The sequence below is a fragment of the Ranitomeya imitator genome, chromosome 7 (assembly GCF_032444005.1).
Source record: "Ranitomeya imitator isolate aRanImi1 chromosome 7, aRanImi1.pri, whole genome shotgun sequence".
NCBI classification, from domain to species: Eukaryota; Metazoa; Chordata; class Amphibia; order Anura; family Dendrobatidae; genus Ranitomeya; species Ranitomeya imitator.
The window spans coordinates 91,978,174-92,122,352 of record NC_091288.1 but is presented as its reverse complement, the minus strand read 5'-3'; the positions used below and the strand labels follow the sequence as shown (position 1 = coordinate 92,122,352).

The window sequence follows — 144,179 nt, the reverse complement described above, 5'->3', positions numbered from 1 at the left end:
GGGATCAGGCTGCCAATTTATCTTACAAATACTGAGGTAAAAATACTGAGCAAATATCGTGTGAATGAGGTCTAATACAGGAGATCACACAGGTATATACTATATACAGGGGAGATGACACACAGATATATACTATATACAGGAGAGATGACACACAGGTATATACTATTTACAGGAGGAGATGACATACAGGTACATACTATATACAGGAGGAGATGACATACAGGTATATACTATATACAGGAGGAGATGACACACAGGTATATACTATACTAAACTATACTATACTTAGACAATTATATATATAGATATAGGAGATGACATACAGGTGTATACTATATATAAGGGAGATGACAAACATGTATATACTGAGGTGAAAATGAGAGGTGTGAGGTGAAAATGAAAAGGTGTGAGTGCAAAATGAGAGGAGTGAGGTAAAATAGTGGAGTGATCGGAAAATGACAGATGTGAGGTCGAAATGACAAGTGTTAGGGGGGAATGAGAGGAGTGAGGGGGAAAATGAGAGATGTGATTGGGAAAATGAGAGGTGTGATGGGAAAATAAGAGAAGTGAGGTGCTATAACTAACCACAGATATTTACTATGCCCAGGCAACGCCGGGCTCTTCAGCTAGTATATATATATATATATATATATATATATTTCAAAGACCCACAATACACGTACATCCTTACACGTCACTTAGTAAATCCCATTCTTCCATTTGTGGCCTGGAGAAAATGCTGGTCTTGTTTGGACACATCGGCCGGTGAGACGACTGCTCTGCTCCAGTGATCGGCTGCAACTGGTGCGAATGGCGGATGGAGCTATGGAATAAGGGAGAAGGCGATGATGTCATAAAGAGGTGATGTCAGAAGAGATAATAGAAGCCCACTTCACTGCATTGAAGATATTGGAATAGGTTTTATAATCTGGAATAAATATTTATTTAGAGGCTTCTCTCTGATAAAACAACCACCCCTAATATCCACAACACAGGATGCGCCCCAGAATTACTGCTATTGTGCACATAAGAAACTCTAACTATGGACATCCTGGTACTAAAGGCGACATGACGGTTACTGGCAGCCTCCAGTAGAAAGTATATTACATGTCCCGTGTAAACACTTACCGCCGGGCTGTAGAGGGCGCAATTGGAAAAAAAAATGAAGAAACTCACCAACTATCTTACACCAGCGCCACCACACAGGCTCCTCCCTCCGGCTGCAGCACAGTGATGGCCGTGGCGCAGGCGGTCCCTGACAGCGCTCTCTGCCTGACCCCGGCCGTCGGTACCTCCCTGCTGTGTCAGCGCCGCCCAGGACAGAAGATCAGGCGCTCTGCTTGTCATCTCAGCAGGACACAGGCTACTTCTGGCCGTTAGAGGTCGCTGTCATGCAGGGGACGTCAGGCAGAGCTATCACATCACTGCAAGACACTGGCCAGCGTCGACTGAGACGTGACGGTGCCCCCGCAGCCTGGAGTAGGGGAGCATAAAATATTTTATTTTTTTCTTATGTTATTTGTCCACTAACTGGGGGGGAACATTATATTATATAGGTCTGTGGGGATACTATAAGTGGGTCTGTGGGGACATTATATCATATATGGGTCTGTGGGGACATTATATTATACTAGATGGTGGCCCAAGTCTAACGCACCGGGTATTCTAGAATATGCATGTCCACATAGTATATTGCACAGCCCACGTAGTATATTGCCCAGCCACGTAGTATATTGCCCAGTCACATAGTATATTGCCCAGCCACGTAGTATATTGCCCAGTCACATAGTATATTGCCCAGCCACCTAGTATATTGCCCAGTCACATAGTATATTGCCCAGCCACGTAGTATATTGCCCAGTCACGTAGTATATTGCCCAGCCACGTAGTATATTGCCCAGCCACGTAGTATATTGCCAAGTCACGTAGTATATTGCCCAGCGACGTAGTATATTGCCCAGCCACATAGTATATTGCCCAGCCACGTAGTATATTGCCCAGTCACGTAGTATATTGCCCAGTCACGTATTATATTGCCCAGCCACGTAGTATATTGCCCAACGACGTAGTATATTGCCCAGCCACGTAGTATATTGCCCAGTCACGTATTATATTGCCCAGCCACCTAGTATATTGCCAAGTCACGTAGTATATTGCCCAGCCACGTAGTATATTGCCCAGCGACGTAGTATATTAGCGATGTACTATATTGCCCAGTCACGTAGTATATTGCCCAGTCACGTAGTATATTGTCCAGTCACGTACTATATTGCCAAGCCATGTAGTATATTGCCCAGCCACGTAGTATATTGCCCAGTCACGTAGTATATTGCCCAGTCACGTAGTATATTGCCCAGTCACGTAGTATATTGCCCAGCCACGTAATATATTGCCCAGTCACGTAGTATATTGCCCAGCCACGTAGTATATTGCCCAGTCACGTAGTATATTGCCCAGTCACGTAGTATATTGCCCAGTCACGTAGTATATTGCCCAGTCACGTAGTATATTGCCCAGCCACGTAGTATATTGCCCAGTCACGTAGTATATTGCCCAGTCACGTAGTATATTGCCCAGTCACGTAGTATATTGCCCAGTCACGTAGTATATTGCCCAGTCACGTAGTATATTGCCCAGCCACGTAGTATATTGCCCAGTCACGTAGTATATTGCCCAGCCACGTAGTATATTGCCCAACCACGTAGTATATTGCCCGGTCACGTAGTATATTGCCCAGTCACGTAGTATATTGCACAGCGACGGAGTATACAGCACAGAGCCACGTAATATAGAGACTTAAAACAAAAAAGAAACATATACTCACGTTCCAAAGGCCCGTTGAAGTCCTGCTATATTCACCATCCGCTGCCTTTCCCGCTCCTCGGGACGCTCCGGTGACCGCACCATTGCAAGCGGCAGCTTCCGGTCCCAGGGCTGGTATGAGCGCAGGACCTGTGATGACGTCGCTGTCACATGACTGTGACATCATGGCAAGTCCTTGTCGCATACAATCCTTGGCACCGGAACCTGCATCTTGCATGGAGTGGTCACCGGAGCGTCCCGAGGAGCGGGAAAGGCGGCAGATGGTGAGTATAGCAGAGTTTTTTTTTTATTATCATTTTTAAAATGACATATTTTTACTATTGATGCTGCATACGCAGCATCAATAGTAAATAGTTGGGGACACACAGGGTTAATAGCAGCAGTAACGGAGCGCGTTACACCGCAGCCCGTTACCGCTGCCATTAACCCTGTGTGAGCGGTGACTGTAGGGGATTCTGGAGCGGGCACCGGGCACACTGACTGCAGGGGAGTAGGGGAGGGACTAATTGGACTGTGCCCGTCGCTGATTGGTCGCGGCAGCCATGACAGGCAGCTGCTGCGACCAATCAGTGACGCGGGACTTCCGGGACAGACAGACGGAAGTACCCCTTAGACAATTATATATATAGATGTGGGTCTGTGGGGATATTATAATCTATGTGGGTCTGTGGGGGCATTTTATTATATGTGGGTCTGTGGGGGCATTTTATTATATGTAGGTCTGTGGGGACATTTTATTATATGTGGGTCTGTGGGGACATTATATTATATGTGGGTCTGTGGGGATATTATAATCTATGTACGTCTGTGGGGACATTTTATTATATGTGAGTCTGTGGGGACATTATATGTGGGTGTGGGGGGATATTATAATCTATGTGGGTGTAATACTGTTAAGGCTGGAAAACGAGTCCAAAGGGTGAACCCACAGGACCGCGACAGCGAACCTCCCCTGGGCGAGTAGACCAGGTGGACCACCCCCCTATACAGGGAGCGTTAGGAGCAGGACCAGGGGAGACTAATGCTACGGCAGCTGGTACCCAAGAAATGAAAAAGGTAACGTGGAGAGACAAACCGGAATGCCAGGTGAGGACGTTGGAAACCGGACTAGGACGAGACAACAGACTGGAACAGCAGGAACTCGGGTACACAGGAGGGATGAAGATAATGGGAAACCTGGTTGGAGAGCTGGGCGAAGATACAGGATCACTGACGAGGATGACACAGACAGCAGGAACTCAGGAGGGATGGAGGTAACAGATGACCAGAACTAAAGGACTAACCAGAAGGGAGACAAAAGTCAGGCACAAGATATATCAAAAGGTAAAACGAAGGATACTCAGGAGAGTACGTAGGGAGACGAGAGGGCCACAGACACTTGCAAAATACAAATGATAATCAGGCACTGCCAGGAGGAAGAGGCGGCCTGATAAGCAGAGCGGCAGCATACCTTCCTGGTCAGAGTCCTCCAGGGGAGTAGAGCAGAGCGGAAGGAGCAACGTGAATCAGAGAGATGAGGATGCGCGTGCGCCGTGAAAGCCATTGCGCGCGCGCACCCAACCAGAAGCAGAGGCCGGCTGCGTGAGCAGAAGAGAAGACGCCGAAGAAGGAGCGGGACCGCATCGGGACGCCGTGGAGCGGTGAGTATGAAAAGGTACCCGGGAAGGCGGCAGTGACGGCGTAACAGTACCCCCCTCCTTACAACCCTCCCTCTTAAGACCGGAAATAAATCTTGCAAAAATCTGAGGAGCCTGGATGTTCTCCCGAGGCTCCCAAGATCGCTCCGCAGGACCAAAACCCTTCCAATGCACCAAAAAAAAGGTCCGACCTCTAAGAGTCTTCATGGCCAGAATGTCCTTAACTTCAAAAACATTATCAGAGAAAACAGGCCGAGGAAACCGCGTAGAGGAAGCATGGAAGTGATTAAGCACAACTGGCTTGAGGAGGGAAGCGTGAAAAGAATTGGGAATAAGGAGTGAAGAGGGTAACTTTAACTTGTAAGAAACATCATTAATGCGGGACAAAACCTCAAAAGGTCCAATATAACGGGGACCCAACTTACGAGAGGGAATCTTTAACCCCTTCCCGACCTTTGACGCCACGTAGGCGTCATGAAAGTCGGTGCCAATCCGACCCATGACGCCTATGTGGCGTCATGGAAAGATTGCGTCCCTACAGATCGGGTGAAAGGGTTAACTCCCATTTCACCCGATCTGCAGGGACAGGGGGAGTGGTAGTTCAGCCCAGGAGGGGTGGCTTCACCCCCCCGTGGCTACGATCGCTCTGATTGGCTGTTGAAAGTGAAACTGCCAATCAGAGCGATTTGTAATATTTCACCTATTATAACTGGTGAAATATTACAATCCAGCCATGGCCGATGCTGCAATATCATCGGCCATGGCTGGAAACACTGGTCTGCCCCCCACCCCACCGATCGCCCCTCCAAGCCACCGATCTGTCTGGTACACTGCTCCGGCTCCCCTCCGTCATGTGCTCCGCTCCCCCCGTGCTCTTGTCCGCTCCCCCTGTGCTCCAATCCACCCCCCCATGCTCTGATCCACCCCCCCCCGTGCTTCGATCCACCCCCCGCGTTCCGATCCACCCCCCATGCTCCGATCCACCCCCCCGTGCTTTTCCCACCCCATCATACTTACCGATCCTCCCGGGGTCCGTCCGTCTTCTCCATGGGCGCCGCCATCTTCCAAAATGCGCCCGCCGAATCTGCTGGCCGGCAGATTCGTTCCAAAGTGCATTTTGATCACTGAGATATAACCTATCACAGTGATCAAAATAAAAAAAAATAGTAAATGACCCCCCCCCCCCCTTTGTCACCCCCATAGGTAGGGACAATAATAAAATATTTTTTTTTTCCACTAAATTTAGAATAGGGTTAGGGTTAGGGTATGTGCACACGTATTCTGGTCCTCTGCGGATTTGATAATGTAATGTAATGTAAACCGCTGCGTTTCCGTGCAGTTTTTCTGCAGCATGTGTACAGCGATTTTTGTTTCCCATAGGTTTACATTGAACTGTAAACTCATGGGAAACCGCTGCGGATCCGCAGTGTTTTCCGCAGCGTGTGCACATACCTTTAGAATTAGGCCATGTGTACACGGTGCGGATTTGGCTGCGGATCCGCAGCGGATTGGCCGCTGCAGATTCGCAGCAGTGTTCCATCAGGTTTACAGTACCATGTAAACCTATGGAAAACCAAATCCGCTGTGCCCATGGTGCGGAAAATACCGCGCGGAAACGCTGCGTTGTATTTTCCGCAGCATGTCAATTCTTTGTGCGGATTCCGCAGCGTTTTACACCTGTTCCTCAATAGGAATCCACAGGTGAAATCCGCACAAAAAACACTGGAAATCTGCGGTAAATCCGCAGGTAAAACACAGTGCCTTTTACCCGCGGATTTTTCAAAAATGATGCTGAAAAATCTCACACGAATCCGCAACGTGGGCACATAGTCTTAGGGTTAGAGTTGGAATTAGGGTTGTGGTTAGGGTTGTGATTAGGGTTATGGCTACAGTTGGGATTAGGGTTAGGGGTGTGGGGGGGTTAGTGTTGGAGGTAGAATTGAGGGGTTTCCATTGTTTAGGCACATCAGGGGTCTCCAAACGCAACATGGCGCCACCATTGATTCCAGTCAATCTTGTATTCAAAAAGTCAAATGGTGCTCCCTCACTTCCGAGCCCCGACGTGTGCCCAAACAGTGGTTTACCCCCACATATGGGGTACCAGCATACTCAGGACAAACTGCGCAAGAATTACTGGGGTCCAATTTCTCCTGTTACCCTTGTGAAAATAAAAAAATGCTTGCTAAAACATTTTTGAGGAAAGAAAAATGATTTTTTATTTTCACGGCTCTGTGTTGTAAACGTCTGTGAAGCACTTGGGGGTTCAAAGTGCTCACCACATATCTAGATAAGTTCCTTGGGGGGGTCTAGTTTCTAAAATGTGGTCACTTGTGGGGGGTTTCTACTGTTTAGGCACACCAGAGGCTCTGAAAACGCAACGTGACACCCGCAGACCATTCCATCAAAGTCTGCATTTCAAAAGTCACTACTTCCCTTCTGAGCCCCAACGTGTGCCCAAACAGTGGTTTACCCCCACACATGGGGTATCAGCGTACTCAGGAGAAACTGGACAACAACTTTTGGGGTCCAATTTCTCCTGTAACCCTTGGGGAAATAAAAAATTCTGGGCTAAAAAATTATTTTTGAGGAAAGAAAATGTATTTATTATTTTCACGGCTCTGCGTTATAAACTTCTGTGAAGCACTTGGGGGTTCAAAGTGCTCACCACACATCTAGATAAGTTCCTTTCGGGGTCTAGTTTTCAAAATGGGGTCACTTGTGGGGGGTTTCTACTGTTTAGCCACATCAGGAGCTCTGCAAACGCAACGTGACGCCCGCAGAGCATTCCATCAAAGTCTGCATTTCAAAACGTCACTACTTCACTTCCGAGCCCCGGCATGTGCCCAAACAGTAGTTTACCCCCACATATGGGGTATCAGCGTACTCAGGAGAAACTGGACAACAACTTTTGGGGTCAAATTTCTCCTGTTACCCTTGGGAAAATAAAAAATTGCAGGCTAAAAGATAATTTTTTAGAAAATATATATATTTTTTTTCATGGCTCTGCGTTATAAACTTCTGTGAAGCACTTGGGGGTTCAAAGTCCTCACCACACATCTAGATTAGTTCCTTTGGGGGTCTAGTTTCCAAAATGGGGTCATTTGTGGGGGATCTCCAATGTTTAGGCACACAGGGGCTCTCCAAACGTGACATGGTGTCCGCTAATGATTGGAGCTAATTTTCCATTTAAAAAGCCAAATGGCGTGCCTTCCCTTCCGAGCCCTGCCGTGCGCCCAAACAGTAGTTTACCCCCACATATGGGGTATCAGCGTACTCAGGACAAACTGGACAACAACATTTGGGGTCCAATTTCTCCTATTACCCTTGGCAAAATAGGAAATTCCAGGCTAAAAAATCATTTTTGAGGAAAGAAAAATTATTTTTTATTTTCATGGCTCTGCGTTATAAACTTCTGTGAAGCACCTGGGGGTTTAAAGTGCTCAATATGCATCTAGATAAGTTCCTTGGGGGGTCTAGTTTCCAAAATGGGGTCACTTGTGGGGGAGCTCCAATGCTTAGGCACACAGGGTCTCTCCAAACGCGACATGGTGTCCGCTAACGATGGAGATAATTTTTCATTCAAAAAGTCAAATGGCGCTCCTTCCCTTCCGAGCCTTACCATGTGCCCAAACAGTGGTTTACCCCCACATGTGAGGTATCGGTGTACTCAGAAGAAATTGCCCAACAAATTTTATGATCCATTTTATCCTGTTGCCCATGTGGAAATGAATAAATTGAGGCTAAAAGAATTTTTTTGTGAAAAAAAAGTACTTTTTCATTTTTACGGATCAATTTGTGAAGCACCTGGGGGTTCAAAGTGCTCACTATGCATCTAGATAAGTTCCTTGGGGCGTCTAGTTTCCAAAATGGGGTCACTTGTGGGGGAGATCCAATTTTTATTCACACGGGGGCTCTCCAAACGTGACATGGTGTCCGCTAAAGAGTGGAGCCAATTTTTCATTCAAAAAGTCAAATGGCGCTCTTTCCCTTCCAAGCCCTGCCGTGCGCCCAAACAGTGGTTTACCCCCACATATGAGGTATCAGCGTACTCAGGACAAATTGGACAACATCTTTCGTGGTTCAGTTTCTCCTTTTACCATTGGGAAAATAAAAAAAATTGTTGCTAAATGATAATTTTTGTGACTAAAAAGTTAAATGTTCATTTTTTCCTTCCATGTTGCTTCTGCTGCTGTGAAGCACCTGAAGGGTTAATAAACTTCTTGAATGTGGTTTTGTGCACCTTGAGGGGTGCAGTTTTTAGAATGGTGTCACTTTTGGGTATTTTCAGCCATATAGACCCCTCAAACTGACTTCAAATGTGAGGTGGTCCCTAAAAATAATGGTTTTGTAAATTTCGTTGTAAAAATGAGAAATCGCTGGTCAAATTTTAACCCTTATAACTTCCTAGCAAAAAAAAATTTTGTTTCCAAAATTGTGCTGATGTAAAGTATACATGTGGGAAATGTTATTTATTAACTATTTTATGTCACATAGCTCTCTGGTTTAACAGAATAAAAATTCAATATGTGAAAATTGCGAAATTTTCAAAATTTTCGCCAAATTTCCGTTTTTATCACAAATAAACGCAGAATTTATTGACCTAAATTTACCACTAACATGAAGCCCAATATGTCACGAAAAAACAATCTCAGAACCGCTAGGATCCGTTGAAGCGTTCCTGAGTTATTACCTCATAAAGGGACACTGGGCAGAATTGCAAAAAACGGCCAGGTCATTAAGGTCAAAATTATTATTATTATTATTATTATTATTATTATTATATATATAGCACCATTGATTCCATGGTGCTGTACATGAGAAGGGGTTACATACAAGTTACAAATATCACATACAGTAAACAAACTAACAATGACGGACTGATACAGAGGGGCGAGGACCCTGCCCTTGCGGGCTTACATTCTACAGGATTATGGGGAAGGAGACAGTAGGTTGAGGGTTGCAGGAGCTCCGGTGTTGGTGAAGCGGTAGCTCCGGTGTTGGTGAGGCGGTAGCTCCGGTGTTGGTGAGGCGGTAGCTTCGATAGTGATGAGGCAGCAGCGGTGTCAGTGCAGGCTGTAGGCTTTCCTGAAGAGATGAGTTTTCAGGTTCCGTCTGAAGGATCCGACTGTGGTTGATAGTCGGACGTGTTGGGGCAGAGAGTTCCAGAGGATGGGGGATATTCGGGAGAAGTGTTGGAGGCGATTGGTTGAGGAGCGAATAAGTGTGGAGGAGAGAAGGAGGTCTTGGGAGGATCGGAGATCACGTGAGGGAAGATATCGAGAGATTAGTTCAGAGATATATGGAGGAGACAGGTTGTGGATGGCTTTGTAGGTCAGTAGTAGCAATTTGAACTGGATACGCTGAGGGAATGGGAGCCAGTGAAGAGATTTGCAGAGGGGGGAAGCGGAGGAGTAGAGAGGAGAGAGATGGATTAGTCGGGCAGCAGAGTTAAGGATGGACTGGAGAGGTGCAAGGGTGTTAGCAGGAAGGCCACAGAAAAGGATGTTGCGGTAGTCAAGGTGGGAAATGATGAGGCCGTGCACAAGCATTTTAGTGGATTGGGGGTTGAGGAAAGGACGGATCCTGGAGATATTTTTGAGCTGGAGGAGACAGGAGGTGGAAAGAGCTTGGATGTGTGGTTTGAAGGACAGGGCAGAGTCGAAGGTTACTCCGAGGCAGCGGACTTCGGGTACAGGGGAAAGCATGATGTCATTGACTGCGATAGATAGGTCAGGTAAGGAAGATTTGTGGGATGGAGGAAAGATGAGTTCAGATTTGTCCACATTGAGTTTGAGGAAGCGAGAGGAGAAGAAGGAGGATATGGCTGATAGGCACTCTGGGATTCTGGACAGCAGAGCGGTGACGTCTGGGCCAGAGAGGTAGATCTGAGTGTCATCAGCATAGAGGTGGTACTGGAATCCATGGGACTTTATGAGTTGTCCCAAGCCAAGTGTATAGATTGAGAAGAGTAGGGGTCCTAGAACAGAGCCTTGGGGGACTCCAACAGAGAGAGGGTGGGATGAGGAGGTAGTATGGGAGTGGGAGACGCTGAATGTGCGGTTGGAAAGGTACGAGGCGATCCAGGATAGGGCGAGGTCTTTGATGCCAAAGGAGGAGAGCATCTGCAGTAGGAGGCAGTGGTCAACTGTGTCGAAAGCAGAGGACAGGTCTAGAAGGAGGAGTACAGAGTATTGTCCAGTAGCTTTGGCGGTAAGTAGGTCGTTAGTGATTTTGGTCAGGGCAGTCTCAGTTGAGTGATGGGGCGGAAACCAGATTGTAGATTGTCGTACAACAAGTTAGATGAGAGGTGGGAGGAGAGTTCAGCATGGACGTGCTGCTCCATGAGTTTGGAAGCAAATGGGAGCAGCGATATTGGGCGATAGCTGGACATAGCAGTTGGATCGAGGGTTGGCTTTTTAAGGATAGGCGTGATTGTGGCATGTTTGAACGCAGAGGGGAAGGTGCCAGAAGTTAGTGATAGGTTGAAGAGGTGGGTTAGGGATGGGATAAGTGTGGTGGTGAGGTTGGGGAGGAGGTGGGATGGGATGGGGTCGAGCGCACAGGTGGTGAGGTGGGATTTGGAGAGAAGACAATTAAGTCCCCCTTCAGTGATGTTGGATAGGGAGGTTATGGGGTTTGGGCATTGGTCTGGTATACAAAGGGGTTGTGGTAAAATAGGCTGGGTCATGAAGGGGTTAAGTGAATGAACCTGGAGGACAACCACACCTTATCACCAGGATGATATAGAGGAGGATCTAAACGCCTTTTGTCCACCTGTCTCTTCATCCTGTCACAAGCTAACTCAAGAGCGGTCTTGGTCTCCTGCCAAATCCTGGAGAACTCCCCAGACAGAAGATCAGCTGCAGGCACGCCCGAGGCTGGAGGAACCGGCAGAGGAACACCGGGATGTTAAACAGAATAGCAAAATGGCCGACAGCACATGGGATAAGTGGATGCACGTCCTAGTTCCACTGGACCCCCATGGAGAGTGTACATACCAAGTAAACAATGAAGGACAGCATCCAATCCAGGTGAAAGTGTTCAAAAATGGATTCCTTTATTTGCCAAAGTGCAACGTTTCAACCCACATGGGTCTTTGTCAAGCATAAAATACATTGGTAATGGTGGGTTTTTATAGGGAGTGGATTACCATCCACCAATCCCCACAAATTAACCACCTACATAATAAATATCTTTTAAAACACAACAATGTATCTACATATAGTATATCTTATATACATAACAAATGTCAGGGCAGAGTAAAAAAAAATCATTTCACAAATGGCACTATATTGTATAGAATATCCCCAAACAGGTTATCTGCAAAACCATTATATATAACCATAGCAACCAGACACCAATAGCTGGGTATGTTACATCCAGCACATTATCATTCTGCCTATCAGAGCTAATTTAGTAACCCCTTCGGTCACATGTCTATGATCCACCAATACACATCCTGCCTGTGTTGTACCAATCCCACACAGCACCCAGCATGCATCATGTCTTACAACTACCAATCACTTCACTTGTACCAGTAATGTTTACAAACATCTCCATACCAATAGATGAGCTGCACTATAGCAGCACATGTCGGCCACAAGTGTGTCTCATCCAATCCACTCAATCGATACATACGCCTCCAGGTCAGATGGCCGGTGCTTCATGTCTGCGTGCTGGCGTGCGGACCCACAAAGCTCCACCCACCACAGCGCCATCACCGATGACGCAACATAGTGAGGGAGATGTGTACAAAACAAACCCCCGCACCAATAGGAGAGCTGGGTTGCAAAGGCACTGCCATGCGTGTGTTACCTTAAATAAACGACACCCATAAACTTGCTACTACGTCAGGGGGCCGGTGCTCCACGCCAGTGTATCGGCGCGCAGGCACACACAGCTCCACCCATCACATCGCCATCACCAGTGACGCAACACGGTGAGGGAGACAGTGCACGCCCACCGCCGCACCACCGCGCATGCGCCCCGGACTTGTATCAGACTACCCCAGATCATATACTCACTCTGTATTAAAACAGAGTATCCAGCGACTATTCACCCCACGTCAGTGTACAGGTGTACAAGGCCCCGCAGCCTATATAGCGTAGGCGCACAAATGAAAAAGGACACACAACAAATGCAACGCTATAAGGCGACGCCTCCTCAAAGGGAGAGCGCCCCCTAGCCAACCTGGCAAAAAGCTTAATAAAACATTCATATCAATGAATCATATGTCACACTAATATACAGTACATACTAAACAGTGCCTGAAGTCTTTAGGCACTGTTTAGTATGTATATTATTTCTCCCCTATGTGGTCTTACCATAGAACCCTGAACTCAACATGTGATTGATCACCTTTATGAATCCACCTGCCTCAGTGTGACATATGATTCATTGATATGAATGTTTTATTAAGCTTTTTGCCAGGTTGGCTAAGGGGCGCTCTCCCTTTGAGGAGGCGTCGCCTTATAGCGTTGCATTTGTTGTGTGTCCTTTTTCATGTGTGCGCCTACGCTATATAGGCTGCGGGGCCTTGTACACCTGTACACTGACGTGGGGTGAATAGTCGCTGGATACTCTGTTTTAATACAGAGTGAGTATATGATCTGGGGTAGTCTGATACAAGTCCGGGGCGCATGCGCGGTGGTGCGGCGATGGGCGTGCACTGTCTCCCTCACCGTGTTGCGCCACTGGTGATAGTGATGGCGATGTGATGGGTGGAGCTGTGTGTGCCTGCGCGCCGATACACTGGCGTGGAGCACCGGTGCCCTGACGTAGTAGCAAGTTTATGGGTGTCATTTATTTAAGTTAACACACGCATGGCAGTGCCTTTGCAACCCAGCTCTCCTATTGGTGCGGGGGTTTGTTTTGTACACATCCTTGGGTATGCAGTGTGACATGAATCCGGTGTGCATGCGCAGTGGTGCGGCGGTGGGTGTACGCTGTCTCCCTCACTATGTTGCGTCATCGGTGATGGCGCTGCGGTGGGTGGAGCTTTGTGGGACCGCACGCCAGCACGCAGGCATGAAGCACCGGCCGTCTGACCTGGAGGCGTATGTATCGATTGAGTGGATTGGATGAGACACACTTGTGGCCGACATGTGCTGCTATAGTGCAGCTCATCTATTGGTATGGAGATGTTTGTAAACATTACTGGTACAAGTGAAGTGATTGGTGGTTGTAAGGCATGATGCATGCTGGGTGCTGTGTGGGATTGGTACAACACAGGCAGGATGTGTATTGGTGGATCATAGACATGTGACCGAAGGGGTTACTAAATTAGCTCTGATAGGCAGAATGATAATGTGCTGGATGTAACATACCCAGCTATTGGTGCCTGGTTGCTATGGTTATATATACGGTTTTGCAGATAACCTGTTTGGGGATATTCTATACAATATAGTGCCATTTGTGAAATGATTTTTTTTAATTCTGCCCTGACATTTGTTATGTATATAAGATATACTATATGTAGATATATTGTTGTGTTGTTTTAAAAGATATTTACTATGTAGGTGGTTACTTTGTGGGGATTGGTGGATGGTAATCCACTCCCTATAAAAACCCACCATTACCAATGTATTTTATGCTTGACAAAGACCCATGTGGGTTGAAACGTTGCACTTTGGCAAATAAAGGAATCCATTTTTGAACACTTTCACCTGGATTGGATGCTGTCCTTCATTGTTTACTTGGTATGAACACCGGGATGTTGCCCGTAGACGACATAGAAAGGTGTCTTGGAAGAAGATTCACTGGTATGGTTGTTGTATGCGAATTCAGCCCCTGGAAGTAAATCAACCCAGTCACTTTGACGGGAGTTAGAAAAATAACAGAGAAAAGTCACCAAAGTCTGATTTGTACGTTCCACTTGACAGTTGGACTGTGGGTGGTAGGTGGAGGAGAAGTCCAGCGTGATGTCCATATATTTACACAGGGCTCTCCAGAATCGAGAGGTGAATTGGACTCCCCTGTCCGAAACGATATGTTGAGGAAAGCCATGAATCCGGAAAACATGTTGGACAAAAACTTTAGCCAAGTCAGGAGCAGAGGGCAGGCCTGGCAGAGAAATGAAGTGAGCCATCTTGGAAAACCTGTCCACAACCACAAGGATGACAGTGCAGCCAGAAGAGCGAGGCAAATCGGTGATAAAATCCATTGCGATGTGTTGCCATGGAGCCGATGGAACAGGAAGCGGAAGAAGACCAGAAGGTAGCCGCTTAGGAACCTTATTCTTGGCACAAGATGGACAGGAAGAAATAAAACTTTGAACATCTTGAGAAAGGGTTGGCCACCAGTAGTAGCGAGAGACAATCAAATTATTCTTCTTGACACCAACATGACCTGCAATTTTTGAGGCATGACCCCACCGTAAGACCCGCCTCCTGTCTCGTCTGGAGACAAAGGTCTTACCAGAAGGTAAGGAAGACATATCAACTGGTGCAACCATGATGACCTTGGAGGGATCCAAGATGTGCGAGGGTTCCTCCTCAGTATCGGTAGAGAGAAAGGATCTGGAGAGAGTGTCAGCTTTGAGATTCTTATTGCCAGGACGGAAGTGTAATTCCAAATTAAAAAGAGCAAAGAACAAAGACCATCTAGCTTGCCGAGGATTAAGTCTTTGTGCCAAATGGATATACGCTAGATTCTTGTGGTCAGTGTAGATCTTAAATGGATGAACAGCTCCCTCCAACAGATATCTCCATTCTTGCAAGGCCAACTTAATGGCCAAATAACTCCCTGTCTCCAATGGAATAATTCCGTTCCGAAGAAGAGAACGTCTTGGAGAAGAAACCGCAGGAGACAAGCCGACCAGACGGAGATTTTTGAGAAAGTGCTGCTAGAGCTCCAATGACTGAGGCATCTACCTCAAGAATAAAAGGTTTGTTATCCTCTGGACGATGGAGTACTGGAGCTGTGGCAGAGGCTTGATTCAAAGACTGGAAGGCCTCGTTAGCTTCAGACGACCAGACTTGAGGATTGGAACCCTTGCGAATCAGAGAGGTAATGGGACTGATTAGAGAAGAAAAGTGTGGGATGAATTGACGATAATAATTCGCGAACCCGAGGAATCGCTGAATTGCCTTGACGCCATGAGGACGAGGCCAGTTGAGCACGGCGGACACCTCCGGATCCATGCAAAGACCAGAGTCCGAGATGATATATCCCAGGAAGGGAAGACAACTCAAAAGTGCATTTTTCAAGCTTGGCAAAAAGATGATTCTCCCTCAAATGCCGAAGAACGAAGCGGACATCTCTTCTATGGGTAGATAGATCTGGGGAGTACACAAGAATGTCGTCCAAATATACAACCACACACGAATATAGAAGATCAAAGAACACGTCATTCACAAATTCTTGGAAAACCACAGGAGCATTGCATAGGCCAATGGGCATGACCAAGTATTCATAATGACCATCTCTGGTATTAAATGCGGTTTTCCATTCATCTCCGGGATGGATTCGGATTAAATTATAGGCTCCGCGAAGATCAAGTTTGGTAAAGATTCGTGCTCCCCGTAGCCGATCAAAAAGTTCCAGGATGAGAGGAAGCGGATATTTGTTCTTAATCGTGATATTGTTAAGACCCCTGTAGTCAATACAGGGACGGAGAGACCCATCTTTCATCTTAACAAAAAAGAAACCTGCACCAGCTGGAGAGGACTTCCGGATGAAACCCCTGGCCAAATTCTCCTAGATATAGTCAGTCATGGCTTGGGACTCGAGAGGATTCAAAGGGTAAATTCTACCTCTAGGCAGGGTTGACCCGGGGACGAGGTCTATAGGGCAGTCGTAAGGACAATGTGGTGGCAAGCTTTCCGCTTCTTTCTTGTTGAAGACATCTGCAAAGGAACAATAGGCCGGAGGTAGATCAGCAGGCCCAGTAGTAGACCGGGAAGAAGTTAAAGGCTGGACGGCGAGCAGACAGGTAGACTGGCAGGAATGCCCCCAACGTAGGACATCACCAGAACGCCAATCCAAGACAGGTTCATGAAATATTAACCACGGAAGACCCAGAAAAAACGTATAGGAAAACGATGGCAATATGTAGAAGGCGATCCTCTCCCAATGCAAAGCGCTGAACTGTAGTTCCACCTCTTCGGTAACCAAGGTAACGGTCTCCCGCAAGGGTCTGCCGTCAACTGAAGCAATCTGCCGAGGAGACTCCAAGGACTTGACAGGAATATGAAACCTTTTGACCGCTTCAAGCTGAATAAAATTCCCCGCTGCTCCAGAGTCAATATAAGCCACCTCGGAAAAATGACTGGACACTAAATTCAACAAAACAGAGAGAGTAAAGGGCTGAGAGGTATAACTGACACCTAGGGAGACCTCTCTTACATGTCCTAGGTGGAGGCGTTTCCCGGCCTCACCGGACAAGAACGCAGAAGATGGGTAGCACTGCCACAATAGAAACAGAGACCCTGTGCGAGCCTCTCCTTGCGATGTAGTTCCGCCATCTTAATTTGGTCCACTTGCATGGGTTCAGGAGCAGAAGCCGCAGAAGACGAGACATGTGACGGACGAGGAGTATTGCGAGGGGTAGTAGCTTGACGAGGAAGTCTCTTCTCCCTGGCAGATTCACGGAGACGCTCCTGAAAGCACAAATCTATGCGGGTTGCCAAAGAAATAAGATCCTCCAAGGACACTGGAGTATCTCAACCCGGCAGCTCATCTTTGATGCGACCAGACAGACCACGCCAAAAAGCCCCTACTAAGGCCTTGTTCCAACCTAATTCGGAGGACAACGTACGGAAACGGACAGCGTACTGACCGTCGGTAAGCGAGCCCTGATGAAGATTGAAAAGGGACTCAGTGGTAAAGACCATCCGAAAGGTCTCCAAGAAAGTGGAAAGTCGAGAGATAAGAGGATAATTCCGTTCCCAGAGAGGGTTAACTGTTATGACCTGGTGGTTAAGAGGCCACACTGATATGACCTGGTGGCTAAAACGCAACATGGAGCGAGCTCTGAGAAGGTGGTATCTCTACTGACCGCAGTCTCTAATCCTAACAACAACACTAGAAATAGCCGTGGGATGTTCCTGACTCTCCCTAGACACCTCTTCACAGCCTAAGAAATAACTACCCCTAAAGAAGGAAATAGAAAGCTATCTTGCCTCAGAGAAAACCCCCAAAAGGAAAGATAACCCCCCCACAAATATTGACTGTGAAAGGAGAGGGAAATGACGAACACAGAAATGAAATTAGAATTCAGCAAAGGGGAGGCCAATACTAAACTAGATAGACAGAGAGCAAAGGATACTGTGCGGTCAGTATTAAAAACTACAAAATCCATGCAGAGTTTACAAAAATGAACTCCACACCGACTCACGGTGTGGAGGGGCAAATCTGCTTTCCCAGAGCTTCCAGCTAGCCAAAATAAGACATAGTGACAAGCTGGACAAAAGAGACAAAATGCAAAGCAATAGAGTCCAAACAAATGGACAAACAAACTAGCAAAACTTATCTTTTGCAGACAAGGACTGGCCATATGAGAAATCCAAGGGAAGAATCAAATCCAACCAAGAACATTGACAGCAGGCATGGACTAAAGCCCAGAGCAGGTTTAAATAACAAACCCAGGCAAGGCGATTAGTGAAGGCAGCTGCTACAGCTACCTAACGGAGCAGCAGTTCCACTCAAAACCACCAGAGGGAGCCCAAGGGCAGAACTCGCAAACATACCATTAGCAACCACAGGAGGGAGCTCCAGAACGGAACTCACAACAGTACCCCCCCTTGAGGAGGGGTCACCGAACCCTCACCAGAGCTCCCAGGCCGATCAGGTCGAGCCAAATGGAAAGCATGAACCAAATCGGGAGCATGAACATCGGAGGCAACAACCCAAGAATTATCCTCCTGGCCATAATCCTTCCACTTGACCAGATACTGAAGCTTCCACCTCGAAAAGCGAGAATCCAAAATCTTCTCTACCACATATTCCAATTCCCCCTCAACCAACACCGGAGCAGGAGGATCAAAGGAGGGAACCATAGGTACCACATATCTCCGCAACAAGGATCTATGGAACACATTATGAATGGAAGAGGAAGCTGGAAGGGCCAAACGAAAAGACACTGGATTGATAATTTCAGAAATCTTATAAGGCCCAATAAAGTGAGGCTTGAACTTAGGGGAAGAAACCTTCATAGGAACATGACGAGAAGACAACCAGACCAAATCCCCAACACGAAGCCGGGGACCAACACACCGACGACGGTTAGCAAAACGCTAAGCCTTCTCCTGAGACAACGTCAAATTGTCCACCACATGAGTCCAAATTTGCTGCAACCTGTCCACCACAGAATCCACACCAGGATAGTCAGAAGGCTCAAGCTGCCCTGAAGAAAAACGAGGATGAAACCAAAGTTACAAAAAAAAGCGAAACCAAGGTAGCCGAACTAGCCCGATTATTAAGGGCAAACTCGGCCAACGGCAAAAAGGTCACCCAATCATCCTGATCAGCAGACACGAAGCATCTCAAATAGGTTTCCAAGGTCTGATTGGTTCGCTCCGTTTGGCCATTTGTCTGAGGATGGAATGCAGAAGAAAGAGACAAATCAATGCCCATTCTAGCACAAAAGGACTGCCAAAACCTAGAAACGAACTGGGAACCTCTGTCAGACACAATATTCTCAGGAATACCATGCAAACGAACCACATGCTGAAAAAATAATGGAACCAAATCAGAAGAGGAAGGCGACTTAGGCAACGGCACCAAATGGACCATCTTAGAAAACCGGTCACAAACCACCCAGATGACAGACATCTTCTGAGAAACAGGAAGATCAGAAATAAAATCCATGGAAATATGCGTCCATGGCCTCTCAGGAATAGGCAAAGGCAAAAGCAACCCGCTGGCACGGGAACAGCAAGGCTTAGCCCGAGCACAGGTCCCACAGGACTGCACAAACGAACGCACATCCCGCGACAAGGAAGGCCACCAAAAGGACCTAGCCACCAAATCTCTGGTACCGAAAATCCCAGGGTGACCAGCCAACACCGAACCATGAACTTCAGAAATTACCCTACTAGTCCATCTATCAGGAACAAACAATTTCCCCACAGGACAGCGGTCAGGTTTATCAACCTGAAACTCTTGAAGTACCCGCCGTAAATCAGGGGAGATGGCAGAAAGAATCACCCCCTCCTTGAGGATCCCAGCCGGCTCAAGAACTCCCGGAGAATCAGGCAAAAAACTCCTAGAAAGGGCATCAGCCTTCACATTCTTAGATCCAGGAATATACGAGACCACAAAATCAAAACGTGAGAAAAACAAAGACCACCGAGCCTGTCTAGGATTCAACCGCTTAGCAGACTCGAGGTACATCAGATTCTTGTGATCAGTCAAGACCACCACGCGATGCTTGGCTCAAGCCAATGTCGCCACTCCTCAAATGCCCACTTCATACCCAACAACTCCCGATTGCCGACATCATAATTACGCTCAGAAGATGAAAATTTTCTGGAGAAGAAGGCACATGGTTTCATCAAAGAGCCATCAGAATTTCTCTGAGACAAAACGGCCCCTGACCCAATCTCAAAAGCATCAACCTTAACCTGAAAAGGGAGAGAAACATCTGGCTGACGCAACACAGGGGCAGAAGTAAAACGACGTTTAAGCTCCTGAAAGGCCTCAACAGCCGCAGAGGACCAATTCACCACATCAGCGCCCTTCCTCGTCAAATCGGTCAGAGGCTTCACCACACTAGAAAAATTAGCAATAAAGCGACGATAAAAATTGGCAAAGCCCAAAAATTTCTGAAGGCTCTTTACAGATGTAGGTTGAGTCCAATCATGAATGGCCTGGACTTTAACAGGGTCCATTTCAATAGCCGAGGGAGAAAAAATGAAACCCAAAAAAGAAACCCTCTGAACTCCAAAGAGGCACTTAGACCCCTTCACAAACAACGCATTAGAACGAAGGACCTGAAACACCATCCTAACCTGCTTCACATGAGACTCCCAATCATCGGAGAAAACCAAAATATCATCCAAATACACAATCATAAATTTATCCAGATAATTCCGGAAGATATCATACATAAAGGACTGAAATACCGATGGAGCATTAGAGAGCCCGAATGGCATCACAAGATATTCAAAATGGCCTTCAGGCGTATTAAATGCTGTTTTCCATTCATCACCTTGTTTAATACGCACAAGATTATACGCCCCTCGGAGGTCGATTTTAGTAAACCAACTAGCACCCTTAATCCGAGCAAACAAATCAGAAAGCAAAGGCAACGGATACTGGAATTTGACAGTGATCTTATTGAGAAGGCGATAATCTATACAGGGTCTCAAGGAGCCATCCTCCTTGGCTGCAGGGCCTGCTGTACTGTTATGACCTGGTGGTTAAGAGGCCACACTGAAATGACCTGGTGGCTAAAACGCAACATGGAACGAGCTCTGAGAAGGTGGTATCTCTACTGACCGCAGTCCCTAATCACAACTAGAAATAGCCATGGGATGTTCCTGACACTCCCTAGACACCTCGTCACAGCCTAAGATATAACTACCCCTAAAGAAGGAAATAGAAAGCTATATTGCCTCAGAGAAACCCCCAAAAGGAAAGATAGCCCCCCACAAATATTGACTGTGAAAGGAGAGGGAAATGACGAACACAGAAATGAAATTAGAATTCAGCAAAGGGGAGGCCAATACTAAACTAGATAGACAGAGAGCAAAGGATACTGTGCAGTCAGTATTAAAAACTACAAAATCCACGCAGAGTTTACAAAAATGAACTCCACACCGATTCACAGTGTGGAGGGGCAAATCTGCTTTCCCAGAGCTTCCAGCCAGCCAAAATAACACATAGTGACAAGCTGGACAAAAGAGACAAAATGCAAAGCAATAGAGTCCAAACAAATGGACAAACAAACTAGCAAAACTTATCTTTTGCAGACAAGGACTGGCCATATGAGAAATCCAAGGGAAGAATCAAATCCAACCAAGAACATTGACAGCAGGCATGAACTAAAGCCCAGAGCAGGTTTAAATAACAAACCCAGGCAAGGCGATTAGTGAAGGCAGCTGCTACAGCTACCTAACGGAGCAGCAGTTCCACTCGAAACCACCAGAGGGAGCCCAAGGGCAGAACTCGCAAACATACCATTAGCAACCACAGGAGGGAGCTCCAGAACGGAACTCACAACAGGATACACATACACGGGCAGGCAGTTGGATGGCAGACATGGAGTTGTCAGGTGTGCAGTGGTCGAAGGTACAAGACCTGTGTCAAGTCCTTCAGTGTTTTGAGGAATGCACATGGCTGGTTAGTGCAGACAACGCCATAATAAGCATGAGCATCCCCCTAATGCGTCTGCTGATGCAAAGTTTGACGCACATAAAGGAGCAGGCGTCTGCAGCCGAGGAAGAGGGAAGCCTTGATGACAGTCAGCCATTGTCTGATCAGGGCAGTCTACAGGACGAGGTAGCGGGTGAAGAGGAGGAGGACAAGGGGGATGATGGGGATGAGTATTTTTTGAATGAGGAAGCTTCTCCGGGGCCAATAGCAACTGATGGCGTTGCAAGGTCGGGTTCTGTTTTTTTTAGGGAGACAAGTGACGTAGATTTGCCTGAAACTGCCCCTCAACCCAGCACAACCGCAGATTTGACAACTGGAACTTTGGCCCACATGGCGGATTATGCCTTACGTATCCTCAAAATTGACCCATGCATTATTAAAATGATGACCGATGACGATTACTGGTTGGCCTGCCTCCTTGATCCTCGCTATAAAGGCAAATTGCAAAATATCATGCCACATGAGAACCTCGAACAAATAATAGCAACCAAACAAGCAACTCTTGTAGACCGTTTGATTCAGGCATTCCCAGCACACAGCGCCGGTGATAGTTCTCACACGAGCTGCAGGGGGCAACAGGGCAGAGGTGTTAGAGTTGCACAAATCAGAAGTGGCGTTGGACAGAGGGGTTTTCTGACCAGGTTGTGGAGTGATTTCGCAATTACCGCAGACAGGACAGGTACTGCAGCATCAGTTCAGAGTGACAGGAGACAACATTTGTCCAGCATGGTTACTAACTATTTTTCATCCCTTATTGATGTTCTCCCTCAACCGTCATTCCCATTTGATTACTGGGCATCCAAAATAGACACCTGGCCTGAATTGGCAGAATATGCATTGCAGGAGCTTGCTTGCCCAGCAGCTAGTGTGCTATCAGAAAGAGTATTCAGTGCTGCTGGTTCAATATTGACCGAAAAAAGGACTCGTCTGGCTACCCAAAATGTTGATGATCTAACCTTCATTAAAATGAACCACTCATGGATTTCGAATTATTTTGCCCCACCTTTCCCGGCTGACACCTAGCTTTCCTATGAAAAGGTCTTGCTTGTGGACTGCTCTGACTGAGTTTTCCAATCTCGTAATTTGCAGCAGCTGTTTGTCCAGCATACAACATGTTGACACCTCCCTAAATGGGCTAACTCCCCCCACGGGGCCGTGGTCGCGCCACTTGGCGCAAGCACCCGTGAGAGTGCCATTTGTCTGAAGGGCTGGGTGTGCCCGCTTTTGGTCGACGGCACTGCAACTGGGTCCCTCATAGTACAATAAAGTGTCTCTGGTGGTGGTGGTGCGCACCCAACGTCAGACACACCGTTGTAACATGAGGGGCCCTGGGCCTGTACCGCTGGCCACAACAGAGTTCCCCCCCAGCTCAAACAGTGCTCTACCACTTGCAAAATTATCTCTCACAGCTCCACCTATGTTTAGTCTATGCGCTGACATCCTTCAATGCCTGGCACTGACAATACCAATTTGTTGACATGTATGATGCTAGTTAAAATAGTCAGGGTCAGTGTCCTATATTGACACCAGTAAATACTTAGCGCCAAATTACTATGTTTGAAACTCAGCAGAGGAGCCCACCTCTGTACCTAAGTATGCCACCCTTTTGTTTTTTGGTTTTGTTGTTTTGCGAGACATTAACATCTATTTATTTTTGGGGAGTACTAACTGTGTCAGACATTCTTTCCAATCGTCCTCCGCTGACCACACCAATGCTGCCTGTGTACCTCTGCAAGATAATTGAAACTGCTTTGAGCCTAATTTTTTTATTTTAGGCCTACTAAGTGTCTGCGGTCCCTCCTTCCAATTGTCCACCGCTGACCACACCAATGCTGCCTGTGTACCTCTGCAAAATAATTCAAACTGCTTTGAGCCTAATTTTTTTATTTTAGGCCTACTAAGTGTCTGCGGTCCCTCCTTCCAATTGTCCACCGCTGACCACACCAATGCTGCCTGTGTACCTCTGCAAGATAATTCAAACTGCTTTGAGCCTAGTTTTTTTCATTTTAGGCCTACTAAGTGTCTGCGGTCCCTCCTTCCAATTGTCCACCGCTGACCACACCAATGCTGCCTGTGTACCTCTGCAAGATAATTCAAACTGCTTTGAGCCTAATTTTTTTTATTTTAGGCCTACTAAGTGTCTGCGGTCCCTCCTTCCAATTGTCCACCGCTGACCACACCAATGCTGCCTGTGTACCTCTGCAAGATAATTCTAACTGCTTTGAGCCTAATTATTTTAGGCCTACTAAGTCTGTCTGCAGTCCCTCCTTCCATTTGTCCTCCGCTGAGCACACCAATGCCGACCGTGTACCCATGTAACTTTTTGTCATCCTGCAGTGAGCCTACTTTGTGGTGTAAGGTCTACTAGCAGTGTCTGCCTGCGCCACTTAATACAGCTGTCCTCTAAAAAAAAAAAGGCGGATTTTCAGCTTGTCAGAATTATAAAACTGCATTGGGGCCACAAGTTTCATCGTGGTCTACAAACTGAGTCTTCCTCTCCAAGGTGTTCTCCAGGTTGCCTCTCCATAGCTTCTATCTTCTAGCTCTCGTTAAGTAGTTGTTGAAACAACACTGCATTAGGCCTACTAGTTGGATCTGGGTCGTAGAGACGGTGTCTGCTGCTCAAAGGTGTTCTCCAGGTTGCCTCTCCATAGCTTCTATCTTCTAGCTCTCGTTAAGTAGTTGTTGAAACAACACTGCATTAGGCCTACAAGTTGGGTCTGGGTCGTAGAGAAGGTGTCTGCCGCTCCAAGGTGTTCTCCAGGTTGCCTCTCCATAGCTTCTATCTTCTAGCTCTCGTTAAGTAGTTGTTGAAACAACACTGCATTAGGCCTACAAGTTGGGTCTGGGTTGTAGAGACGGTGTCTGCCGCTCCAAGGTGTTCTCCAGGTTGCCTCTCCATAGCTTCTATCTTCTAGCTCTCGTTAAGTAGTTGTTGAAACAACACTGCATTAGGCCTACAAGTTGGGTCTGGGTCGTAGAGACGGTGTCTGCCGCTCCAAGGTGTTCTCCAGGTTGCCTCTCCATAGCTTCTATCTTCTAGCTCTCGTTAAGTAGTTGTTGAAACAACACTGCATTAGGCCTACAAGTTGGGTCTGGGTTGTAGAGACGGTGTCTGCCGCTCCAAGGTGTTCTCCAGGTTGCCTCTCCATAGCTTCTATCTTCTAGCTCTCGTTAAGTAGTTGTTGAAACAACACTGCATTAGGCCTACAAGTTGGATCTGGGTCGTAGAGACGGTGTCTGCTGCTCCAAGGTGTTCTCCAGGTTGCCTCTCCATAGCTTCTATCTTCTAGCTCTCGTTAAGTAGTTGTTGAAACAACACTGCATTAGGCCTACAAGTTGGGTCTGGTGTTGTGGATTCTGTTTTTGGGCTCCCTCTGGTGGTTACAGATGGTACTGGGTGACTTGTGTTCTCTGCGGTCTCTGGTGTCCACCTGTTCTATCAGGATATGGGAGTTTCCTATTTAACCTGGCTTTCTTGTCATTTCCTCGCCGGCGATCAATGTAATCAGTGTGTCTTGTTACCTCTGCTTCCCGCTTCTGTAATCTTCAGGACAAGCTAAGTTTTTGATTTTCCTGTTCCACGTTTTGCTTTATTTTTGTTTTAGTCCAGCTTGCAGTTATGTGATTCCTTGTTGCTGGTTGCTCTAGTGGGCTGATATTACTCCTCATGTTCCATGAGTTGGCACATGAGTTCAGGTAATTTCAGGATGGTTTTTTGTAGGGTTTTTCGCTGACCGCGCAGTTCACTTTTGTATCCTCTGCTAGCTAGTTTTAGCGGGCCTCATTTTGCTGAATCTGTTTTCATTACTACGTATGTGCTTTCCTCTCATTTCACCGTCATTACATGTGGGGGGCTGCTATTTCTGTGGGGGGGTTTCTCTGGAGGCAAGAGAGGTCTTTGTTTCTTCTAATAGGGGAAGCTAGTCCTTCGGCTGGCGCGAGACGTCTAGAATCATCGTAGGCACGTTCCCCGGCTACTGCTAGTGTTGTGAATTAGGTTCAGGATCGCGGTCAGCTCAGTTTCCATCACCCTAGAGCTTGTTCTGTTTTTTGTGTGCTTGTCCTTTTGTGATCCCCTGCCATTGGGATCATGACAGTATCGCCGGCCCGAAAGTGGTAATCGTATTGGCTGAAGTAGGAGGAAAAGTAGTCTGAGGAAGTTTTTTTTTTTTTTTTTTTTTTTTTTCCTTCCCTCAGAGTTTGCTGCCTAGCCTTAATTGCAGCCTGGCTGCGTCTTACCTCCTCTTAATTCCTTGAATGGCTCTGACCTCAGCTGTTTATCATGGACGTCCAGAGTTTGGCTTCCAGCCTGAATAATCTTGCTGCTAAGGTTCAAAATATACAAGATTTTGTTGTACATGCTCCTATGTCTGAACCTAGAATTCCTATCCCAGAGTTTTTTTTCTGGAGATAGATCTAGTTTTCTGAATTTTAGGAACAATTGCAAGTTGTTTCTTTCTTTGAAATCTCGCTCCTCTGGAGACCCTGCTCAGCAAGTTAAGATTGTAATATCTTTCCTGCGGGGTGACCCTCAGAATTGGGCATTTGCATTGGCACCAGGGGATCCTGCGTTGCTCAATGTGGATGCGTTTTTTCTGGCATTGGGTTTGCTCTATGAGGAACCTAACCTAGAGATTCAGGCTGAAAAAGCTTTATTGGCTCTCTCTCAGGGGCAAGATGAAGCAGAAATATATTGTCAGAAATTTCGGAAATGGTCGGTGCTTACTCAGTAGAATGAGTGCGCCCTGGCTGCAAGATTCAGAGATGGCCTTTCTGAGGCCATTAAAGATGTTATGGTGGGGTTCCCTGCGCCTACAGGTCTGAATGAGTCTATGACTATGGCTATTCAGATTGATCGGCGTTTACGGGAGCGCAAACCTGTGCACCATTTAGCGGTGTCTTCTGAACAGGCACCTGAGACAATGCAATGTGATAGAATTCAGTCCAGAAGTGAACGGCAAAACAATAGGCGGAAAAATGGGTTGTGTTTTTATTGTGGTGATTCAGCTCATGTTATATCAGCATGCTCTAAACGCACAAAAAAGGTTGATAAGTCTGTTGCCATTAGTACTTTACAGTCTAAGTTCATTCTGTCTGTGACTCTGATTTGTTCATTATCAGCCATTTCCGTCGATGCCTATGTGGATTCAGGCGCTGCCCTGAGTCTTATGGATTGGTCATTTGCCAACCGCTGTGGGTTTAGTCTGGAGCCTCTGGAAGTCCCTATTCCTTTGAAAGGAATTGACTCTACACCTTTGGCTGTGAATAAACCTCAGTACTGGACACACGTGACCATGCGTATGACTCCCGTTCATCAGGAGGTGATTCGCTTCCTGGTACTGTATAATTTACATGATGTCTTAGTGCTTGGTCTGCCATGGTTACAAACTCATAACCCAGTCTTGGACTGGAAAACGATGTCTGTGTTAAGCTGGGGATGTCAGGGGGTTCATGATGATGCACCTCCGATTTCTATCACTTCATCTACTCCTTCTGAGGTTCCTGTATTTTTGTCTGATTATCAGGATGTTTTTGAGGAGCCTAAGCTCAATTCGCTTCCTCCTCACAGGGATTGCGATTGTGCTATAGATTTGATTCCTGGCAGTAAATTTCCTAAAGGTCGTTTGTTCAATCTGTCAGTGCCAGAGCATACTGCTATGCGGGATTATGTTAAGGAGTCCTTGGAAAAGGGACATATCCATCCATCTTCGTCTCCTTTGGGAGCAGGTTTTTTTTTCGTGGCCAAAATAGATGGTTCCTTGAGGCCTTGTATAGATTATCGTCTTTTGAATAAGATTACGGTCAAATATCAGTATTCTTTGCCATTGTTGACTGATTTGTTCGCTCACATTAAGGGGGCTAAATGGTTCACTAAGATTGATCTTCGGGGTGCGTATAATCTTGTGCGGATAAAGCAGGGTGATGAGTGGAAAACCGCATTTAATACGCCTGAGGGCCATTTTGAGTATTTGGTGATGCCTTTTGGACTTTCTAATGCTCCTACTGTCTTCCAGTCCTTTATGCACGATATTTTCCGTGAATATCTGGATAAATTTATGATTGTGTATTTGGATGATGTTTTGGTTTTTTCTGATGACTGGGAGTCCCATGTTCAGCAGGTCAGGAAGGTGTTTCAGGTCCTGTGGGCCAATTCTTTGTTTGTAAAAGGTTCAAAGTGTCTCTTTGGAGTCCAGAAGATTTCTTTTTTGGGGTATATTTTTTCCCCTTCTACTATTGAGATGGATCCCGTCAAGGTTCAAGCTATTTGTGACTGGACGCAGCCTACATCTCTTATGAGTCTACAGAAGTTCTTGGGCTTTGCTAATTTTTATCGTCGTTTCATAACTAATTTTTCTAGTGTTGTTAAGCCTTTGACGGATTTGACTAAAAAGGGTGCTGATGTTGCTGATTGGTCTCCTGCGGCTGTGGAGGCCTTTCAGGAACTTAAGCGCCGGTTTTCTTCTGCTCCTGTGTTGCGTCAGCCAGATGTTTCGCTTCCTTTTCAGGTTGAGGTTGATGCTTCTGAGATTGGAGCGGGGGCGGTTTTGTCACAGAGAAGCTCCGATTGCTCGGTGATGAAGCCATGTGCGTTCTTTTCTAGAAAGTTTTCGCCCACTGAGCGGAATTATGATGTTGGTAATCGGGAGCTTTTTGGCCATGAAGTGGGCATTTGAGGAGTGGCGTCATTGGCTTGAGGGTGCTAGACATCGTGTGGTGGTCTTGACTGATCACAAAAATCTGATTTACCTTGAGTCTGCCAAGCGTCTGAATCCTAGACAGGCTCGTTGGTCACTGTTTTTCTCCCGTTTCGATTTTGTGGTTTCATACCTGCCAGGTTCAAAGAATGTGAAGGCGGATGCTCTTTCTAGGAGTTTTGTGCCTGATTCCCCTGGAAATTCTGAGCCCACTGGTATCCTTAGGGATGGGGTGATTTTGTCGGCTGTCTTCCCAGACTTGCGACGTGCTTTGCAGGAGTTTCAGGTGGATAAACCTGATCGTTGTCCGCCTAAAAGACTGTTTGGACCAGTAGAGTCATCTCCGAGGTCCATTCTTCTGCGTTGGCAGGTCATCCTGGAATATTTGGTACTAGAGACTTGGTGGCCAGGTCTTTTTGGTGGCCTTCCTTGTCGAGGGATGTGCGTTCTTTTGTGCAGTCTTGTGAAGTTTGCGCTCGGGCTAAGCCTTGCTGTTCTCGGGCCAGTGGATTGTTGTCACCTTTGCCTATCCCGAAGAGGCCTTGGACGCACATTTCCATGGACTTTATTTCGGATCTCCCTGTCTCTCAAAAAATGTCCGTCATCTGGGTTGTGTGTGACCGCTTTTCTAAGATGGTTCATCTGGTCCCCTTGCCTAAGTTACCTTCCTCCTCTGAGTTGGTCCCTCTGTTTTTTCAGAACGTGGTTCGTTTGCATGGGATTCCGGAGAACATTGTTTCTGACAGGAGATCCCAGTTTGTGTCTAGATTTTGGCGCACGTTCTGAGCTAAGATGGGCATTGATTTGTCCTTTTCGTCTGCATTCCATCCTCAGACGAATGGCCAGACGGAACGAACTAATCAGACCTTGGAAACTTATTTAAGGTGTTTTGTTTCTGCTGATCAAGATGACTGGGTTACCTTTTTGCCGCTTGCCGAATTTGCCCTTAATAATCGGGCTAGTTCTGCTACCTTGGTTTCTCCTTTCTTTTGTAATTCGGGGTTTCATCCTCGTTTTTCCTCTGGTCAGGTGGAGCCTTCTGATTGTCCTGGAGTGGACATGGTGGTGGATAGGTTGCATCAGATTTGGAGTCATGTGGTGGACAATTTGAAGTTGTCCCAGGAGAGGGCTCAGCAGTTTGCTAATCGCCGTCGCCGCGTGGGTCCTCGACTTCGTGTTGGGGACTTGGTGTGGTTGTCTTCTCGTTTTGTTCCTATGAAGGTCTCTTCTCCTAAGTTCAAGCCTCGGTTTATCGGTCCCTATAGGATCTTGGAAATTCTTAACCCTGTGTCGTTTCGTTTGGATCTCCCGGCATCGTTTGCTATTCATAATGTGTTCCATCGGTCGTTGTTGCGGAAGTATGAGGTACCTGTTGTTCCTTCGCTTGAGCCTCCTGCTCCGGTGCTGGTGGAGGGAGAATTGGAGTATGTTGTGGAGAAGATCTTGGATTCTCGTGTTTCCAGACGGAAACTTCAGTATTTGGTCAAGTGGAAGGGTTATGGTCAGGAGGATAATTCTTGGGTGGTTGCCTCTGATGTTCATGCTGCTGATTTGGTCCGTGCATTTCATAGGGCTCATCCTGGTCGCCCTGGTGGTTCTCGTGAGGGTTCGGTGACCCCTCCTCAAGGGGGGGTACTGTTGTGGATTCTGTTTTTGGGCTCCCTCTGGTGGTTACAGATGGTACTGGATGACTTGTGTTCTCTGCGGTCTCTGGTGTCCACCTGTTCTATCAGGATATGGGAGTTTCCTATTTAACCTGGCTTTCTTGTCATTTCCTCGCCGGCGATCAATGTAATCAGTGTGTCTTGTTACCTCTGCTTCCCGCTTCTGTAATCTTCAGGACAAGCTAAGTTTTTGATTTTCCTGTTCCACGTTTTGCTTTATTTTTGTTTTAGTCCAGCTTGCAGTTATGTGATTCCTTGTTGCTGGTTGCTCTAGTGGGCTGATATTACTCCTCATGTTCCATGAGTTGGCACATGAGTTCAGGTAATTTCAGGATGGTTTTTTGTAGGGTTTTTCGCTGACCGCGCAGTTCACTTTTGTATCCTCTGCTATCTAGTTTTAGCGGGCCTCATTTTGCTGAATCTGTTTTCATTACTACGTATGTGCTTTCCTCTCATTTCACCGTCATTACATGTGGGGGGCTGCTATTTCTGTGGGGGGGTTTCTCTGGAGGCAAGAGAGGTCTTTGTTTCTTCTAATAGGGGAAGCTAGTCCTTCGGCTGGCGCGAGACGTCTAGAATCATCGTAGGCACGTTCCCCGGCTACTGCTAGTGTTGTGAATTAGGTTCAGGATCGCGGTCAGCTCAGTTTCCATCACCCTAGAGCTTGTTCTGTTTTTTGTGTGCTTGTCCTTTTGTGATCCCCTGCCATTGGGATCATGACAGTCTGGGTCGTAGAGATGGTGTCTGCCGCTCCAAGGTGTTCTCCAGGTTGCCACATAATCGAAGCTGCACAGAGCCTATTTTGTTATTTTAGGCCTACTAAGTCTTTCTGCGGTCCCTCCTTCCAATTGTCCTCCACTGAGCACACCAATGCAGACCGTGTACCCATTTAACCTTTTTTAAACCTGCGTCGAGCCAACTTTGTGGTGTAAGGCCTACTTGTAGTGTCTGGCTGCGCCACTCAATACAGCTGTCCTCTTTAAAAAAATGACCTGCAATTATCGGAATTTTAAAACTGCAGTGGGCCTACTAGTTTGGTTGGGGCCTACTAACAGTGTCTGCCGCTCCAAGGTGTTCTCCTGGTTGCCTTTCCTGAGCTTCTATCTTCAGGTTCTTGTTAAATAGTTGTTAAATGGAACAACTGCATTTGGCCTACTAGTTGGGTTGGGGCCTACTAACAGTGTCTGCCCCTCCTTGCTGTTCTCCTGGTTTCCTGTCCTGAACTTCCATTTTCAGGCTCTCGTTAAGTTGTTGTTAATGTTAGACTGCATTTGGCCTACTAGTTGGGTTGGGGCCTACTATCGGTGTCGGCCGCTCCTTGCTGTTCTCCACTGAACAAAGCTGTGCCGCCTGTTTACTACTGTTGCCAATTTTGAACTGCATTTAGACTACTTACTGATTTGGGCCTACTCTCTGTGTCAGCCTCTCATTACAGTTGTCCTCCACGGAACAAAGCAATGCCCCCTGGTTAGTCCTGTTACCAATTTTGAACTGTATTTAGCCCACTTTATTCTTTGGGCCTATATCTGTGTTTCCTCCTCATCCTGCCCATTGCCCAGCCAGTGATAGATGAGTCTGCTGGTACATTGACCCATAACGCAACATTCCTTGTGCACGCTACACAGCAAGATTGTGACCCTACTGAAAGTCAGGTTCCCCTTCCCGCATACCATACCACCTTACACGGGGACAAAGAGGAAGGTGCAGATGAAAGTGCAGGTTCCTTCATCAGGTGGGGGGGAGGAATACTCGTTGGCGACGTCACTGGCACAGGGCCCCTCATAGTACGCAAAAGTGTCGCTGCCGGTGGGAGGCGCACCCGCCATGCAAACACACCGCCGTACTTTGAGGGGCCCTGTGCCAGTGCCAACGCCAATGAGTGGGCCCCCCCTGCTTGCTCAGGATCACAGCACTTGCAAAGTTGAAATACTTACCTCTCCCTGCTCCACTGCCATGACGTGGTCCAGATTTCCTGGGCCCACTAAATACTTGAACCAGCCCTACCCCCCACAACTTTAGCCAAATGACCCCCAATTTCCAATGCCTTACTATTATTATAAGGTAAATTTAGATTGACAAGCTTCAGGAACAAGAATGTATGTTTTTTGCCATTAAAATGGGCACTGTACATGTTTTCCTGGCCTCCACTCACTGCCGACTATGCTCCCCCATTGACTTGCATTGGGTTTCGTGTTTCGGTCGATCCCCGACTTTTCGCGACAATCGGCCGATTCCACTCGACTCGACTTTTGAGATAGTCGGGTTTCGCGAAACCCGACTCGACCCTAAAAAAATAAAAGTCGCTCAACCCTACTTCAGAGTTCACACTGACAGACGGCTTTTACCATTCAGAACTTTGGGAAAGATGAGTAACAAGCGCTGATATTTACACATGGATAATCTGTTCGTAATTATTTCATCTATTTTTATGTTTTGCTGGAATTTGGTTTTTCTGTGGACAATTCAATAAACCACTACATTTTTTATGAGAATATCATGACATTTTTCCTTTAAGAGTAACGCACCTGGTAAAGTCCTGATTAAATAAATGTGCAAAATAAGCATATTTAACACCCTAAACCTAGCCCTAACCCTAGCCCTAATGGGAAAATGGAAATAAATACATTTTTTAAAATTTTTTTATGTTTTCCTAACTAAGGGGGCGATGAAGGGGGTTTGATTTACTTTTATAGCGGGTTTTTTAGCAGATTTTTATGATTGGCAGCCGTCACACACTAAAATACGCTTTGTATTGCAAAAAATATTTTTTGCGTTACCACATTTTGAGACCTATAATTTTTCAATATTTTGGTCCTCATAGTCATGTGAGGTCTAGTTTTTTGTGGGACGAGTTGACCTTTTTATTGGTACCATTTTTGGGCATGTGATATTTTTTGATCACTTTTTTATTCCGATTTTTGTGAGGCAGAATGACCAAACCCAGCTATTCATGAATTTCTTTTGGGGGGGCGTTTATAACGTTCCACGTTTGGTAAAACATAAATACCGTATATACTCAAGTATAAGCCAAGATTTTCAGCCCATTTTTTTGGGCTGAAAGTCCCCCTCTCGGCTTATACTCGAGTCATATACCCGGGTGTCAGCAGGGGAGGGGGAGCGGGGGCTGTGTAGTCATACTTACCTGCTCCCAGCGCGGTCCCTGCAGTCCCTGGCTTCTCCGGCGCTGCAGATTCTTCCTGCACTGAGCGGTCACATGGCACCGCTCATTACAGAAATGAATAGGCAGCTCCACCCCCATAGGGGAGGAGCCGCATATTCATTGCTGTAAATGATCGGTGCCATGTGACCGCTCAATTACAGGAAGAAGCTGCAGCGGCGGAGAAGCCAGGGACTGCAGGGACCGCGCCGCAGCAGGTAAGGGGAGCGCAGCGCTATAATTACCTGCTCCTTGCTCCGGCTCCGTCTGCAGCGTCCTCTAGCAATGACGCTCAGGTTAGAGGGCGCTGTGACGTAGTCAGTGCGCGCCCTCTGCTGAGCGTCAGTGCTGGAGACGGAGCCGCAGAGGAGCAGGTAATTATTGAAAGCGCCGGCGTCCTGAGAAGAGAGGTGAGTATGTGATTTTTTTTTTTATGGCAGCACCAGCAGCATTCTAAGGAGCACCTATGGGGCCATAAAGGTGCAGAGCATATAAGGGGCACAGCATTATAAGGAGCACCTATGGGGCCATAAAGGTGCAGAGCATATATGGGGCACAGCATTATAAGGAGCACCTATGGGGCCATAAAGGTGCAGAGCATATAAGGGGCACAGCATTATAAGGAGCACCTATGGGGCCATAAAGGTGCAGAGCATATAAGGGGCACAGCATTATAAGGAGCACCTATGGGGCCATAAAGGTGCAGAGCATATAAGGGGCACAGCATTATAAGGAGCACCTATGGGGCCATAAAGGTGCAGAGCATATAAGGGGCACAGCATTATAAGGAGCACCTATGGGGCCATAAAGGTGCAGAGCATATAAGGGGCACAGCATTATAAGGAGCACCTATGGGGCCATAAAGGTGCAGAGCATATATGGGGCACAGCATTATAAGGAGCACCTATGGGGCCATAAAGGTGCAGAGCATATAAGGGGCACAGCATTATAAGGAGCATCTATGGGGCCATAAAGGTGCAGAGCATATATGGGGCACAGCATTATAAGGAGCACCTATGGGGCCATAAAGGTGCAGAGCATATATGGGGCACAGCATTATAAGGAGCACCTATGGGGCCATAAAGGTGCAGAGCATATATGGGGCACAGCATTATAAGGAGCACCTATGGGGCCATAAAGGTGCAGAGCATATATGGGGCACAGCATTATAAGGAGCACCTATGGGGCCATAAAGGTGCAGAGCATATATGGGGCACAGCATTATAAGGAGCACCTATGGGGCCATAAAGGTGCAGAGCATAAATGGGGCACAGCATTATAAGGAGCACCTATGGGGCCATAAAGGTGCAGAGCATATATGGGGCACAGCATTATAAGGAGCACCTATGGGGCCATAATCAAAGGTGCAGAGCATATATGGCACAGCATTATAAGGAGCATCTATGGGGCCATAATCAACGGTGCAGAGCATTCTATATAGCACAGTTGTATATGGAGCATCTATGGGGCCATAATCAACGGTGCAGAGCATTCTATATAGCACAGTTGTATATGGAGCATCTATGGGGCAATAATGAACGGTATGGAGCATCTATTTTTATTTTTGAAATTCACCGGTAAATGCTGCATTTTCTACCCTAGGCTTATACTCGAGTCAATAAGTTTTCCCAGTTTTTTGTGGCAAAATTAGGGGGGTCGGCTTATACTCGGGTCGGCTTATACTCGAGTATATACGGTAGAAGTTTTATTCTTCGGGTCAGTATGATTACAGCGATACCTCATTTAGATAATTTTTGTATGTTTTGGCGCTTTTATATGATAAAAACTATTTTACAGAAAAAATAATTGTTTTTGCATCGCTTTATTCTGAGAGCTATAACTTTTTTATTTTTTTGCCGATGATGCTGTATAGTGGCTCGTTTTTTGCGGGACAAGATGACGCTTTCAGTGGTACCATGTTTATTTATATCTGTCTTTTTGATCACGTGTTATTCCACTTTTTGTTCGGCGGTATGATAATTTAGCGTTGTTTTTTGCCTTTTTTTTTTTAGCGGTGTTCACTGAAGGGGTTAACTGGTGGGCCAGTTTTATAGGTTGGGTCGTTACGGACATGCCAATACTACATATGTGTACTTTTATTGTTTTTTTTTTTATTTAGATAAGGAAACGTATTTATGGGAACAATATTTTTTTTTCTCTTTATTTAGGTTTTTTTTTTTATATACACATTTACACATTTTTTTTTTACTTTTTTACTTTGTCCCAGGGGGGACATCAATGTATAGTGACAGATCGCTGATCTGACACTTTGCAGAGCACTGTGTCAGATCAGCAATCTGATGTGCACTGCTCCTGGCTTACCAGCTCCTGCTCTGAGCAGGCACTTGGTAAGCCACCTCCCTGCAGGACCTGGAAGTGGCCCCGTGGCCATTTTGGATCCGGGGCCTGCAGGGAGGAGACGCTCAGTACAAGGTGAGCACATCGCCTTTGTACCGATCGTCTCAGTGAAGCACACAGGGAGCCCCCTCCCTGCGCGATGCTTCCCTGTACTGCAGGAACACTGTGATCATGTGCCGGATGTCAGCTGCGATAGTCAGTTGATACTAGGCCTCAATCGGCCGCGCTCCCCCCGTGAGCGCGGCCGATCGCATATGACGTACTATCCCGTCACTGGGAATTAAGTCCCAGGTCACCTTGACAGGATAGTACATCATATGGGATTAAGGGGTTAAGGAGCAAGAAGAAAACAAATAATGTGGTTTCTCCTAAGACGCATGGAGGAACAATGGCTGCTGTTCCCTTCACAGTGTCAATATTAGACCACAATGCAACAGGAACAATCCCACAATGACCTAGGAACTTCCCATAACACATTGCAAATTAAACTAGAATCTAAGCATTACACGACACCAGGGACTCAGGCCTGGCGGGACGACACCAGGGACTCAGGCCAGGCGGGACGACACCAGGGACGCAGGCCAGGAGGGATGCCACCAGGGACTCAGGCCAGGCTGGACGACACCAGGGACTCAGGCCGGATGACACCAGGGACTCAGGCCACTCCGGACGGCACCAGGGACTCATGCCAGGCCGGACGACACCAGGGACTCAGTCCAGGCCGGACGACACCAGGGACTCAGGCCAGGTGGGACGACACCAGGGACTCAGGCCAGGCTGTATGACACCAGGGACTCAGGCCAGGCCGGAAAACACCAGGGACTCAGGCCAGGCCGGACGACACCAGGGACTCAGGCCAGGCGGTATGACACCAGTGACTCGGGCCGGTTGACACCAGGGACTCAGGCCAGGCCGGACGACACCAGGGACTCAGGCAAGGCGGGACGACAACAGGGACTCAGGCCAGGCCGGATGACATCAGGAACTCAGGCCAGGCGGGACGACACCAGGGACTCCGGCCAGGACGGACAACACCAGGGACTCAGGCCGGACGACACCAGGGACTCAGGCCAGGACGGACAACACCAGGGACTCAGGCCGGACGACACCAGGGACTCAGGCCAGGCCGGACGACACCAGGGACTCAGGCCAGGCCGGAAGACACCAGGGACTCAGGCCAGGCCGGAAGACACCAGGGACTCAGGCCAGGCCGGACAACACCAGGGACTCAGGCCAGGCCAGACGACACCAGGGACTCAGGCCATTTGGGAAGACACCAGGGACTCAGGCCAGGCAGGACAACACCAGGGACTCAGGCCAGGCGGGACGACACCAGGGACTCAGGCCAGGCGGGACGACACCAGGGACTCAGGCCAGGCGGGCCAACACCAGGGACTCAGGCCAGGCCGGACGACTCCAGGGACTCAGGCCAGGTGGGACGACACCAGGGACTCAGGCCGGACGACACCAGGGACTCAGGCCGGACGACACCAGGGACTCAGGCCAGGTGGTACGACACCAGGGACTCAGGCCAGGCCGGACAACACCATGGACTCAGGCCAGGTGGGACGACACCAGGGACTCAGGCCACACCGTATGACACCAGGGACTCAGGCCAGGCCGGACGACACCAAGGACTCACCAGGGACTCAGGCCAGGCGAGACGACACCAGGGACTCAGGCCAGGTGGGACGACACCAGGGACTCAGTCCAGGCAGGACGACACCAGGGACTCAGGCCAGGCGGGACGACACCAGGGAATCAGGCCAGGCGGGATGACACCAGGGACTCAGGCCAGGCGGGACGACACCAGGGACTCAGGCCAGGTGGGACGACACCAGAGACTCAGGTCAGGCGGGATGACACCAGGGAAACCATCCCTAAAACCCAACAATAACTTCCCCATCTGGGAACCTATTTATATAGGGGACCATCGCGTCCAGCCTCTCTGGCGTCACCCCCTTTTGAATTGTCCTCTGGCTTTCCTTTTTTCTTGAAGCACTTGGCGGCGCCATGGGATGAACCGCTGCAATGCGAGCACGCGTGTTTAAACTTACAGGTAGCTCCGAATTTGCACTGGCCGTCATTAAACTGCCAGCATAACCCGTGCTTCTGACCTCCCGATTGTCCGGACTGACCCCCTGAACCCGAGGAACTTCCTTGCGATGCAGAGTGGCCGGCAGTTCCGGCACTGCCTTGCAAGGAATGGCCAAATTTCTTCGGCGCCATAACCCGCAGCCACAAACCGATGTCCTTCTGATCCCATCTAATCGACGGAGGAACTGCGTATCGAATCCATGCAACAAAAAAATGCGGAACAGTTTTCTGGAGCCTTGTCGCCAACCACGCTTGCCAAAATCTCAAATGCTTGCAATCAATTCACGAACGTCTGAGGAATAAGACGCCAACTCCGCTTTTCCTCATCCTCCTTCTTACTGTCCTACTTCTTGCTCTTATCTAAATTAAATTTCTCCAAAGGAAGAAGCGAGAAGATCTCCATGTACTCATCCTTCCAAATCTTCTCTCTCACTTCCTTTTCTAAGTGAGCCCCCAGCGGCCCCTCAAAACAAACGTAAACCTCGCCCCGTGCTTTATCATCAAAACAAATTCCGCCTTCTTCTCAGTCTGCACTGACACAGAAACGGGCTCAGACGGCCTACTTGGCACCGCCTAACCCCCTCCAGACCCTCCTACACCTAACTCCTTGGCATCCACCCCGCCAATGGTGGCAGCACCGACCTAACGCCTCCCAACCGTGAAAGGAACTCGGGGATGCTAAACAACTACTCCCCTACCCCTTCTTTCCCCAAATCCGACCGAACCCGCGGATGCTCCCCCGTAGCCACGGCCTCACCCCCCTGACTAACCGTAACTACCGGGGAAAACGATAACAATGGCGACAAAACAGACGTAGAATTGTCTTCACCAAGCTGCATGGGAGCTGGAGTCCCCCCAGCCGCAGTCGTCCCACCCGTCCAGCCGACACCTGCTCCCGATCCGCTCTTTGGCACCACCTGGATCAGAGGCTCGCCGTGCAATGCAGACACATCCGTTCCAGCCCCGTCCAGGCCTGCTGCCGTTGGTGCTGATGCGGCCCTACATGGAGGCACCCCAGGCCCACTGCTGGAAACCACCAAACGGCCCTCTGTTGCGACTCCCTCTGGATCCAGTCAATGATGTGGGGGAAGGTCCAGCGTTCCTGGTCGGGCACGACAGCTCCGCAAGTCCGGCGGCGCTGCCTGCCACTGCAGCCGCAGAAGGTTTCCCACGTTGTTTGGGATGTGCTGGTGAAACAGGCCACAGGGCAGCGCCATTACCGCGGCGCCCTGCTGTGACATCAGAGGAAGTGATGGAGGATCCGGATGCCCCCCGGAGTGAGGGAGGAGAAAGCCTGTCCACCGCCGCAGGCCCCAGCGTGGCAGGTGGATTCCTCCTGGACCGAGCCCTGCTTGGACCCTTGCTGGCAGGCGCTCGGTCTGGAGGGTCCCTGGAGGGGCTCCATCTCTGCCGCTGAGGTTGAGGCATGTCGGGGGACAGTCGCTCTGGGGGCCGGACCCGCCGGGAGCGGCGCTCGCCTGCAGCCGCCGATGGGACATCCCCGCTGCCTCCGCCCAGGATGCTGGTCACCTGGGCCTCCAGCCAGCCAGGAGGCTGGTTCGCAGCAGCAGCCCGCAGCCTCTGCAGCACCTGTTCAACGGATGCCATGGTAGGTTCTCACGCTTGGTCTCCAGAGCGGGAACTGGCCAACCCCGCCCCCTCATTGCCCTATATACCTCCCTAATGCATACCACCTTCCTCCCCTAAAACATGACCCCACCCCTTCTATCCTTCTCCAAACCCCTGTCATGACGGCCTGCATGTACGCCGTCTGGGGGAGGGGACGGCTCACTCCGGCCTGCTCTTTAGTTTTCCTTTATATTTTAATGACTGCTGCCTTTAAATAAAAAACGAAATTTGTTTTTGCAAAGGCTGTGTAAGGCCGGTTTCACATTTGCGGTTGTGTCTGCAGCGTTTCTACCGCAGATATCCGCATGCGTTGTGTATTCCTATATTTAACATTAGGGACGCATGCGTTTTTGATTGTTCGCGTTTTTCCGCGTTTGACGATGCATGCGTCGTTTCGTCGTTTGCGGCTTGGTGCGGAAATGCAACATGTCGTAATTTTTAGAGGCGTCAATTTGCCACCTGGAAACGTATGCGGTCTATTGCACAAGGATTGCGACAAAAAAAGCATTGCTTTCTATATGAATGCATGCGTTCACAAGCACATGCGTTTGCTTGCATTCGTGAACGCATGCGTTTCACAAGAGAAAAACATGTCTAGACACTGATAAGCCACCCCCACATACAAGGAGATAAAGGGAGGGAGTGGACAGTTGCAGGTCACTTCACAGCAGACACAGAAGCAGACGAGACGCACGCTACATCCTTGAAGGAAAACAGGACACTGAACAATTTGAGTATATCCTATCTAATGCCTTTATTTTCTATTTTCTCTCTCTACATGTCCTATTTTCTGCCATTTCTTCCATACCGCCACCACCACGATTCAGCAGGACCCTGGCATGGCCTTCCGTACCACCACCACCACGATGCAGCAGGACCCTGGCATGGCCTTCAGTACCGCTACCACCACAATGCAGCAGGACCCTGGCATGGCCTTCCATACCGCCACCACCACGATGCAGCAGGACCCTGGCATTGCCTTTCGCTCTACAAGCGCTATGGACTCTGGCATGGCTGCACGCTCTACAAGCGCTATGGACTCTGGCATGGCTGCCCACTCTACGAGCACTATGGACTCTGGCATGGCTGCACGCTCTACAAGCACTATGGACTCTAGCATGGCTGCATGCTCTATGAGCACTATGGACTCTGGCATGGCTGCACGCTCTATGAGCACTATGGACTCTGGCATGGCTGCACGCTCTACGAGCACTATGGACTCTGGCATGGCTGCACGGTCTACGAGCACTATGGACTCTGGCATGGCTGCACGCTCTGCGAGCAACATGGACTCTGACACAGTGCAGCCGGACCCCGACAGGTCACCCACCACTACGCCACGCCATATGAGCCCACCAAGGCTTCCCAGAACCCGGCAAACCCCCAAAAAAACAAAAAAAAACCCCAGAGGATTCTTAGTGTTCCTCTTCCTTCACCTCTCAATGTGTCTGTAATGTCAGGTTTGTCTCACCCTTCCAGTGCGTCTCAAGCCTCTCGTGTGTCAAGCCGTTGTCCATGGTTAGCCAGGCCTCAGTGCTTTACACCCCCCGTTTACATCACTCTACCCCAAGCCGGCGCAGTTAAATAAATTTTTTGGTTGTTAAAAAATAAAAAAAATTTGATTTGCCCTAATTATGTTTGGTTTATTGTGTCTTTCGTCGCCGGCAACACACACCGTGCACCAAATAAGAAACTTCGCCACACACTTTATTTTTTGGCCACATCTTATCCCCAGTAGTTATATAAAAAAAAGACTGCAGTTTTGTGTGTCTTTAGTATAGAGATATGAGGTGGGCCAAAAAATGTATACTTGTATTATCTCCATAATCTCTTCTTTCTGCTTAGTCTGTTACTAGTGTTGCAGTCAGAAGAGAAAATGGCGGAAATACAGTGCAGAACTCTACTGAACAGGTCAGGTGTCAAAAAACTCATTAGTTAGGACACCTGACCTGGGGAGTAGAGAACTGCCTTGTATAACCTCCATTTTCTCTTCTGTGTACATTATCTATTACACACAAACTGAAGGGACGATGGTGATCACAAACGGCATATCTATGCTCACCTGCACAGGTGTCAGAAATAGTGAATTCATGAGGCTGTTATATGTGCATCATGAATTCATTATTTAGGACACCTGACTTGATGAGTATAGATCCCTTTAGTGTGACAGTCATTGTCTCTTCAGTCTGTGTCCAATGGATACAGCAGAACAAAATCAGGATGCAATGACGTCAACAAGCTTACCAATAAAGCAACATGGCTGCCGTCACACTAGCAGTATGTGGTCAGTGTTTTATATCAGTATTTGTAAGCCAAAACAAGGAGTGGAGCCAATTCCTCTAGTGGAATCGCTCTACGGAGCTGGGTGTCTTGTCTCCGTATGGCTCCTTGGACACGAGCAAGCAAATCCCGGAACGAGCCTTGCAACATCCTTGTATATTCATGGAATTTCTCCGAGTTGGCATTAAGCTCGCCATACAGCGTGTGATAGGCTCCACGGCTCTCTTGTAGTTCGATAATGGGGTGTCTCCAAAAACGCCTACGTTGTCTCCTCCATCTGTCGCGATTTCTGTCTTGCTCCCAAGCAAAAGCACAGGCAAGAAACAGCTTGATGCTTAAATCCAGGTTGAAATAAAAGCTCTCCATGGGATGATCCATCATGCCACAGGATACAGGAGCAAAATCTGAAGATTACAGCTGTTCAGGGGTCTATATAAAGAAATCCCATAATACACGCCCTCTGTAGTCCCATTGGCGGTGTCTGGTTATCTAGATTTTTCTCTTGTGAAATTTCTCATAATGCGCACCAAAAACACAAATGCAGGAAAAAAACGCATGTAAACGCGTACAAACGCCAGTTTTTTTTTACCGCATATCGTTCCTGCATGCGTCTAAGAGACGCCGCATTTGTATGCAATTATATGTGTTTTTTCCACCACTTGCGGATGTGGATTAAACGCTGCGGAGTAAACGCTGCGGATTTAGACGCAAATGTGAAACTAGCCTAATATGTGTTTATATCTGTTAATCTCATTTTCTATGTGGAAAATATTGAAGCACTTCAATTCAGTCGTGTGACATATACAACCTTGCATGAGCGAACTACAAGATAACGTTAGGGAACTTTCAGTGGTTAATGTGTCACCTAAAAAAAGGCATATCTATGTCAAGTTTGCTTTTAACATGTATCGAGCAATGACACAAAGTTGTGCCAATTTCAAAATGATACATACATTTTAGAATATAATGTACAGACTGTATGAGCACAAAAACACATCTTGTTTTCATTTTGGATTTCTTCACAGTCCTATCTTGGTGCAATATAATTCCTTTAATTGGAATGTATCACATGAAAATGTAATTCAGGTCATTATTATAGTTTAGATTTGTACAAATATTGTGTTGCTTTTTTATATATTTTGGGACTACTAAGCATATGTAATAGGCTGATATGTGTTTTTGCTTTTAAGTTCATTTGTCAGTTCTGTTGTATAGGTTGGTAAAAAAAAGTTTTGTCAGTAGCTTGCATAACTACTAATGGCAATGAAATAACTCAGCTTAAAGAAATTTTCCAGGACTCAAGAATAAAAGGCCTATTCTAGAGATTGGTCATCAATATGAGAACAGTGTGGATCCAAAACCTGACACACCCAACTATATATAGGGCTCATGAAGATGGGCTTATAAATTGGACCTCAGCTATCTGATTTTGTTGACTGCACATTGACCTATGTTACTCTATGTAGTTCTCTCTCAGCCTAAGGCCGGGGTCACACTAGACCGTAATACGGACGAGTGCAATGCGATAAAAAATCGAATAGCACTCGCCCCAATGTTAATCTATGGGGCAGCTCCCATCATCCGATATTTTCTCGGCCGTATTCAGGATCCGAGTGAAATCGCAGCATGCTGCGATTGTCAGCGTATCTCGGGCGAGAATCACCAATGAAAGTCTATGGGTGCGAGAAAACATCGGATTACATACGGACCATGCGTGTGCATTGCAAGAAATACGGAAGACTTCTCCAGGTGACAGGAAATTGAATCATCCATTATCAGGAAGCTTTGGCATGCTAATTTCTGGCCCACGCTGGATTGCAAACCAGGAAGCACATCTCCACAGAGTGTTATGTTGTAGCAGCATGGCCAGGCATATTAATGTGGAGATGCTCATTGCTCTGGTCCATGATAGGCCCGAATTATGGGACCAACGCGACGCACATTATGCGGACCGTGCACGTAAAGACGCAGCATGGAGGGCAATATGTCGCCACATGTTCCCCGATTTTGATGAGCGACCTCAAGAGGTTCAGCAAGAAATATGTAAGTACCATTCTTCAAATTTTTTTTTTTTTTTCATGTAAGCCTGAAAGCATCATATGTGTTTTGCTTATGATGTGAGTAAATCATCCATGCTCTTGGTTGAAGATGCAAAAACATTCCCAAGAGACACAAATATGGCTTTAAATTATTTTAGCTATAGTCCGTTAATATAGGGACAAAGGAATTTTATGTCCCCCTAGCCTCCTGGGCCCATGTGTTTTGGCAAAGCCTGTAACTGTTTGTGTGTGATATTTATCTCAAATGTTTTGTATATTTGCAGTCAATGATGTAAATAGACGCTGGCGGAGTTGCCGGGACCAATACCGGCGTGAGCGTCAAGTTCATGGGCGGAGTGGTGATGCAGCCCCCAAAAAAAGGAAATACCTTTATTATGATCGACTAAATTTTCTTGCCCCGGTGATTGAGCTACGACCGTAAGTGCATGCATGTGTACAAATATTTAACACATTTTATGATGTGAATATGTATGTATTTTTTAATATAAATAATGTTTTGTGAAATACAGAACAGAGTCAAATCTGACTGAAAGAGAGACTGGATCTGACTCTGAGTTGCTGATTGACCCTGTTGCTAAAGATGCAGAATTGGCTGGACCATCTGGGCAAGCAACAGGCAGCAACCACCCTCCCCCACCACCACAACCAGCAGCAGCGTCTACCGCTCCACAGGAGGCAAATCCTGAGGTTGATGAAGGAGGCCAGAGCAGCAGTCCAACATTGGCTCTGGATACATCACCACAGCCTACTACCAGACCAAACCGTGGTCGTCGCAGAAGGGTGGCTTTGAACATTGGCACCAGGAGGCAAGTTGATACCGGGGTGTTGGACTATTTGTCCCGAGCTGCCAATGATGATGGGGAGGAAGCTTACTTCCGCAGTCTTGCCCGCTATTTACGTCCCATTCCCCGCTCGCTCAGGCTGCGGACCAGAGGTTGCATCCAAATTTTGCTAGATGCGGCAACACCCCCAAACAACCCGACTAATATCTTTAATTATCTTGAACGGTGGCAAATGTCATCTACCAACCTTCTGGTGGTGCAAGACCTTCCACAGGACCAATCACAAACTGTGTCAGCACCACCCCCGCAACCTATAGCTCCCCAACAACAGCCTGCACAAACCACACAACAAGGCCAAAACAGGGGTATTTATGCTTTTGCAGCACATCCCCAATCTGACCACTTGAACAGACACATGTTTGGAGGCTGGTCCCAACATGTGTCTGCTCGACATGGCCATATTGGGGGTTCTGAACAAATGGGTCAAGCCAGTAGCCAGGACTTGATGCCCTTCTACCCTCCACATCAAGTGTTAGGTCATACACATGATCGCAGTTTGCAGCAACACCCGCAATTTCTATCTGCAATAACACAGGTAGACAGAGTGGTTGGTCAACCACCCAGGCCAAGTTCCGCACATGCTGGACACCCGCCATCACCACCCCCAACCTACCATAACCTGTAATGTTTTGGATGTTAGATTTTGCCTGTCATTTTGGCTTTTTGTTGGCCTTAGTTTTTTGTGACCATGGCATGTAAAGCTGTGTTGTTTGTTTTGTTTAAATTACATATGAAAATTGAAATATGTTTTGGGAATACATATATATGCGCAGAGCAGTAAAAATTTGTTCGGAAAAGTCTTATGTATTGGTCCAGCTACATACATGATTTGTCAACTTTACACACTTACATCTTTTCATCATCAGATACATATTACACCAATTTCTGAAGAAAATTATGTGAATTATTAAGTTAGAATCTAAAAATAAATTAAGGCAAAACAGCATTGTCTTGCCAAACCGTAGATCCTTCTGGTGACACAAAAAAATTGGTTAAAACATCACGAACTTTTAGGCCAGAGGGCTGACGACGTGAAGGACGAACACGTGTAGTTGTCAAGACAGTATTTGCATAATCAATGTCATCTGCAGCAGATGATGGGCAATCATGGTCTCTTGTAAAGTTGTGAAGAACAACACATGCTTTAATCACGCCATTTACATTGCCTTCACTCAGTTGGATTGCAGACTGAAGGACCCGCCATTTTGCACTGAGAATGCCGAATGAACACTCGACCAGACGGCGGGCACGGGAAAGACGCAAATTAAAGATTCTGTGCCGGTAGTCCAGGCCTCTCCGTGGATAGGGTCTCATGACGTTCCTTGATAATTGAAAGGCCTCATCTGCTACCATCATGTAAGGCACCGCATCCAAATTAGCACCTGGTATGTGACTTGGGGGTGGGAGATCCAATTCATTGTTGCGCAGCCGCCGACCCATAATGGAAGAACTGAAGACTCTAGAGTCTCCAGTTCTCCCATAGGCCCCAATATCTACAATTATAAACCTGTAGTTGCTGTCGACTAGGGCCAACAGCACTACAGAGAAAAACTGTTTATAATTATAGAATTGGGTCCCTGAACCTGGCGGCTTACGCACACGGATGTGCTTTCCGTCAAGTGCCCCAATACAGTGCGGAAACTGGCATGTGTCCTGAAATCCTTGAGCAATACTTAACCAGTCTGCAATTTTTGGTTCAGGCATCACCTCTTGATGGAGTCTTCTCCAGATTTCCGTGCATGTATCCCGCACAATCCCAGAAATTGTAGATTTGCCCAATAAAAACTCTAAATGCAGGGCCGCATATGATAGGCCAGTGGCAAGGAAGCTAAAAGACAAAATAATATTTTTTTCAAAGATAAAATTAACACAATACAGGGTGATATGGGGCAATCAAACACTTTTTTTTAATTTAAAAAAAAATGAGATGCTATGGCTTTGATCTTTTAAAAAAATTACATTAAGAAAATAAGGACAAATTATGTTGAAGTTACTTAACCATTTAAGTATCTAATTTGAATAAGGGGTATCGACAAAAAAATGAGTAACAGATTGGGTCAATTAGTATTAAGGCATACCGCAAGGTAAGGATAAGGCGCTCCTCAGCTGAAATAGATTTGCGCATCCTGGTGTCCTTCTTCGTGATCCCTGGACGCAAAATCTCCAACAAAATGTCAAAGGTTTGAATCCTCATCCGACAATAGTTGAAGAACTTGTCCGGATTAGTCCTCAGAGCAGCATACAGACGGCTGAAATGGCCTTTATTGATACGTTGTTTGATAAGTGGATGTACCCACATCCGTCTCCGCCTCCTCGGATCTACAATAACTGGGTATGGCTGCCCAAAACGTTGGGAAAGTACCCAGTTGAAAAGCACACGCTCTGTGGTGTTGAAAGTCAGTCGATCAGACATGTTGCTCATCAATCCGAAGTGCATCAACACAAGCAGGGACTCTACTGCATAGATTGGTGGGTGGCACCTGTGTTTAGGGCCATTAAATAATGTTCTTGGTGATGATTTACATTTTTTCAGGTGGAAAAACCGTTATATGTCCATTTTGCAAGCCTGTGAGAAATTCTCGCCATACGGATGCCATACGGATGTCACACGGATGTCAAACGGCTCATTTGATGCGAGAAAATCGCATCCTCGCACTGCACTCGGATCACTGTTTTGTAAAAATTTGTGCGATTCTCGTCCGTCAAAAACGGACCGTTTTTTTATACGTTGTGTGTGTCCCCGGCCTAACTGTCCATCTGTCCATGAAAAAACAGTCAGAGCATGTGCTACTTTCCTCTGAGTCTTGGATAAGACCCATCCAATCAAGTCTATGGCTGAGTTAAAAAAAATCAGATCTCACATGGAACATCCGTACTGTATCTGATTTTTACCTATATGTTTCAGTTATAAACATAGGAAACATTTTTGATTGTGTACACTTTTTAATGTACAGTGGGGCAAAAAAGTATTTAGTCAGTCAGCAAAGGTGCAAGTTCCACCACTTAAAAAGATGAGAGGCGTCTGTAATTTACATCATAGGTAGACCTCAACTATGGGAGACAAACTGAGAAAAAAAAATCCAGAAAATCACATTGTCTGTTTTTTTAACAATTTATTTGCATAATATGGTGGAAAATAAGTATTTGGTCAGAAACAAAATTTCATCTCAATACTTTGTAATATATCCTTTGTTGGCAATGACAGAGGTCAAACGTTTTCTGTAAGTCTTCACAAGGTTGCCACACACTGTTGTTGGTATGTTGGCCCATTCCTCCATGCAGATCTCCTCTAGAGCAGTGATGTTTTTGGCTTTTCGCTTGGCAACACGGACTTTCAACTCCCTCCAAAGGTTTTCTATAGGGTTGAGATCTGGAGACTGGCTAGGCCACTCCAGGACCTTGAAATGCTTCTTACGAAGCCACTCCTTCGTTGCCCTGGCGGTGTGCTTTGGATCATTGTCATGTTGAAAGACCCAGCCACGTTTCATCTTCAATGCCCTTGCTGATGGAAGGAGGTTTGCACTCAAAATCTCACGATACATGGCCCCATTCATTCTTTCATGTACCCGGATCAGTCGTCCTGGCCCCTTTGCAGAGAAACAGCCCCAAAGCATGATGTTTCCATCACCATGCTTTACAGTAGGTATGGTGTTTGATGGATGCAACTCAGTATTCTTTTTCCTCCAAACACGACAAGTTGTGTTTCTACCAAACAGTTCCAGTTTGGTTTCATCAGACCATAGGAAATTCTCCCAAAACTCCTCTGGATCATCCAAATGCCCTCTAGCAAACTTCAGACGGGCCCGGACATGTACTGGCTTAAGCAGTGGGACACGTCTGGCACTGCAGGATCTGAGTCCATGGTGGCGTAGTGTGTTACTTATGGTAGGCCTTGTTACATTGGTCCCAGCTCTCTGCAGTTCATTCACTAGGTCCCCCCGCGTGGTTCTGGGATTTTTGCTCACCGTTCTTGTGATCATTCTGACCCCACGGGGTGGGATTTTGCATGGAGCCCCAGATCGAGGGAGATTATCAGTGGTCTTGTATGTCTTCCATTTTCTAATTATTGCTCCCACTGTTGATTTCTTCACTCCAAGCTGGTTGGCTATTGCAGATTCAGTCTTCCCAGCCTGGTTCAGGGCTACAATTTTGTTTCTGGTGTCCTTTGACAGCTCTTTGGTCTTCACCATAATGGAGTTTGGAGCCAGACTGTTTGAGGGTGTGCACAGGTGTCTTTTTATACTGATAACAAGTTTAAACAGATGCCATTACTACAGGTAATGAGTGGAGGAAAGAGGAGACTCTTAAAGAAGAAGTTACAGGTCTGTGAGAGCCAGAAATCTTGATTGTTTGTTTCTGACCAAATACTTATTTTCCACCATAATATGCAAATAAATTGTTAAAAAAACAGACAATGTGATTTTCTGGATTTTTTTTTCTCAGTTTGTCTCTCATAGTTGAGGTCTACCTATGATGTAAATTACAGACGCCTCTCATCTTTTTAAGTGGTGGAACTTGCACTATTGCTGACTGACTAAATACTTTTTTGCCCCACTGTAGATGTATGAAAACGGATCACACATGGACATTAAATGGATGTCCGATGGACATAAAAAACTGGACACAAGGATGAAAATTGGACGAAATTTAGAAAAAAAATTGTCCAGGATTAGACTCAGATGATTTCTCACCCACTCGTCTGTAGGATTCCATAAACAATGTCCGAAAGGTCTTAACAAACATTTGAGGTTCTCGAGCTTCATCTAAATCCATGCGCTATGGAACATATTAGGGCCATCTAGGATCAGCTTTAATGTCTGTATATGCTCCTGTTAGCCACTTTTTCTGGATATTTGAAACCTACTATGGGGATTTCTTTGTTAGAATTACTCTTTGGACTATCATTTGTTTTTTTCATTATTGTATTCACCTGGAATTAAGTTCTATGACAGAATAGGCACAATAATGTACAATAATGTACTGTATTTTCTGGCGTATAAGACTACTTTTTAACCCCTGAAAATCTTCTCAAAAGTCGGGTGTCGTCTTATACGCCAGGTGTCGTCTTATATGGCAGATGCGGAGTAATCTGCGGTCGCCGCATATTGTGGGGGGAGCGGTCCCAATGATGAGGTGAGGGGGCGCCTCACCGGGAAGGTGTAAGTGAAGCAGAGGCAGAGAAGGAGATAATAGGATACAAGGGCGAGCCAGATGAGTGAAAGAGGAGTGTTTTTCTAGGCACAGCATCGCTATCTCTCTTTTTTGCATACCCCTGGCATCCCAGACGCTGACAGTTTGCTTCACTTACACCTTCCTGGTGAGGCGCTCCCTCACCTCATTATCAGGACCACTCCCCCCACTATATACAGAGACCGCAGATTCCTCCGCACCCACCCTATAAGACGACACCTGGCATATAAGACAACCCCCGACTTTTGAGAAGATTTTATATTTTAACTGGAAAAGTTGGGGGTCGTCTTATACGCCCAGTCGTCTTATACGCCGGAAAATACAGTATTGACACTTTTTTAAGTCGATCCTTGTTAGTGTGGTGTTTTGTGATTTTTTTTCAATGATAGTGAGGATATAGTTTTTACCTTACCTTTTTTGAAACCCATAGTGTTTGTCATAATTACCTGCTGGATAGCAGAAATAGCCCATTTTTATTAAGAATGATGCTATCCCTATCAATAGAAAGCTGTGGAGTGCATGATATGTCCCAGTGACATCACTTCCAGTAGTGGTAATGTTGAAAACATCTTGAGCTCCAAATACATCATTTCTGCCTGCAGGCTATTGAAAAATAACATGATGCGTTACATCGATGTCACTTCCCTGTGTTCCACCAGTGTCACTTCCTGTTGTTGGTTGCTGAGAGTGCGTTCCATTGACATCACTTCCCTGTGTTCCACCTGTGTTATTTCCAGTTGTGATTGCTGGGAGTGCATTCCATTGATGCCACTTCCTTATGTCCCGAGCACAGGTTTTTTGAAAAGGATGATGGCTCTCCATATGAGGGGGTGAGTGGCTATTTCATTACTCTCCACCTGGAAGGGACTCATTCACTTACTATAAATGAGCATTCTCCACGTTAAACTCTGCACCGGTCCCGTGAGGAACCCTTAGTGACACAGGTCTTATTCATGGAGGATTTTTTTCCCCTTGTTATTGTACCAGAGGGAATTATGTATTCTGGAGCAATATCATTTTGAAAGACTGATAAATGTTGACAAATCGATAGTTGGAATAAAAAGAGGAGAAGCCAGCGCTGCTTATGGTCAGAACGCAATACATAAAGTGCACATGCATATATTAATTTCTAACTGTAATTCAAAATGAGACATTTAGAAAACAATTGATCAATTCTTTGAGCCACCCCGCTACGTCAAGTCATTCTCATAATGGGACAGTCCTACTCCTAGTTTTCTTATATTCGCTGTGCCATTACGGCCTCCTACATGTATTAAAATCAAGACCACATTAAATGCAAACTGTACCTGAAGCATTTCTGAATCACTCCCATGGTGCCAGAAGGGCAAGCGCAGTTAGAAATCAATATGTGCATGGCACTTTATGTATTGCATTCTGACCATAAGCAGAGCTGGCTTCTTTTTTTTAAATCAATAGTTGGACATTGTTCTAATTAACTGCCTCAGAATAGGAGTTTTGCTCTGCCCCTTGAAGATTGTACCAAGATAAGAGAGCCCCTTTTTTTGCAGTCACATTCTATCTGTGTATGCTTTGGATTTGAAAATAATGACATACAATGGGTACGAAAAGTATTCAGACCCCTTTAAATTTTTCACTCTTTGTTTCATTGCAGCCATTTGGTAAATTCAAAAAAGTTCATTTTTGTTTCTCTGCACCCCATCTTCATTAAAAAACAGAAATGTTTGCAAATTTACTAAAAAGGAAAAAAATGAAATATCACATGGTCATAAGTATTCTGACCTTTTGTTCAGTATTGAGTAGAAGCACCTTTTGAGCTAGTACAGCTATGAGTCTTCTTGGCAATGATGCAACAAGTTTTTCACACCTGGATTTGGGGATCCTCTGCCATTCTTCCTTGCAGATCCTCTCCAGTTCCATCAAGTTGGATGGTGAACGTTGGTGGACTGCCATTTTCAGGTCTCTCCAGAGATGCTCAATTGGGTATAGGTCAGAGCTCTGGCTGGGCCAGTCAAGAATGGTCATAGAGTTGTTCTGAAGCCACTCCTTTGTTATTTTAGCTGTGTGCTTAGGGTCATTGTCTTGTTGGAAGGTGAACCTTTGGCCAAGTCTGAGGTCCAGAGCACTCTGGAAGAGGTTTTCATCCAGGATATCTCTGTACTTTATCTTTCCTTCAATGGCATCCAGTCGTCCTGTCCCTGCAGCTGAAAAACTCCCCCCAAAGCATGATGCTGCCACCACCATGTTTCACTATTTGATTGTATTTGGCAGGTGATGAGCAGTGCCTAGTTTTCTTCACACATACTTCTTATAATTATCACCAAAAAGATCTATCTTCGTGTCATCAGTCAAGAGAAACATATTTCTCATAGTCTGGGACACCTTCATGTGTTTATTAGCAAAGTCTATGCAGGCTTTCATATGTCTTGCACTGAGGAGAGGCTTCAGTTGGGCCACTCTGCCATAAAGACCCGACAGGTGGAGGGCTGCAGTGATAGTTGACTTTGTGGAACTTTCTCCCATCTCCCTACTGCATCTCTGGAGCTCAGCTACAGTGATGTTGGGGTTCTTCTTTACCTTTCTCACTAAGACTCTTCTCCCACGATTGCTCAGTTTGGCTGGACGGCCAGGTCTAGGAAGACTTCTGGTGGCCCCAAGCTTCTTCCATTTAAGGATTATAGAGGCCACTGTGCTCTTAGGAACCTTAGCTACTTGGCCAATTCCTTTGACCTCATGATTCTCATTTGGTCTCACATGCACTGTGAGTTGTGGAGTCTTATATAGACTGGTGTGTGCCTTTCTAAATCAAGTCCTATCAGTTTAATTAAACACAGCTGGACTCCAATGAAGGAGTAGAGCCACCTCAAGGAGGATCACAAGGAAATGGACAGCATGTGACTTAAATATTAGTGTCTGAGCAAAGGGTCTGAATACTTATTATGACCACGTGATATTTCAGTTTTTCTTTTTTAATAAATATACAAAAATGTCTACATTTGTTTTTTTTTCAGTCAAGATGTGGTGCAGAGTGTACATTAATGAGAAAAAAATGAACTTTTTTCTAATTTACCAAATGGCTGCAATGAAACAAAAAGTGAAAAATGTAAAGGGGTCTGAATACTTTCCGTATCCACTGTAGCTATACAACATCTGTTCTAAACTGTCATGTGAATTCTTATTTAAATATGCATACTTTTTTCCATTCTTTTACTATCTGTACCGTGTATTTTTTAATTTGGATAGGGTATAATTGCAACACTTCTAGATGGCACATGTGGTTTGTTTACCCACTGTGCCACAGACCAGGGCGATATCTGGCAGCAGATGCTGACTCCAAAGGGCAGAGACATTACTTCAGATTCTAAGACAAAGCAGAATGGCCACTTGGGACAAGTTCAGACAGTACGGCCTCTTGTGATAATTTCTGACAGGACAGACAGTTGCGACAGATTCACAGAATGCAGACTGGATGACCACAGGGATAAGTTTTCCAGTTCTGGCGTGTGTATTCAGCCTCCAGGGTGGCAGCCAGGTACCGTCGATGCGGCCACAGGGTACAGGTACCGCAGATATGGTTTAGGGATATGGACAACGCCAATGTGGTCGCAGGAAACAAGGACTAATTATGGAGGCTAAAAGGAACACAGGATTCAGGACACTAACAGGTTAGGAAAGGGGGACCTGGCAAGATACAATTGCACACCAAACCACGTAAACAGAACTATAGGGGCTGTTCAGGCCCCTCCCATTAGTAGAGAGTGCTTTTAATGCAAGATGTATCCCAGCTATTGGCTGGGAGACACGCTGCAGGTGAACGCACTTTAATTAAATGCCTCTCAGAAGTTACTGGGAACATTTACCATGTGCGCGCTGCCCCTTTAAGAAGACATGAGCACACACACTTGTTCCTTAGACACGCTGCTGGGACACCGTGTGGTGTGCACGGAGGACGAAAGAGGCAGAAGCAGGAACATGCTGGGAGCTGTGCTGTGGGCTGTGGCGGTGAGTAAGCCGTCGTCCATGCATGGAGGGAGAAGAGATAACATGCAGAAGTGCTGGGCATAGCACTACAATAATTAGGATTACGAGGGACACTGACATTGCGTGGGGGTGCCACTTTGGTAAAATTAGGATTCTAACCTCTGCTTCAGGTAGGGATAGGTAAAGGGAATAACTAGGGACATGATAGGTCCATCTGTATTTCTGTCTGGCAAAACGAGTCTAACCCTGACCACATTCCCTATATACTCTTCAGTATCTTTGTCTGCCATGTCTTTTTAGAATTGTTAGTCCTATATACGTTTAAAATAATAATAAAAGTTAATTTTTAGGGGCCTACTTTTTCTTCGGATTTCAAGTGAGCCCCTATTTTTCTTATCTACGAATTGATTAAAAATGGGTCATGGCTAAGTCTGCCAGCAACATAATGATCCAAAACATACAGCCAAGGCAACAAAGCAGTGGCTCAAAAAAAGCACATTAAGGTCATGGTTTGGCCTAGCCAGTCTCCAGACCTTAATCCCATAGAAAACTTATGGAGGGAGTTGAAGCTCTGAGTTGCCAAGTGACAGCCTCAAAATCTAAATGATTTACAGATGATCTGCAAAGAGGAGTGGACCAAAATTCCTCCTGACATGTAAGCAAACCTCGTCATCAACTGCAAAAAACCTCTTACTGCTGTGCTTGCGATCAAGGGTTTTGCCATTAATTATAAGTCTTGTTTGCCAGAGGGATCAAATACTTATTTCTCACTGCAAAATGAAATTAAATTTATATAATTTATGCAAATGTGATTTTCTGTATTGTATTTTTGATATTCTATCTATCAATGTTAAAATTAACCTAGCCTTGAAATTTTAGACTGTGCATGTATTTGTCAGTGGGCAAACTTACAAAATCAGCAATGGATCAAATACTTGTTTCCCCCCCTGTATCCCCGGAAATTTACTTTTTGAACCAAGACAACATATTTTTCAAGTTGAACAGATTAAAAATTGTCTCTCAATCTTTGGAGTAACATCCAATAGAGATGTGTGGATCAATCCCCAAGAGATCTAGTTTCAGTCGAATTTCCTGAAATTGGCAGTTGCATGTGAATTCAAACATTTTGAGAATGGGTTCATTGATCACACAAAAATATCTTGCTGGCACCATTTCTCAGACTGCTGAAGCATCAGAGAGTGGGCTAACATAACTTTCCATTGCTGCGCAAGCCCCCCATAAAGCCCTGCATCTATGACATCATACCTTGCACAGTAGTGTTCAGTACCAGGGCCATCACAGATCCACGATTCCCAGTGTAGCACAGGTTCTACCTCAGAGTCGTTGTTCATCTCCAGAGTCACAGGGTAAGTCTTCCTCTTCTGTAGTGTGTAATCTCTTATGATCAGTGAGGTTCTCTTTCTCTCTCCTCTTTTGATATAAGCTGTTATGGTCAGTGGGGTTCACGCTCTCTCTCTTTTGCCTGTAAAGTGTAACTCTGTGGTCAGGGAAGTCTCTTTCTCTCCCTCCTTTCCCCTGTGTGTATTTTCTAAGCTATTGCAATCTTTACAGTATTGAGATTTGCTCTAATTTATTTGCAGCAAAATTAATTTTGGAGGAAAATTCAGCAAAGTTGGTGAATTTGAATTTGTTCATCTCTATCATGCATATATGTCGGATATGAGACTCGTCGTTGTGTAATGGGTAAGACCTGATTGTGTGTCTTTACTTGTACTAATATTTTTAAATGTTTTATACGGTATTTTTTAATTGAAAAATTACTAATTTTTTTTAGATATTTTTATTATTAGTTACTAGTATCATCATCCATTTTGTATATACACCTATTTCATCACCTATGTTGAGAAAGACTGTGGGTGGCAAAATAAAAAGAAAAAAATATATTTAAATTAAATGATTGAGCCATACATTTTCGGGAGTTTACATAGTAGCAGTTGACATTAAGTACATGAAGTGTAAAGTGAAACAAATGAGTCAGCTGTCTTCAGCAGATAAAACAGAAGGATATGCAAAATCCTGTGGTCGTGAGTAGCAAACAAAAGTCTGTGGCTTGCAGTATCTATCTCCATTGCACCTAGAAGATAAAAAATACCACTTTTTAACCAGAAATAAAAAATAAAACTGAAATTGTGCAATTACCAGCATACCAAGGTAACTTGGGTTCCTTGGTTTGAGTTCTTGTAAGGCAATAATAAAACTTATAGTTCATTATCAACATTTATAACCAATGTTTTTAAATCTAAGTAAGCAATTCAAAAACATTTGTATTTTACGATTAAATAGACACATTCGGAAGAGAGAAGCCCCAGGGTCCTAAACTGCAAACTCTGCAGACGTTATTCCATTACTGAGATGCAGTATTTTTATAGCCTTCTATTGCACTATTATTCCATCAATGTATGCTAACATTATTTGTGCACTGTGATTGTATATTTAGGGGTCTCTATGACATCCCTTGTCTAATTTTCTGAATTCAGGTTCTATTAGTGGAAGCCTAGAAGTTTACAGACATATTGAATTTGATGCAAGCTGCATACGTTTGTCTTTGATAAGCTTTCCTAGAATTGCAACATTTAAATACAATGCTGTAAGTTAGAAGCATGAAGCTCTCATGTTTTTAAAGATTTATTATGAAATCATTTAGAACAATTTTAAAATAATATTAAACAACTAATAACTTTTTTAAAAAGGGCACAATAGTGACCAATAGGGTTGAGCGACCTTGACCTTTTTGGAGTCGAGCCGTGTTTCGCGAAATCCGACTATCTTAAAAGTCGAGTGGAGTGGAATCGGCCGATTATCGCGAAAAGTCGGGTATCGACTGAAACACGAAACCCAATGCAAGTGAATGGGGGAGCATAGTCGGCAGTGAGTGGAGGCCAGGAAAACACCTACACTGCCCATTTTAAAGGCAAAAACATCCATTCTTGTTACAGAAGCTTGTCAATCGTAATTTAGCTTATAATAATTGGAAGGCATTTGAAATTGGGGGTCATTTGGCTAAAGTTGTGGGGGGAAGGGCTGGTTCAAGTAATTAGTGGGCCCAGTAAATCTGGACCACGTCACGGCAGTGGAGCAGGGAGAGGTAAGTATTTCAACTTTGCAAGTGCTGTGATCCTGAGCAAGCAGGGGGGCCCACTCGTTGGCATTGGCACTGGCACAGGGCCCCTCAAAGTACAACGGTGTGTTTGCACGGCGGGGGCGCCTCCCACCGGCAGCAACACTTTTGCGTACTATGAGAGGCCCTGTGCCATTGACGTCGCCAGCTAGTATTCCTCCCCCCACCTGATGAAGGAACCTGCACTTTCATCTGCACCTTCCTCTTTGTCCCCGTGTAAGGTGGTATGGTATGCGGGAAGGGGGACCTGACTTTCAGCAGGGTCACAATCTTGCAGTGTAGCGTGCACGGGAAATGTTGCGTTATGGGTCAATGTACCAGCAGACTCATCTATCACTGGCTGGGCAATGGGCAGGATGAGGAGGAAACACAGATATAGGCCCAAAGAATAAAGTGGGCTAAATGCAGTTCAAAATTGGTAACACAGGACTAATCAGGGGGCATTGCAGTGGAGGACAACTGGAATGAGAGGCTGACACAGAGAGTAGGCCCAAATCAGTAAGTAGTCGAAATGCAGTTCAAAATTGGCAACAGTAGTAAACAGGTGGCACAGCTTTGTTCAGTGGAGGAGAACAGCAAGGAGTGGCAGACACCGATAGTAGGCCCCAACCCAACTAGTAGGCCAAATGCAGTCTAACATTAACAACTACTTAACGAGAGCCTGAAAATGGAATTTGAGGACAGGAAACCAGGAGAACAGCAAGGAGCGGCAGACACTGTTAGTAGGCCCCAAACCAACTAGTACGCCAAATGCAGTTGTTCCATTTAAGCACTATTTAACAAGAGCCTGAAGATAGAAGCTTAGGAAAGGCAACCTGGAGAACACCTTGGAGCGGAAGACACCGTCTCTACACCCCATACCCAATTTGTAGGCCTAATGCAGTGTAGTTTGCAACAACTACTAAACGAGAGTAGGAAGATCGAAGCAATGTGGACGAAACCTGGGGCACACCTTGGGGCGGCAGACACCGTTAGTAGGCCCTACCAAAGATGTAGCCCCAATGCAGTTTTAAAATTCCTAGAGGCTGAAAACAAGACTATTGACGCTCTGCTTTTTTCAAAGGAAGACAGCTGTATTGAGTGGCGCAGACAGACACAGGTAGTAGGCCTTAAGCCAAAAATGTGGCTCACTGCAGTTTAAAAAAGGTTACAGGGGTACACAGGCAACATTGCTCTGGGCAGTGGAGGACAATTTCAATAGTGGACCGCAGACAGACTTTGTACGCCTACTATTAAAAAAAGTATGCTCTATGCAATTAAAAATAGGTTCCAGTGGTACACGGGCAGCAGTGGTCTGGTCAGTGGAGGAGTAGTAGAAAGAACGGGCCGCAGACAGGCTTCTAAGGCCTAACATAATAACATATGGCTGTAGGCACTTTATAATTGGCTCCAGGGGTACACGGGCAGCAGTGGTCTGGTCAGTGTAGGAGTAGTAGAAAGAACGGGCCGCAGACAGACTTCTAAGGCCTAACATAATAACATATGGCTGTAGGCACTTTATAATTGGTTCCAGGGGTACACGGGCAGCAGTGGTCTGGTCAGTGGAGGCCTAGTGGAAGGAGGGACCGCAGACAGGCTTCGAAGGCCTAACATAAAAAAAAATTGGGCTGTAGGCACTTTTAAATAGGTTCCAGGGGTACACGGGCAGCAGTGGTCTGGTCAGTGTAGGAGTAGTAGAAAGAACGGGCCGCAGACAGGCTTCTAAGGCCTAACATAATAACATATGGCTGTATGCACTTTATAATTGGTTCCAGGGGTACACGGGCAGCAGTGGTCTGGTCAGTGGAGGCCTAGTGGAAGGAGGGACCGCAGACAGGCTTCGAAGGCCTAACATAATAAAAATTGGGCTGTAGGCACTTTTAAATAGGTTCCAGGGGTACACGGGCAGCAGTGGTCTGGTCAGTGTAGGAGTAGTAGAAAGAACGGGCCGCAGACAGGCTTCTAAGGCCTAACATAATAACATATGGCTGTAGGCACTTTATAATTGGTTCCAGGGGTACACGGGCAGCAGTGGTCTGGTCAGTGTAGGAGTAGTAGAAAGAACGGGCCGCAGACAGGCTTCTAAGGCCTAACATAATAACATATGGCTGTAGGCACTTTATAATTGGTTCCAGGGGTACACGGGCAGCAGTGGTCTGGTCAGTGGAGGCCTAGTGGAAGGAGGGACCGCAGACAGGCTTCGAAGGCCTAACATAAAAAAAATTGGGCTGTAGGCACTTTTAAATAGGTTCCAGGGGTACACGGGCAGCAGTGGTCTGGTCAGTGGAGGAGTAGTAGAAAGAACGGGCCGCAGACAGGCTTCTAAGGCCTAACATAATAACATATGGCTGTAGGCACTTTATAATTGGTTCCAAGGGTACACGGGCAGCAGTGGTCTGGTCAGTGTAGGAGTAGTAGAAAGAACGGGCCGCAGAGAGGCTTCTAAGGCCTAACATAATAACATATGGCTGTAGGCACTTTATAATTGGTTCCAGGGGTACACGGGCAGCAGTGGTCTGGTCAGTGTAGGAGTAGTAGAAAGAACGGGCCGCAGACAGGCTTCTAAGGCCTAACATAATAACATATGGCTGTAGGCACTTTATAATTGGTTCCAGGGGTACACGGGCAGCAGTGGTCTGGTCAGTGTAGGAGTAGTAGAAAGAACGGGCCGCAGACAGGCTTCTAAGGCCCTACCAAAGATGTAGCCCCAATGCAGTTTTAAAATTCCTAGAGGCTGAAAACAAGACTATTGACGCTCTGCTTTTTTCAAAGGAAGACAGCTGTATTGAGTGGCGCAGACAGACACAGGTAGTAGGCCTTAAGCCAAAAATGTGGCTCACTGCAGTTTAAAAAAGGTTACAGGGGTACACAGGCAACATTGCTCTGGGCAGTGGAGGACAATTTCAATAGTGGACCGCAGACAGACTTTGTACGCCTACTATTAAAAAAAGTATGCTCTATGCAATTAAAAATAGGTTCCAGTGGTACACGGGCAGCAGTGGTCTGGTCAGTGGAGGAGTAGTAGAAAGAACGGGCCGCAGACAGGCTTCTAAGGCCTAACATAATAACATATGGCTGTAGGCACTTTATAATTGGCTCCAGGGGTACACGGGCAGCAGTGGTCTGGTCAGTGTAGGAGTAGTAGAAAGAACGGGCCGCAGACAGACTTCTAAGGCCTAACATAATAACATATGGCTGTAGGCACTTTATAATTGGTTCCAGGGGTACACGGGCAGCAGTGGTCTGGTCAGTGGAGGCCTAGTGGAAGGAGGGACCGCAGACAGGCTTCGAAGGCCTAACATAATAAAAATTGGGCTGTAGGCACTTTTAAATAGGTTCCAGGGGTACACGGGCAGCAGTGGTCTGGTCAGTGTAGGAGTAGTAGAAAGAACGGGCCGCAGACAGGCTTCTAAGGCCTAACATAATAACATATGGCTGTAGGCACTTTATAATTGGTTCCAGGGGTACACGGGCAGCAGTGGTCTGGTCAGTGTAGGAGTAGTAGAAAGAACGGGCCGCAGACAGGCTTCTAAGGCCTAACATAATAACATATGGCTGTAGGCACTTTATAATTGGTTCCAGGGGTACACGGGCAGCAGTGGTCTGGTCAGTGGAGGCCTAGTGGAAGGAGGGACCGCAGACAGGCTTCGAAGGCCTAACATAAAAAAAATTGGGCTGTAGGCACTTTTAAATAGGTTCCAGGGGTACACGGGCAGCAGTGGTCTGGTCAGTGGAGGAGTAGTAGAAAGAACGGGCCGCAGACAGGCTTCTAAGGCCTAACATAATAACATATGGCTGTAGGCACTTTATAATTGGTTCCAGGGGTACACGGGCAGCAGTGGTCTGGTCAGTGTAGGAGTAGTAGAAAGAACGGGCCGCAGAGAGGCTTCTAAGGCCTAACATAATAACATATGGCTGTAGGCACTTTATAATTGGTTCCAGGGGTACACGGGCAGCAGTGGTCTGGTCAGTGTAGGAGTAGTAGAAAGAACGGGCCGCAGACAGGCTTCTAAGGCCTAACATAATAACATATGGCTGTAGGCACTTTATAATTGGTTCCAGGGGTACACGGGCAGCAGTGGTCTGGTCAGTGTAGGAGTAGTAGAAAGAACGGGCCGCAGACAGGCTTCTAAGGCCTAACATAATAACATATGGCTGTAGGCACTTTATAATTGGTTCCAGGGGTGCAAGGGCAGCAGTGGTCTGGTCAGTGGAGGCCTAGTGGAAGGAGGGACCGCAGACAGGCTTCAAAGGCCTAGCATAAAAAAAATTGGGCTGTAGGCACTTTTAAATAGGTTCCAGGGGTACACGGGCAGCAGTGGTCTGGTCAGTATAGGAGTAGTAGAAAGAACGGGCCGCAGACAGGCTTCTAAGGCCTAACATAATAACATATGGCTGTAGGCACTTTATAATTGGTTCCAGGGGTACACGGGCAGCAGTGGTCTGGTCAGTGTAGGAGTAGTAGAAAGAACGGGCCGCAGACAGGCTTCTAAGGCCTAACATAATAACATATGGCTGTAGGCACTTTATAATTGGTTCCAGGGGTACACGGGCAGCAGTGGTCTGGTCAGTGTAGGAGTAGTAGAAAGAACGGGCCGCAGACAGGCTTCTAAGGCCTAACATAATAACATATGGCTGTAGGCACTTTATAATTGGTTCCAGGGGTGCAAGGGCAGCAGTGGTCTGGTCAGTGGAGGCCTAGTGGAAGGAGGGACCGCAGACAGGCTTCAAAGGCCTAGCATAAAAAAAATTGGGCTGTAGGCACTTTTAAATAGGTTCCAGGGGTACACGGGCAGCAGTGGTCTGGTCAGTATAGGAGTAGTAGAAAGAACGGGCCGCAGACAGGCTTCTAAGGCCTAACATAATAACATATGGCTGTAGGCACTTTATAATTGGTTCCAGGGGTACACGGGCAGCAGTGGTCTGGTCAGTGTAGGAGTAGTAGAAAGAACGGGCCTGCAGACAGGCTTCTAAGGCCTAACATAATAACATATGGCTGTAGGCACTTTATAATTGGTTCCAGGGGTACACGGGCAGCAGTGGTCTGGTCAGTGGAGGCCTAGTGGAAGGAGGGACCGCAGACAGGCTTCGAAGGCCTAACATAATAACATATGGCTGTAGGCACTTTATAATTGGTTCCAGGGGTACACGGGCAGCAGTGGTCTGGTCAGTGGAGGAGTAGTAGAAAGAACGGGCCGCAGACAGGCTTCTAAGGCCTAACATAATAACATATGGCTGTAGGCACTTTATAATTAGTTCCAGGGGTACACGGGCAGCAGTGGTCTGGTCAGTGTAGGAGTAGTAGAAAGAACGGGCCGCAGACAGGCTTCTAAGGCCTAACATAATAACATATGGCTGTAGGCACTTTATAATTGGTTCCAGGGGTACACGGGCAGCAGTGGTCTGGTCAGTGTAGGAGTAGTAGAAAGAACGGGCCGCAGACAGGCTTCTAAGGCCTAACATAATAACATATGGCTGTAGGCACTTTATAATTGGTTCCAGGGGTACACGGGCAGCAGTGGTCTGGTCAGTGTAGGAGTAGTAGAAAGAACGGGCCGCAGACAGGCTTCTAAGGCCTAACATAATAACATATGGCTGTAGGCACTTTATAATTGGTTCCAGGGGTGCAAGGGCAGCAGTGGTCTGGTCAGTGGAGGCCTAGTGGAAGGAGGGACCGCAGACAGGCTTCAAAGGCCTAGCATAAAAAAAATTGGGCTGTAGGCACTTTTAAATAGGTTCCAGGGGTACACGGGCAGCAGTGGTCTGGTCAGTATAGGAGTAGTAGAAAGAACGGGCCGCAGACAGGCTTCTAAGGCCTAACATAATAACATATGGCTGTAGGCACTTTATAATTGGTTCCAGGGGTACACGGGCAGCAGTGGTCTGGTCAGTGTAGGAGTAGTAGAAAGAACGGGCCTGCAGACAGGCTTCTAAGGCCTAACATAATAACATATGGCTGTAGGCACTTTATAATTGGTTCCAGGGGTACACGGGCAGCAGTGGTCTGGTCAGTGGAGGCCTAGTGGAAGGAGGGACCGCAGACAGGCTTCGAAGGCCTAACATAATAACATATGGCTGTAGGCACTTTATAATTGGTTCCAGGGGTGCACGGGCAGCAGTGGTCTGGTCATTGTAGGAGTAGTAGAAAGAACGGGCCGCAGACAGGCTTCTAAGGCCTAACATAATAACATATGGCTGTAGGCACTTTATAATTGGTTCCAGGGGTACACGGGCAGCAGTGGTCTGCTCAGTGTAGGAGTAGTAGAAAGAACGGGCCGCAGACAGGCTTCTAAGGCCTAACATAATAACATATGGCTGTAGGCACTTTATAATTAGTTCCAGGGGTACACGGGCAGCAGTGGTCTGGTCAGTGTAGGAGTAGTAGAAAGAACGGGCCGCAGACAGGCTTCTAAGGCCTAACATAATAACATATGGCTGTAGGCACTTTATAATTGGTTCCAGGGGTACACGGGCAGCAGTGGTCTGGTCAGTGTAGGAGTAGTAGAAAGAACGGGCCGCAGACAGGCTTCTAAGGCCTAACATAATAACATATGGCTGTAGGCACTTTATAATTGGTTCCAGGGGTACACGGGCAGCAGTGGTCTGGTCAGTGTAGGAGTAGTAGAAGGAACGGGCCGCAGACAGGCTTCTAAGGCCTAACATAATAACATATGGCTGTAGGCACTTTATAATTGGTTCCAGGGGTACGCGGGCAGCAGTGGTCTGGTCAGTGGAGGCCTAGTGGAAGGAGGGACCGCAAACAGGCTTCAAAGGCCTAACATAATAAAATTTGACTGGCTGTAGGCACTTTATAATTGGTTCCAGGGGTACACGGGCAGCAGTAGACAGGTCAGTGGAGGCCTAGTGGAAGGAGGGACCGCAGACAGGCTTCGAAGGCCTAACATAATAAAATTGGGCTGGCTGTAGGCAATTTAAAATTGGTTCCAAGGGGTACACGGGCAGCAGTGGTCTGGTCAGCGGAGGCCGATTGTAATGAGTGTCTGCCAGTTAGTAGTCCAAAACAATAAATAAATGTGAATGTCTCGCATTAAAACAAAACGAAAACACTAAAGGCTGCAATCATTAGGTACAGGGGTGGGATCCTCTGCGTAGTTTCAGACCTACTAATTTGGCGCAAAGTATTTACTTTGGTAAATAGAGGACACTGCCCCTGACTATGTTAAGTACCATCATACATGTCAACACAATGGTATTGTCAGTGGCAGGAATGGAAGGATGTCAGCGCATAGACTAAACATTGGTGGAAGTGTGAGAGATAACTGTGGAAGTGGTAGAGCAATGTTTGACCTGGGGGTGGGTGAACTCTCTTATGGCCGGCGGTACAGGCCCAGGGCCCCTCATGTTACAACAGTGTGTCTGACGTTGGGTGCACACCACCACCGCCAGAGACACTTTATTGAACTATGAGGGACCCAGTGGCAGTGCTGTCGACCAAAAGCGGGCACACCCACCTCTTCAGACAAACAGCACTCTCACGGGTGCTTGCGGCAAGTCGCGATAACACGGCCCCGTGTGGGGAGTTTGGCCATTTAGGGAGGTGTAAACATGTCGTATGCTGGACAATCAGCTGCAGCAAATTAAGACATTAGAAAAGTAATTCACAGTAGTCCACAGGCAAGAGCTTTTCATAGGAAAGCTAGATGTCGGCCGGGCAAGGTGGGGCAAAAGAATTCGAAATCCAGTTGTGGTTCATTTTAATGAATGTTAGATCATCAACATTTTGGGTAGCCAGACGAGTCCTTTTTTCGGTTAATATTGAACCTGCAGCACTGAATACTCTTTCTGATAGGACACTAGCTGCCGGGCAAGCAAGCTCCTGCAATGCATATTCTGCCAATTCTGGCCAGGTGTCTAATTTGGATGCCCAGTAATCAATTGGGAATGACAGTTGAGGGAGAACATCGATAAGGGATGAAAAATAGTTTGTAACCATACTGGACAAATGTTGTCTCCTGTCACTTTCAATTGATGCAGCAGTACCTGTCCTGTCTGCGGTCATAGCAAAATCACTCCACAACCTGGTCAGAAAACCCCTCTGTCCAACGCCACTTCTGATGTGTGCACCCCTAACACTCCTGGTCTGCTGCCCCCTGGAGCTCGTGTGAGAACGATCACGTGCGCTGTGTGCTGGGAACGCCTGAAGCAAACGGTCAACAAGAGTTGATTGTTTGGTTGCTAATATTAGTTCCAAGTTCTCATGTGGCATAATATTTTGCAATTTGCCTTTATAGCGAGGATCAAGGAGGCAGGCCAACCAGTAATCGTCATCGTTCATCATTTTAGTAATGCGTGTGTCCCTTTTGAGGATACGTAAGGCATAATCCGCCATGTGGGCCAAAGTTCCAGTTGTCAAATCTGCGGTTGTGATTGGTTGAGGGGCAGTTTCAGGCAAATCAACGTCACTTGTGTCCCTCAAAAAAACAGAACCCGGCCTTTGCCACGCAACCAATTTCCAGTGCCCCCGGGAAAGCTTCCTCATTAAAAATATACTCATCCCCATCATCCTCCTCGTCCTCCACCTCCTCTTTGCCCGCTACCTCATCCTGTACACTGCCCTGACCAGACAATGGCTGACTGTCATCAAGGCTTACCTCTTCCTCTGGTGCAGACGCCTGATCCTTTATGTGCGTCAAACTTTGCATCAGCAGACACATTAGGGGGATGCTCATGCTTATTATGGCATTGTCTGCACTAACCAGCCGTGTGCATTCCTCAAAACACTGAAGGACTTGACACATGTCTTGTATCTTCGACCACTGCACACCTGACAACTCCATGTCTGCCATCCTACTGCCTGCCCGTGTATGTGTATCCTCCCACAAAAACATAACAGCCCGCCTCTGTTCGCACAGTCTCTGAAGCATGTGCAGTGTTGAGTTCCACCTTGTTGCAACGTCTATGATTAGGCCATGCTGGGGAAGGTTCAAAGACCGCTGATAGGTCTGCATACGGCTGGAGTGTACAGGCGAATGGCGGATATGTGAGCAAAGTCCACGCACTTTGAGGAGCAGGTCGGAGAACCCAGGATAAGTTTTCAATAAGCACTGCACCACCAGGTTTAAGGTGTGAGACAGACAAGGAATGTGTTTCAGTTGGGAAAGGGAGATGGCAGCCATGAAATTCCTTCCGTTATCACTCACTACCTTGCCTGCCTCAAGATCTACTGTGCCCAGCCACAACTGCGTTTCTTGCTGCAAGAACTCGGACAGAACTTCCGTGGTGTGTCTGTTGTCGCCCAAACACTTCATAGCCAATACAGCCTGCTGACGCTTGCCAGTAGCTGGCCCATAATGGGACAACTGGTGTGCAACAGTGACAGCTGCCGATGGAGTGGTTGGGCGACTGCGGTCTGTGGAAGAGCTCTCGCTTCTGCAGGAGGACGAGGAGGAGGAGGAGGGGGTGCGAACGCCTACAGCCAACTGTTTCCTAGACCGTGGGCTAGGCACAACTGTCCCGAAATTGATGTCCCCTGTGGACCCTGCATCCACCACATTCACCCAGTGTGCCGTGATGGACACGTAACGTCCCTGGCCATGCCTACTGGTCCATGCATCTGTAGTCAGGTGCACCTTTGTACTCACAGATTGCCTGAGTGCATGGACGATGCGCTGTTTAACATGCTGGTGCAGGGCTGGGATGGCTTTTCTGGAAAAAAAGTGTCGACTGGGTAGCTCGTAGCGTGGTTCAGCGTACTCCATCAGGGCTTTGAAAGCTTCGCTTTCAACTAACCGGTAGGGCATCATCTCTAACGAGATTAGTCTAGCTATGTGGGCGTTAAAACCCTGTGTACGCGGATGCGAGGATAAGTACTTCCTTTTTCTAACCAGAGTCTCATGTAGGGTGAGCTGGACTGGAGAGCTGGAGATCGTGGAACTAGCGGGTGTGCCGGTGGACATGGCAGACTGAGAGACGGTTGGAGACGGTATTGTTTCCGCCGGTGCCCTAGATGCAGTATTTCCTCCTACTAAACTGGTGATTCCCTGACCCTGACTGCTTTGGGCTGGCAAAGAAACCTGCACAGATACTGCCGGTGGTGCGGAAAATGGTGGCCTTACAGTGACGGAAGGGATGTTGCGTTGCTGACTAGCTTCATTGGCCGAGGGTGCTACAACCTTAAGAGACGTTTGGTAGTTAGTCCAGGCTTGCAAATGCATGGTGGTTAAATGTCTACGCATGCAACTTGTATTGAGACTTTTCAGATTCTGACCTCTGCTTAAGCTAATTGAACATTTTTGACAGATGACTTTGCGCTGATCAATTGGATGTTGTTTAAAAAAATGCCAGACTGCACTCTTCCTAGCATCGGATCCCTTTTCAGGAATTGCAGACTGAGCTTTAACCGGATGGCCACGCTGTCCTCCAACAGGTTTTGGCTTTGCCACGCGTTTTGGGCCAGATACGGGCCCTGCAGATGGAACCTGTTGCGATGTTGATGCCTGCTGCGGCCCCTCCTCCACCTCCGCTTCAGAACTACTGCCGCCTGCACCCTGTTCCCCCAATGGCTGCCAATCGGGGTCAACAACTGGGTCATCTATAACCTCCTCTTCTAGCTCGTGTGCAACTTCATCTGTGTCACCGTGTCGGTCGGTGGTATAGCGTTCGTGACGGGGCAACATAGTCTCATCAGGGTCTGATTGTGGATCAGTACCCTGAGAGGGCAATGTTGTGGTCTGAGTCAAAGGACCAGCATAGTAGTCTGGCTGTGGCTGTGCATCAGTGCACTCCATGTCAGAATCTACTTGTAATGGGCATGGCCTGTTAACTGTTTCACTTTCTAAGCCAGGGACGGTATGTGTAAAGAGCTCCATGGAGTAACCCGTTGTGTCGCCTGCTGCATCCTTCTCTCTTGTTGTTGTTTTTGCTGAAGAGGACAAGGAAGAAACTTGTCCCTGACCGTGAACATCCACAAACGACGCGCTGCTTTTACATTTACCAGTTTCAGAAGAGGAGGCAATGAGCTAGAGGCTGAGTCAGCAAAGTAAGCCAAAACTTGCTGTTGCTGCTCCGGCTTTAAAAGCGGTTTTCCTACTCCCAGAAAAGAGAGCGTTCGAGGCCTTGTGTAGCCAGACGACGAACCTGGCTCCACAGCTCCAGACTTAGGTGGAATATTTTTTTTCCCACGACCACCTGATGCTCCACTACCACCATTACCAGCTGACAATGAACGCCCACGGCCACGACCTCTTGCACCAGACTTCCTCATTGTTTTAAAAACTTAACCAAAGTAACTTTATTTATTGCTGTCAAACAACTTACACGGTGAGCTATAACTTCAGTATGATTTCGATATCCCTTTACAGGTTGGTGAGACCGCAAGGAAAATCAGGCACAATGTTACACACTCTGTTTTCTGTGGCACCAAATCAGAGAGATGCCACACACGCAGGACTGTCACTCAAGCACAAATGTCAATATTAATCTCCCATTTTTTTTTTTTTTCAGGGAGAATTTAGAAACAAAATAAAATAAAATGTTTTTTTCAGGAAGAATTTAGAAACCAAATAAAATAAAATGATTTCTTCAGGGAGAATTTAGAAACCAAATTAAAAAAAATAGCCTTTCTATGGCCCAGTGCCCACTATTTGAGAGAGAGAGATGGCACACCCAGGAGTCAAGACTGGCACACAAGCAGAAAGGGCAATATTAATCTCCCACTGATTTTTTTTTTTTTCAGGGAGACTTTAGAAACAAAATAAAATAAAATGATTTTTTCAGGAAGAATTTAGAAACCAAATAAAATACAATGATTTTTTCAGGGAGAATTTTGAAACCAAATAAAAAAAATAGGCTTTCTATGGCCCACTGAGTGAGAGATGGCACACATAGGAGTCAGGAGTGGCACACAAGCCCAGAGGCCAATATTTATCTCCCACTGATTGATTAATTGATTTTTTCAGGTAGAATTTAGAAACCAAATCAACCCCCCAAAAAATAGGCTTTCTATGGCCCACTATTTGAGAGAGAGAGATGGCACACCCAGGAGTCAAGACTGGCACACAAGCAGAAAGGGCAATATTAATCTCCCACTGTTTTTTTTTTTTTTTTTCAGGAAGACTTTAGAAACAAAATAAAATAAAATGATTTTTTCAGGAAGAATTTAGAAACCAAATAAAATAAAATGATATTTTCAGGGAGAATTTAGAAACCAAATAAAAAAATAGCCTTTCTATGGCCCAGTGCCCACTATTTGAGAGAGAGAGATGGCACACCCAGGAGTCAAGACTGGCACACAAGCAGAAAGGGCAATATTAATCTCCCACTGTTTTTTTTTTTTTTTTCAGGGAGACTTTAGAAAAAAAAAATAATAGAATAAAATGATTTTTTCAGGAAGAATTTAGAAACCAAATAAAATAAAATGATTTTTTCAGGGAGAATTTAGAAAACAAATAAAACAAAAATAGGCTTTCTATGTCCCACTGAGTGAGAGATGACGCACACAGGAGTCAGGAGTGGCACACAAGCCCAGAGGCCAATATTTTTCTCCCAATGATTGATGTATGATTGATGTAGTGATTTTTTCAGGTAGATTTTGGAACCCAAATCAAGCAAAAAAAATAATAGGCTTTCTATGGCCCACAATTGGAGAGAGAGAGAGAGATGGCACACCCAGGAGTCAAGACTGGCACACAAGCAGAAAGGGCAATATTAATCTCCCACTGATTTTTTTTTTTTTTTTCAGGGAGACTTTAGAAAAAAAAATAGAATAAAATGATTTTTTCAGGAAGAATTTAGAAACCAAATAAAATAAAATGATTTTTTCAGGGAGAATTTAGAAAACAAATAAAACAAAAATAGGCTTTCTATGGCCCACTGAGTGAGAGGTGACGCACACAGGAGTCAGGAGTGGCACACAAGCCCAGAGGCCAATATTTTTCTCCCAATGATTGATGTATGATTGATGTAGTGATTTTTTCAGGTAGATTTTGGAACCCAAATCAAGCAAAAAAAATAATAGGCTTTCTATGGCCCACAATTGGAGAGAGAGAGAGAGATGGCACACCCAGGAGTCAAGACTGGCACACAAGCAGAAAGGGCAATATTAATCTCCCACTGATTTTTTTTTTTTTTTCAGGAAGACTTTAGAAACAAAATAAAATAAAATGATTTTTTCAGGAAGAATTTAGAAACCAAATAAAATAAAATGATATTTTCAGGGAGAATTTAGAAACCAAATAAAAAAATAGCCTTTCTATGGCCCAGTGCCCACTATTTGAGAGAGAGAGATGGCACACCCAGGAGTCAAGACTGGCACACAAGCAGAAAGGGCAATATTAATCTCCCACTGATTTTTTTTTTTTTCAGGGAGACTTTAGAAACAAAATAAAATAAAATGATTTTTTCAGGAAGAATTTAGAAACCAAATAAAATAAAAAGTTTTATTCAGGGAGATTTTAGAACCCCCCTCCCTCCACCCCCCCCCCCCCCCAAAAAAAAATAGGCTTTCTATGGCCCACTGAGTGAGAGATGGCACACACAGGAGTCAGGAGTGGCACACAAGCCCAGAGGCCAATATTTATCTTCCACTGATTGATTTATTGATTTTTTCAGGTAGAATTTAGAACCCAAATCAACCAAAAAAAAAAATAGGCTTTCTATGGCCCACTGAGTGAGAGATGGCACACACAGGAGTCAGGAGTGGCACACAAGCCCAGAGGCAAATATTTATCTCCCACTGATTGATTTATTGATTTTTTCAGGTAGAATTTAGAACCCAAATCAACCAAAAAAATAAATAGGCTTTCTATGGCCCACTGAGTGAGAGATGGCACACACAGGAGTCAGGAGTGGCACACAAGCCCAGAGGCCAATATTTATCTCCCACTGATTGATTTATTGATTTTTTCAGGTAGAATTTAGAACCCAAATCAACCAAAAAAATAAATAGGCTTTCTATGGCCCACTGAGTGAGATGGCACACACAGGAGTCAGGAGAGGCACACAAGCCCAGAGGCCAATATTTATCTCCCACTGATTGATTTATTGATTTTTTCAGGTAGAATTTAGAACCCATATCAACCAAAAAAATAAATAGGCTTTTTATGGCCCACTGAGTGAGAGATGGCACACACAGGAGTCAGGAGTGGCACACAAGCCCAGAGGCCAATAGCCAATATTTATCTCCCACTGATTGATTTATTGATTTTTTCAGGTAGAATTTAGAACCCAAATCAACCAAAAAAATGAATAGGCTTTCTATGGCCCACTGAGTGAGAGATGGCACACACAGGAGTCAGGAGTGGCACACAAGCCCAGAAGCCAATATTTATCTCCCACTGATTGATTTATTGATTTTTTCAGGTAGAATTTAGAACCCAAATCAACCAAAAAATAAATAGGCTTTCTATGGCCCACTGAGTGAGAGATGGCACACACAGGAGTCAGGAGTGGCACACAAGCCCAGAGGCCAATATTTATCTCCCACTGATTGATTTATTGATTTTTTCAGGTAGAATTTAGAACCCAAATCAACCAAAAAAATAAATAGGCTTTCTATGGCCCACTGAGTGAGAGATGGCACACACAGGGATGGCACTCTAGCAGAAATGCCAATCTTAATCTCCCACAAAAAAAAAAAACAGGGACTGTCCTACAATTACTATCTCCCTGCAGTAATCTCAGCCGGGTATGGCAGGCAGCAATAAGGAGTGGACTGATGCACAAATGAAATAAAAAGTGTGGACAAACAAAAAAGATAGCTGTGCAGAAAGGAAGGAACAAGAGGATTTGTGCTTTGAAAAAAGCAGTTGGTTTGCACAGCGGCGTACACACAGCAATGCAGCTATCAGGGAGCCTTCTAGGGCAGCCCAATGAGCTACAGCGCTGAGAAAAAAAAAAATGTAGCCTCCACTGTCCCTGCAAACCGAAGGTGGTGTTGGACAGTGGAAATCGCTACAGCACAAGCGGTTTGGTGGTTAATGGACCCTGCCAAACGCTATCCCTGCTTCTGACGAAGCGGCAGCAACCTCTCCCTAAGCTCAGATCAGCAGCAGTAAGATGGCGGTCGGCGGGAACGCCCCTTTATGGCCCCTGTGACGCCGCAGACAGCAAGCCAATCACTGCAATGCCCTTCTCTAAGATGGTGGGGACCAGGACCTATGTCATCACGCTGCCCACACTCTGCGTTCACCTTCATTGGCTGAGAAATGGCGCTTTTCGCGTAATTGAAACGCGACTTTGGCGCGAAAGTCGCGTACCGCATGGCCGACCCCACACAGGGGTCGGATTGGGTTTCATGAAACCCGACTTTGTCAAAAGTCGGCGACTTTTGAAAATGAACGACCCGTTTCGCTCAACCCTAGTGACCAATAGTGACCCTCTTAGTCAAGTGCAATAGATTTGTGTATAACTATCTCAGAAACCAATCACATAAAATATAAGATAGCAAGGCCAATGGGCATGTTCACATCTACATTTTGGTTCTGTATCAGTCACATGATGGATACCATTATCACTGAAAAAAATCCTAATAAAGGGAATCTGTCATGTAAACAAATTCCGTTAACCTGCAGATATGGGGTTAAGCTGCAGGATAGGAGCAGTAGTGGAGTATATTAATACACATTTAATAAAACATATATAGAAGGGAGTGCATACGTATTTAAAATTGTAGGTCGTTTAGTTCTGTCACAGTACCTATCACATTTGGCAGGAATAATAGCGCTGTGCTCCCCAAATACTAGATGGAATCTCTAAACAAAACCTCAAATGTGCATGAGATCAAAGTCTCAATCAAATGACATTACTATTTTCAGAAATGCAAACAATAAACACATAAAAGCAACCACAATATCTATAAATAAACATATTAGTATAGTAAGGTGGCACAGTTTGCCTTTTTTAAAAGCTTTCGATGAATTCCCTTTTTTACGCAGAGCGTTCCATGGTCTCACAGTTCTTACAATAAAGAAGCCTCTTCTATGCAAAGTATGAAACATTTTCCTGTATTGTAGTTTACATTCCTGTGTATAAATAGATATTGAAGAATAATTAATTATTGGGTCACCGCCAAGCAGAAACCCATTTTTATAAAATTAATAACACTGTTCCTTTTAATATTTCTAGACAATACAGTCCACTATCTAAATGTAATACTTTAGTTCCAACTTTAATCTCCTCTTCACCACATTGCGATTTTCATTTTTTGCGCTTTTGTTTCTTACCCTTCTTCCAAGAGCCATGATTTGTTTTATTTTTCGTCTTCTGCAGACCGCCGGCTGTCTTGACAGCCAATCCGTGCCCCACAAAATCACGTGAAAAGGTGCCGACTTGTGACACCCTTCCGGCAGGCGCATGTTAAATGCCCCTGTCAGTGATTGACAGCAATATTTTACTGGTTACCAGACACAAATGGATTTTGGAACCACCCACGGTTGTTAAAAGAGCATGACAGCTGATCACATCAGCTGTCTTGTGCGAGGAAGGACTGGGGCTCAGAGTTGGAGTTCACATAAAAGGCAGGGACACGACCTTGCACATATCAGTATGTGCAAGGTTGTGAAGAGGTTATGACTATGCACATCTCCAAACAGTTTTAGTTGGTTGATTTGCTTAATGTATGCAGTATGCAAATTTAAGCAACTTTCTAACTAGTCTTAATTATCTGGTTAAAGATTGCTGCCTTACATGAACAGCAGATTGGTGCTGCTGACACTGTATGGAGCGAGCTCAGGAGTTGAGCCCATTCCATACAACACACCCGACACCCATCAGTAAGTGATGCAATTGAAGATAACTCTCTTTGAATTGCTTTAGCTATTAAACATCAATGTCAAGAGCTGGAGCGGCATTTATCAGGTTTCAATTTGCCGGGCATCAAGGACATAATTTGCCGATTGGTTACAATGGCAGCTATGGGCCTTATGAAGGCCCTCATATGTACCATGGGCTTCATTAGAGATTGGTCATGCCACAATACACTTCTATCATATTGTATTGTAGTGTATTGCCTAGGTGAATCAATCACAGGTTGAAGTCCCATAAGGGGATTGTGTAAAGATATAAAGGACGTATAAAAGTTTAAATCACTCCCTTTTTCCTCAAACATAGATATTGAATTGATCATTCCATTGTGGTCCATGGTTATTGATCTTTCTTGATAGATAACACTTTACCAGGCTGTCTCAGACTTTGTATATTTTCCATGTCAGTAGTACTGAAATAGGTAGCCAACTTCTAATATTGGCAGTTTTTTTTATCTACAAGTGTGGTAGGCAGGTCTGATTCTGCCTCAATTTCTATAGTGGATTGTGGAAAGCAGGTCTGCTTTTGTACCATTGTAATAGTGTCTTTGTTGTGTTCCTTTTAATGTTTATATTAAATGTTACATTTTAAATTCCAATCTCTTGCTGACTCTGTTATCTATTGTGGGACTTCTATCCTTTACTGTGGATTTTTTTTGCTAAAATCAAAATTTGATATCACTATTTTTCATATCACACATGAGTATGGTTGGTTAATTACCACTGGAATAGACAGTAATCATTGGCTGACTGTGGTGAAGGACATATTCTCTGATTGAGAACTTTTGCAAAAGACGTATACACTGTCCTTTCAACACAGTGGACCATTTCCTCCTTGTACAGATGTTCTCATTTCTTGGCATGACAGACTTGGCCCTATCTTGGATCTCCTCACACCTAACAGACAAGTACATTCAGTGCCTCCCACTAACACACCCCCTCATCATCTTGTCCCATAGCTGTCAGTGTCCCCCAAGGTTCAGTTCTAGGACCCTTGCTCTTCCCATTCTACATCTTTGGCCTGGGACAGCTCATGGAGTCTTACGGCTTTCAATATCATCTCTATGCTGAAGACACATAGATCTACCTCTCTAGACCTTATATCACCATTTTACTAACTAGAATCCTACAATGTCTGTCAGCTATTTCTTATTTCTTCTCTGCTAGGTTTCTAAAACTTATCATGGATAAAGACAAATGCATCCTCTTTTCAATATGTCATTCAACCCCCCCCAACTGACCTATTCAGCAAAGTCAATGGCTGCCCAATGTCCCCAGTCCGCAAGCTTGGCTCTGATCTCTCCTTCAAATCTGAGGTCTAAGTCCTTTCCACTTCCTGCTGACTCAAACTCAAAAATATCTCCCAGATCTGAACATTCCTCAACCATAAATCTGCAAAAACACTAGTGCATTCCCTCATTATCTCCTACTTCGCCTACTGCTACCTCCCACCCTGTGGCCTGCCTTCTAACACTCTTGCACCTATATAATCTATCCTAAACTCTGCTGCCTGACTAATCCACCTGTCACCTCGCTATTCTCCGGCTTCTCCCCCCTGTCAATCCCTGCATTGGCTCCACATTGCCCCAATACTCCTGTTCAAAACTCTAACTTTGGCATACAAAGACATCCAAAACCTATCTGTACATCTGTGACCCAGAGTCACGGTACTTACCTGCACACAACTTCCAATCATCACAATATCTCCTTCTATACTCCCCTTTTATCTCCTCTTCCCGCAATCGCATACTAGATTTTTCCTAGATCCCCTCAACTCTGGAACTGTGTACCCCAACATATCATACACACGCCTACCATGGGAACCTTCAAAAAGAACCTGAAGAACCACCTCTTCTGACAAGCCTACAACCTAAACTAATCCTTGCTCCACCATACCGCTGCACAAGCAGCTCTACCCTCACCTATTGTATCCTCACCCAACCCTTGTAGACTGTGATCCCTCACGGGCAGGGTCCTCTCTACTCCAAACCAGTTGGTCACTTGTATTATTTAACCCTCCGTCAGGAACAATGGATCTGACAGGCGCAGCACTTCTACTTTCATTTCTCCCTTCTTACCAGATTTTCAGGAAACCCCCTTCCTCTAGATAGTCTTCTGGCTCTAGCTGCTGTGTGAAACCTGATACCACAGTTGGTCTGCAGAGCTTCAGGAAGGAAGATATAGCTGTGCTGGCTTTTCAGGCTCATTGGTCCCTAACACATCACACTTTATAAGGTTGGTATGTAATGTTTTTAGTCATTACTATTGTTTATTTAGCTTGTTTTATGAATGGATAGAGAAAGGTTTGTGGATATTTCATATAAATAAGGCAGATTTTCTTACAAATGAATGGCTATTTGGTGGGAGTTTTGAAATTTGTGTATATCAAAGTTATTACTTTTATGTTGAGTAAATGGGTTGTTTTGCACCTGATAATGTGTAGTCTCTTTTATTACATCCCTATGAAGGTCACTGATCACTTTTCGATCACTGAAATTGAGAAAATTAGATATTCTAGGCATTTTTCTAGCCTGCGCTTGACTGGCACATTGTTCCATTACGAGTTAGTGCGAATATTGTTACTGACGGAGGGTTAAGATTATTGTCCTTCTTTTTATTATGTTTACCCCTTTTTACATGTAAAGCGCCATGGAATAAATTGCTCTATAACAATAAATAATAATAATATTACTGCTGTGCGACTGCCAAAGAAAGGGAGTCAAGTAGACCCTAGAGTAACAGAAATTTTCAAAAAACTGCAATTATAGAATTTATATTCTAGGGAAATTGATGACACTTTAGCAGTGTGTGGCAATAATTTTGGCAAATGTTTGTACTCTAAGTGGGGTCTCCTTCATGTGTGTAGCCTATAACAGTAGGGCTCCCAGACTGGCAGACCTGCACTTACTTGACAAAAAGAAAGCATTTAGAGAATTAAAGGAAGTAGGTAGTGAGGAGGCATTAAATAAATACAAAAAATTAAATAAATTCTGTAAAAAGTAAATCAAGGCAGCAAAGATTGAGACAGAGAGACTCATTGCCAGAGAGAGTAAAAATAATCCTAAAATATTCTTTAACTACATAAATAGTGAGAAACTAAAAAATGATAATGTTGGCCCCCTTAAAATAGTCTGGGTGAAATAGTGGATGAGGATGAGGAAAAAGCCAATATGCTAAATGACTTTTTTTCATCAGTATTTACACAAGAAAATCCCATGGCAGACAAAATGACTAGTGATATAAATTCCCAATTAAATGTCACCTGCTTAACCCAGCAGGAAGTGTGGCGGCGTCTAAAACTCACTAAAATTGACAAATCTCCAGGCCCGGATGGGATACACCCTCGAGTACTGCAGGAATTAAGTACAGTCATTGATAGACCATTATTTTTAATCTTTAAAGACTCCATAATAACAGGGTCTGTGCCACAGGACTGGCGTATAGCAAATGTGGTGCCAATATTCAAAAAGGGGACAAAAACTGAACTCGGAAATTATAGGCCAGTAAGCTTAACCTCTACTGTGGGTAAAATCCTGGAGGGCATTCTATACTGGAGTATCTGAAGAGGAATAACCTCATGACCCAGTATCAGCACGGGTTTACTAGGGACCGTTCATGTCAGACTAATCTGATCAGCTTCTATGAAGAGGTAAGTTCTGGACTGGACCAAGGGAACCCAGTGGATGTAGTGTATATGGACTTTTCAAAAGCTTTTGATACGGTGCCACACAAAAGGTTGATACATAAAATGAGAATAATGGGGATAGGGGAAAATATGTGCAAGTGGGTTGAGAGCTGGCTCAGGGATAGGAAACAAAGGGTGGTTATTAATGGAGCACATTCGGACTGGGTTGCAGTTAGCAGTGGGGTACCACAGGGGTCAGTATTGGGCCCTCTTCTTTTTAACATATTCATTAATGACCTTGTAGGGGGCATTCAGAATAGAATTTCAGTATTTGCAGATGACACTAAACTCTGCAGGGTAATCAATACAGAGGAGGACAATTTTATATTACAGGATGATTTATGTAAACTAGAAGCTTGGGCTGATAAATGGCAAATGAGCTTTAATGGGGATAAATGTAAGGCCATGCACTTGGGTAGAAGTAATAAGATGTATAATTATGTGCATAATTCTAAAACTCTGGGCAAAACCGTCAATGAAAAAGACCTGGGTGTATGGGTGGATGACAAACTCATATTCAGTGGCCAGTGTCAGGCAGCTGCTACAAAGGCAAATAAAATAATGGGATGCATTAAAAGAGGCATAGATGCTCATGAGGAGAACATAATTTTACCTCTATACAAGTCACTAGTTCGACCACACTTAGAATACTGTGCACAGTTCTGGTCTCCGGTGTATAAGAAAGACATAGCTGAACTAGAGCGGGTGCAGAGAAGAGCAACCAAGGTTATTAGAGGACTGGGGGGTCTGCAATACCAAGATAGGTTATTACACTTGGGGCTATTTAGTTTGGAAAAACGAAGACTAAGGGGTGATCTTATTTTAATGTATAAATATATGAGGGGACAGTACAAAGACCTTTCTGATGATCTTTTTAGACATAGACCTGAAACAGGGACAAGGGGGCATCCTCTGCGTTTGGAGGAAAAAATGTTTAAGCATAATAACAGACGCAGATTCTTTACTGTAAGAGCAGTGAGACTATGGAACTCTCTGCCGTATGATGTTGTAATGAGCGATTCTTTACTTAAATTTAAGAGGGGACTGGATACTTTTCTGGAAAAGTATAATGTTACAGGGTATATATTATAGATTCCTCGATAGGGCGTTGATCCAGGGAACTAGTCTGATTGCCGTATGTGGAGTCGGGAAGGAATTTTTTTCCCCAATGTGGAGCTTACTCTTTGCCACATGGTTTTTTTTTGCCTTCCTCTGGATCAACATGTTAGGGCATGTTAGGTTAGGCTATGGGTTGAACTAGATGGACTTATAGTCTTCCTTCAACCTTAATAACTATGTAACTATGTAACTATGATACAGTGTTGGGGTTACTAAGGAGTCCTCCTACGAAGTGGTTACTAGTAGAAGGGCCAAGATACGGTATGGGGCTACTAAGGGGGGCCATCATACAGCATGGAATCTACCAAAGGGGCCATAATACAGACTGAGGGATACTAACGGCGTCCTAATATGGAGTGGGTGCTAATAAGGGGGCCCTCCTACAGAGTTGGGGCTTCTATTGGGGCCATCAGAGTGAGCTCTATTAAGGGAGCCATCTTACAGAGTTTTGGCTAAAAAGGGGCTAATATACTATATTGACTACAGTGGAGGCCATCATACAGGTTAGGGACTAATATGGGGGCTATCATACAGTGAGGGAGCCATTATACATCGTAGGGGCTACAGTGAGGACATTGTACAGTGTGGGAGCCATCAAACAGTATGGGGGCTACTATGTGGCCATTATACAATGTGTGGACTACTGTGCAGACAACATATAACTTTTGAGATGTTATGTGGTCTATAGTAACGCTGTAGGGACATATGTTTGTATAAAACGGGGCTGTTGAGACAACTTTCTGTGTTTAAGGGTGCTTTAGTGACATATTGTATAGAGGGGAGCTGTACAGGGGATGTCTCAGAGGACATTATTAATGTTATGTGGGCACTTATTATAGGGGCACTTGGGTATTGTTAGTGTTAAAGTGACTCATATGGGACATTATTACTTTCTAGGAGGCAAAATGTGGGCACTGTTTTCTAGGGCACTTTCACAAGGCATTAATATATTCTAGAGGTCTTTTTTCCCATCTAGAGGGCTTACCATCTAGAGGGCACAAAGGAGGCATCTTACTTTCTGAGGGGCACAGTGGTGGCCCTTAATATGTGGGGCACTAAATGTAATGCTGTTTTGTACCACACAGCAGGCACAGTAATGAAGACAAATGCAATAGCAGCTCAGTATTGTGGTGACAGTGGGATGAGGAGTTTTTGCAGGTTGGGAATAGATGGAGACAGGGCTGAAAATGTGAGGTCATATTTGTCTTTGTTATACTCTCTGCAGAGAAGTCATCATGTAAGTCTCGGCCAGATGGAAAGATGGGAAAAGTGAATGACTGCATCAGAAACAATGTCAGCTGTAAGTTACTTTATATAATTGTTCTGTAATCTCTTCTATTTTCTGTATCTACCACTATGTGGTCATCACCATATGGTAATAATATCAGTGTTGCCCTTTGTATAGTGATTTACTTTCAGTAACAACTGGGAAATCTGCTGAGGTTCCCCTATGCCTATTAAGGTGACCCACTGTAGTTTGAATCAGGGTTACCTGGCTAGAGGGCCATTCAGATGTTTGCCCCTCCCCCAGGCTGAACCCCTAGCTATGTCTTTGGTGTGATGTAGCATGGCACGGGGCAGTAGCCGTGGCAAGTAGTGTTGAGCGATACCGTCCGATACTTGAAAGTATCGGTATCGGATAGTATCGGCCGATACCCGAAAAGTATCGGATATCGCCGATACCGATATCCGATACCAATACAAGTCAATGGGACACCAAGTATCGGAAGGTATCCTCATGGTTCCCAGGGTCTGAAGGAAAGGAAACTCTCCTTCAGACCCTGGGATCCATATTAATGTGCAAAATAAAGAATTAAAATAAAAAATATTGATATGTTCACCTCTCCGGCGGCCCCTGGACATCACGCTGGTAACCGGCCGGCTTCTTTGTTTAAAATGAGCGCCTTTAGGACCTGCGAATGATGTTGCGGATTCTGATTGGCCGCGTGCCGCTCATGTGACCGCCACGCGACCAATCAGAAGCCGCGACGTCATTCGCAGGTCCTCAATTCCTAGAATTAGGAGTTTAGTGAATGAGAATGACGTCGCGGCTTCTGATTGGTCGCGTGGCGGTCACATGGGCGGCACGCGACCAATCAGAATCCGCAACGTCATTCGCAGGTCCTAAAGGCGCTCATTTTAAACAAAGAAGCCAACCGGTTACCAGCGTGATGTCCAGGGGCCGCCGGAGAGGTGAGCATATCAATATTTTTTATTTTAATTCTTTATTTTACACATCCCTATGGATCCGATACCGATACCCGATACCACAAAAGTATCGGATCTCGGTATCGGAATTCCGATACCACAAGTATCGGCCGATACCCGATACTTGCGGTATCGGAATGCTCATCACTAGTGGCAAGGTACTTGTCTCTTACGCCCTGACACATAGAAGGTGGGAGTCCTGGCTGGTTGTGTGCATGTCATCTAAAGGAGCTCTACACCTTTGCAGACCACATGGTGCTTGTGACTTTGAATGGCTGGGACTGGATATTGAATAGTTCAAAGAGTAAGACCACCACTCAAAAACAAACAGTTTTTAACTCAACATTAACTTGGAGGGAACTATGCACAATAGCTAGCCGGTGCATAACTTCCCAAACGTTTCTTTTGCAATGCAGAGCATCTTCACACACAGTCTCTCTACCTCTTCAAGTTTACTTGTTCCTGACTCAAGTTTCTCTGACTTCACTACCACCCAGCATACTTGTAAGGGGTGTACCGGGACCGTGAGATGCTCCACTCCCTTTCCTCATGCTGATAATGTATATAATTATATATAATGCTTCTGATGCTGCTATGTACATATCTTTAAATGTTGTGCAGATAGGGAAAGTATAGTACCTCAGTATGGACACTAGATGGAGGTACAATAGTGTACATAGTTTACATAGAAGGAGCCAACCATGGATAAGATGGAGGGTTTTCCTTCTCTGAGTTAGTAGCGGCCTTAGAGCCCAGTTAGGGCAGTCAGTTCTGTAACATTTCAAGTAAAGAGCCCAGCCGTCCAGGGCCATTGGTCAAGCAGTGCCGCAGAATAAGAATGCAGTTCGCTCCAAGATGTGGCAGCTTTCTACATGGGCAGATGCCCTCATGCCTTGTGCGAAACAGACAAGGGAATTCCTAAACGTAGTGAAGCTGAACAGGGAGGATGCTGTGGTAACAATCGAGATGGGATGAACCGGGTACAAACTGAAGGACATAGGGAAGAGCACAGGGAAAGTGAAGGATATGAACGGTACAGAACTCTGTGTTGATGCTGTAACTAATGTGGACATGCTGTGATTTAAAACAAGTAAAGTTCTATGTTTAAAGTTGGAATTGGACTCTGTCTCTGTGCAACAACGCCAGCAGCAAAACTTCGGCCGTGCAGATGGGACCCTGATGGTGCAGACTGCGTAGCTGAAGGTACGCTGCAAAGGGAACATTGTATTCATGTGACAGAGTACCAGGGCACGATTGAGCAAGTTATATCAGCAACTACTATGGCCCTGGCGCCCCCCCACATACTCCAACAGTCAAGTTAGTCAGAGTCCTATTCTTAATCTGCGGTTCTGCATACTCTTCTCTTTTAAGTGAAATAGTTTGAGAATATGGCCATTTACTTATCTTCTCCACCTGCAAATGCCTTGGAACTCCTGTCTGGGGCTCTCTTTGTCTCATGTTCTCTGTTAGCCTGTTCAGTCCTGGCTCGTTACCTCTCCGGGTACTTAGGGCCGCACCCCTGGGCATCCTGTCACAGGACCCATCTCCAGAACATCACTCTGTCCTTTGGACAATTCTCGCTTTTCCTCTCTCTCTCTTTACTCATGATACGATACGATACGATACGATACACTTTATTGATCCCGTGGGAAATTATGGTATCACAGCAGCACAACTTAAATCATAAAAATCATAAGGGAATTACATAGTTGACAGAAGAACATTATACATTATACATTAGAATAGGACATACACAACAAGTGAACTGAAATGTAGAGAAATAAGTAGACATTCACCTTGGTGGTTTAACCCTAATGTTATTGTTGTACATTCCCATAGCAGTTGACACAAACGATTTCCTATATTTTTCCTTCTTACACCTCAGAAGTATTAGCCGGTTACTGAAGGTGCTCTTCTGTCTCATGAATAGCTCATATAGTGGATGTGCATTATTGTTCATAATTGTCATACACTTTTTCAGAGTTCTTTTCTCCACTACCTCCTCAAGAGAGTCCAGCTTGCAGCCCACAGCAGAATTTGCCTTCTTAATAATCTTATTCAGCTTATTAGCATCAGAGGCCCGCACACTACTACCCCAGCACGTGATTGCAAAAAAGATGGCACTTGCCACTACAGATTGGTAGAACATTTCTAACATTTTGCTACACGCATTAAAAGACCTCAGTTTCCTTAGGAAATACAGTCTGCTCATCCCCTTCTTGTAGACAAACTCTGAGTGGCATCTCCAGTCCAGTTTGCTATCCAAATGGACCCCCAAATATTTGTAACTCTTCACCTGCTCTACCTCCTGACCAGCAATAGTGATCGGTAAGCATTCCATCTTTATCCTGCTATAGTTGGCCACCAACTCCTTAGTTTTCTTAACATTTAGTTGTAGATAGTTACCATTGCACCAATCCACGAAATTCGACACCACCCTTCTGTATTCCTCATCCCCCTGATCTCCCCTAATGCATCCCACAACCACAGAGTCATCCGAAAATTTTTGAAGGTGGCAAAGTTCAGATTTATACTGAAAGTCTGAAGTATACAGTGTGAATAGAAAGGGCGCAAGCACCGTTCCCTGGGGGGCATCTACACTACTCAGTAATCTGCTTGACACCACTGCTCCCATCTGTACCAACTGTGGCCGATCTGATAGGTAGTCAGTTATCCAATTTCTCATCCCCTCCTCCACCTTCATATCAGTCATCTTTTTGTGTAGTAAAAGTGGCTGCAGGGAGTTAAATGCACTCGAGAAATCGAAGAACATCGCTCGCACCATGGTACCGTCAGTCTCCAGAAATGAATGTACCCTATGTAACAGGGAAAGGATAGCATCATCCACCCCCAATCTATGTCGGTAGGCAAACTGAAGGGGATCGATAAAAGCGTTAACCCTCGGTCTTAAGTGAGCAAGCACTAATCTTTCCAAGGCCTTCATAGCGTGAGATGTTAAGGCTACAGGACGATAGTCATTTAGGGTTGCAGGAGAAGAAGTCTTGGGTACCGGCACCAGACAGGAAGTTTTCCATAACACTGGTACCCTCTGTGTTTGTATACTTCCATTAAATAGGCGTGTAAAGACAGTACACAGCTGGTCTGCACAAACTTTAAGGACATGTGAGCTGAGTCCATCTGGTCCTGCTGCTTTACCAATGTTAAGTGACTTAAACTGCCTCCTCACATCATTTTCGGATACTCTAAATTTAGTCTGCTCATCCTTCAATATCGATGTTGCAGAATTTGCACCCAATTCCCATCCACTATCAGTTGGCAGTACACATGTACTGCTAAATCTATTGAAATACTCATTCATCTCATTAGCCTTGTCCATTGTTCCTGGATCATTTTCAGGCCTCAGCTTAAGCCCAGTCAGTAATTTCATTCCTGACCAAACCTCCCTGGTATTATTGTGGGACAGTTTCTTTTCAAGTTTAATTCTGAAGGCTTCCTGGGCCTCCTTTATTTTATGCTTCAATTCATGCTGTATCATTTTAATTTCCTCTTTGTCACCTAGTTTAAATGCCTTTTTTTTCCTGTTGAGCAAATGCTTCAATTCCTTTGTTATCCATGGCTTGTTGTTTGCAAAACACCTAATCTTTTTAGTCGGCACCAACATATCAGTGCAGAAGTTAATGTAGTCAGTCACTCTACCAACCACTTCATTAACATTTGTATACTCGTCCATTGTCCCAAGCAACACATCCCAGTCTGTAAGATGAAAGCAATCCTGCAAAGCCTGTTCATTTGTTGGACTCCACATTCTAACTGATTTAATCATAGCAGGCTGTTTTCTAACAACAGGTTGGTAGACTGGTGACAATAGTATAAGATTGTGATCAGACTTCCCCAAGGGCGGCAGTGTAGACGATGAATAAGCATTCTTGACATTCGCATAGAGTAAGTCCAACGTAATTTTGTCACGTGTTGTACATTTAACAAATTGATAGAATTTAGGTAAGGCAGTAGAAATTTTAGGTCGGTTAAAATCCCCAGAGATTACAGTAAGCGAGTTGGGGTGTTTCAGCTGGAGCCGAGCAATGACTCCTGACAGCACTTCATGATCCCATGCCTCAGTCTCTAATCATGCCAAGGACACCCACGTTATGCAACTCTGCTTAGTAATCAGGTCAAAAGTCTGCTCTAGCTTCAAGCTAGGCTCAAAACCGACTTTCTAACAGGAAGCAGTGTCTGTCCATTCACTTTAGCCCCTCCCAATCTGGGCCAGTCCCAACTTTTAGCACTGTTTTCCCCTACTAACTGAATGTTGCTGGGCAGAGTACAGCTCTAACACTAACAAAGCATGTCACTAAACACATTGCACATCTAAATACATTGAAACAATACACGTTTCTTCAAGTGGGAATGTGGGTAGCATGTTCATCTCCTTACATATGCTTTATCCAATAAGCACCTAACACACAGTGGGGAAATGAAGGGTTGGGTAACTATACATGACACACATATATTGTCAATTTTTAGTGCCAGTGTTAAGAGTTGCTTTAAACATACTTAATGATAAAATGCTAGTAGAAGTTTATCATACCTTAGTGCACCTGACATTTTGCAAGAGGGACAGAAGCCATGTGCATGTATTCGCTGTTTTGCTCCTTTGTCAGCTCCATGTTTCTAGCATGACATTCTTTGCATTGCTGTCAAAAACAGTGATTATTATTAAAACCAGAAACTGCTCACACACCCCTACTGAGAATAGTGAGCAAATAAATGACACATGATTTAAGATTTTACATTGCATTTGTTGGTGATGCATATCCTGCCTCTTCTACTTTCCATTTTATGGGGTTTGCATTTAGTAGGGACTAGAGATGAGCAACCTCATTATATTGCACTACATGCTGGCCCGATTCTAATGCATCGGGTATTCTAGAATATGTATGTATGTATGTATGCATGTATGTATGTATATAGCAGCCACATAGTATATAGCACAGACCACGTAGTATATAGGAGCCACGTAGTATATAGCGGCCACGCAGTATATAACACAGGCCACGCAGTATATAACACATCTCATGCAGTATATAACACAGCCCACGTAATATATAGCAAAGCCCACGCAGTATATAACACAGCCCATGCAGTATATTACACAGCCCACACAGTATATAACACAGCACGCGCAGTATATAACACAGCACACGCAGTATATAACACAGCCCATGCAGTATATAGCACAGCCCACGCAGTATATAACACAGCCCACGTAATATATAGCACAGCCCACGCAGTATATAACACAGCCACGCAGTATATAACACAGCCCACACAGTATATAACAGGCCACACAGTATATAACACAGGCCACGCAGTATATAACACAGGCCACAGAGTATATAACAGTGGCCACGCAGTATATAACAGTGGCCATGCAGTATATAACACAGCCCACGCAGTATATAACACAGCCCACGCAGTATATAACACAGCCCACGCAGTATATAACACTGCCTACGTAGTGTATAACACTGCCCACATAGTATATAACACTGCCCACATAGTATATAACACTGCCCACGTAGTATATAACAGCCATGCAGTATACAACACAGCCCACGTAATTTATAGCACAGCTCATGCAGTATATAACACAGCCCACGTAGTATACAGCAGTGTGGGCACCATATCCCTGTTAAAAAAAATAATTAAAATAAAAAATAGTTATATACTCACCCTCCGGCGTCTAGCGAAGCTGTCCTGATGCGCGCGCGGCTGCCGCCAGCTTCTGTTCCCAGAGATGCATTGTGAAATTACAACGTAAAACAAAGTCCAGCTCACCATGATCGGCATCCTTAGAAACTCGGAGCACGGAACCGCTGTGTCAGGGCGTGGAGGAATCGAGAAAAAGATGAGGAATCCAGCTCAACGAGGTAGTGAAAAAAACTTTCTTTATTCACTTCAAATCATGTTCAGTGGAGGATAAAACATCAGCAGCAACAAGGAATAAAATGCGATATCAACGCGTTTCTGGTGAACAAGCACCCTTAATCATGATATCATGATCACGATCATGATATAGGTGGCGCTATAGAGTTAAGTCCTCTTTTTCTCAGAAGAGGCAATTTGCATATATAATTTAACCCAATCCACAAGGTGTGTTGGATATCCCTAAAGCTTTTTTAAGCAATTTGGATTATTTGGACCATCCTGGTACAGGGTCAGTCTGGCCCAACGGAGAACACGAGGATTCTCCAGTGGCCCCAGGCACTGACATCTGCTGGCATAAAAGGTTGAAAGCTGCCTAGGGCTGATACAAATAACCATGGTACCGCTGAAAACGTCATCTTGTCCCGCAAAGAACGAACCACCATACAGCATCATCAGCAAAAAAATAAAAAAGTTATAGTCCTGAGAATAAAGCGATGCAAAAATAATTATTTTTTCTATAAAATAGTTTTTATCGTATAAAAACGCCAAAACATAAAAAATGATATAAATGAGGTATCGCTGTAATCATACTGACCCGAAGAATAAAACTGCTTTATCAATTTTACCAAACGCAGAACGGTATAAACGCCTCCCCCAAAAGAAATTCATGAATAGCTGGTTTTTGGTCATTCTGCCTCACAAAAAACGGAATAAAAAGCGATCAAAATATGTCACGTGCCCGAAAATGTTACCATTAAAAACGTCAACTCGTCCCGCAAAAAACAAGACCTCACATGACTCTGTGGACCAAAATATGGAAAAATTATAGCTCTCAAAATGTGGTAACGCAAAAAATATTTTTTGCAATAAAAAGCGTCTTTCAGTGTGTGACAGCTGCCAATCATAAATATCCGCTAAAAAACCCGCTATAAAAGTAAATCAAAGCCCCCTTCATCACCCCCTTAGTTAGGGAAAATTTTAAAAAACTGTATTTATTTCCATTTTCCCATTAGGGCTAGGGTTAGGGTTAGGGTTAGGGTTAGGGCTAGGGTTAGGGTTAGGGCTAGGGTTAGGGCTAGGGTTAGGGCTAGGGTTAGGGCTAGCGCTAGGATTAGTGCTAGGGCTAAGGTTAAGGCTAGGGTTAGGGCTAGGGTTAGGTTTAGGGTTAGGGTTGGGGCTAGGGTTAAGGCTACACTTAGGGTTGGGGCTAAAGTTAGGGTTAGGGTTGGGGCTAAAGTTAGGGTTAGGGTTTAGATTACATTTACAGTTGGGAATAGGGTTGGGATTAGGGTTAGGGGTGTGTCAGGGTTAGAGGTGTGGTTAGGGTTACTGTTGGGATTAGGGTTAGGGGTGTGTTTGGATTAGGGTTTCAGTTATAATTGGGGGGTTTCCACTGTTTAGGCACATCAGGGTCTCTCCAAACGCGACATGGCGTCCGATCTCAATTCCAGCCAATTCTGCATTAAAAAAGTAAAACAGTGCTTCTTCCCTTCCGAGCTCTCCCGTGTGCCCAAACAGGGGTTTACCCCAACATATGCAGTATCAGCGTACTCAGGACAAATAGGACAACAACTTTCGGGGTCCAATTTCTCCTGTTACCCTTGGGAAAATACAAAACTGGGGGCTAAAAAATAATTTTTGTTGGAAAAAAAAGATTTTTTATTTTCACGGCTCTGCGTTATAAACTGTAGTGAAACACTTGGGGGTTCAAAGTTCTCACAACACATCGAGATAAGTTCCCTGGGGGGTCTAGTTTCCAATATGGGGTCACTTGTGGGGGGTTTCTACTGTTTAGGTACATTAGGGGCTCTGCAAACGCAATGTGATGCCTGCAGACCATTCCATCTAAGTCTGCATTCCAAATGGCACTCCTTCCCTTCCAAGCCCTCCCATGCGCCCAAATGGTGGTTCCCCCCCACATATGGGGTATCAGCGTACTCAGGACAAATTGGACAACAACTTTTGGGGTCGAATTTCTCCTCTTACCTTCGGGAAAATACAAAATTGGGGGCTAAAAAATAATTTTTGGGGGAAAGTTTTTTTTTTTTTTCACGGCTCTGCGTTACAAACTGTAGTGAAACACTTGGGGGTTCAAAGCTCTCACAAGACATCTAGATGAGTTCCTTAGGGGGTCTAGTTTACAAAATGGTGTCACTTGTGGGTGTTTCTACTGTTTAGGTACATTAGGGGCTCTGCAAACGCAATGTGACAACTGCAGACCATTCCATCTAAGTCTGCATTCCAAATGGATACATTTCAAAAACCTGACCGGCACATCCAAACATAGACTAAGTGTGAACAGGTGCTGAACCTAGAGTCGCCAACTCGTATATAGTTAAGTAAATAAGGCAGCACACTGCAGCGCTAGAACATGCAAACTTGAAATACGAAGTTTGAACTGCATTACTGCACTAGAAATATGAAAAATGAGAGCGTTTAGCGCATAAAAATGGCCAATTTTATGTGTACCTGGTAGCCCCTTTACAGCATCTCTCTTATACAAGGTCCTACACTTGCCTTACCTCGCTGAGAATAAATGTCTCCATCTGAATGGGTACATGTGAAACCTCTTCCTAGACTAAAATTCTCTCTCTCTGTGGAGGGGTATTGGACCTGCTGTAATTAAAACACCTGTGGCTAGGAGGCGGAGTGCACGATCAGAAGGCTAAAGAATACATTTCAAAAACCTGACCGGCACATCCAAACATAAACTAAGTGTGAACAGGTGCTGAACCTAGAGTCGCCAACTCGTATATAGTTAAGTAAATAAGGCAGCACACTGCAGCGCTAGAACATGCAAACTTGAAATACAAAATTTGAACTGCATTACTGCACTAGAAATATGAAAAAGAGAGAGCGTTTAGCGCATAAAAATTACCCTCGGAAAGGCTAAAAAATAATTTTTGTGGGAAAAAATTTTTGTTTTATTTTTACGGCTCTGCATTATTAACTTCTGTGAAGCCCTTGGTGGGCCAAAGCGCTCACCACACATCTAGATAAGTTCCTTCGGGGGTCTACTTTCCAAAATGGTGTCACTTGTGGGGGTTTCCACTGTTTAGGTACATTAGGGGCTCTGCAAACGCAATGTGACACCTGCAGACCATTCCATCTAAGTCTGCATTCCAAATGGCGCTCCTTCCCTTCCGAGCCCTCCCATGCGCCCAAACAGTGGTTCCCCCACACATATGATGTATCATCGCACTCAGGACAAATTGGGCAACAAATTTTGGGGTCCGATTTCTCCTGTTACCCTCGAGAAAATACAAAACTGGGGGCTAAAAAAATTATTTTTGTGGGAAAAAATTTTTGTTTTATTTTTACGGCTCTGCATTATAAACTTCTGTGAAGCCCTTGGTGGGTCAAAGCACTCAAACACATCTAGATAAGTTCCTTAGGGGGTCTACTTTCCAAAATGGTGTCACTTGTGGGGGGTTTCAATGTTTAGGCACATCAGTGGCTCTCCAAACGCAACATGGCGTCCCATCTCAATTCCTGTCAATTTTGCATTGAAAAGTCAAACGGCGCTCCTTCCCTTCCGAGCTCTCCCATGCGCCCAAACAGTGGTTTACCCCCACATATGGGGTATCATCGTACTCAGGACAAATTGTACAACAACTTTTGGGGTCCAATTTCTTCTCTTCCCCTTGGGAAAATAAAAAATTGGGGGCGAAAAATAATTTTTGTTTAAAAATATGATTTTTTTATTTTTACGGTTCTGCATTATAAACTTCTGTGAAGCACTTGGTGGGTCAAAGTGCTCACCACACCTCTAGATAAGTTCCTTAGGGAGTCTACTTTCCAAAATGGTGTCATCTGTGGGGGGTTTCAATGTTTAGGCACATCATTGGCTCTCCAAACGCAACATGGCTTCCCATCTCAAATCCTGTCAATTTTGCATTGAAAAGTCAAACGGCGCTCCTTCCCTTCCGAGCTCTCCCATGCGCCCAAACAGCCGATTATCGCGAAAAGTCGGGGATCGACCGAAACACGAAACCCAATGCAAGTCAATGGGGGAGCATAGTCGGCAGTGAGTGGAGGCCAGGAAAACACCTACAGTGCCCATTTTAATGGCAAAAACATCCATTCCTGTTACTGAAGCTTGTCAATCTTAATTTACCTTATAATAATAGTAAGGCATTGGAAATTGGGGGTCATTTGGCTAAAGTTGTGGGGGGTAGGGCTGGTTCAAGTATTTAGTGGGCCCAGGAAATCTGGACCACGTCACGGCAGTGGAGCAGGGAGAGGTAAGTATTTCAACTTTGCAAGTGCTGTGATCCTGAGCAAGCAGGGGGGCCCACTCGTTGGCATTGGCACTGGCACAGGGCCACTCAAAGTATGGCGGTGTGTTTGCACGGCGGGGGTGCCTCCCACTGGTAGCGACACTTTTGCGTACTATGAGGGGCCCTGTGCCAGTGACGTCGCCAACGAGTATTCCTCCCCCCACCTGATGAAGGAACCTGCACTTTCATCTGCACCTTCCTCTTTGTCCCCGTGTAAGGTGGTATGGTATGCGGGAAGGGGAACCTGACTTTCAGCAGGGTCACAATCTTGCTGTGTAGCATGCACGGGGAATGTTGCGTTATGGGTCAATGTACCAGCAGACTCATCTATCACTGGCTGGGCAATGGGCAGGATGAGGAAGAAACACAGATATAGGCCCAAAGAATAAAGTGGGCTAAATGCAGTTCAAAATTGGTAACAGGACTAACCAGGGGGCATTGCTTTGTTCTGTGGAGGACAACTGTAATGAGAGGCTGACACAGTGAGTAGGCCCAAATCAGTAAGTAGGCTAAATGCAGTTCAAAATTGGTAACAGAAGTAAACAGGCGGCACTGGTTTGTTCAGTGGAGGAGAACATCAAGGAGCGGCAGACACCGTTAGTAGGGCCAACAAAACAAGTAGGCCAAATGCAGTGTTATATTAAAAGCAATTTAACGAGAGCCTGAAGATAGAAGCTAGGGAAAGGCAACCTGGAGAACACCTTGGAGCGGAAGACACAGTTTGTAGAACCAAGACCCAACTTGTAGGCCTAATGCAGTGTTGTTTCAACAACTACTTAACAAGAGCATGAAGATTGAAGCTATGGAGAGGCAACCTGGAGAACACCTTGGAGCGGCAGACACCGTCTCTACAACCCAGACCCAACTTGTAGGCCAAATGCAGTGTTGTTTCAACAACTACTTAACAAGAGCATGAAGATTGAAGCTATGGAGAGGCAACCTGGAGAACACCTTGGAGCGGCAGACACCGTCTCTACAACCCAGACCCAACTTGTAGGCCTAATGCAGTTTTGTTTCAACAACTACTTAACAAGAGCATGAAGATTGAAGCTATGGAGAGGCAACCTGGCGAACACCTTGGAGCGGCAGACACCGTCTCTACAACCCAGACCCAACTTGTAGGCCTAATGCAGTGTTGTTTCAACAACTACTTAACAAGAGCATGATGATTGAAGCTATTGAGAGGCAACATGGAGAACACCTTGGAGCGGCAGACACCGTCTCTACAACCCAGACCCAACTTGTAGGCCTAATGCAGTGTTGTTTCAACAACTACTTAACAAGAGCATGAAGATTGAAGCTATGGAGAGGCAACCTGGAGAACACCTTGCAGCGGAAGACACCGTTTGTGGAACCCAGACCCACCTTGTAGGCCTAATGCAGTGTTGTTTCAACAACTACTTAACAAGAGCATGAAGATTGAAGCTATGGAGAGGCAACCTGGAGAACACCTTGGAGCGGCAGACACCCTCTCTACAACCCAGACCCAACTTGTAGGCCTGATGCAGTGTTGTTTCAACAACTACTTAACAAGAGCATGAAGATTGAAGCTATTGAGAGGCAACCTGGAGAACACCATTGAGCAGCAGACACCGTCTCTACAACCCAGACCCAACTTGTAGGCCTAATGCAGTGTTGTTTCAACAACTACTTAACAAGAGCATGAAGATTGAAGCTATGGAGAGGCAACCTGGAGAACACCTTGGAGCGGCAGACACCGTCTCTACAACCCAGACCCAACTTGTAGGCCTAATGCAGTGTTGTTTCAACAACTACTTAACAAGAGCATGAAGATTGAAGCTATGGAGAGGCAACCTGGAGAACACCTTGGAGCGGCAGACACCGTCTCTACAACCCAGACCCAACTTGTAGGCCTAATGCAGTGTTGTTTCAACAACTACTTAACAAGAGCATGAAGATTGAAGCTATGGAGAGGCAACCTGGAGAACACCTTGGAGCGGCAGACAATCTTAGTAGGCCCCAACCAAACTAGTAGCCCCACTGCAGTTGTTCGATTAAAAAACTATTTAAGACGAGCCTGAAGATTGAAGCTCAGGAAAGTAAACCAGGAGAACACCTTGGAGCGACAGACACTGTTAGTAGGCCCCAACCAAACTAGTAGCCCCACTGCAGTTGTTCAATTAAAAAACTAATTAAGACGAGCCTGAAGATTGAAGCTCAGGAAAGTAAATCAGGAGAACACCTTGGAGCGACAGACAATCTTAGTAGGCCCCAACCAAACTAGTAGCCCCACTGCAGTTGTTCGATTAAAAAACTATTTAAGACGAGCCTGAAGATTGAAGCTCAGGAAAGTAAACCAGTAGAACACCTTGGAGCGACAGACAATCTTAGTAGGCCCCAACCAAACTAGTAGCCCCACTGCAGTTCGATTAAAAAACTATTTAAGACGAGCCTGAAGATTGAAGCTTAGGAAAGTAAACCAGGAGAACACCTTGGAGCGACAGACACTGTTAGTTGGCCCCAACCAAACTATTAGCCCCACTGCAGTTGTTCGATTAAAAAACTAATTAAGACGAGCCTGAAGATTGAAGCTCAGGAAAGTAAATCAGGAGAATACCTTGGAGCGACAGACAATCTTAGTAGGCCCCAACCAAACTAATAGCCCCACTGCAGTTGTTCGATTAAAAAACTATTTAAGACGAGCCTGAAGATTGAAGCTCAGGAAAGTAAACCAGGAGAACACGTTGGAGTGACAGACAATCTTAGTAGGCCCCAACCAAACTAGTAGCCCCACTGCAGTTGTTCGATTAAAAAACTATTTAAGACGAGCCTGAAGATTGAAGCTCAGGAAAGTAAACCAGGAGAACACCTTGGAGCGACAGACAATCTTAGTAGGCCCCAAACAAACTAGTAGCCCCACTGCAGTTGTTCGATTACAAAACTATTTAAGACGAGCCTGAAGATTGAAGCTCAGGAAAGGCAACCAGGAGAACACCTTGGAGCGGCAGACACCATCTCTACAACCCAGACCAAACTTGTAGGCCTAATGCAGTGTTGTTTCAACAACTACTTAACAAGAGCTTCAAGCTAGAAGCGAGGGAGAGGCAACAGAGAGAACACCTTGGAGCGGAAGACTCAGTTTGTAGACCACGACGAAACTTGTGGCCCCAATGCAGTTTTATAATTCTGACAAGCTGAAAATCCGCCATTTTTGGTAATATTTTTTGAGGAGGACAGCTGTATTAAGTGGCGCAGACAGACACGGCTAGTAGGCCTTACACCACAAAGTTGGCTCACTGCAGGATGACAAAAAGTTATATGGATACACGGTCGGCATTGGTGTGCTCAGCGGAGGACAAATGGAAGGAGGGACCGCAGACAGACTTAGTAGGCCTAAAATTAAAAAAAAAATTGGGCTCAAAGCTGTTTGAATTATCTTGTCTTGCAGGATTACACAGGCAGCATTGGTGTGGTCAGCGGAGGACAATTGGAAGGAGGGACCGCAGACAGACTTAGTAGGCCTAAAATAAAAAAATTAGGCTCAAAGCTGTTTGAATTATCTTGCAGAGGTACACAGGCAGCATTGGTGTGGTCAGTGGAGGACAATTGGAAGGAGGAACCGCAGACAGACTTAGTAGGCCTAAAATAAAAAAAATTAGGCTCAAAGCTGTTTGAAATATCTTGCAGAGGTACACAGGCAGCATTGGTGTGGTCAGCGGAGGACGATTGGAAGGAGTGTCTGACACAGTTAGTACTCCCCAAAAATAATTAAATGTTACTGTCTCGCAAAACAACAAAAACAAAAAACAAAAGGGTGGCATACTTAGGTACAGGGGTGGGCTCCTCTGCTGAGTTTCAAACATAGTGATTTGGTGCTAAGTATTTACTGGTGTCAATATAGGACACTGACCCTGACTATTTTAACTAGCATCATACATGTCAACAAATTGGTATTGTCAGTGCCAGGCATTGGAGGATGTCAGCGCATAGACTAAACATTGGTGGAGCTGTGAGAGATAATTTTGCAAGTGGTAGAGCACTGTTTGAGCTGGGGGGAACTCTCTTGTGGCCGGCGGTACAGGCCAAGGGCCCCTCATGTTACAACGGTGTATCTGACGTTGGGTGCGCACCACCACCGCCAGAGACACTTTATTGTACTATGAGGGACCCAGTTGCAGTGCCGTCGACCAAAAGCGGGCACACCCACCTCTTCAGACAAATGGCGCTCTCACGGGTGCTTGCGCCAAGTGGCGCGACCACGGCCCCTTGGGGGGAGTTAGCCCATTTAGGGAGGTGTCAACATGTTGTATGCTGGACAAACAGCTGCTGCTAATTAAGAGATAGGAACAGTCAGTAAGACGAGTCCACAAGCAAGACCTTTTTATAGGAAAGCTAGGTGTCAGCCGGGAAAGGTGGGGCAAAATAATTCAAAATCCATGAGTGGTTCATTTTAATGAAGGTTAGATCATCAACATTTTGGGTAGCCAGATGAGTCCTTTTTTCGGTCAATATTGAACCAGCAGCACTGAATACTCTTTCTGATAGCACACTAGCTGCTGGGCAAGCAAGCTCCTGCAATGCATATTCTGCCAATTCAGGCCAGGTGTCTATTTTGGATGCCCAGTAATCAAATGGGAATGACAGTTGAGGGAGAACATCGATAAGGGATGAAAAATAGTTAGTAACCATGCTGGACAAATGTTGTCTCCTGTCACTCTGAATTGATGCTGCAGTACCTGTCCTGTCTGCGGTCATTGCGAAATCACTCCACAACCTGGTCAGAAAACCCCTCTGTCCAACGCCACTTCTGATTTGTGCAACTCTAACACCTCTGCCCTGTTGCCCCCTGCAGCTCGCGTGAGAACCATCACCGGTGCTGTGTGCTGGGAATGCCTGAATCAAACAGTCTACAAGAGTTGCTTGTTTGGTTGCTAATATTTGTTCGAGGTTCTCATGTGGCATGATATTTTGCAATTTGCCTTTATAGCGAGGATCAAAAAGGCAGGCCAACCAGTAATCATCATCGCTCATCATTTTAATAATGCGTGGGTCCCTTTTGAGGATACGTAAGGCATAATCCGCCATGTGGGCCAAAGTTCCAGTTGTCAAATCTGTGGTTGTGCTGGGTTGAGGGGCAGTTTCAGGCAAATCTATGTCACTTGTCTCCCTAAAAAAAACAGAACCCGGCCTTGCAACGCCACCAGTTGCTATTGGCCCCGGAGAAGCTTCCTCATTCAAAAAATACTCATCCCCATCATCCCCCTTGTCCTCCTCCTCTTCGCCTGCTACCTCGTCCTGTAGATTGCCCTGACCAGACAATGGCTGACTGTCATCAAGGCTTCCCTCCTCCTCGGCTGCAGACGCCTGCTCCTTTATGTGCGTCAAACTTTGCATCAGCAGACGCATTAGGGGGATGCTCATGCTTATTATGGCGTTGTCTGCACTAACCAGCCGTGTGCATTCCTCAAAACACTGATGGACTTGACACAGGTCTTGTAGCTTCGACCACTGCACACCTGGCAACTCCATGTCTGCCATCCAACTGCCCGCCCGTGTATGTGTATCCTCCCACAAATACATAACAGCACGCCTCTGTTCGCACAGTCTCTGAAGCATGTGCAGTGTGGAGTTCCACCTTGTTGCAACGTTGATGATTAGGCAATGCTGGGGAAGGTTCAAAGACCGCTGATGGTTCTGCATACGGCTGGAGTGCACGGGCGAACGGCAGATAAGCGAGCAAAGTCTGCGCACTTGGAGGAGCAGGTCGGGTAACCCTGGATAACTTTTCAGGAAGCACTGCACCACCAGGTTTAAGGTGTGAGCCAGGCAAGGAAGGTGTTTCAGTTGTGAAAGGGCTATGGCAGCCATAAAATTCCTTCCGTTATTACTCACTACCTTGCCTGCCTCAAGATGTACAGTGCCCAGCCATGACTGAGTTTCTTTCTGCAAGAACTCGGACAGAACTTCCGCGGTGTGTCTGTTGTCACCCAAACACTTCATTGCCAATACAGCCTGCTGACGCTTGCCACTAGGTGTCCCATAATGGCACACCTCGTGTGCAACAGTGGCAGCTGCGGATGGAGTGCTCGTGCGACTGCGGTCTGTGGATGAGCTCTCGCTTCTGCTGGAGGACGAGGAGGAGGAGGAGGGGGGGCCAACGCCTACAGCCAACTGTTTCCTAGACCGTGGGCTAGGCAGAACTGTCCCAATATTGCTGTCCCCTGTGGACCCTGCATTCACCACATTAACCCAGTGAGCCGTGATGGACACGTAACGTCCCTGGCCATGCCTACTGGTCCATGCATCTGTTGTCAGGTGCACCTTTGTACTCACAGATTGCCTGAGTGCATGGACGATGCGGTCTTTTACATGCTGGTGGAGGGCTGGGATGGCTTTTCTCGAAAAGAAGTGTCGACTGGGTAGCTCGTAGCGTGGTTCAGCGTAGTCCATCAGGGCTTTGAAAGCTTTGCTTTCAACTAACCGGTAGGGCATCATCTCTAATGAGATTAGTATAGCAATATGGGCGTTGAAACCCTGTGTACGCGGATGCGAGGATGAGTACTTCCTTTTCCTAACGAGAGTCTCATGTAGGGTGAGCTGGACTGGAGAGCTGCAGATCGTGGAACTAGCGGGGGTGCCGGTGGACATGGCAGACTAAGAGAGGGTTGGAGATGGTATTCTTGCCGGTGCCCTACATGCAGTGTTTCCTACTACGAAACTGGTGATTCCCTGACAGCTTTGGCCTGGCGACGAAATCTGCACATTTGCTGCAGGCGGTGCTGAAATGGTGGGCTTACAGTGAGGGAAGGGATGTAGCGTGTTGTGAATTCAGCTTTTGGGCTCCCTCCGGTGGTTGTAGAGGGTAATGCAGTTGTGCCTGGACCGCAGGAGTGGACAGGTGTATCTACTAATTGCAAAACTGACTGGGGTATATAGCTTTGCTGGATCCTTTAGTCAGTGCCAGTTGTCCATTGTTCTTGAAGGATTCACTTCCCTGCTGGTCTCTCCAGTTTGCTGTGTTTTTCTACAAAGATAAGTCCTGGCTTTGTTTTTGCTGTCCACCTGCAGTGGACCTTATAGTTCTGTGCATTTTCATGTTTTTGTCTTGCCCAGCTTGGTCTGTGAAGGATTTTTTGCAGCCTAACTATTTCTCTGGAGATGCAGATATACCCCCCATGTCTTTAGTCAGATGTGGTGATTCGTATTTTCTGTGGTGGATATTTTCTAGTGTTTTTATACTGACCGCATAGTACTCTGTTCTATTCTTTTTTTTTAGCTAGTATGGCCTCCTATGCTAAAATCTGATTTCATATCTACGTATGTTATTTTCCTCTCTAACAGTACAACTGGCCCACAATGAGTTAATTGCATCTCAGAAGAAGGTGGAAAGATTTTGAGCCATTTTTTTTCCTTAGCCTGTTTGGTCTGTTCCTCCCTCTTTACCTCTGGGTGGCTACGGAGTCTAGTATTAACATGAATGTTCAGGAGTTAGTTTCTCGGGTGGATCAGCTTGCTGCTAGGGTACAGGGTATTCCAGATTTCATTGTTCAGACTCCTGCCTTAGAGCCTAAGATTCCCACTCCTGATTTATTCTTTGGTGACAGATCCAAATTTTTGAGTTTCAAAAATAACTGTAAACTGTTTTTTGCATTAAGACCTCGGTCTTCTGGTGATCCTATTCAGCAGGTTAAAATCATCATATCTCTACTGCGTGGTGACCCACAGGATTGGGCATTTTCCCTGGAATCTGGCAATCCTGCTTTGCTTAATGTTGATTCGTTCTTTCAGGCATTGGGGTTGTTGTATGATGAGCCTAATTCTGTGGATCAGGCTGGGAAAATCTTGTTAGCCCTGTGTCAAGGTCAAGAAGCGGCAGAATTGTATTACCAGAAATTTAGAAAATGGTCTGTACTGACTTAATGGAATGAGGATGCCTTGGCGGCAATTTTCAGAAAGGGTCTTTCTGAATCCGTTAAAGATGTTATGGTGGGGTTCCCCACGCCTGCTGGTCTGAGTGATTCTATGTCTCTGGCCATTCAGATTGATCGGCGCTTGCGTGAGCGCAGAATTGTGCACACTGTGGCGTTGTCCTCTGAGCGGAGCCCTGAGCCTATGCAGTGTGATAGGATTTTGTCTAGAGCTGAACGTCAAAGATTCAGGCATCAGAATAGGTTGTGTTTTTACTGCGGCGATTCTGCTCATGTTATTTCTGATTGCCCTAAGCGTACAAAGAGAATCGCTAGTTCTGTTACCAACAGTACTGTACAACCTAAATTTCTGTTATCTGTGACCTTGATCTGCTCATTATCATCATTTTCTGTCATGGCATTTGTGGATTCAGGCGCCGCTCTGAACTTAATGGACTTAGAATTTGCCAGACGTTGTGGTTTCCCCTTGCAGCCTTTGCAGAACCCTATTCCTTTGAGGGGCATTGATGCTACACCGTTGGCTAAAAATAAACCTCAGTTTTGGACACATCTGACCATGCACATGGCGCCAGCCCATCAGGAAGATTGTCGTTTTCTGGTGTTGCATAATTTGCATGATGATATTGTGCTGGGTTTTCCATGGTTGCAGCTACATAATCCGGTGTTAGATTGGAAATCCATGTCTGTGACTAGTTGGGGTTGTCAGGGGGTTCATGATCAGGTTCCTTTGATGTCAATGTCCTCTCCCCCCTCTTCTGAAGTTCCTGAGTTTTTGTCTGACTTCCAGGATGTATTCGATGAGCCCAAATCCAGTTCCCTTCCACCGCACAGGAACTGTGATTGTGCTATTGATTTGATTCCAGGTTGTAAGTTCCCTAAGGGACGACTTTTCAACCTGTCTGTGCCTGAACATACCGCCATGCAGAGCTATATTAAGGAGTCTTTGGAGAAAGGGCATATTCGGCCATCTTCTTCACCGTTGGGAGCGGGGTTCTTTTTTGTTGCCAAGAAGGATGGCTCCCTGTATTGATTATCGCCTCTTGAATAAGATCACGGTTAAATTTCAATACCCCTTGCCTTTGCTTACTGATTTGTTTGCTAGGATTAAGGAGGCTAGCTGGTTTACTAAGATTGACCTTCGAGGGGCATATAATCTTATTCGTATCAAGCAGGGTGATGATTGGAAAACTGCATTTAATACGCCCGAAGGCCATTTTGAATACCTTGTGATGCCATTCGGACTCTCTAATGCCCCATCTGTGTTCCAATCCTTCATGCATGATATCTTTCGGAGTTATCTTGATAAATTCATGGTTGTATATTTGGATGATATTTTGATTTTTTCCAATGATTGGGAGTCTCATGTGAAACAGGTCAGGATGGTATTTCAGATCCTCCGTAATAATGCTTTGTTTGTGAAGGGGTCAAAGTGCCTCTTTGGAGTGCAGAAGGTTTCTTTTTTTGGGTTTCATTTTTTCTCCCTCATCTATAGAAATGGATCCAGTTAAGGTTCAGGCCATTCATGATTGGATTCAGCCCACATCTGTGAAGAGCCTTCAGAAATTTTTGGGCTTTGCTAATTTTTATCGTCGTTTCATTGCCAACTTCTCCAGTGTGGTTAAACCTCTAACCGATTTGACCAAGAAAGGCGCTGATGTGACGAATTGGTCCCCTGCGGCTGTTTCTGCCTTTCAGGAGCTTAAACGCTGATTTACTTCTGCCCCTGTGTTGCGTCAGCCAGATGTTTCTCTTCCATTTCAGGTTGAGGTTGACGCGTCTGAGATTGGGGCGGGGGCCATTTTGTCTCAGAGGAATTCTGATGGTTCCTTGATGAAACCGTGTGCCTTCTTTTCTCGGAAGTTTTCGCCTGCGGAACGCAATTATGATGTCGGCAATCGGGAGTTGTTGGCTATGAAGTGGGCATTTTGAGGAGTGGCGACACTGGCTTGAGGGGGCCAAGCACCATATTGTGGTCCTGACCGATCATAAGAATCTGATTTACCTCGAGTCTGCCAAACGGCTGAACCCTAGACAGGCTCGATGGTCCCTGTTTTTCTCCCGTTTTGATTTTGTGGTCTCGTACATTCCTGGTACTAAGAATGTTAAGGCGGATGCACTCTCTAGGAGTTTTTTTCCTGATTCCCCTGGGGTTCTTGAGCCGGTCGGCATTTTGAAGGAAGGGGTGATTCTTTCTGCCATCTCCCCTGATTAGCGACGGGTTGTTCAGGAATTTCAGGCTGATAAGCCTGACCGTTGTCCTGTGGGGAAACTTTTTGTTCCTGATAGATGGACTAGTAAAGTGATTTCTGAGGTTCATTGTTCTGTGTTGGCTGGCCATCCTGGGATTTTTGGTACCAGAGATTTGGTTGGTAGGTCCTTTTGGTGGCCTTCTTTGTCACGGGATATGCGTTGTTTTGTGCAGTCCTGTGGGATTTGTGCGCGGGCTAAGCCTTGCTGTTCCCGCGCTAGTGGGTTGCTTTTGCCATTGCCGGTCCCTGAGAGACCTTGGACGCATATTTCTATGGATTTTATTTCCGATCTTCCTGTTTCCCAAAGAATGTCGGTTATCTGGGTTGTTTGTGACCGATTTTCTAAGATGGTTCATTTGGTGCCTTTGCCTAAATTGCCTTCTTCTTCTGATTTGGTTCCGTTGTTTTTTCAGCATGTGGTCCGTTTGCATGGTATTCCGGAGAATATTGTGTCCGACAGAGGTTCCCAGTTTGTTTCCAGGTTTTGGCGGGCCTTTTGTGCCAAGCTGGGCATTGATTTGTCTTTTTCCTCTGCATTTCATCCTCAGACAAATGGCCAGACTGAGCGAACTAATCAGACCTTGGAGACCTATTTGAGATGCTTTGTGTCTGCTGATCAGGATGATTGGGTGGCTTTTTTGCCATTGGCAGAGTTTGCCCTTAATAATCGGGCTAGTTCGGCTACTTTGGTTTCGCCTTTTTTTTGTAACTTTGGTTTTCATCCTCGTTTTTCTTCTGGGCAGGTTGAGCCTTCTGACCTTCCTGGTGTGGATTCTGTGGTCGACAGGTTGCAGCAGATTTGGGCTTGTGTGGTGGACAATTTGGTGCTGTCTCAGGAGGAGGCTCAGCGTTTTGCTAACCGTCGTCGGTGTGTAGGTTCCCGACTTCGGGTTGGTGATCTGGTTTGGTTATCTTCCTGTCATGTTCCTATGAAGGTTTCTTCCCCTAAGTTTAAGCCTCAATTTATTGGTCCTTATAGGATTTCTGAGATTATTAATCCGGTGTCCTTTCGCCTGGCGCTTCCGGCCTCGTTTGCTATTCATAATGTCTTCCATAGATCTTTGTTGCGGAAATATGTGGAGCCCGTTGTTACCTCTGTTGATCCTCCGGCCCCTGTATTGGTCGATGGGGAGTTGGAATATGTTGTTGAGAAGATTTTGGATTCCCGTTTTTCGAGGCGGAAGCTTCAATACCTTTTCAAGTGGAAGGGTTATGGCCAGGAGGATAATTCTTGGGTTTCTGCCTCTGATGTCCATGCCGTTGATTTGGTTCGTGCCTTTCATCGGGCTCATCCTGATCAGCCTGGGGGCTCTTGTGAGGGTTCGGTGACCCCTGCTCAAGGGGGGGTACTGTTGTGAATTCAGCTTTTGGGCTCCCTCCGGTGGTTGTAGAGGGTAATGCAGTTGTGCCTGGACCGCAGGAGTGGACAGGTGTATCTACTAATTGCAAAACTGGCTGGGGTATATAGCTTTGCTGGATCCTTTAGTCAGTGCCAGTTGTCCATTGTTCTTGAAGGATTCACTTCCCTGCTGGTCTCTCCAGTTTGCTGTGTTTTTCTACAAAGATAAGTCCTGGCTTTGTTTTTGCTGTCCACCTGCAGTGGACCTTATAGCTCTGTGCATTTTCATGTTTTTGTCTTGCCCAGCTTGGTCTGTGAAGGATTTTTTGCAGCCTAGCTATTTCTCTGGAGATGCAGATATACCCCCCATGTCTTTAGTCAGATGTGGTGATTCATATTTTCTGTGGTGGATATTTTCTAGTGTTTTTATACTGACCGCATAGTACTCTGTTCTATTCTTTCTTTTTAGCTAGTATGGCCTCCTATGCTAAAATCTGATTTCATATCTACGTATGTTATTTCCCTCTCCTCTCACAGTCAATATTTGTGGGGGGCTATCTATCCTTTGGGGATTTTCTCTGAGGCAAGATAGGTTTCCTGTTTCTGTCTTTAGGGGTAGTTAGATCTTAGGCTGTGTTGAGGGGTCTAGGGAGCGTTAGGTACCCCCCACGGCTACTTTTAGTTGCGCTGCTAGGTTCAGGGTTTGCGGTCAGTACAAGGACCACCTTCTCCAGAGTACGTCTCATGCTGCTCCAAGGCCACCAGATCATAACAGTAGCGTTGCTGACTAGCTTCATTGGCCGAGGGTGCTACAACCTTAAGGGACGTTTGGTAGTTAGTCCAGGCTTGCAAATGCATGGTGGTTAAATGTCTACGCATGCAACTTGTATTTAGACTTTTAAGATTCTGACCTCTGCTTAAGGTAGTTGAACATTTTTGACAGATGACTTTGCGCTGATCATTTGGATGTTGTTTAAAAAAATGCCAGACTGCACTCTTTCTACTATTGGATACCTTTTCAGGCATTGCAGACTGAGCTTCTTTAAACGTATGTCCACGCTGTCCTACAACTGGTTATGCAACGCATTTTTGGCCAGATACGGGCGTGGCAGATATAACCTGTTGCGATGTTGATGCCGTCTGCGGTTCCTCCTACTCCGCTTCTGAGCTACTGCCGCCTGCACCCTGTTCCCCAATGGCTGCCAAACGGGGTCAACAACTGGGTCATCTATGACCTCCTCTTCTATCTCGTGTGCAACTTCGTCTGTGTCACCGTGTAAGCCGGTGGTATAGCGTTCGTGACGGGGCACCATAGTCTCATCAGGGTCTGCTTCTGGATCAGTACACCGCGAGGGCAATGTTGTGGTCTGAGTCAAAAGAACAGCATAGTAATCTGGCTGTGGCTGTGCATCTGTGCACTCCATGTCCGATTCAACTTGTAATGGGCATGGCCTGTTAACTGTTTCACTTTCTAACCCAGGAACTGTATGTGTAAAGAGCTCCATGGAGTAACCCGTTGTGTCGCCTGACGCATCCTTCTCTGTTGTACTTGGTGAAGAAGACAAGGAAGCGACTTGTCCCTGACCGTGAACATCCACTACTGACGCGCTGCTTTTACATTTAGCAGTTTCAGAAGAGGAGGCGAAAGAGCTAGAGGCTGAGCCAGCAAGGAAAGCCAAAACTTGTTCTTGGTGCTCCGGCTTTAAAAGCGGTTTTCCTACTCCCAGAAAAGGGAGCGTTCGAGGCCTTGTGTAGCCAGGCGACGAACCTGGCTCAACAACTCGAGACTTAGGTGCTATATTGCTTTTCCCACGACCATCTGATGCTCCACCACCACTACCATCATTACCGGCTGGCAATGACCGCCCACGGCCACGACCTCTTCCACCAGACTTCCTCATTGTTTGGAAAACGTGAGCAAACTAACTGTATTTGCTACTGTAAAACCAGTTACAAGGTGAACTCAAACTTCTGTTGGATTTATATATCCCTTTATAGGTGGGTCAGACTGCAGGGAAAATCAGGCCCAATGTATAACAGTACACACCTTCAGTGGCAGACAGATATGCCAGGACTGACGCAGATGCAGACACTAACAATTCAAATCTCCCCCTTTTTATTTTTTCTGGGAGAATATTGAATAAATGTGGCCCACTCTCATACAGTATATGTTCTGTGGCACAAAATTTGAGACAGGTGGCGCACACACAGGAGTGGCACTGAAGCGGAAATGCCAATCTTAATCTCCCACAATTTTTTTTTTAAGGGAGAATTGAAAAGAAATCTGACCCAGTATTACACACTGGGTTTAATGTGGCACACAATTTGAGACAGGTGGCACACACTGGAGTGGCACTGAAGCAGAAATGCCAATCTTAACCCCTTTACCCCCAAGGGTGGTTTGCACGTTAATGACCGGGCCAATTTTTACAATTCTGACCACTGTCCCTTTATGAGGTTATAACTCTGGAACGCTTCAATGGATCCTGGTGATTCTGACATTGTTTTCTCGTGACATATTGTACTTCATGACAATGGTAAAAATTCTTTGATAGTACCTGCGTTTATTTGTGAAAAAAACGGAAATTTGGCGAAAATTATGAAAATTTCGCAATTTTCCAACTTTGAATTTTTATGCAATTAAATCACAGAGATATTAAGTATTTTGTGTGACATAAGTAACATTTCCCACATGTCTACTTTACATCAGCACAATTTTGGAACCAAAATTTTTTTTTGTTAGGGAGTTATAAGGGTTAAAAGTTGACCAGCAATTTCTCATTTCTACAACACCATTTTATTTTAGGGACCACATCTCATTTGAAGTCATTATGAGGGGTCTATATGATAGAAAATACCCAAGTGTGACACCATTCTAAAAACTACACCCCTCAAGGTGCTCAAAACCATATTCAAGAAGTTTATTAACCCTTCTGGTGCTTCACAGGAATTTTTTGAATGTTTAAATAAAAATGAACATTTAACTTTTTTTCACAAAAAATTTAATTCAGCTCCAATTTGTTTTATTTTACCAAGGGTAACAGGAGAAAATGGACCCCAAACATTGTTGTACAATTTGTCCTGAGTATGCCAATACCCCACATGTGGGGGTAAACCACTGTTTGGGCGCATGGCAGAGCTCGGAAGCGAAGGAGTGCCATTTGACTTTTCAATGCAAAATTGACTGGAATTGAGATGGGACGCCATGTTTCGTTTGGAGAGCCCCTGATGTGGCTAAACATTGAAACCCCCACAAGTGACACCATTTTGGAAAGTAGACCCCCTAAGGAACTTATCTAGAGGTGTGGTGAGCACTTTGACCCACCAAGTGCTTCACAGAAGTTTATAATGTAGAACCGTAAAAATAAAAAATCATATTTTTTCACAAAAATTATCTTTTTGCCCCCAATTTTTTATTTTCCCAAGGGTAAGAGAAGAAATTGGACCCCAAAAGTTGTTGTACAATTTGTCCTGAGTACGCTGATAGCCCATATGTGGGGGTAAACCACTGTTTGGGCGGATGGGAGAGCTCGAAAGGGAAGGAGCGCCGTTTGACTTTTCAAAGCAAAATTGACAGGAATTGAGATGGGACGCCATGTTGCGTTTGAAGAGCCACTGATGTGCCTAAACATTGAAACCCCCCACAAATGACACCATTTTGGAAAATAGACCCCCTAAGGAACTTATCTAGAGGTGTGGTGAGCACTTTGACCCACCAAGTGCTTCACAGAAGTTTATAATGCAGAGCCGTAAAAATAAAACAAAATTTTTTTCCCACAAAAATTATTTTTTTAGCCCCAGTTTTGTATTTTCCTGAGGGTAACAGGAGAAATTGGACCCCAAAATTTGTTGCCCAATTTGTCCTGAGTGCGATGATACACCATATGTGGGGGGAACCACTGTTTGGGCACATGGGAGGGCTCAGAAGGGAAGGAGTGCCATTTGAATGCAGACTTAGATGGAATGGTCTGCAGGTGTCACATTGCATTTGCAGAGCCCCTAATGTACCTAAACAGTAGAAACCCCCCACAAGTGACACCATTTTGGAAAGTAGACCCCCTTAGGAACTTATCTAGATGTGTGCTGAGCGCTTTGACCCACCAAGGGCTTCACAGAAGTTTATAATGGAGAGCCGTAAAAATAAAACAAAAATTTTTTCCCACAAAAATAATTTTTTAGCCCCCAGTTTTGTATTTTCCCGAGGGTAACAGGAGAAATTCGACCCCAAAAGTTGTTGTCCAATTTGTCCTGAGTACGCTGATACCCCGTATGTTGGGGGAAACCACCGTTTGAGCGCATGGCAGAGCTCGGAAGGGAAGGAGCGCCATTTGGAATGCAGACTTAGATGGAATGGTCTGCAGACGTCACATTGCGTTTGCAGAACCCCTAATGTACCTAAACAGTAGAAACCCCCCACAAGTGACCCCATATTGGAAACTAGACCCCCCAGGGAACTAATCTAGATGTGTTGTGAGAACTTTGAACCCCCAAGTGTTTCACTACAGTTTATAACGCAAAGCCATGAAAATAAAAAATCTTTTTTTTTCCCACAAAAAATATGTTTTAGCCCCAAGTTTTGTATTTTCCCAAGGGTAACAGGAGAAATTGGACCCCGAAAGTTGTTGTCCTATTTGTCCTGAGTACGCTGATACCACATATGTTGGGGTAAACCCCTGTTTGGGCACACGGGAGGGCTCGGAAGGGAAGAAGCACTGTTTTACTTTTTCAACGCAGAATTGGCTGGAATTGAGATCGGACGCCATGTCGCGTTTGGAGAGCCCCTGATGTGCCTAAACAGTGGAAACCCCACAATTATAACTGAAACCCTAATCCAAACACATCCCTAACCCTAATCCCAACAGTAACCCTAACCACACCTCTAACCCTGACACACCCCTAACCCTAATCCCAACCCTATTCCCAACCGTAAATGTAATCTAAACCCTTACTGTAACTTTTGCCCCAACCCAAACTGTAGCCCTAGCCCTAACCCTAGCCCTAACCCTAATCCTAACGCTAGCCCTAACCCTAGCCCTAACCCTAGCCCTAACCCTAACCCTAGCCCTAACCCTAGCCCTAGCCCTAACCCTAACCCTAGCCCTAACCCTAACCCTAGCCCTAACCCTAGCCCTAACCCTAACCCTAGCCCTAGCCCTAACCCTAACCCTAACCCTAGCCCTAACCCTAGCCCTAGCCCTAGCCCTAACCCTAGCCCTAACCCTAGCCCTAACTCTAACCCTAGCCCTAATGGGAAAATGGAAATAAATACATTTTTTTAATTTTTCCCTAACTAAGGGGGTGATGAAGGGGGGTTTGATTTACTTTTATAGCGGGTTTTTTAGCGGATTTTTATGATTGGCAGCCGTCACACACTGAAAGACGCTTTTTATTGCAAAAAATATTTTTTGCGTTACCACATTTTGAGAGCTATAATTTTTCTATATTTTGGTGCACAGAGTCATGTGAGGTCTAGTTTTTTGCAGGACGAGTTGACGTTTTTATTGGTAACATTTTCGGGCACGTGACATTTTTTGATCGCTTTTTATTCCGATTTTTGTGAGGCAGAATGACCAAAAACCAGCTATTCATGAATTTCTTTTGGGGGAGGCGTTTATACCGTTCCGCGTTTGGTAAAATTGATAAAGCAGCTTTATTCTTCGGGTCAGTACGATTACAGCGACACCTCATTTATATCATTTTTTTATGTTTTGGCGCTTTTATACGATAAAAACTATTTTATAGAAAAAATAATTATTTTGGCATCGCTTTATTCTCAGGACTATAACTTTTTTAATTTTTTGCTGATGATGCTGTATGGCGGCTCGTTTTTTGCGGGACAAGATGACGTTTTCAGCGGTACCATGGTTATTTATATCTGTCTTTTTGATCGCGTGTTATTCCACGTTTTGTTCGGCGGTATGATAATAAAGCGTTGTTTTTTTGCCTCGTTTTTTTTTTTTTTTTCTTACGGTGTTTACTGAATGGGTTAACTAGTGGGCCAGTTTTATAGGTCGGGCCGTTACGGACGCGGCGATACTAAATATGTGTACTTTTATTTTTATTTTTTTTATTTAGATAAAGAAATGTATTTATGGGAATAATATTTTTTTTTTTTTCATTATTTTGGAATTTTTTTTTTTTTTTTTTTTACACATTTGAAATTTTTTTTTTTTTACTTTTTTACTTTGTCCCAGGGGGGGACATCACAGATCAGTGATCTGACAGTTTGCCCAGCACTCTGTCAGATCACTGATCTTACTTACAGTGCTGCAGCCTTCACAGTGCCTGCTCTGAGCAGGCTCTGTGAAGCCACCTCCCTCCCTGCAGGACCCGGATCCGCGGCCATCTTGGATCCGGGGCTGGAGGGAGCAGGGAGGGAGGTGAGACCCTCGCAGCAACGCGATCACATCGCAATGCTGCGGGGGGCTCAGGGAAGCCCGCAGGGAGCCCCCTCCCTGCGGGAAGCTTCCCTGTACCGCCGGCACATCGCGATCATCTTTGATCGCGGTGTGCCGGGGGTTAATGTGCCGGGGGCGGTCCGTGACCGCTCCTGGCACATAGTGCCGGATGTCAGCTGCGATAGGCAGCTGACACCCGGCCGCGATCGGCGGCGCTCCCCCCGTGAGCGCCGCCGATCGCGCTGGACGTACTATCCCGTCCATGGTCATAGGGGCCCACCCCACATGGACGGGATAGTACGTCCGATGTCAGAAAGGGGTTAATCTCCCACTATTTTTATTTCTGGGAGAATTGGCAAGAAATCAGGCCCACTGTTAGACTGTATGTTTTCTGTGCCAGAAAATGAGACACAGATGCCACACACAGGACTGCCACTGATACAGATTTGCCAATTTTAATCTGCACCCTTTTTTTTTCTTCAGGGAGACTAGTGATTAAATCTGGGCCACTGTATTAGAGTCTATTTTCTGTGGCAGAAAGTGGCTTGAAGAGATATAACGAAACAAAAAAAAAAGGGACTGTACTACAATTACTATCTCCCTGCAGTAATCTCAGCAATGTATGGCAGCCAGCAATAACAAGGAGTGGACTGCTGCACAAAAAAAGTCAACAGTGTGGACAAACAAACAAGAAAGCTGTGCAGAAAGGAAGGAACAACAGGATTTGTGCTTTGAAAAAAGCAGTTGGTTTGCACAGCGGTGTACAAACAGCAATGCAGCTATCAGGGAGCCTTCTAGGGCAGCCCAATGAGCTACAGCGCTGAGGGAAAAAAAATGTAGCCCCTGTGACGCTGCAGAAAGCAAGCCAATCACTGCAATGCCCTTCTCTAAGATGGTGGGGACTGAGACCTATGTCATCATGCTGCCCACACTCTGCGTCCACCTTCATTGGCTGAGAAATGGCGCTTTTCGCGTCATTGAAACGCGACTTTGGCGCAAAAGTCGCGTACCGCATGGACGACCCCACACAGGGATCGGGTCGGGTTTCATGAAACCCGACTTTGCCAAAAGTCGGCGACTTATGAAAATGACCGACCCGTTTCTCTCAACCCTACTCACCACACCTCTAGATAAGTTTCTTAGGGGGTCTACTTTCTAAAATGGTGTCACTTGTGGGGGGTTTCAATGTTTAGGCCCATCAGGGGCTCTCCAAACGCAACATTGTGTCCCATCTCGATTCCAGTCAATTTTGCATTGAAAAGTCAAATGGCGCTCCTTCGCTTCCGAGCTCTGTCATGCGCCCAAACAGTGGTTTACCCCCACATATGGGGTATCGTGTACTCAGGACAAATTGTACAACAACTTTTGGGGTCCATTTTCTCCTGTTACTCTTGGTAAAATAAAACAAATTGGAGCTGAAGTAAATTTTTTGTGAAAAAAAGTTAAATGTTCATTTTTATTTAAACATTCCAAATATTCCTGTGAAGCACCAGAAGGGTTAATAAACTTCTTGAATATGGTTTTGAGCACCTTGAGGGGTGTAGTTTTTAGAATGGTGTCACACTTGGGTATTTTCTATCATATAGACCCCTCAAAATGGCTTCAAATGAGATGTGGTCCCTAAAAAAAATGGTGTTGTAAAAATGAGAAATTGCTGGTCAACTTTTAACCCTTATAACTCCCTAACAAAAAAAAATTTTGGTTCCAAAATTGTGCTGATATAAAGTAGACATGTGGGAATGTTACTTATTAAGTATTTTGTGTGACATATCTCTGTGATTTAATTGCATAAAAATTCAAAGTTGGAAAATTGCGAAATTTTCATAATTTTCGCCAAATTTCCGTTTTTTTCACAAATAAACGCAGGTACTATCAAATATTTTTTACCACTATCATGAAGTACAATATGTCTTGAGAAAACAGTGTCAGAATCCCAAAGATCCGTTGAAGCGTTCCAAAGTTATAACCTCATAAAGGGACAGTGGTCAGAATTGTAAAAATTGGCCCGGTCATTAATGTGCAAACCACCCTTGGGGGTAAAGGGGTTAAATACACAAATATAAATGAACATGTATCACTGCTTAAAAGTCCTTTACTATAAAGCCTCATTCACACTTATTTTATGGCACAGAGCCTCTGAAATGTCCAAGCACTCGGTGAGGCTATATTGTACCAAGGTATGCTTCCAATTGGACTCCATATGATTCTATATGGTAGTTGCTGTGTTATGGAGGGATCTTCCTCTGGGAAGATTGTTTTTAGAGGGAGAGGACCTGTATAATTCAAAGCTATAATGGTGCATTGTACAGCAGCACAACGAGTCCCCACATCTCTGTGCTTCAACGACATAAGGACTTTTTGTGCTGTGGTACCGTCTTTATGCACTTAGCTCTGTCAGGTGTAGGCAGCTTAAGCATTCATAAAGAAAAGTGTTACCTGATTACTTTGGTTAGTACCCACCTTTCTTTTTGAGCTCATAATTACTGCAGCTATGAAACATGCAAACAGGAGGGTAGAAACTCCAATCAAAACCAACGTTTCTACAAATGACAGTATATGACAAGCTGGGGAGTTCATGTGAAAATCTAATATAAAAAAAATAAAATACAGTAATTACAAATGAATAAACTTAAAAAATAGATTAATAATAGCAAACTACAGTACTGTATAACAATTTTTCATCATAAAAATTGAACTACATTGCAAAAGCGGCATCACCGCAATCATATTGACTTACAGTACCTTGCGAAAGTATTCGGCTCCCTGGAACTTTATAACCTTTTCCCACATATGCTTCAAACATAAAGATACCAAACGTTAATTTTTGGTGAAGAATCAACAAGTGGAACAGAATTGTGAAGTTGAACAAAATTTATTTGTTATTTTACACTTTTGTGGAAATTCAAAAACTGAAAAGTGGGGCATGCAATATTATTCGGCCCAGGGCCGGACTGGCCATCGGGCACTTCTGGCAAATGCCAGAAGGGCCGGTCCCTCTAATGGGCCGCTCGGTCACCTCCCTCTTCAGAGTGCACGTCAGGCAGCATTTGCTTGCCGTGCACACAGAATCACGCTGCACTGATGAAACCAGCAGGACCAGGGGAGGCCGCTCTGTTGTTCTGTGCCGCCCCCTCCCTTGACCCTGCTGATTTCAATTCTGCTGTGTGATCATGTACACAAGCAGGGGGCTCTGTGCAGGTCCCTGTGCAGAAGTTGTAGGCCTCCCGGCGCTGTACTGTACCATACAGTTGTACAAGTGCCGGCCAGCCATCCCAGTATTGCAGACACACATGATGGGAGGGTGGACATCACCTGCGAGCCACCAGGATGAGAGGAGCTTCTGTGATGAGGTCAGTCAGCAGAGCAGGGGGCAAGGGCTGGAGGTCGCTGGCAGGGTTGGATTTTGCCATGTGGTATTTGCAGTTGAACTAAGGCAGGGTGAGATTTATTGCGCAGCTTGATGCTTGACACAGGTCTGGTCGTGCTGTCAGTGGGGTCATCAGCTCCAGTGTGGCCTGATCTTTGTGTAAGAATAAGCTGCAGCAATAACTCACAGCAGACAGCTGTATACAGGATCATAGGCTGATCACTCCTGAGCTTGGCTGCAGGACATCATACACTGAATATATATAGAGCCACCATATATTATATCATGTATGTCCTGTAGCCCGGTCCACGAGCGATCAGTCAGTGGATATATCTTAGTATACACAGTGTATAGGAGAATATGTCACTGACATATCCTATACTGTTTGAACAGACATCTGATCTTATATACAGGATAATGTGTGATGATATAAGACCTGATGTCTGTATACATAGTGTAATATATAACACTAGCTGAAGAGCCCGGCGTTGCCTGGACATAGTAAGTAACTGCCATCCCGCTCTCTCCTTCTGCAGCCCCGCTCTCCACTCGCCGTCCCGCCTTGTCCCTCCAAAGCCCAGCTCTTCACCCACCGTCCCGCTTTCTCCCTCAGCAGCTCCACAGCCCCGCTGTCTCTCTCCGCAGCCCAGCTGTCCATCCACCATCATGCTCTCTCCTTCTTCAGCCCCAATCTACAATCATCATCCCGCATTCTCCCTCCACAGCCCCACTCTCCCCCTCAGCAGCCCCGCTCTCCACTCACCTTCCCACTGTCTCCCTCCGCAGCCCCACTCTCCACTCGCCATCCAACTTTGTACCTCCAAAGCCTAGCTCTCCACCCACGTCCCGCTTTCTCCCTCAGCAGCTCCACAGCCCCGCTGTCTCTCTCCGCAGCCCAGCTGTCCATCCACCATCACGCTCTCTCCTGCTGCAGCCCCATTCTACAATCATCATCCCGCATTCTCCCTCCACAGCCCCACTCTTCCTCTCAGCAGCCCCGCTCTCTACTGGCCATCCCACTGTCTCCCTCCAAAGTCCCGCTCTCCAATGGCTGTCTGGGGCTCTCCATCCACAGCCCCACTCCACTTGCCGTCCCTCTCTGCACTCGCCATCCTGCTCTTCAACCGCACCAACATATGGTCTCACAAGGGGTCTGAGGATCTCATCTCGGTACATAATGGCAGTCAGGCTACCTCTGGCGAGCACATGGAGGGCTGTGCGCCACTCCAAAGAAATGCCACCCCACCCCATTACTGACCCACTGCCAAACCGGTCATGCTGAAGGATGTTGCAGGCAGCAGATCACTCTTCAAAGCATCTCCAGACTCTGTCATGTCTGTCACTGTATGGACAAATGTCTTTTTTCGGCCTTACTAACTATGTTACTATGTATGTTACTATGTCACATGTGCTCAGTGTGAACCTGCTTTCATCTGTGAAGAGCACAGGGTGCCAGTGGGGAATTTGCCAATCCTGGTGTTCTGTGGCAAATGTCAATTATCCTGCACGGTGATGGGCTGTGAGCACAACCCCCATCTGTGGACGTCGGGCACTCGGACCATCCTCATGGAGTCGGTTTCTAACCATTTGTGCAGACACATGCACATTTGTGGCCTGCTGAAGGTCATTTTGCAGGGCTCTGGTAGTGCTCCTTCTGTAGCGGTCCTGCTGCTGGGTTGTTGCCCTCCTACGGCCCCCTCCACATCTCCAGATGCCCTAGTCTGTCTCCTGGTAGCACCTCAAGCCTCTGGACACTACGCTGACAGACACAGCAAACCTTCTTGCCACAGCTCGCATTGATGTGCCATCCTGGATGAGCTGCACTACCTGAGCCACTTGTGTGGGTTGTAGAGTCCATCTCATGCTACCACGAGTGTGAAAGCACAACCAACATTCAAAAGTGACCAAAACATCAGCCAGAAAGCATTGGTACTGAGATGTGGTCTGTGGTCCCCACCTGCAGAACCACTCCTTTATTGAGGGTGTCTTGATAATTGCCAATAATTTCCATCTGTTGTCTATTCCATTTGCGCAACAGCATGTGAAATTGATTGTCAATCAGTGTTGCTTCCTAAGTGGACAGTTTGATTTCACAGAAGTTTGATTTACTTGGAGTTATATTCTGTTGTTTACGTGTTCCCTTTATTTTTTTGAGCAGTGTATATAACTGTACTGTGATCTCTTATATGTTCTGCAGAGCTGAGATCTACCAGTATATGGTCACGATATGACGGTAACACAGATCTTGGCCTTTGTAGAGAATTTTGGTGGCTTAGTGGTTAGCAATGTTGCTTTGCAGCACTGGGGTCCTGAGTTCAAATCCTACTAAGGACAATTTCTGCAAGGAGTTTGTATGTTCTCCCGATGTTTGCGTGGGTTTCTTCCAGGTACTCTGGTTTTCTCTCACACTCCAATGACTCATAGGGAATGTAGATTGTGAGCTCCAATGGGGACAGTAAAGATAACATCTGTAAAGTGCTGTGGAATTAATGGCACTATATCAGTGATTAAAATAAATAGATAAATATTAGCTCAGTGGGTATATGACTCTTTGCATCAGCTATATGAAGATGCCGCAGCAGCACTATGTAGAGCTCAGCATCATCTTCATTATCTATGAGACCCAGCTCTGTGTGTAAAATAGCAGCTTTGCCTGATCCTGCACCTAAGAGCAATAAAAAGGACTGAGCTGTAATACTGGGCACAGCTCTAGGTTATATAGTCGTGTTACACGCACCTCACTTCTTGTGACCTATAGGTACACATACATATTACATATTCACCATGTGACAAGTGGGCCTGTGTACCTTCAAATGCCAGGGCTGAATTTTAGTCCCAGTCCGGCCCTGATTCGGCCCCTTTACTTTCAGTGCAGCAAAGTCACTCCAGAAGTTCATTGTGGATTTCTGAATGATCCAATGTTGTCCTAAATGCCTAGTGATGATAAATATAATCCACGTGTGTGTAATCAAGTCTCCATATAAATGCACCTGCTCTGTGATAGTCTCAGGTTTCTGTTTGAAGCACAGAGAGCATCATGAAGACCAAGGAACACAACAGGCAGGTCTGTGATACTGTTGTGGAGAAGTTTAAAGCCGAATTTGGATACAAAATGATTTCCAAAGCTTTAAACATCCCAAGGAGCACTGTGCAAGCAATCATATTGAAATGGAAGAAGTATCATACCACTGCAAATCTACCAAGACCCGGCCGTCTCTCTAAACCTTCATTTCAAACAAGGAGAAGACTGATCAGAGATGCAGCCAAGAGGCGCATGATCACACTGGATGAACTACAGAGATCTACAGCTGAGGTGGGACAGTCTGTCCATAGGACAACAATCAGTTGTATACTGCACAAATCTGGCCTTTATGGAAGAGTGACAAGAAGAAAGCCATTTCTCAAAGATATCCATAAAAAGTGTTGTTTAAAGTTTGCAACAAGTCACCTGAAAGACACACCAAACATGTGGAAGAAGGTGCTCTGGTCAGATGAAACCAAAATCGAACTTTTTGGCAACAATGCCAAACGATATGTTTGGCGTAAAGGCAACACAGCTCATCACCCTGAACACACCATCCCCACTGTCAAACATGGTGGTGGCAGCATCATGGTTTGGGCCTGCTTTTCCTCAGTAAGGACAGGGAAGATGGTTAAAATTGATGGGAAGATGGATGGAGCCAAAGCCAGGACAATTCTTGAAGAAAACCTGTCGGAGTCTGCAAAAGACCTGAGAGTGGAACGGAGATTTGTCTTCCAACAAGACAATGATCCCAAACATAAAGCAAAATCTACAATGGAATGATTCACAAATAAACGTATCCAGGTGTTAGAATAGCAAAGTCAAAGTCCAGACCTCAATCCAATCGAGAATCTGTGGAAAGAGCTGAAAACTGATTTTCACAAACGATCTCCATCCAACCTCACTGAGCTCAAGCTGTTTGCCAAGGAAGAATGGGCAAGAATTTCAGTCTCTCAATGTACAAAACTGATAGAGACATACCCCAAGCGACTTGCAACTGCAATTGCAGGAACAGGTGGCGCAACAAAGTATTACGTTAAAGGGGCCGAATAATATTGCACGCCCCACTTTTCAGTTTTTGAATTTCCACAAAAATGTAAAATAACCATTAAATTTTGTTCAATTTCACAATTGTGTTCCACTTGTTGTTGATTCTTTACCAAAAATGTACATTTAGTATCTTTATGTTTGAAGCTTAATATGTGGGAAAAGGTTGAAAAGTTCCAGGGGGCCGAATACTTTCACAAGGCACTGTATATAATACAGTAATTGTTATTTATATATACAGATTTCTTTTTCATTTTGTGTGTCTCTAACTATTGCTTATCAATTTTATATGTGAATAGCCTCTTTAGAGAAAAAGAAGACTTGAACTCTAGCACCACCTAACTGATGTAGCAACTCTAAAAGTCAATAATGACCCTTTAACGAGCCTTGTCACATGACCTGGGATAAATGCCAAATCAGAACCTCAATTTGCAGACATGTATTTTAGGGCATTGCCATTCCTCAGTGCAAAGCACGAGATCTGCTTTGGTTGTATTAATGGCCTCCAGCTCAAGATTAAGGGGCAACATTACCTGTAGAACCCACTCAGAGGTCTCTCATACAGCAAACGTAGAATTCAATTCAAATAAATTCATTTATCTCTAATAGCTGCACCAATACTGCATGTGTGAATTTAGCCTTACAGTTCATGTATCAATCATATTAGAAAAAAGAGAACTTACCATGGACATACAAAAGTGTCCTATTCACAATTACATTTGAAAGAGGAGGTGGAGAAAAAATGTGCATACGACAACTGTATTTATCAGCATGCTCCTTATCAAGGTCAGTAAGACTGAAAGAAAATGTGCCATTGAATTGTTGAATATGACATTGTCCTTTGTCTGTCCGGCTTTGCAATTTTAGTTTATTATTCAAAGTATATGCCAAACATGCCACACCTCCTTTATCGCCTCTTTCTAGAGTCAAGTTAAACGTAGAATTCTCTGGAGGAATAAATCGGCAGAGTTCCACTTTTCCCATATGAAAAGAAACCACTAGATGTGGCCATGGTTCTCTATTCCCAATAGTTTGTGCTATAAAAAAAAATAACAGATATTATTATGGCATGGTTTATGAGTAGTAGATCTAAAATCATGTTCATGAGTTTATTATCTTTTAGTCAAAAATATTATATTTAAATATTTATATTATTACCGGTATATATTATAACTGAAAACTTTCAGAGAATTTTACAAAATGCTTTTTACATCTTTTGGTCGCCACTATACCCCCATTTTGCTTGCTATATGCAATAAATAGGATTGAAGGAAAGGTATATTAACCAAGTTTTCCTGACTTAAGCTAAATTTTTACTATATGATATGTTCACATTTATTTATCTATAAGAGATGTATTAAGCAGTGATGAGCGAATGTGCTCGTCACTACTCGTTACTCGCCCGAGTATCGGGGTACTCGCCGAGCAGCGAGCATTTCCAGAATTATTCGGCGGTAACTGCAGTCTCCACCCCACGTTTTTGGCGGACTTTAGAGACCCAATCACGGTGCAGGGATAGTCTGCCAGGCCAAGAAACGCCACAGCCATCTTTGATGTGGTCGTGCTCTGATTGGCTGGGCCGTACAGCATCATCCTGAGTATAAGAGACCTGGCGTCACTCTGCTCGCCGCATTCTGTTCCTGTTTCAGCGAGAGTAGGGAGAGCTGCTGCCGAGATAGGGTCAGAATCGTGGTTTTAGGGTTAGCCTTCCTTTAGTGTTAGGGTCGTGACCGACCCGTTTTAGGTTTTAAATGGATACAAATTCTACATACATTTGTTTATTGCATCAAGACTTTTTGACTTTTTCAGGAACTTATTGTTAAACAAAATACAATAAAATAAAACTATTTTACTAAATTGTAAAATGCTCTTATTAAAATTATAACATTTGTGTTGTTGGGGTCAATTTCGACCCAGGTCTAATATAAGAGTAAAAAAAAACAATAATAAGTCCCAAAACTGAACTCATAAACACAATATAAACCAACAGCCCACAGCCAGCTCTACCTCCAACAACTTGAGTCAGGGACATGTCCAGGCATGAATGGCCAAATCAGCTTAGAGTTGGTACTTTGCAGAGTATAGTTTATATTATTCTTTTGAGATTCATTTGACAATATTTTTATATTGAAAATGAAGGGTATGCTCTCAAATGAAAGACCCAGGGGGCCACAACAAAAATATTTAAATCAATCCTTCCATGGATGAGAAACCCTAACAAGGTAACTAAGAGGTAAGAAACAAATTAGATCATAATTAACTGTTTTTAGGGTATCCTAGGGGTGATTTAAGACACGGGTCAAAACCGACCCGTTAACATAAGAAAGAGTAACAGAAAGCTAACACTAGAGGAAGGTTAAATTCACCAAAAAAGGCCTCATATATCTGCGTGCTCCAAGTTTGGTCATTAGAGGCCGGTGTACTTATTTTTTGGCTTTGTGATACTCAAATTCTATACAGCGCTATTTAGCATAAAAACAAATTGGAAGGCCACTGATTTCCCAGTGTGGTATTTCTGTTACAGCCGTGCTCCAAGTTTGGGCATTGGAGGCCGGTGTACTTATTTTTTGGCTGTGTGATACTCAAATTCTATACAGCGCTATTTCGCATAAATTAGCTTAAAAAAAAAAATTTGAATACAGTCTGTTAGGTCAGGCTGAGGCCTGCCTGGTGTTTGGGTTTGAAAAATTGTAGATTTGCAGGCATACTGATCACATATTATTTTGCTACTAATAAAGACATTTGTGTTGAGCCTTTGAAATACTGCAGTAGTCCATTTAAAATGCTTAAGGCAAGGGACAGGGAAGTGGATGTGATGCTGATGGTGCAAGGTGAAAGTGAGAGCGTGGGCAAGGTGAAAGTGGGCAACAACAAAGACCCACATCTTCTCACTCGACCTTCCTATCCCAATTTCTAGTTGACCTTAGCACCAAACTATTGAAGCCAGAGCAGTGTGAAGCGATTGTTGGTTGGATAGCGGATAATGTTTCCAGTCACTTAGCCACCACCACCACCTTGTCTTCCACACAGTCAAGTCTGATGAGTAGTGTTGAGCATTCCGATACCGCAAGTATCGGGTATCAGCCGATACTTGCGGTATCGGAATTCCGATACCGAGATCCGATATTTTTGTGGTATCGGGTATCGGTATCGGAGGTGTAAAATAAAGAATTAAAATAAAAAATATTGTTATATTCACCTCTCCGGCGGCCCCTGGAACATCACCGCGAGTCACCGGCGTCCGGCAGGCTTCTTTGTTCAAAATGAGCGCCTTTAGGACCTGCGGAATGACGTCGCGGCTTCTGATTGGTCGCGTGCCGCCCATGTGACCGCCACGCGACCAATCAGAAGCCGCGACGTCATTCCTCAGATAAATTCCTAGAATGAGCGCCTTTAGGACCTGTGGAATGACGTCGCGGCCTCTGATTGGTCGCGTGGCGGTCACATGGGCGGCACGCGACCAATCAGAAGCCGCGACGTCATTCCGCAGGTCCTAAAGGCGCTCATTTTGAACATAGAAGCCTGCTGGACGCCGGTTCCTCGCGGTGATGTTCCAGGGGCCGCCGGAGAGGTGAATATAACAATATTTTTTATTTTAATTCTTTATTTTACACCTCACTATGGATCCCAGGGCCTGAAGGAGCGTTTCCTCTCCTTCAGACCCTGGGATCCATCAGGATACCTTCCGATACTTGATGTCCCATTGACTTGTATTGGTATCGGGTATCGGTATCGGCGATATCCGATACTTTTCGGGTATCGGCCGATACTATCCGATACCGATACTTTCAAGTATCGGACGGTATCGCTCAACACTACTGATGAGCTATGAGTGTGGCCAGGATATTCCTCACCCTGATCCTCCTTCCTCCCACCATGCCGAGTGCCCTCAGACAACTGATCCCACACTTGGACACTCTGAAGAGCTGTTCAGTTTTCCATTTCAAGATTCAGAAATCTCTGCCAGTCAACTTGAAGTGGGGAAAGATGAGATCGCATGTAGAGCTGCCCAAAGCTTTGACCAGCCCCGATCACATGAAGGCGATGATGAGAAAGTGTCACAATAGGTGGACAATGATGAGACACAATTGCCAGAAAGTCAGGAGGAGGAGCAGGGTGCAGATGTGGAAGGCGAGGTGGTGGATGACATAGTGACTGACCCAACCTGGCAGGAGGACATGCATAGTGAGGACAGCAGCACAAATGGGGAAGGAGGCATATACCCCCAACAGGCAGGAAGAAGCAGTGTGGTGGTCACAGACAGAAGGCGTGCATCCGTTCCCTGTAACACCAACATGAGTGAGGTTGCCATTCCACCTGTGAGATCTTCCTGAGTCTGGCTATTTTTCAAAGACTCTGCGGATAAGCTCAAACAGGCCATTTGTAGCACCTGCCATGCCCGCATCAGCAGGGATAGCAAAACAACCAGCATGACCACCACCTGCATGATCAGGCACAAGCAAGCAAAGCACCTGACTTTGTGGGTTAAACCACAGGATCCATGACCACTGCCTGCTGGTCACATCACTGCTTCTTCCACTGTTATGCATAGAAGCCCATCCCCTGTACAACGTGCATGTGAAGATACCTCTAGCCCTGCACCTGTTGTGGCCCACAGTCAAGGAGCACCATCAGCAAGCCCATTCACGTCCTTGACCCAGCACAGCGTTGAGCTCACCGACTGTTGTGTGATGTCCCCACGCGCTGGGACTCTACGCTGCATATGTTGGAAAAGATTTGTGAGCAGAAGAGGGCCGTTGTTCACTACCAACATCAACAAGGCCGTCAAAATTCAGGTCAGACTCCACAAATAAGACCTCAGGACTGAATATGGATGTCAGACATATGTAACATCTTATGATGAACACCACGCACCAACCCATTTCCTCAGGTAGTGAATGGGCCACACTCCACAATTAATATAAACATAATGACCATAAAGTAATTAAACTACATTCAGTCATGAAGTGTTTAAATACTAATCCAACCTTTATTAACACATAGACAGTACAAAACATTAAAACAGTGCCTCAAAGTCAGATAAAACTTTAAATTTCAAGATAAGCGAACAGAGCAGCAGGTATATCCCACCTAAATAATTAAAATTCATCCTTTATGGAATGCACATTGCACATATCCATATACTGCTTCAGTGGAGCCTGGGACGAGAAATCCCGCCTAACAACCAATGTCACCCAGGCACATGCTACAAAATATTCTGTCCACCGTAGGATAACTTCCCTGTCACATTACAAAAAGGCATTGCACAAGGATAAATAGGCGATCTGTTCAATACATATTACCTTGGTTGAAACCGCTGCTCTCCTGCCTCGTGGCACGCTATATCTTGACATATTGACGTTGGATTAGTATTTAAACACTTCATGACTGAATGTAGTTTAATTACTCTATGGTCATTATGTTTATATGTAACATCTTATAAAACTTTAAGGACTGCACCAAGATGGTGAGCGGCGATGACGCCATAATTAGCATCACCAACCCGCTTCTCAACATTCTGAAAAACTTTCTGCTCACAATCAAAGAGGATGCATTGCAGGTGGTCACGAGGACATGGAGCAAGGAAACATGCAGGGGGAATTACACTCAGCCCAGCCTCATGTCTTCTCAATGTGGATTGGTAGGCAATGAGGAGGAGAAGAAAGTACAGGAGCTACTTTCATGTACTGCAAACACATCTGTATTAGCTTCTGTTCAGCGGGGATGGCCTGAGGACAGGGAGGAGGATGAGGATGAGGAGGAGGAGGACAGCATGGTCAGTTGTCCTGTTGGTGAGGACACGGAAGTCTTGCCTGTTAGCAGTCGGGCACGTATGGCTGACTTTATGTTGCGCTGCATTTCACGTGACCCTCAGATTATCAAAATTTTGGGTGACACTCATTACTGGTTGGTGACACTTCTAGACCCACGCTACAAGGAGAACTTTCAATGTCTTCTGCCTGAGGCAGAGAGGTGTACTAAAATGTTGCAGTACCACAGGGCCCTTGTAGTGGAATTACTTAGAAAATTCCCATGTGAGAACGCTGGCAGCAGAGTTTGTTGTACAACCAAGGACTCCAAGCGTGAGATACAGAAGTACAATCCAGCTCAGGCAGGGGAACAATGGCCAAGTTCTGGGACAGTTTTCTTAGACCCTCACATCGTGGCGGCACAGAGGCAAGGGGTGCTGTCACAAGAAGTGCAATGTTTGGGAAGATGGTGAGGGAGTATCTTGCAGATCGTACAAACATCCTCCGTGATTCCCCTGTGCCTTTTAATTATTGGGTATCCAAGATTGACACGTGGCATGAACTGGCTCTCTACGTCTTGGAGGTCATGGCATGCACAGCTGTTAGCGTTCTGTCAGAGAGGGCTTTTAGTGCTGCTGGTGGAATTATAACAGATAAGCGCATCCGCCTGTCAAATGAAAATGCTGACAGGCTGACTCTTATAAAAATGAACAAGGCCTGGATTAGGAAAGATTTCTGTATACCACCAAGGGAAAACAGCGAAACATAACCTCAAATACATTCTCTCTTTTGGGGAGGTGTATTTTCATGCACCTCTTCACAACGACACATGGATTAATGCTTCCACATTTGGTCTGTTTGTTGTTCTCCTCCTCCTTATCCTCTTCCTCATCATCCAGAACCACTAGATGACCAGGGTGCACGTGCTCAGTACTGTTATAGGCCGGTGATTTTTGGGCACGGGGCCTGTGAGGGCACTATTTTATTTTGCAAAAGTAGGACCCCACATTGGGGAATTGCGCATTACATTACATTGGGCCTACTTCTTAAGTCTGTCTCCTGCAATGTGTCCTTTAACTGCCACTAGATGACCAGGGTGCATGTGCTCAGTGCTGTTATAGGCCAGTGAATTTTGGGGGATTTGTAAACAAGATTGAAATACTCTATACTGAATGCATTCAGACAATCACATAGCTGCATTTCTTGTAAAGCATTTAGAGATGTGACAGACAATGCTCATAGTGACACAATCTTGATAAATGTTTGTTTAGTCACTTCACAAACAGTTCTAAGCCTCTATATGTTTGCTGTTTGGCATTGTAAAATATTAAGGTTTACTGAAACTATGCCGGTGGTGGTTTGATCTAAATCCTTGTGGCTTTTATTTTCTAGTGGTTTATGTCCCCTCGTCTGATGACTCCATGTTATCTAAGTTTCATCCAACCTTGAAAAGTGGCCACTTGAAGGTGTGGGTGAAACTAGAGTTACTGCATAGTGTTTTTTACTATATAAGACCAGTGAAACATGACTAAGACAGATGTTAAAACTGGGGTACCTGTACATGTACTGTGTGCTGATACCTGCATAATTAGGGACGCCCATGCAGTGTAGGTAATCTCCCAGGGGTTCTCTGTCTTGGTGTTGCTTCTCTGATATTCCAGACGGATGATGTTTAAAAGCCTATTGGTGATTATCTAAGTATACTGTATGTAGTTAATCTACATATATACGTAATCACTATATTTATTTAATCATTATATGTACTTATTAACCTGTGTATGTTAACACATACAAAAGTGTATGCACTCACACTATTCAATCATAGTATTCCTTGAATTTTGTAGTTTGCAATAAAATTATCTTGTATTACAAGTATTAGCCTTTTTTAAAGCCGTATCTGACCCTTAGTGTTAAAAACATGTCAAATAAAATTGCCAAATTCTCCTGTAAATAAGTATGCAAAGAGGGATCCGTCATACCATTAAAAATACGAGTGAATTTTCCTGGGCCCATCCAGTATGTGGGTTCCAATGCCTAATGGGGTCCATATGACGGACTATGAAGCAGGGCTCACCTTCCTGCCAATATATAAAACAAAGGAGTATGGAGCACACAATGGATATTGTGAAGTGGATTTTCATGGGCCCATACAGTATGTGGGCTCCAAGGCCTGATGGGGTGCATATGACTGACTATGCAGCATGGCTCGCCTTCCTGCCAATGTATAAAACAAAGAAGTATGGAGCATACAATGCATATTCTGAAGTGGATTTTCATGGGCCCATCCAGTATGTCGGTTCCAAGGCCTGATGGGGTGCATATGACTATGCAGCAGGGCTCGCCTTCCTGCCAATGTATAAAACAAAGGAGTATGGAGCACAAAATGCATATTGTGAAGTGGATTTTCATGGGCCGATACAGCATGTGGGGTCCAAGGCCTTATGGTTTGCATATGACTGACTATGCAGCAGGGCTGGTCTTGCCATAAATGTGTAAAACAAAGGAGTAGGGGAGTACAAAATGTATATTGTGAAGTGGATTTTAATGGGCCCATCCAGTATGTGGATTCCAACGCCTTATGGGGTGCATATGACTGACTATGCATCAGGGCTTGCCTTCCTGCCAATATATAAAACAAAGGAGTATGGAGCACAAAATGCATATTGTGAAGTGGATTTTCATGGACCCATCCTTTATGTGGGTTCCAAGGCCTAATGGGGTGCATATGACTATGCAGCAGGGTTCGGCTTCCTGCCAATGTATAAAACAAATGAGTATGGAGCACAAAATGCATATTGTGAAGTGGATTTTCATGGGTCCATAAAGTATGTGGGTTCCAAGGCCTAATAGGGTGCATATGACTGACTATGCCGCAGGACTCGCCTTCCTGCCAATGTATAAAACAAAGGAGTATGGAGCACAAAATGCATTTTGTGAATAGGATTTTCATGAGCCCATCCACTATGTGAGTTCCAAGGCCTAATGGGGTGCATATGACAGACTATGCAGCAGGGCTGGCGTTGCTTCCAATGTGTAAAACAAAGGAGTATGGAGCACAAAATGCATATTCTGAAATTGATTTTCATGGGCCCATGCAGTACGTGGGTTCCAAGGCCTAATGGGGTGCATATGACTGACTATGCAGCTGGGCTCGCCTTCCTGCCAATGTATAAAACAAAGAAGTATGGAGCATACAATGCATATTCTGAAGTGGATTTTCATGGGCCCATCCTTTATGTGGGTTCCAAGGCCTAATGGGGTGCATATGACTGACTATGCAGCAGGGCTGGCCTTGCTGCCAATGTGTAAAACCAAGGAGTATAGGAGTACAAAATGCATATTGTGAAGTGGATTTTAATGTGCCCATCCACTATGTGGGTTCCAAGGCCTAATGGGGTGCATATGACTGACTATGCCGCAGGACTCGCCTTCCTGCCAATGTATAAAACAAAGGAGTATGAAGCACAAAATGCATTTTGTGAGTAGGATTTTCATGAGCCCATCCACTATGTGGGTTCCAAGGCCTAATGGGGTGCATATGACTGACTATGCAGCAGGGCTGGCCTTGCTGCCATTGTGTAAAACCAAGGAGTATAGGAGTACAAAATGCATATTGTGAAGTGGATTTTCATGGCCCCATCCACTATGTGGTTTCCAAGGCCTAATGGAGTGCATGTGACTGACTATGCATCAGGGCTCGCCTTCCTGCCAATGTATAAAACAAAGGAATATGGAGCACAAAATGCATATTCTGAAGTGGATTTTAATGGGCCCATCCAGTATGTGGGTTCCAAGGCCTAATGGGGTGCATATGAATGACTATGCAGCAGGGCTGACCTTGCTGCCAATGTGTAAAACAAAGGAGTACGGGAGTACAAAATGCATATTGTGAAGTGGATTTTCATGGGCCCATACAGTATGTGGGTTCCAAGGCTTATTGGGGTGCATATGAATTGGTAGCAGGGCAGGCCTTGCATTCAATGCGAGATTTTTGCAGGAGGCCCTCCTGGGCATGTTATGAAAGGGGTATTGTGGTGCGTCGTAATTCTTGGCAGTCCATCCACTCACAACATCTGCTACAACAGCTTAGGAGACCCACTGTTTCATAATGGCCCTTTAAGAAGATTAATGCTGCCTGATGCACCAGTAAAAATAGGCTCTGTGACTTTAAGAGTCCCTCCTTCGTACATGAAACAAGATGGGTCTACTTATGTGTCACACACCACATGGCCAGCTAGGGGTGTTAAATGTTACAATGACATTTCCCAATGAATGAATTTGTAGTGGTTGAAAGCAATGTTAAAGTTAAAAAACGCTTCAAAAACGCAGCATCTGAACTAAGCCTAAGTGGGAGAGGAAATTTTTGGTCGGGGGTTAAATATTTGGCCTTACAGGCAAGTCATTCACCTGCAAAGGATGTACCTTGACATATTTCCAAGCAAAACCCGTTTTGGTTTCGTTTTCATGTGTTTTTTGTGGCATGAATCTCAGAAGAAAAATGATTAAAGCGGTGAACTATGAGTCAGGAATGCTTCCAGGGGCAATCCCCATGATGTCCCTGTGTCATGTGAACAGTGTTTCCCTCATTTTCAGACATTTTTAGACCTTAAAAGGACCCCCGGGGGATTGAGGTAGAAATACTCGGGTCTCCCATAGACTTACATTGGGCTTAAAAATGATTTTAAAATCCGAAATGTTGGCCTACTAAAATGTATGTTCAATAAATGCACTCAATACTTGGTCGGGGCTCCTTTTGCATCAATTACTGCATCAATGCAGCGTGGCATGGAGGCGATCTGCCTGTGGCACTGCTGAGGTGTTATGGAGGCCCAGGTTGTTTTGATTGCAGCCTTCAGCTTGTCTGCATTGTTGGGTCTGGTGTCTCTCATCTTCCTCTTGACAATACCCCATAGATTCTCTATGGGGTTAAGGTCAGGCGAGTTTGCTGGCCAATTAAACACAGTGATACTGTTGTTTTTAAACCAGGTATTGATACTTTTGTCAGTGTCGACAGGTGCCAAGTCCTGCTGGAGAATGAAATTTCCATCTCCAAAAAGCTTGTCGGCCGTGGGAAGCATGAAGTGCTCTAAAATTTGCAGGTAGATGGCTGCACTGACTTTGGTTTTAATAAAACACAGTGGACCTACACCAGCAGATGACATGGCTCCCCAAAACCATCACTGATTGTGGAAACTTGGCACTAGACCTCCAGCACCTTGGATTGTGTGCCTTTCCACTCTTCCTCCAGAGTCTGGGTCCTTGATTTCCAAATGAAATGCAAAATTTACTTTCATCTGACAGCAACACCTTGGACCACTTATCAGCAGTCCAGTTCTTTTTCTCCTTCGCCGAGGTAAGACGCTTCTGTCTATTGGTCATGAGTAACTTGACATAAGGAATGTGACACTTGTAGCCCATGTCCTGGATATGACTGTGTGTGGTGGCTCTTGAAGCAATTACTCCAGCAACAGTCCACTCCTTGTGAATCTCCCACAAATTTTTGAATTACCTTCTCTTAACAATCCTTTCAAGGCTGTGGTTATCCCGGTTGCTTGTGCACCTTTTTCTACCACACGTTTTCCTTCCACTCAACTTTCCATTAATATGCTTGGATACAGCACTCTGTGAACAGCCAATTTCTTTACTATTGACCTTTTGTGGCTTACCCTCCTTGTGGAGTGTGTCAATGACTGACGTGTGGACATCTGTCAAGCCAGCTGTCTTTCCCTACTGAAACAGACTGAGGGGCCTTTTTAAATGCTTAAGAAGCCTTTACAGGTGCTTTTTATTAATTACTGAGATAATGACTTTTGGGTTTTCACTGGCTGTAAGCCATAATCATCAACATAAACAGAAATAAACACTTGAAATAGATCACTCTGTTTGGTTCTATATCACATATGAGTTTCACTTTTTGTATTGAAGAACTAATTAACTTTTTGATGATATTCTAATTATGTGTGAAGCACCTTTATTTTGCGGGATTTTTATATGTTTACATGCTGTCATGCAGGCCCCACCGCTGACCCAAACAGCATTTGCTAGCACATCCCTAAATTCAAATGAAAAGATAGATTCAAATAAAACATATGTCAATATGTTTAATTTGAATCTATATTTTCATTCAAATTAAGGAAGCATGTGGTCGCAAATGCTGCTGGGTTAGCAGTGGGGCCTGCATGCTCTTTTTCCGGTTACCAACAATAATATTAGCTATAGTCTAGTATGGAATTTCCTTTATTTCTCTTGTCAAAAAATGTGAACAATTACCTTTTAATGCATTCTAGTTTCCAACAGTGTTTTGCATATATTTTATCAACTTAAAACTACCCATTCAGTAATTTGAGTTGCATATTTCGAGGTTCACGTACTGAACCCATGGGCATTGTTGTGGGACAGTTACTGTACTAAAAATTCAAGCCACACTCATGGACATTTTACCCCAAAACTATATTTGAGGAATCAACAGCCTTCATAAAAGCCTCCCAGAGAGAAGAAACATGCATCTTATGCTCCTGTAATGGCACAAGTTAGTTTTAGAGACAATATTAGGCTAACACGCTGTGCTTTTGCAGCATTTTTTTTTTCAAATTGAAAACTGCTTTTAACACTACCAGCAAAAGCTAGGAGAATACAGAAAGTTTATGCAAACAATTTCTTTTTTCTGAATACCGTATATACTCGAGTATAAGCTGCGATTTTCAGCCCACTTTTTTGGGCTGAAAGTGACCCTCTCGGCTTATACTCGAGTCAGTGTCGGTGTGGGGTCGGCGGGTGAGGGGGAGCGGCGGCTGTGATATACTTACCTGCTCCTGGCGCTGTCCCTGCATGTCCCATGGTCTCCGGGCAGCGCTTTCTGTGTTCAGCGGTCACGTGGTACCGCTCATTAAAGTAATGAATATGCACGCATATTCATTACTCTAATGAGTGGTACGTGACCGCTGAACACAGGAAGATGCCGCCGGCTCCTGGAGACCATCTGACAGTGAGTATATCAGGGGAGGGGGAGCATTGCGCGATAGTCACCTTCCACATTCCACCGCTGCTCGCTGCTCTGTCTTCCATCCTCTGGCTGTGACTGTTCAGGTCAGAGGGCGCGATGACGCGATTAGTGTGCGCGCCACCCTCTGCCTGAACAGTCAGTGCTGAGGATGGAAGACAGAGCAGCGCGCAGCGATGAAATGAGGAAAGTGACTATCGCAAGTGCCGGGGGCCTGAGCGAAGAGAGGTAAGTATGTGATTTTTTTATTTTAATCGCAACAACAGCAAATGGGGAAGATGTGCGGAGCATCTTATGGGGCATATATGAGGAGCATCGTATGGAGCATATATGAGGAACATCTTATGGGGCATATATGAGGAGCATTTTATGGGGCATAATGTGTGGAGCATCTCATGGGGCCACAATGTATGGAGCATCATATGGGGCATAATGTGTGGAGCATCTCATGGGGTTCCTAATGTGTGGAGCATCTTATGGGGCCACAATGTATGGGGCGATAATGTGTGGAGCATCTCATGGGGCCATAATGTGTGGAGCATCTTATTGGGCCATAATGTGTGGAGCATCTCATGGGGCCATAATGTATGGAGCATCTCATGGGGCCCCTAATGTGTGGAGCATCTTATGGGGCCATAATGTGTGGAGCATCTTATGGGGCCATCAACCTTTATGCAGCATTGTATGGGGCAAATGTTTCTATGGTGCATCTTATGGGGCCATTATTAACCTTTGTGCAGCATTATATGGGGTTTATTTTAATATGGAGCATCTTATGGGGCCCATCATGAACTGTATGGAGCATTATATGGGGCTCCTGATCTAATATTGATATTCAAAAACACTTAACCTACTGATGTTTCAATTAATTTTACTTTTATTGGTATCTATTTTTATTTTTGACATTTACCGGTAGCTGCTGCATTTCCCACCCTAGTATTATACTCGAGTCAATAAGTTTTCCCAATTTTTGTGGCAAAATTAGGGGGGTCTGTAAATAAAAAAAGGTTGCATTTTTTAAATCTGCAACATGACAATTCTGTCAGTGCTTTTGCAGAATTTTTTCATCATAGAGAGCAAATAGGAAGTGCAAAATTGCTGCTATATATACAACCATCTTTTTTGCTGTTTTTTCTGCATTTTTGCTGCTCTTTTGGTGAGCTAAACTAACTTTATTAAACATGTAGTGTATGCAAACGTCACATATAATCCATGCCAAAAAACGCAGCAAAAGCACAACAAAAAAGCAGCAAAAATGTGCAAAACCTGCTTTTGTAAGCAGCTTCTTTACTGACAAGAGAGCAGGTTTTGCCTGCAGAAAAAAAAACACTGCAAAAACACAATGTGTGAACATAACCTAAAATGTTTAATAATTAAATCATTACCAGATAAAAAGAAAATTGGATCAGACCAAACAATAACCTAACTAGAATCTTACCTTATTCTTCCTGCCATCAAAAGAAAATGTATTTAACATCTCTTATATAATACAAAATAAATTAATGGATAATGAAAATATGTCATTGTTTTATATCTAAATGCCCTCTACTGCCTGAATATCTACAAGATGTTCAGATATTTATATACACTCTGTTGTATGCAAACACTGAGATGCTCATACACCATGAGATACAGTGTAGAGGAGAGATCCTCCTTAACGTGAATTCAAGGATGATTTAGGCTTTCTTTAACCTGGGATAAATGTGCAATTTGTTGCACTAGCCCAGTGCCTAATATCACTGGATAAGGTAAAGTGGCTTTTTCACACATATTCACATGAAAGGAAAATGTCGCTGGTGTCTGTACATTCAGTTCTGGCCAAAATGTGACTGCTGCTGCCAATCACTAGCTGAAGTTGTCACATTCTTGATACAGCGGTCACATGGCAATTCACGTGTCAGAGTTGGAGCAGTGGGGGTCAGAAACTGAATAATAATAGTAATAAAAATGATAATTTGATTTTATATAGCACCAAAATATTCTGCAGCACTTTACAATTGAGTGGGGACATGTACAGACAATATATTCAATACAAGTTAAGACAATTTAAGCATTCACATTAGGAGTGAGGGCCCTGCTCGCAAGCTTACAGTTTAAAATAATGTTTTTTACTAATTTTTCATTGATGTTTTGTAGTTTTTAAATCACGGATAGAAGCTCCCATTAATTAAATTAAACCCCTTCTAGAATCAAGCTTAAGTATATGCATATCATACAGTACAAATAAAAGCAATACAAAACTAAACTAAACATACAAAGTAACTAATATCGCAGACTACTAATGGTTTTGTATATATTGTTCTAGCAAGTGTTTAAATAGTTTTGGATTATCTGTAATATTTCACTGAATTTACATGTTTTTAATTTATTTTATACTACATTGCATTTTATTTGGGACAAAAAAGCAAAAATGTATTTTGTATCTGGTTAGTCAATGAACTAATTAAAAAAAAAACATACGTATGTGTACACATATACACACACAACAAATATATTTGCGCCGGATGTGCTTCATAAAGCTTACGATCTACTAAACTTGTCACAAATAGTGCTTATCCGAAGTGTACATTTTTAGATTACTGTCAATTAATATCAATTAGTCGACTAACCTCACATAGATCCACAATCCATCTTTATATTATATTATCTGATTTCAAAATAAAATAGAAAAATTAAAAAGACTTACCAAAAACCTGTAATGAAATCAGCAGAAAGAAGCCAACAAGACAAGTGTTCATCATAAAGATTGTTTTACGTAACATGTTATCTGTTTAAATATTGGATTGTTACAACTGATAAAAGAAAAAGCCCCAGATTAGCTCTGCCCTGAAATGATGTAAGAGACTTGATCTGTGTAAAACATGTTTTTAGCGGAAAGGTTTAGTTAGCATATACGTATGCCTTGTACTTGCCATTTGATGTGGTTTCTCAAAAACAAGGTGACTTCAGTGGAAAACTTACCTTTCCATCGCAAATTTTCCCTACGTTGATTTATTCTAATTCAGTCCATTGGTTACAGAATGTAATTGTCTTTTCTTCTTAAAAACAAATGGTTAAGTTAAATAACAGAGAGCGCATCTATTTACTTCCTATTTCAGGATCTTCGTTCTCTTTTTCTCTGGGGTATTCATCAACTTAATGACACCTAAGCCTTACCATTGGTCAACGCATGTGCTAAAATTACAGCTTTCTAACAGTGTATCTAATTTATCTTCTGAAACCATAAAAACTTGCTCTGAGAATAGCGTTGAGCCAGCGTCTCCGATGAGAGTCGTCATCCTCACTACCCGGCGCCTGTGAATAGCTGTACTTTATTGCAATTCACAGTTATCGGAGCTGCATTCTGGAAATATGAACTACATCAGAGGAGCCTTGTGGGAACCCTTTTGATAATAAATTGGTGAATGAGGAATAGCGTGGGGGAAGACTTTATTTAAATAAAGTATTTGTTTCTGTGTGTGTTTTTATTTTTTATTAATGGATTAGTAATGGGGGTGTCTGATAGACACCTTTCCATTTCTAACCCCTCGGCTTGATGCCAGCTGACATTACACAGCTGACATCACCCCCAAAAAATATTACCGTAATTGTCACCGCACCAGGGTAATCATGAAGATCCAGGCAAAGCTCCAGAATTGGCTCATCTAATGTGATGCACCAATACTAGCATGATTGCGGGCTGGCATTTTTAGTCTGGGAAAGGCCCAATAACAAGGGACCTTCACAAAAAAGCCCCCAGCTGTCTTTTTTACCTTGGTTGCTTTTCAAAAATAAGGGGGATCAAGTAATTTTTAAAATGTTTTAGTTATTTATTAGTTTAAGCATAAGCTCTCCCTCCTAGATCAACTTTCCATAAACTGCTTTCTGAGGAAATTGAGTAGCGCATCATGTCACCGGGTCTCATATAAGACCGATGACGCGATGCGGCTGGCCAATCAAAGTAATACCAGTAGCCAAGATGGCTACGGCATTACCATGTATGGAAGGCAATCCTTGCGTGATTTTTGGTTGTCTAACAGCCACAAAACATGTGAGTCGGGGACTTGAGCACTGTGCTCAAGCACCTGCGATACTCGATTGAATAACAAGCAGACCCAAGTACACCAGTGCTCGATCGAGTATCAAGCAAGGGCGTGCATGCTCACTCATCATTAGTAAGAATCTATCAGCTCAAAAAAGGCCACCACAGCCAGGTATGGAGCTGGCTTCTCATTTCAGCAGGATCCATGGGATCCTTAATTCTTCACACTTTTAACCAGGGCGACAAAGTTTTAGACAAAGTGGGCCCATCGGAAATGTTTAAAGTGCGGCCCTACATTTAACATACTGCACCATCACACTCGTTTAGGTTGCATTTATATGCACTGAGTGGGCCGCCAATACGCCTTTTAACGGCAGCCGCTAAGGGTACTTAAACCACAGCGCCGTTAATTAACGGAGCTGTGGAAAAAGTAAATAGCGCCCCCCAGAGTCGGATTTTCTCCGGGGTTTCGGCTGCCGGGGGTAGCCGAGACCCCAGAGAACATGATTCGGGGGGGGTTTTACCGACCCCGCATTTGCGATTGCCGGAAATTAACCGTTTACCGGCGATCGCAAAAAAAAACTCGATTTCTTTTTAATTTCTCTGTCCTCCGATGTGATCGCACATCAGAGGACAGAGAAATGGAGTCCCAGGTAGCCCCCCAATACTTACCTGTCTCCCCGGTGATCCTCGTGGCTGCCGATGGGCGCCGCCATCTTCACCGGCACCGGGAGAATCTTTGGGGTCTCGGCTAGCCCCGGCTAAGGAACATGATCGGGGTCAGTTTTACCGCAAAAAAAATAAATAAAGCAAAGTGTAATTCTCTGTCCTCTGATGTGATCGCACATCAGAGGACAGAGAAATAGGGTGATTCGGGGACCCTATTATACTCACCAGTGTCCCTGGGTCCTCCTGCTGCTCCTCCTGGCCGCCGGCATCTTCTTGGCAAAAGAAAATGGCGGGCGCATGCGCAGTGCGCCCGCCATCTGTCGCCATCTGCCATCCGGCAGGAGAAGAGCAGTTGGGGCTAAAATTAGGGTTAGGGTTAAGGCTAGGGTTAGGGTTAGGGCTAGGGTTAGGGTTAGGGCTAGGGTTAGGGCTAGGGTTAGGGCTAGGGTTAGGGTTAGGGCTAGGGTTAGGGTTAGGGCTAGGGTGAGGGCTAGGGTTAGGGTTAGGGCTAGGGTTAGGGTTTGGGTTAGGGCTAAATTTAGGGTTAGGGTTGGGGCTAAATTTAGGGTTAGGCTTCTTTCACACTTATGTCGGTACGGGGCCATCGCAATGCGTCGGCCCGACATACCGATGCACGTTGTGAAAATTGTGCACAACGTGGGCAGCGGATGTAGTTTTTCAACGCATCCGCTGCCCAATCTATGTCCTGGGGAGGAGGGGGCGGAGTTACGGCCACGCATGCGCGGTCAGAAATGGCGGACGCGACGTACAAAAAAACGTTACATTGAACTTTTTTTGTGCCAACGGTCCGCCAAAACACAACTGATCCAGTGCACAAAGGACGCGACGTGTGGCCATCCGTCACAATCCGTCGGCAATACAAGTCTATGGGCAAAATACGCATCCTGAGGGCACATTTGCAGGATCCGTTTTTTGTCCAAAACGACGGATTGCGACGGATGCCAAACGACGCAAGTGTGAAAGCAGCCTTAGGACTAGGGTTAGGGTTGGGGCTAAAGTTAGGGTTAGAGTTGGGATTAGGGTTAAGGTTTGGCTTAGGGTTGGTATTAGGGTTAGGGTTGGCATTAGGGTTACGCTGGGGATTAGGGTTAGGTTTGGGATTAGGGTTAAGGTTAGGGTTGTGATTAGGGGTGTATTGGGATTAGGGTTAGGTTTGAGGTTAGGGTTGAGATTAGGATTAGGGGTGTGTTGGATTTAGGGTTTTGATTAGGGTTATGGTTAGGGTTGACATTAGGGTTGTTTTGGGGTAAGGGTTGCGATTATCGTTAGGGTTAGGGATTAGGATTATGGATCGGGTTGGGATTAGGGTTAGGGGTGTGTGAGGGTTAGGGTTGGAGCTAGAATTGGGGGGTTTCCACTGTTTAGGTACATCAGGGGGTCTCCAAACACGACAGCCAATTTTGCGCTCAAAATGTCAACTGGTGCTCCCTCCCTTCTGAGCTCTGCCGTGCGCCCAAACAGTGGGTTACCCCCACATATGGGGCATCAGCGTACTCAGGATAAATTGGACAACAAGTTTTGGGGTCCAATTTCTCCTGTTACCCTTGTGAAAATAAAAACTTGGGGGTTACAAAATCTTTTTTGTGGAAAAAAAATATTTTTTTATTTTCACGACTCTGCATTCTAAACTTCTGTGAAGCACTTGGGCATTCAAAGTTCTCACCACACATCTAGATAAGTTCCTTGGGGGGTCTAGTTTCCAAAATGGGGTCACTTGTGGGGAGTTACTAGTGTTTAGGTACATCAGGGGCTCTGCAATCGCAACATAATGCCCACAGACCATTCTATCTAAGTCTGCATTCCAAAACGGCGCTCCTTCCCTTCCGAGCTCTGCCGTGCGCCCAAACAGTGGTTTACCCCCACATATGGGGTACCAGCATACTCAGGACAAATTGGACAACAACTTTTGGGATCCAATTTCTCTTGTTACCCTTGTGAAAATAAAAACTTGGGGGCTAAAAAATCTTTTTTGTGGAAAAAAAAATATTTTTTTATTTTCACGACTCTGCATTCTAAACTTCTGTGAAGCACTTGGGCTTTCAAAGTTCTCACCACACATCTAGATAAGTTCCATGGGGGGTCTAGTTTCTAAGGGCTCTCCAAACGCGACATGGCGTCCGATCTCAATTCCAGACAATTCTACATTGAAAAAGTAAAATGGCGCTCCTTCTCTTCCAAGCCCTGCCGTGCACCCAAACAGTGGTTTACCCCCACATATGGGGTATTGTCGTATTCAGGAGAAATAGCACAACAACTTTTGTGGTCTAATTTCTCCTGTTACCCTTGTGAAAATAAGAATTTGTGGGCAAAAAGATCATTTTTGTGTAAACAAATGCGATTTTTTATTTTCACGGCACTACATTATAAACTTCTGTGAAGCTCTTGGGGGTTCAAAGTGCTCACCACACATCTAGATAAGTTCCTTAAGGGGTCTAGTTTACAAAATGGTGTCACTTGTGGGGGGTTTCCACTGTTTAGACACATCAGGGGCTCTCTAAACGCGACATGGCGTCCGATCTCAATTCCTGCCAATTCTACATAGAAAAAGTCAAACGGCGCTCCTTCTCTTCCAAGCCCTGCCGTGCACCCAAACAGTGGTTTACCCCCACATATGGGGTATTGTCGTATTCAGGAGAAATAGCACAACAACTTTTGTGGTCTAATTTCTCCTGTTACCCTTGTGAAAATAAGAATTTGTGGGCGAAAAGATCATTTTTGTGTAAACAAATGCGATTTTTTATTTTCACGGCACTACATTATAAACTTCTGTGAAGCTCTTGGGGGTTCAAAGTGCTCACCACACATCTAGATAAGTTCCTTAAGGGGTCTAGTTTACAAAATGGTGTCACTTGTGGGGGGTTTCCACTGTTTAGGCACATCAGGGGCTCTCTAAACGTGACATGGCGTCCGATCTCAATTCCAGCCAATTCTGTATTGAAAAAGTCAAACGGCGCTCCTTCAATTCCAAGTTCTGCGGTGCACCCAAACAGTGGTTTACCCCCACATATGGGGTATTGGCGTATTCAGGAGATATTGCATAACAAAATTTATGGTTACATTTCTGTTTTTACACTTGTGAAAATAAAAAAAAGGTTCTGAATTAAAATGTTTGCAAAAAAAGTTAAATGTTCATTTTTTCCTTCCACATTGTTTCAGTTCCTGTGAAGCACGTAAAGAGTTAATAAACTTCTTGAATGTGGTTTTGAGAATCTTGAGGGGTGTAGTTTTTAGAAAGGTGTCACACTTCATTATTTTCTATCATATAGACCCCTCAAAATGACTTCAAATGTGATGTGGTCCCTAAAAAAAATGGTCTTGTAAAAATGAGAAATTGCTGGTCAACTTTTAACCCTTATAACTCCCTAACAAAAAAAAATTTGTTTCCAAAATTGTGCTGATGCAAAGTAGACATGTGGGAAATGTTATTTATTAACTATTTTTCATGACATATCTCTCTGATTTAAGGGCATAAAAATACAAAGTTTGAAAATTGCAAAATTTAAAAAATTTTCGCCATATTTCCGTTTTTTTCATAAATAATCGCAAGTGATATCGAAGAAATGTTACCACTAACATGAAGTACAATATGTGATGAAAAAACATTCTCAGAATCAGCAGGATCCGTTGAAGCTTTCCAGAGTTTTAACCTCATAAAGTGACAGTGGTCAGAATTGCAAAAATTGGCTCGGTCATTAAGTACCAAATTGGCTCTGTCACTAAGGGGTTAAGCTAGTGCAATCAACAGTATTGTAGTCATTTAGCAATTGCTTATCGGCCTGTTTACAGAAGTTGATGAAGAAAGATGGGGACAGAACGAACATTAATAGATCAATCCATCCCAATACAGTATCATGTTATCAGCAGCATATGTACAGTTTACACTGGGTGGTGTGCTGCTGAGAACAACAATGTTTGTTCCGCCATAAACAATTCAGTTGAATGAGCTACATTTTGCTTATTCTTTTGGGGATTGCCAAAATGCTTACATCATCAGCACTTTCACTTCCCCTTCATTTACAGTATGCATTTTCAAATTGCTCTGTCTTTGGAAACCAAGTTTCATTGAATAATTGACACTAAATTTTATTAATATAACAAAAATATGGTCACTAGTAGCAGCCAAGGTTTTTTTATTTCAATCCACTGTCATTTCACACAAAGCACGTTAAACTGTATGGGTGAATAGTCAGTTTTTAAAGCAAAAGAAATTTCAAACCGCCATAATTTCACACAAAGCACATTAAACTGTATGGATGACAATAGTCAATTTTTGGAACAAAAAATGAGGACCCCTGTGGAAGTCCAAGCGGTTTTGAAAAATTTTAAACCACTGTCATTTCACATAAAGCAGGGTAAACTTAGGAACAATGCCTCGCCTTTTAATGTTTTAACCTTGTTTCAGAAAAGAAATCAAATTTTCCTGGATGGTCATGCTGGAACTTTTTTCCAGTTTTTTCGTCTACTTTCCTGTGAACACCAGTGGAATCAGATTATATATATGGAGGACTTAATTCTTGTATTGCTAGATCAAGGTTCCTCAAATTGTAAGATGTCTTAAATTTGTTGGCGGGGGTAGTTTATCTAGATGTGATTATGAAGTACAAAGACATAATTATGGCTGTAACAATCTCTGGTTCAACAATATAATTGACTCATGCAGAACTAATTTCTATTTTAAACAAGGTTTGGGAGATAAATAAAATGTAAATTGTGAAATATATTTAAGTTTTGCATGGATTTCCTCTACAGATGGCCTTGACACCACTTTGGTTTGCCTGGCAAGGTCCAGGTACCACTTTGGTCTATGTGGTGACGCCCCAATGAGAAAAGTTTGAGAAGCCCTGCTCTAGATGGTTTAACCCCTTCCCGACTTGTGACACCATGTAGGCATCATGAAAGTCGGTGCCAATCCAACCTGTGATGTCAATGTGGCGTCATGGAGGGATTATGTCACTGCTGATTGGGTGAAAGGGTTACCTCCAATTTCACCAGATCTGCAGGGACAGGGGGAGAGGTACTTCAGCCCAGGGGGGGTGGCTTTGCCCCCATGTGGCTAAGATCGCTCTGATTGGCTGTTCAAAGTGAAACAGCCAATCAGAGCAATTTGTAATATTTCACCTATGAAACTTGGTGAAATATTACAATCCAGCCATGGCTGATGCTGTAATATCATCGGCCATGGCTGGAAATCGCGATCTGCCCCCTCCACCGACTGACAGCGGCGATCTGCCGCCGCTGTCAGTCTTTTCTCCCCTCCGTTCTGTGCTCCGCTGCCCTCCTCTCCCCTCCATCCTGTCCAGCACCCCCCCGCTGTCCGATCCCACTCCCTGTACCTCTGGAGTCCCGGGGTCCCTCCCGGTGTCCGTCTGGCATCTAAGATGGGTGCCACCATCTTCCAAAATGGCGGGCGCATACGCAGTGCGCCCGCTGAATCTGTCGGCCTGCAGATTCATTACAGGTACATTTTGATCACTGTGATAGGTTATATCACAGTGATCAAAATAAAAAAATAGTAAATAAAGCCCCCCTTATCACCCCCATAGGTAGGGAAAATAATGAAATAAATAAAATATTTTTATTTTTATTTTTCCACTAGGGTTAGGGTTAGAACTAGGTTTAGGGTTAGGGCTAGGGTTAGGGTTAGGGCTAGGGTTAGGGTTGCAATTAGGGTTAGGGTTAGAATTAGGGTTGGGGTTGCAAATAGGGTTCGAATTAGACTTTGTGCACATGGTGCGGATTTGGCTGTGGAACCGCAGCGGATTGGCCGCTGCGGATTCGTGGCAGTTTTCCATCATGTTTACAATACCATGTAAACCTATGGTAAACCAAATCCGCTGTGCCCATGTGCAGAAAATACCGTGCGGAAACACTGCGTTGTATTTTCCGCAGCATGTCAATTCTTTGTGCGGATTCCGCAGCGTTTTACACCTGTTCCTCAATAGGAATATGCAGGTGACATCCGCACAAAAAAACACTGGAAATCCACAGTAAATCCGCAAGTAAAACACAGTGCGTTTTACCTGCGGATTTTTCAAAAACGGTGCAGAAAAATCCGCACACAAATCCGCAACATGGGCACATAGCCTTAGGGTTAGGGCTGGAACTAGAGTTAGGGTTGGAATTAGGGTTAGGGTTGGAATTAAGGTTAAGATTAGGATTAGGGGTGTGTTTACCCAAACCATCGGGGTATAAGCGTACTCAGGAAAAATTGTACAACAATTTTAGGGGTCTAATTTCTCCTGTTACCCTTGGAAAAATAAAAAAATGGGGGCTAAAAAATTATTTTTGTGGGAAAAAAAAGATTTTTTATTTTCACGGCTCTGCGTTATAAAATTCTATGAAGCAGTTAGGGGTTCAAAGTGCTCACCACACATCTAGATAAGTTCCTTGGGGGTCTAGTTTCCAAAATGGGGTCACTTGTGGGGGGTTTCTACTGTTTAGACACATCAGGGGCTCTGGAAACGTAACATGACACCTGCAGACCATTCCATCAAAGTCTGCAGTTCAAAAAGTCACTACTTCCCTTCCGAGCTCTGCCATGCACCCAAACAGTGGTTTACTCCCACATATGGGGTATCAGCGTACTCAGGACAAACTGGACAACAACGTTTGTGGTCTAATTTCTCCTGTTACCCTTGTAAAAATAAAAAATTGTGTGCTAAAAAATAATTTTTGAGGAAAGAAAAATGATTTTTATTTTCACTGCTCTGCGTTATAAACTTCTGTGAAGCACTTGGGGGTTCAGAGTGCTCACCACACATCTAGATAAGTTCCCTGGGGGCTCTAGTTTCCAAGATATGGTCAATTGTGGGGGTTTCTACTGTTTAGGCATATCAGGGGCTCTGCAAACGTAACATGACGCCCGCAGACCATTCCATCAAAGTCTGCATTCCAAAACATCACTACTTCCCTTCCGAGCCCCGACGTGTGCCCAAACAGTGGTTCACCCCCACATATGGGGTATGATCATACTCAGGACAAACTGGACAACAACTTTCGGGGTCCAATTTCTCCTGTTACCCTTGTGAAAATAAAAAATTGTGGGCTAAAAAATAATTTTTGAGGAAAGAAAAAAGATTTTTTATTTTCATGGCTCTGCGTTATAAACTTCTGTGAAGCACTTGGGGGTTCAAAGTGCTCATCACACAACTAGATGAGTTCCTTGGGGGTTCTAGTTTCCAAAATGGTGTCACCTGTGGGGAAGTTCAAATGTTTAGGCACACAGGGGCTCTCCAAAAGCGGCATGGTGACCGCTAATGATTGGAGCTAATTTTTCATTCAAAAAGTCAAATGGTGCTCCTTCTCTTCCGAGCCTTGCCGTGTGCCCAAACAGTGGTGTACCCCCACATGTGAGGTATCCGTGTACTCAGGAGAAATTGTCCAACACATTTTAAGATCCATTTTATCCTGTAGCCCATGAGAAAATGAAACAATTGAGGCTAAAAGAATTTTTTTGTGAAAAAAAGTACTTTTTCATTTTTACAGATCAATTTGTGAAGCACCTGGGGGTTGAAAGTGCTCACTATGCATCTAGATAAGTTCCTTGGGGCATCTAGTTTCCAAAATGGGGTCACTTGTGGGGGAGCTCCAATGTTTAGGTACACAGGTACTCTCCAAACATGACATGGTATCCGCTATCGATTGGAGCTAATTTTTCATTCAAAAAGTCAAATGGCGCTCCTTCCCTTCCGAGCCTTGTCGTGTGCCCAAACAGTGGTTTACCCCCACATATTAGGTATCGGTGTACTCAGGAGAAATTGCCCAACAAATTTTAGGATCCATTTTATCATGTTACCCATGTGAAAATGAAAAAATTGATGCTAAAAGATATTTTTGGTGAAAAAAAAGTACTTTTTCATTTTTACGGATCAATTTGTGAAGCACCTTGGGGTTTAAAGTGCTCACTATGCATCTAGATAAGTTCCGTGGGGAGTCTAGTTTCCAAAATGGGGTCCCTTGTGGGGGAGCTCCAATCTTTAGGCACACAGGGGCTCTCCAAACGCGACATGGTGTCCGCTAAAGATTGGAGCCAATTTGTCATTAAAAAAGTCAAATGGCGCTCCTTCCCTTCCGAGCCCTACCGTGCACCCAAACAGTGATTCCCCCCCACATATGGGGTATCGGCGTACTCAGGACAAATTGTACAACAACTTTAGGGGTCCAGTTTATCCTTTTAAAAACATTGTTGCTAAAAGTTCATTTTTGTGACAAAAAGTTAAATGTTCATTTTTTCCTTCCACGTTTCTTCTGCTGCTGTGAAGCACCTGAAAGGTTAAAAAAAACTTCTTGAATGTGGTTTTGAGCACCTTGAGGGGTGCAGATTTTATAAAGGTGTCACTTTTGGGAATTTTCAGCCATATAGACCCCTCAAAGTGACTTCAAATGTGAGGTGGTCCCTAAAAAAAATGGTTTTGTTAATTTTGTTGTTAAAATGAGAAATCGCTGGTCAAATTTTAACCCTTATAACTTCCTAGCAAAAAAAAAATTTTGTTTCCAAAATTATGCTGATGTAAAGTAGACATGTGGGAATTGTTATTTATTAAGTATTTTGTGTCACATAACTCTCTGGTTTAACAGAATAAAAATTCAAAATTTTAAAATTGCTAAATTTTCTAAATTTTTGCCAAAGTTCCGTTTTTTTCACAAATAAACGCAAAAATTATCAACCTAAATTTACCACTAATATGAAGCTCAATATGTCACGAAAAAACATTTTCAGAATATCTAGGATCCGTTGAAGCGTTCTTGAGTTATTACCTCATAAAGGGACACTGGTCAGAATTGCAAAAAATGGCCAGGTCATTAAGGTCAAAATAGGCTGGGTCATAAAGGGGTTAACAAAGATATATTATATTCCATTCATAGACTTTTTTTCTGTTTACCATTATCATGGCACTTTTTGTTGCAATTGTGTAGCAAAAAGGCAACAAGAAACAGTGATTGTGATTTGACCACCAAATGAGAATGCACCCTTACCTTCAAAATTACTGTTTTGACACAGATTTTATTCTGGTAGTGAAATGTGCTGTGCAAACCCGAAGCATTTCTTAGTACTTTTAAGTCAACTTTTTAAGCTGATTTTCTATAGAACCATTTTTCTTCTTTTATTTGATTCAGTGGTCAAATTTTGAGCTTTTTTCAGGCTGAAATGCATTAAAATATGTGTTAGGAGTCGAGTTTCCTCTGCTGCACAGGGGGAATCTCGATCCGTCTCCGCTGCGGTCTCCCATTCTCCTCCAGCCGCAGTGGAGTCTGCTCAGCAGGGACATCGCTCCCAGTGTCTTGCTCGCTCTCACTCTGTACAGAGAGTTACTGCTGCTTCTTCAGCTCCTGCCATTAAAGTCAGTGCTGGTCAGCGGCGAGCGGACTTCCCTGGGACTAAGTCCTTGTTTGCGCACACTGAGCATGCCCAGAGCAAGATCTCCAGTTGGAGATCGAGGGTCATGTGCTCTGGCTCTGCAGCGCATTCCATTGGTCCTCTTGGCAGGCCCTGGAAGGGCAAAGTTTCTGTGGCCACTTCCTGTCCTGCAATTATATAAACTGCGCATGACCGCACGGCCATGCGCTAGTGTACAATTGAATACGTGTGTTTGTTGTGAGTGCAAGTCGTTCATTAAATACCCCTACCCTATTGTATGACTGTTCGCGTATGGAGTATGGCTGCTATCTAGCGCCCGACAAATCACTCAACGTGTCACACACGTATCAGCGTCTATTGCTGTGACCGCCAGTGTGGCGCCACGCGCCAGTAGTGCGCTTCCTGACCCACGTCTGGGTGCTTAGTGGTGCCTGCCAGCACGGCACAGTTCGCACTTCGGTGCTCTAATTATAAGAGTTGCCTAACACACCCTGTTGCGGTGTTGTGTCAGCAAGTGGTCTAATCGGACTTCAATCCTAGTTGGGGTTAAGTTCGCTGTCTGCTTGCTCGCCTTCTATGTGCGGTACCGCGATCCTGTGACGCAACAGGATCGCTTCCTTCACGTTGGTTGAAGTTTAACCCACGCGAGTATACTTATGAGTACCGCCATATAGTCCGTCATTACTCAGCAGCAGGTTCCATCTCTGCACGGTGGACCCCGGGCTACGAACGCACCGTACACCATCAGTCTTATTATTTGGTGCGTTCCGCTAGCCCTAACATTACACTAGCGCCAGGGTCTGGCTAGTGATGACGGACAAACAGCAATCCCTGCGGTATATACAGCAGCTGGAGGGTAGGCTCTCGAGAGCGCAACCTCAGCTGTGGATGTTACCGCAGTTGCTGTACAGGCTGCCAGCGTGGCTGCAGCAACTTTGTCCATTGCCACCCCTGTTCCGACATTTTCTCGCCTCCCGCTGCCAGAAAAATTTTCTGGTAATAGCAAATTTTGTAGGGGATTCGTGAGTCAGTGCTCTATTCATCTCGAGCTTCTGGCTGCACGTTTCCCCACAGAGTGGGCTAAGGTAGGATTTATTGTGTCTCTATTGTCGGACAGGGCGTTGGAATGGGCTACGCCGCTGTGGGAGCGTGGCGATCATGTGGTGCAGAGTGCTCCTCTGTTTTTGAGCACTTTAAAACAGGTCTTTTTAGGACCTCAAGTCACCCATGACACTGCGCTCCAACTGCTGGCATTAACTCAGGGTGAGTCCTTGGT

At 45.0% G+C, this 144,179-nt stretch overlaps 1 protein-coding gene across 1 annotated transcript; it reads right to left on the bottom strand.

Moving 5' to 3' along the window:
* Positions 1–55,531: 55,531 nt before the first annotated feature.
* ICOS (inducible T cell costimulator) lies at positions 55,532–131,597 on the bottom strand. Its single transcript, XM_069735377.1, has 5 exons — positions 131,521–131,597; positions 116,768–117,121; positions 111,109–111,233; positions 85,154–85,259; positions 55,532–55,809 (listed from the first exon to the last, which is right to left on the bottom strand). The coding sequence occupies exons 1-4, from the start codon at positions 131,594–131,596 to the stop codon at positions 85,155–85,157; spliced, it is 660 nt and encodes a 219-aa protein (XP_069591478.1). The 5' UTR covers position 131,597; the 3' UTR covers positions 55,532–55,809; position 85,154.
* Positions 131,598–144,179: the final 12,582 nt, after the last annotated feature.

Coding starts and splice junctions, on each gene's coding strand:
- ICOS (XM_069735377.1), bottom strand. CDS start 131,596: ATGTTACGTAAAACAATCTTTATGATGAACACTTGTCTTGTTGGCTTC. Junction 117,122..131,520: donor GATTTCATTACAGGTTTTTG/GTAAGTCTTTTT, acceptor TTTTTTTTATAG/CACAAACTATTGGGAATAGA. Junction 85,260..111,108: donor TTATGAGCTCAAAAAGAAAG/GTGGGTACTAAC, acceptor TGTTTTTGACAG/CAATGCAAAGAATGTCATGC.